General features: G+C 39.1%; 1 protein-coding gene across 1 annotated transcript; it reads right to left on the bottom strand.

Annotated features, from left to right (window-relative positions):
* Nucleotides 1-44,113: 44,113 nt before the first annotated feature.
* TMPRSS11A (transmembrane serine protease 11A) lies at nt 44,114-109,096 on the bottom strand. Its single transcript, XM_062198935.1, has 15 exons — nt 109,090-109,096; nt 107,497-107,551; nt 107,105-107,181; nt 106,065-106,144; nt 105,118-105,219; nt 103,663-103,721; nt 89,838-89,959; nt 86,914-87,032; nt 70,716-70,783; nt 68,698-68,858; nt 64,071-64,109; nt 61,639-61,810; nt 53,250-53,509; nt 49,755-49,897; nt 44,114-44,275 (listed from the first exon to the last, which is right to left on the bottom strand). The coding sequence occupies exons 1-15, from the start codon at nt 109,094-109,096 to the stop codon at nt 44,114-44,116; spliced, it is 1,626 nt and encodes a 541-aa protein (XP_062054919.1).
* Between the last annotated feature and the right edge of the window lie 720 nt (nt 109,097-109,816).

The raw sequence follows: 109,816 nt of genomic DNA, 5'->3' as shown, positions 1-109,816 counted from the left end.
GGTGGTGGCCTTGAATTTCCAGAGACATGAAAACACTCAGCAGTCTATTTCGTTTTGTTTTCAATGACATTTCCTAGGCAGCAGTTCTTAGTCAGATATTGGAATATAGAGGTGTGTTACTGTTGATAACAAGGGTTATGTTACAAATAACGTTAAAAGATCAAGTTTTGAAATGATTTATTTTTATACAATTTAAACCACCTAATATTAGGGCATTTCCCACCTACTGACTTGCATTTTCTTATTTTTTGGGTAGAGTTACAAGTAGTGCATTGAGAATTGCTTATAAACCCAGTTAGAACCATGGAAGTATATTATCCAGAAGGCATATTCCAGCACCTGTCGTGTATCAAAGTAGAAAAAAGGCTGAGAAATCCTAGAGGAAAATTTGTATTTAAACTCAAGCTGTCCGAGATGGTGCTGTGGTGTAGTGGGTAAAGCCGCCGGCTGCGGCACACTATATGGGCGCCAGTTTGAGTCCCTGCTGCTCCACTTCCGATCCAGCTCTCTGCTATGGCCTGGGAAAGCAGTAGAGGATGCCTCAAGTCCTTGGGTCCCTGCACTTGCGTGGGAGACCCAGAGGAAGTTCTTGGTTCCTGGCTTCGGATTGGCACAGCTCCAATTGCTGCAGCCAAATGGGAAGTAAACCAGAGGATCGAAGGCTGTCTCTCTCTCTCTCTCTCTCTCTCTCTCTCTCTCTCTGTGTGTGTGTGTGTGTGTGACTCTGACTTTCATAAAATAAATAAATCTTTAAAAAATGAATGCAGGCTGCCAAAATGACAAAAAGCTAATTGGTTTTTGCACATTGCCCAATTATTTTATTTTTTCCTTCTCTCTGTATGCTTAACTAGTGAGACAACAGCATGTCTGAAACTTCTCTGGGTGTAGAAACATTTGTTTCTCAAATATCTAATATTTTGAGGGTCATAGAGTTCCCAGTATGCAGGAAAAGGCCACCTTATGAATTCTAACTTACATAGAATGTTTGTGCAAGAGAGGAATGGAGAAATTTCTTGCACATCCACCTTAGAGGTCATGTGTATTTGTATTTAAACATACAGGAAAGCTTTTTTCTGACCACGTTCTCCCTCTCCCTCTGCGGCCCTGCCTCTCTCTGCTCCTGTCTGTTTTGAATACTTGGAAGACTACCTTGTAGCTATATGTTGCTGTTGTATAGTCTGGTACTTTTTAAATTTTAATATGTATGTGTATTGCTTGCTAGAATGCAAATTAGTCAATATGGGATTTGGCCTGAGATTATTAATTAGCAAACTCTCAGATGATGATCAAGAACTACATTGTGACTACAAAGGTTTTAGCTGCAATTAGATTAGAGTAGCCTAGAGTAACGTAATTGCGTTCAGACTGCTTCCTTCATAGCCTGAAGTTCTAGTACATAAGCAATCCTATTTTGCTAGAGGACCATTTTGAAATATTGAAATATTCAAATCCTTAACTTACCATTTGTCAAAATAAACTGACCCTAATGTAGAACTAAAAACCTGTTTGTTTGTTTGATTGTTTGTTTTCTACAGAAAATAAATGGTGAAGGATTTGCGGACTTCTTTACTCAGCTTGGTGTGATCAGATTGGTAATGCTAAATAGCAAGTACCAGGATATTTGCAAGGCTGTTCCTAACACATGGGAAATCTGGAATATGACCCCCTAGAGAAGTCCATAGCTGTGTTATCTGACCCAAATATGTGCTTTCTCCAATGTTTGATTTCATTGTTTTATATAGCTCTAAACATAAAAATATTCTAACAATTGCCAAAGAGATAAGACTATTTAATTGGAATGAAAGGATATATACTAGGTTTTTAACACTGGTTGCAATCTTAAAAATGTCTGGGTTGGGATTGGGGAAGTAGGAATAGAGGTGTTATGAATATTGGAGTGGAAGATATAAAAAGGAAATAGGTAATTAAATGCACAGGTTAAAGAAGTAAAAATCTACTATGAATCAAAAGCCTAAAGCAAGACATTTAGCACATATTGGGTGGAATTAATCAGGGGTGATGCTAGGAGAGAGAATTTAGGAATGTTCTGGAACTGTTCTCTTTTTTTTTTTTAAATTTTATTTATTTATCTAGACAGACAGAGTGGATAGTGAGAGAGAGAGACAGACAGAAAGGTCTTCCTTTTTGCCATTGGTTCACCCTCCAGTGGCCGCCGCGGCCGGCGCATCTCGCTGATCCGAAGCCAGGAGCCAGGTGCTTCTCCTGGTCTCCCATGCGGGTGCAGGGCCCAAGGACTTGGGCCATCCTCCACTGCCTTCCCGGGCCATAGCAGAGAGCTGGCCTGGAAGAGGGGCAACCGGGATAGAATCCGGTGCCCCGACCGGGACCAGAACCCGGTGTGCCGGCACCGCAAGGCGGAGGATTAGCCTGTTAAGCCACGGCGCCGGCCATCTGGAACTGTTCTCTTAGGGCATCTGATTGAACATTACTACCAGTAACTGAGGTAGAAAGGGAGATTGGAATTGGAGCCCCATTTATACTCATCATGCCTAATTCTACTAAACCATATCTGGTAAATGATATTCTCATGAAAAAACAAAAAGGTGGATTCCAATGAATCATGGGCCAAACCTAACGTTGGTTGTTTCAAATGCTCTTAAGTAATATGTAGGTAGTTGTAACAATATATTTTTGAAATAACATCTCATATTCAACTCCTTTTGAATGTAATCCTCATGGCTTCTTGCCCAGACTGTCTTTGGGAGCAGAGGAATGAATTGAGCTTCTCAGTAGAATTTTCCCAGAACTATTTTGTGGCTAAATGAAATGAACAGAGTGCCACAGTCTACAAAACAAAGTTTTGAGTCCTGTAGATTAGCATGTGTTTCTCAGAGCTCATGAGAAATGCTGCAGACATATTCTCCTATCCAGCGAGGCTGCATATAAGGAAGTGGGATGAGGGGAACCACGTGGTACGAATAGTTGCTGGGGCCAGCACTGTGGTGTAGCAGCTTAAGTCGCTGCCTGCAGTGCCAGCATCCAGTATGGGCTTCCTATCCAGCTCTCCGCTATGGCCTGGGAAGGCAGTAGAAGATGGTCCAAGTGCTTGGGCCCCTGTAGCCGCATGGGAGACCTAGAGGAGGAGGCTCCTGGTTCCTGGCTTCAGATCAGTGCAGCTCTGGCTGTTGCAGCCATCTGTGGAGTGAGCCAGCAGATGGAAGACCTCTCTGTCTCTCTTTCTCTGCCTCTGCCCCTCTGTGACTCTGCCTTTCAAATAAATCAATAAATCTTAAAAAAAAAAAGAATAGCTGCTAACACCACATAAAATTTTCCCTCTTCTGGATTTTATTTTTCCCTTCTATCATTGAATCTGTGAGCTTCCTGATCACTTTCACACTATTCTTCCCCTCCTCATTCCTTCACTGGACAGCTCCTTCTTACTCCCACTGTTACCAGACTGAATACATCTTCCTTTCCCTTTACGTTCTGACCTTGTGACTAGCCTTACATCGCCAACTCTAAAGAGAATACATCTCTCTTTTTCACATTCTAATTCACAAAGGCTAACTGAAATTTTGGGACTAATCAGAATATTTGTTCAACAGATGAATAATGCTTGCTTAATAATTCCAGGGACTGAGTGCTGGGAAATGGGAAAAAAATGGTGAGACCCCAGATAAAGAATTACTTACAATCACTAACTACAAATAGCCAAACTTTACATCAAAGGAACTTCGCCTAACTGGTGTCAAAATGATTGACTTGGGAACCTGCTGACAGTCAACTGAACCCCTTATCCTCCCTAAAACCCCTACTTGCCTTTCTCTTTTAAAAGTTCTCCTGCTAACTTGCAGATGAGGAAAAGCTAAAGATCTCTGCCTTTCTTTTCTTCATGACTGCTATCCTCTTGAATAAACCTGGTGCCTCTCCTCAATTCTTGTCACTGATGAATTGTCTGACCACTGTGTCAGATACACCCACATCTACTACATTCTTTTCAGTCTTCACAAGCACTTTTCTCCCTAAGGCAGGTCTGTCTGCTCATATGACTACTACCTGTCTCCCCTCTCCACTCCTGTTCCTCAACAGGCTTGAGGGGAACAGCTTGAGACAGCAGTTAAGAGCACAGATTCTGAAGCTCAACTAACTGGGCTCAAAAACCACTTCTGCCATTGACTTACCCAATGAATCAGGGAAATCCCCTAGCTCCTTAATTTCTTTATATGCAAAGTGGAAGTAACCATATTACCTACCTCATGTTATTCTAAGAATAAACGAATTAATTATTTTTTTTAAAAAAATACAACTAGAAAAATGTCTGGAATTGGCCCTATGTCATTGCTTGGAAATTCAAATAAATGGGAGCAGGGACTTATTATGATTTGTTCTCCACAAGTTTCCAATAACCTGTTATTCAGTAAAATCTATGATAAGAGGATGGACTAGGTGATGGAAGTAAGGCCCTGTGTATTCTGTGAACATTGCTATCATTTCTAACATAGGTATGAAGGGTGAACACAAAGAAATTCCTTCCTGTTTTCTAAATAAATGTACCTGTTTACTCAGTTTCTTCTATTTTTATACAAAAATCACCATGGAACTAGTCCTATCCAAAGACCTCTTTTCTCTTAAATTTTTATTTATTTTATTTTAAAGGCAGGGAGACAGAGAATACAGAGAATGATCTCCCACCACTGGTTTACTCTCCGAATGTTCACAACTGCTGGTGCTGTGTAAGGTGGCAAGGACTTGGAAGCTCAATATAGGTCTCCCACCTGGTTGTCAGGGCCTCGGCAACTTGATCTATAACTGCTGCCTCCCTGCATCAACAGGAAGCTGGAATCAGGAGTGGACCCAGGAAAGACCTGTGTTTTTTATGACTACCCAGGTAATATAGAAAGGTAACTTAGTACGCTAGGGATAACCATGTGTTTTACAATGAGGCACAACCATGTGATCACTGGCAAGTGACAAAACTTCTCGATCTTTGGCTTCCTCATTCATAATATAGGAATATACCATGCCTCAGAATGTTGTGAGACTAAATAAGATACTGTTTATGCAGTGCTTAGAACTTTGGTATATGTCAATAAATCATAAATCATATTCTTCTACTTAGAACCTAGCTTTAGCTGAAAAAAATTAAAAAAATTTTTAAAGAGTGTACTTATTTTCTCGAGTTACAGAGAGAAGGTGAGACAGAGGGAAAGGCACAGAAACATCTACTGCAGGGGCGGGCATTTGAGGCAATGGCTAAGAAACTGCATTGGGACACCTGCATCACATCTCGGAGTGCCCATGTTTGAGCCCCAGTTCTGCTTCTGATCCAGCATCCTGCTAATGCACATCCTAAGAGGCAGCAGGTGATGCCTCAAGTTCTTGGGTCCCTGCCACCCATGGATTTTAGCTCCTGGCTGTGATCTGACCCAGACTTGACTATTGTGAGCATCTTGGGGGATAAAGCAGTGGATGGAAGACATTTCTCTCTCTTTCTCTCTCTCATACTCTCTCTCACTTTCCACCTTTCTAACTTGCAAATAAATAAATAAAAATTTTAAGAAATAAATGTTAACTCCATCTTACCTATTATACAGATGAATAAACTGGTCTGCAGAGATTAGATGGTGCCACAGAGAGGCTGGCATGCAAGTTTCTTAACTCTTGTCTGCTCTTTCTCTGGGACCCTGATGTCTTTGCATCCCAGAACATCCTGGATATTCTATAAATACAACGTGTATTGAACAAATATTGGGAAAACTAATAGCTGCTGAGCCTTTATTTTAATATTCTGCTAGACCCTGGAACATTTTTAAAAAATGGCAAAAGAATTGTTCTTTTTTTTCTTTTCTTTCTTTCTTTCTTTCTTTCTTTCTTTCTTTCTTTCTTTCTTTCTTTCTTTCTTTCTTTCTTTCTTTCTTTCTTTTTTACAGGCAGAGTGGATAGTGAGAGAGAGAGACAGAGAGAAAGGTCTTCCTTTTTGCCGTTGGTTCACCCTCCAATGGCCACTGCAGCCGGCACATCGTGCTGGTCCGAAACCAGGAGCCAGGTGCTTCTCCTGGTCTCCCATGCCGGTGCAGGCCCCAAGCACTTGGGCCATCCTCCACTGCCTTCCCAGGCCATAGCAGAGAGCTGGCCTGGAAGAGGGGCAACCGGGACAGAATCCGGCACCCCAACAGGGACTAGAACCTGGTGTGCCGGCGCCGCAAGGCGGAGCAAAGAATTGTTCTTACCTTAAGATCTGTGTCTTGGCTGGCGCCGCGGCTCACTAGGCTAATCCTTTGCCTGCGGCGCTGTCATACTGGGTTCTAGTCCTGGTCAAGGCACCGGATTCTGTCCTGGTCGCTCCTCTTCCAGTCCAGCTCCCTGCTGTGGCCCGGGAGTGCAGTGGAGGATGGCCAGGTGCTTGGGCCCTGTACCCGCATGGGAGACCAGGAGAAGCACCTGGCTCCTGGCTTCGGATCAGCGTAGCACGCTGGCTGCAATGCGCCTGCTGTGGCGGCCACTTGGGGGGTGAACCAATGGAAAAAGGAAGACCTCTCTCTCTCTCTCTCTCTCTCTCTCTCTGTCTAACTCTGCCTATCAAAAAAAGAAAAAAAAAAAAAGAGAAAAAAAAAAGAGAAAAAAAAAAAAGATCTGTGTCTTGCTGAGAGAGCATAAGCCTTGGTTTCTTAGAAGCATTCCCTACTGAACTGAAACACTTTTTTTTTTTTTTTTTATCAATTTCCATGAACCCATACTCACTGTGCATGTTTTTTTGCTGGTTGCTTCTCTACTCCATTTCAAAGTGTTGTTATGTGTTTTGTCTGGGTGTTCTTTCCCCTCTGGTTGATCTCATTGAGAGAGTTTCAGTTGCAATCTAAGCCAGCAGTTCCTAAATTTTTGTGTGCAGAAGAATTTGCACACAAACCAGAGGAGTTTGGAAAAGTGAAAAATTCCTGTATCCAACACCAATCTAGACAGATGATTTAAATAGGTTTGTATGGGCTGCTCAGAAATCTGCCTTTTAAATAAGTACACTGGAGGTTCAAATAGAGAGAGGTAAACCAAAGATTACACTCTGAGAAACACTGATCTACACATGATTTCCCAACAGTAAGATCCAGCTGTATCCTTCACATGTCTCCAGTTGCTGCTTTGAACCTTTCCAAAGCTGAACTGGTTGTCTTCTCCTTTGCCATCAACTAGGTTCTTTCCTGGCATATTTTTTCCTCGATGAATGACACCAGCACCCACCAACTTACTCATGTGGGAAATTTGACAGTCATATCTGACATCTCCCTCATCCCTAACATTTAATTGAGCACCAACTCTGGTCTTTCTACCTCTGTGGCATGTCTTCAGGTTTATCATCGCTCCTACCACTTTCTCGAAAAGCATCTTCATTCCTTTTCTGAAATCCCTATTCCAACTTGTCTCCCTTCATCAATGGATATCTCTTTTCTCCACAGGGATTATTCTCCACAGGGAGCCAGTATTATCTTTGAAACAATCTAGCAAAACAATGTCTCTGTTATCTTCAAGTCTTAACAATTTTACATGTCCCTTTTAATCTCAAATCTTTCACACACCATTCAAAGCCCACCATGATTTCTTTATTGCCTACATTTAAATTTCTGCTTCAATAGTACTTGTGCAGAGAAGTCTTCCATGAATTCCTAGATTGGTTTAGTTCCCTTTATCATAACACTTATTTCAGTGTCATTTAAAAATTTTTAAAAATTTTATCTGAGAGGTAGCAAAACAGGGAGACAGAGGCAGATAGAGTCCTCCCATTCATTAATTCACTCCCCCAAAGGCCTGTAATACCCAGGGCTGGACCAAGGCTGGAGCCAGAATCTGGGAATTCAGTATAAGTCTTCCAAGTAGAGAGAATGGACCCAACTACTGGAGCCAACACCTACTGCCTTTCATGGTCTGCATTAGTAGGAAGCTGGAATTGTGATCTGCAGACAAGAATTGAATCCCAGACACTCTGATAAGGGATGTAGGCATCATAACCAGTGTGTTAACAAGCAGGCACCTCTAGACATGCCCACTCCCACTGTCATTTCATTACACCAATTACATTTCCTCATGTTAATCACTAATCTGATCCTCTTGGCCAGGGTGAGTGTGATTTTTCAGTCAAGATTATCATTTGCTTTGCTGAAATTTCCACAGAATAAATGGCTTCAATGGCAGTTGTCTCCATTCATCTTAATTAACCAAAGTCCTTACCTTTTTTTTATTACACTTAACACAACTATAATTTGATAGGCATTTGCTTGTCTATTTTGTGTGTGTGTGTCTGTCTTCTCAATAAGTAACATGAAAGCAAGGCTCAAAAATTTCTGTTCCAGTTATGAATGCCTAGTACCAAACAGATTCCTTACACAAGTTAGACACTCAGAAAGCAGATATTAAATGTTCACTGAGTAAGTGATGGATCAATGGATGTATTATAATGTAATGAGTAATATGATACATGGCATAAAATAGGTATAAGTGCTTGTGTATAAAGCATTCAATATGGTTTAGTTTGCTGTATGATGATAAAAGTTGCTTTCGAAGCAAGAGCATTTCCCAGTGAGTAATAGTGGATTTGAGGGACCACTGGCTGCTTTCTTGACAGCTTCAGCTTATAAATAATTAAAAACCACAGGACTGGATGGATTAACACACAAAGTAAGTGGAGCCACAGAAGGGAAGAGGTTACACTTTAAAGCCTTCAAAATTTGGCAGACAGGAAAATGAGAAGTGTCCATGGGATAGTAGAAAAACCAGGAGACAATGGTGTTTTGGAAGCTCTGTGAAGATTGTTGAAGGAGGGAGTGGTCTGCTATGAGACAGTTAAGTGAAATGAGTACTGAGATGTGTCCACTGGATTTTGCAATGTGAATGATCACTGATGAGGTAGACTAGAGCTATTTTAGAGCTGTGGGAATGAAAACCTATTTGTAATGGGGTAAGAGAAAATAGGTAAAGATGATCATGCACATGAGCCCCAGAAAAATTCCTCTACTGGTACATACCCAGTAGAAACTCTTGCATGTTTGTACTATCAGTCCTGTTCTAGAATATTCAAAGCCGTATTGTTTGTAATAGCAAAGTAGCAGAAGAGTAGATATTTATATTATAGGGTTTCCTTACAATGGCATATCAAATAGCCATGAACATGAATAAGCTGTTATATACCATATAAACACAACTTTGATCCCATTTATGTGAGTTTCAAATACAGGTAGAACTAAACTATGTGCTTTTTAGGGCTATACCCCAAAGAAAATTAACTAAGTCACCATTTTAGTACAAAGGGTCAACAGATACATGAAAAAAATGTTCAACAACATTAATCATCAGGTAAATGAAAATTAAAATCATAATAAGATACCATCTCACTCTGGTTGGATGGCCTGTTATGAAAATTACAAAGGCTAGCTAATGCTGTGGAAGATGTAAAGCAAAGGAAACCTTTGCACATTGTTGATGGGTATATAAGTGAACACAGCCATTGTGAAAACCAGTATGAAATTCCTCAAAAAACTAAAAATAGAACTACCACATGATCTAGACTTCTCACTACTAGGTGTATATCCAAGGGAGATGAAATCAGTCTTCTATGAAAGAGACATCTTTATTCCCATGTTAATTGCAGCACCATTCACAATTGCTAAGAAATGAAAACCATCTAAGTGTCCTCTGAGTAATGTACTATATATTTCTCTAAAAAAATTTAGAAGATAGGATTTTGAATGCTTTCACTATAAAGAAGCATTTACTGTTTGAGGAGATGTAGTTACTGATTGGATGTTACCTAATGTTTACATGTAACAAAACATCACATGGCACCATGTAAGTGTGTGTGCTACTTTTATGTGTATGTTAATAAAATTTTAAAAACTTCCATAATCAAGGATGTTCTCAGAAATTAAAATTTACAGAAAGATATGTGTCAGTTAACAATTGCATTAAGCAGGATGGGAAGAGAGAAGTTAGTGGAAGATTGTAATGGTGGTGGTGCCACAGGGATGTAATGATGTTATTTTTTTTTTTTAGACACAGTACCCAGAAGTTCATTTTTGTGGGATATATGTCATACCAGTATTTAAAAAAGATAAACAAGGAGAAGGAAATAGAAACAAAAGTAGTAGGTCTAAACAGATCTGTAGAAGACTATTACTATTAAGGGAAAGAGATCAGAAATGAGGCAACAGCTGGGTGGCAGGGGAGGAGAATTGTGTTCTGTAAATTTGGAGTTAGTGTAGTATGTCATTGCACCCTAATGGGATTGTTCTGGTGAAGAAGGAGACTGTATGTGTTAAATCATCCCTTGCAATGTTACACTCGGGTAGATATTCTGGCTAAGAAGTAAGAGTGCCAGAATTAAAACTAGTCTAACTTTAAACAATATATTCAATGGTTCTTTTATCTACTGGCTTGAACCCAGAGTGCACATATTCTTTTATTAATCATTGATAGACTTGTTCATATCTCCACAAATGGATATTTAAATATTCAGTAGAATTTTCTGTTTTCTTTTGGCTCAGTTATTCATCAACATAAACTTTTTCAAAGTCAATTTTACTTCCAAACATCTTAGAATGTTATCCAGTGAATGGGGGTTGACTTGAAATGGCGCTTATATATTGCACAAGCTCATACTAAGGTCAGCCTTAAAGAGCACTCTCAAATTGAAATTGTGGCCAAGTCTTTGCTCCAGTGATCTTAAATTTGGAGTAATACCTTTTAAGGAATTGTATTGAATGACTTTAGGTTAAATTTACAACAGTAAATACAATTCTTTTCCTCATGACTTATTCTAGGGGTACCAAAACCAGGGCCTTTATTGGAGCTGGAGCAGCATGAGTCAGGTAAGTAATGAATTTCTGAGGAATTAGCCTCTGAGTCCCTTGTGGAGGACAGATTAGCAGTGGACAGGAGAGAGAGAATTTGCTAGAAAATATAAAATCCCAGAGAAGTGACTTCAGCTTACCCTACTGTATACCAAAACACTGGTGCCACTTCTCTATTGCATCTTAACATTAGAAAAGCCATGCTAAATAAGGCAACTATTTTAGCTTGTGACCTGAGGTTTGTGTAGGCAACAGCTTGTACTTTAAATGTACTGTTTTGGACTCTCGGACTTTAGAGACAAACAGCTGCACATTTACCTAGTTTCTGTGAAGAAATATATTCTTTACCTAATTTACAATTTTATCCACTGGTACTGGAAGTTAAAATAGGAATTCATAAAGCAAGACTGAAACATGGGCAGTGTTTAGATTACAGTTTTTGACACTGATGGCTTTTTATTCACCTATTTTACTTTTGTCTCATGTTTTTTCTGGCTTTTGGGAAGTGAGCCATCCAATTGGCTTTGGCATGTCTCAGTACAGACAAAAGGGAGGACAATGTAAATAATATTTACTTTGGTAGGAGGAGTCCTGCTAAGACTTGTCTGTTCCTAAGCTGAGATATGCTCATCTACCTTAAATCTTTCCCTAAACCACATTCTAAATTCCAGCTTGTAGATCTCATCTTATTTCCCAGACCTCACCTCATATTTTTATGTAATCTTGTGGCCATAGAGACTCTCTTTTTGGGCCTGAGAAAATCTGGAAATCTTAAGGGTCTGAAAAGAGACCTGATTATATTGTGATAATATGACTGCCAGGTTCTTGGATGTGTGGCAAGATTTGCTTCTTTAGAGCAGTAAAGAACAGGGTGATAAAGAAGTAAAACACACCATCTTTAGAAATTTCAGCAGAGGACAACTTGGAAGAGATCCCGGAATTTAATTAGTATTTAAAGCAACTGAACCATTCAAGAGAATCCATTCCTAATTAAAGGTCTTTCAGAATCATCTGAAGATTTATCTGAAATTATGTAGAAATGACCTGGAATTACCCAAAATATGTATTTTACAATTCCAATTTCACTTTGACTACCTTATGTATGTCTTGCTCCCTTAAAGCATATGGAAGAATTGGGAAAAGGTGGACTTTGGAAAAAAATCAGAGATGCTATTTATATATGCTTCCTTGCCCACTGGACATTCTGATCTTACTCAGGTTCGCAGAATGTATTGTTTCCTAGTCAGGAGCCCTCACAATGAACGATGGCCAATAATGTATTTCCAAAATGTCATCAATTAATCTGGTTACATTGATTATCTTGTTCTTAGAAAAACTAACCAACTAACTAGTGAAAAAACCCAAATTGGCAGTTATATAAATGTTTTAAGTTAATAAAAAAGAGAAATCTAATTGTTAGTAGTAGATGCAAAGTATTTAGGACATACAATATTCCTAAATGTGTGGTCCATAGAAACCATGGTTCCAAAGATTTTTTTGTGATTGACAAGATTGACTCTGACTAATTTTGTATACCTAATGGATCAGCTTAGAGATTAGGTTGATTCAATATATTCTGAAATTGTGAATCTCTTGCATTATTTACGTTATTTCATGTCTTCCTTTCCTTTGAGCAACATTTTGATGTACTTTTAGCTGCTTATAAGGATTATTTTTTAAATTCATAAAATCTTTAAAATTAAAAATATTTCAGCAAAATTTGCTTCAAAATATATTGATATTACCATAAGAATATTACACTGTTGTTTAGAAAGCTTAGAAATAAGGAAAAATGTAACTCATAAATTTCCCTGTCATTCTAATATAACAACCCTGTCACTCTAATATAACAATGCTGATTAGTGTTTTATATTCTTTATCAGACTTTTTCAGATGGAAAGTTTACAAAGAAATAGTGGATCAGAAATACAATTTTGTGATGTGTTTTTTTTTCCACATAAAATGAGAACACCATATATAAGTTAAATCACAGACTTTTAACCTGTTTAATGAATTATTCATATCTATTCCATGAACATGAAATAATTTGTCTTATTTTCTTCTACTATTGGAAACCTAGACTACTCATTTTCACTCATCTATAAATAAATACATCTAATTGTACATATATTTTTAGTATTTGGAACAGTTTGAATTTTGATGAAGTTTTCTAAGGTTCAAGAGATTTAAAATAAATCCAGCTCCACTAATCATAGCCAACAAACACATTGTTCATGCTTTTATTGTTCCACCTACAGCATGCCTTAGTATCATGATCTTCTGTGTTCATAGAAAAACAGCGTGTACTCCTAAAATATATACTCAGAAACACACATAAGCAATCAAATTATATAATGATTTTCATTGTTTTAGTTGAGATTGTACCATATGACTGTAGATGTTGCCATCTTGTTGCTTTTTAATGTGAAAGTGTATGAAAATAATCATTCATTAATTAACCATTTATAAACCAGACATACAATTTTCTTGAGTATTAGTAAGAATCTTTATGAAAATAACAATTCCATGACTGTATAACATGCAGACAAAACTGTATCTATTTTCTTAAGGACTTTAAGATTCATAGTATATTTAATAGTAATGACACTGGGACAGAAGTTAAAATACAGATTCCTCAAAAAGTTCTGAAAAAGCAGAAGTTTTTTTTATTGATTGCATTTAAAAATTTTGCACTTTTGAAGAGTGGAGCAGGAGATATGAAAACACTTCCTTATTTAAAGATATGGTATAATGCTAAGCTGTCTCTTTAGGTTTATTCATTTCATAAAAACCCTGTCAACTTGCCACATACCTAATCTAAACACGATCAAGAATACAGTCTAAATAATATCTAAACCTTTCAATGAAGTTCTTGAAGCAATAACTAGAAGATTGCTAGACACAGTGAAATTTCTTAATGTTCTGTATATTGTTCATATAATCTAGCATTTATAATATTTCTAAAGCTACAGAGGCAAAAACAGGGCTTACCTATACATTTTAATCCTGAATAGCGAAGAGGTCCTATTTTTCTGCCAATCCAACTGCTTTGAGATTCCCACTCAAATGACTGACTCTCATCTATTATGTGTGATCTATGAACGAGCTGGAGTCAAAGGAGGAAATCCCACATAATTAAAATCTAACTTGCTAAACAAGTCTGAAGGAATCAACTTTAACCAATAGAATGACTTGCGGAACTGAATCAGAAGCAGAGAGGGAATTTCACAAATCAGTAAGAATTTCATTTATTCTGGTAAGTTACAATTAAACACATTACAGGTGACAGGTATTTTGTGAAAGCATGTGACTACTTAACATACTGGAGGGTCATTTTTAATTCAAGAAGATGTGGTGCTTTTGTCCATGTTATCGTGTAGTCATAAACATCATTCCTTGCTACGAGACAAAAACTGTCAGAAGATACTTCTCACACATTAATAGGCACTGTCTCCAAATTCCCTTGTCTCTGTAATAGAACACTGCTTTTCTTGAAACGGGGATACTGAGAAGTACTTGAGTAGATGCTCAGAGTTGTGAGATTGCCAGCTAAAACAGTTGGAACTAAAATTCAGTTTGTTTTTTTTCAAGTATTGTCTGTTGAAAAAACTCTTCTGGCACATTGACTACTAGAAGGTGTATGGACAGCAGGGGGTAGTTCAAGTGTGTGGGGCTAGGGTAAGGATGCAGAGCAGGGGTAGTGTTTGTAGGGAGGGATAGAATTCAATAAAGTGCAGATTCAAGACTAGTGTGGGAGAAAAAGTATTCCTGTCTAACACGTTGGGGAGGACCAAGAGATAAATTTGGAAGGTTATGCTGGTATTACATACTGAATAATGAATGCATGCTAAAGAATTGAAACATATAATAGAATTAGGCTGGGTATTAAAATTTGGATTCTATGGGTTGGTGCTGTGGCATAACTGGTTAAGCCTAGGCCTGCAATGCAGGCATCCCATATGGATGCTCCACTTCCTATCCAGCTCCCTGCTAATGTGCTTTGGAAAATGGCAGAAAATGGTGCAAGTCATTGGGCCTCTACATCCATATGGGAGACCTGAAAGAAGCTCCTGGCTCCTGGTTTCAGATCTGCCCAGCTCTGACCACTGCAGCCATTTGGGGAGGGAACTAGCAGATGGAAGATTTCTCTCTCTGTCTCTCTCTCTCCCCTCTCTCCCCGTTCCCACCCCCTCTCCCTCTTCCCCTTTCTCCTCCCACCCTTTCCATCCCTGTCTCCCCCTCTATCCCTCTCTGCCCCTCTTTCCCCTTCTCTCACCTCCCCCTCTCACTCTCACTCTCCCTTTCCCTAACCCTCTCCCTCTCCCTCCTCCTCCTCATCATCTCCCTCTTTTTTTTTCTTTTTCTTTTTTATTTATTAGACAGGCAGAGTTAGACAGTGTGAGAGAGAGAGAGAGAGAGAGAGAGAGAGAGAGAGAGAGAGAGAAAGGTATCCTTCCGTTGGTTCACCCCCAAATGGCTGCTAAGGCCGGCGCTGCGCCGATCCGAAGACAGGAGCCAGGAGCTTTTCCTGGTCTCCCACACGGGTGCAGGTGCCCAAGCACTTGCGCCATCCTCCACTGCCCTCCTGGGCCACAGCAGAGAGCTGGACTGGAAGAAGAACAGCTGGGACTAGAACCCGGCGTCCATATGGGATGCTGGTGCTGCAGGTGGAAGATTAACCAAGTGAGCCACGGTGCCGGCCCCCTCTCCTTCTTTCTTTCTGTAATTCTGCCTTTTAGATAAATAAAATAAATCTTAAAAAAAACACTTGGATTCTAGTCTTAGCCTTTTCACCAACTAATTTTGCAATTGAAGATGTGAAAATCATTTGTTTCTCTATTAGTTTCTGTATCTAAGGAGAAAATGGAAGCTCAATCAAGGGGGGGTCTTAGGGCTCTTTCAGCTTTGAAAATCAATGACTTTGTCCCTCGTAGCTAATGGCTAATAAATTTATTCTAAGACTGCAACTTGAGATCTGTTCAATTACTTAGGCATTGTTTTTTTTTTAAACTTTTATTTAATGAATATAAATTTCCAATGTACAGCTTATGGATTACAGTGGCTTCCCCCTCCCATAACTTCCCTCCCACCTGCAACCCTCACCTCTCCCGCTCCCTCTCCCCTTCCATTCACATCAAGATTCATTTTCAATTCTCTTTATATACAGAAGATCAATTTAGTATATATTAAGTAAAGATTTCAACAGTTTGCACCCACATAGAAACACAAAGTGAAACATACTGTTTGAGTACTAGTTATAGCATTAAATCACAATGTACAGCACATTAAGGACAGAGATCCCACATGAGGAGCATGTGCACAGTGACTCCTGTTGTTGACCCAACAAATTGACACTCTAGTTTATGGTGCCAGTAACCCACCCTTACGCTCTCGTCATGAGTTGCCAAGGTTATGGAAGCCTTCCAAGTTTGCCGACTCTGATCATATTTAGACAAGGTCATAAAAGACAGGGTGAGGATAGTAACCAATGATCCTAAGAGTGGTGTTAACCAGGTCTGAATATTATACAGCATTAAGTGGGGAAGAGGACCATCAGTATACACAGGTTGGGAGTAGAGCCATTGATAGTAGATTAGAGGTTATGATTACAAAGAAATGAGGCCCAAGTGCGCTAGACAGGGTCTAGAACAAAGGACAGAGTCATTATTAGAGGAGCTAAGAAAGGTGCTATCTAAGCTACAATTAAGTTTTCTGATTGAGAGGCAAATAGAACCTGACAGAAGGGGCCTGGTAATAATCTGTTGGGCTTTACGCCTTATAAGTTAAGAGGCCCAGACCTATCTTCGCATGGGGTACATCCTAAGGGAGGTGTGAATCACCTGGGGGAAGGCACCCTGTTGACTTTCATTACTTAGCTGGCCTAGGAGGAGAGCTGGCCAGGTAAAGGCAGGTGGCATCTCTAACAAGAAATTTACAGTTCTGCCTTCAATGTTGCTGACCCTGCTTGGCCATCCCCTCAGCTGCAGTGGTCACTTTGGAAGTTGGGCTGAGTGAAGGGCTTTTCAGCTTAGAGCCAATAAGATCTGTGGCTCTGACCTGGGCATCCTTCAACTCCAGGGCAGGTCCATTTCCAGTGATCCAACTCTTGGCAGAGCTGCCAGAGCTCTTCACAAGTTGACTTCTGCTGAAGCCCAGGCTTACCACATTGAAAGCCACTGCAGTGGACTGGCCTGTTGGGTCTCCTTGAGGGCAGATCACTGTACAGAACAGCCATTAATAGGCCTGCCACCCATTGCTTCTGATGCCGAGCTTTCTTTTCCTCCTGGTTTTTGTTAAAGCAGACCAGAGGATGCAAGTCAAGGGAGTGCCCAAGTCCCATCTCTAATCTTCGGTGGCCTGAACTACAAGTCTATAGTCACAGGCATGTTCTGTAGTAGTTTTTCTAAGGTAGACAATTAGGCATTGTTTTATATAATGTACAAGCCAGATAACAGAGACAATAATAAATGACTTCTCACTATCAGTCCCAAATATATTTCAGATCTTATATTTCATACCTGATATTCTGCCATTGGGCTTTTTAGTAAAAGGACTGAAATAATATTTTTAAAAATTTAACAATATTACCTAAATCATTTGTTTTCATTTTATATAATTTCATATGTACAAATATTTTTAATACAGTTATGTCTCATTTCATAGGTACAACTTTGTATCATGCATTTATAAAGATATAATTTGAAATTCACAGAAAACTTGTAAATATCATATCTAGATTCATCTCTAATTTTCAATTTTAATGTCTGCATTTTAAAGGGAAAATCACAGTACGCTGAAAAATTTCATCACAGAATACAAAAACAAAATTAGTTTTGGTCAAATTATACTAGGGAGTTTTTTTCTCTTTCTTAATTTTAATTTTTTATTTATATAAAGGGAAGAAATTTCATATATTTCATATATTTCATATGCGAAGTAGAACTTTCCTGTTTTTAAAATTATAGAATATTCTTTAACATCCACTTTCATGAATTTAAGCTTATCTTTTCCTTAGTCTGCTGAATTGAAGAGTCTTATTGGACAAGACAATTTAGATACTTTAATGACTTTTAAAAATTAACTTGGATTGACCGGCGCCGTGGCTCAATAGGCTAATCCTCCACCTGTGGCGCCGGTACACTGGGTTCTAGTCCCGGTCAGGGCGCTGGATTCTGTCCCGGTTGCTCCTCTTCCAGTCCAGCTCTCTGCTGTGGCCCAGGAGAGCAGTGGAGGATGGCCCAAATCCTTGGGCCCTGCGCCCACCTGGGAGACCAGGAGAAGCACCTTAGGATCAGCGTGGCGCGCCGGCCGCAGTGGCCACTGGGGTGTAAACCAAAGGAAAAGGAAGATGTTTCTCTCTGTCTCTCTCTCTCACTGTCCACTCTGCCTGTCCAAAAATTAAACAGACAAAAAAATTAACTTTGATTAATTTTTCCTGTGATTTGAAGTGTTGTCTTCTTTTTTTTAATTTATAGCACTTTCCTCAAAATATGCCTGCCCTTACTCATATATCTTCATATTTCCTGTCATTCTCATCCAATTCCTTCTTGCCGAGCAGGTGCTTAGTCAATATACATTGTTTGAACATACAATAATTTAATGTATTAATGCAGAGCCTGGCACTCATTTACGATTCACAACAGAACTCAGAATGAGTCAGGGGAGTGGCATGGGGAAAATTGAATTCAATCTGAAAGTGACTTCCTGCATGCTTGTGATGAACTCAACACAGAAAGGAAGGTGGGGCATGAAATTATGGTTTGTGAAGCAAGGGAATTGTTCATAACAGGGACTGTCTGTAGATCCTCAGGGAGTGGCAGGATAGGCCTTGACCTATTCTATTCCTAAGGGACAGCCACCACAGAAGTCACGAATAGAGAATCTCATTATGCAGAGAATTTGAGAATGCTCTTTCTTCCTGTTGTAAACTTGATGTTATTCCTCCAAATGCAGAGTCACAAAGTCAATGCAACCTGACTGAGGAGGACTGATGGGAACAGCCTTCAGGGAGAGAGTAGAGATTTTTTATTGTGGTGGACGATCAGTTATGCTGTGTAAGAGTTTTTGAGAGTGGTTCTTTTCCCTTTCAAGGCCGAGGGGGAGGAGGTCTGGTGAGGAGACTATCTTCGAATCATTGAATCTTAAACTCTGAAATTTTCTCTACAAATGTCTGTTAAAAGACTTGGCTTTGAAGGAAGTATGAGTCATTCAATGGAGCCCGTCATAACAATGTAAGCAAAAGCATCCAAAAAGCAGATGATCTAAGGAGGTGTGGATCAATAGTGTTTTCTTTGATTTTGGAGTTTGGTCATGAAATCCAAATAGGAGAGACACATGACTGTGGTAGGGAATGAATTTGTCATGTCCTCCCTTATAAGAGTTATAAGAGTAGTAATGGCATGTTTAGCAGTATGCAGCATAGTCATTCTTTCAAGGCAGTGTGTATATGTGTGTGTGTGTGTGTTGGGAAGTGTGCACACAGGGATCACAACTTCTGAGGGTTGGAGCATTCATGCAGGTTGAAAATGGCCCTGGATATTTTCTAATGCCCATGTCCCTAAATTGCCTTTTTTTTTTTTTTTTTTTTTTTGCTTCTTCAAATCACTCTTATTTCTAATGCATTTATAAAAACACGACTTAAGAAGTCCAACACTCTGGGGCTGGCGCTGTGTTGCAGCGAGTTGACGCCCTATCCTGAAGTGCCGTCATCCCATATGGGCGCCATTCAAGGCCCGGCTGCTCCACTTCCGATCCGGCTCTCTGCTGTGGCCTGGGAAAGCAGAGGAGGGCCCCTGCAACCGCATGGGAGACTTGGAGAAGGCTCCTGGCTCCTGACTTTGGATCAGCATAGCTCTGGCTATTGTGGGCGTCTGGGGAGTGAGCCAGAGGATGGAAGACCTCTCTTTCTCTGTCTCTCCTCTCTCTGTGTGACTCTGACTTTCAAATAAATAAATAAATCTTAAAAAAAAAGTCCAACACTCATTATACTCTATGATGGCTTTCATGTTGGCTGTCAGCTATTTTCTTGTGCTATCCATATAGAATTTTTTTTTTCTGAAAAAAAAGTTTTTAATAGTCAGAAGTGGGGGCCGGTGTCATGGCACAGTAGGTTAATCCTCCACCTGCGGTGCTGGCATCACATAAGGGCGCCGGTTCTAGTCCTGGCTGCTCCTCTTCCAGTCCAGCTCTCTGCTATGGCCTGGGAAAGCAGCGGAGGATGGCCCAAGTACTTGGGCCCCTGCACCCATGTGGGAGATCGGGAGGAAGCACCTGGCTCCTGCCTTCAGATTGGTGCAGCTCCTGCCCTTGCGGCCATTTGAGGAGTGAACCAATGGAAGGAAGACCTTTCTCTCTGTCTCTCTCTCTCACTGTCTGTAACTCTACTTCTCAAATAAATAAATAAATAAATAATATAGTTAGAAGTGGAAGAAGCCTCCTAGTTATAGGTAATAGTTAATCTTATTAAAAGGAGTGTACATCCTTTACCCTTTTCCTAGGTTCTCTACACAGGCCTCCTTGAATTCCATAAAGCTCTTTTCTTCTATGGAGAATAATTATCACCTTCCTGAATACAGGCACAAATTTGATTCCTGTACTTTTTCCTTCACATTCAGGGAGCTAATCACAGGACATAAATACTATATGGAATACTGCACGCCTATAAATTATTTTATTTACTGAAGGGTCTGGCTGAAACTTGATTATTGATATTATTTAGTATATCTACAGAAAGATTTTAAGTAATCTTTGGACAGTATAACCCAATGACCATTTAAGTGGCACTTATTTTAATGTTAGTCATGTTATCAACATATGACTGTGTTAGCTGCCTCTTCAATACTATCTAGCAAAACAGCTAGGTGTCTCCAGTCATTTTAGTGGTTAGAAAACTATGTCTAATCTTTTGTTCTCTTCTCCAAGCATGGTTTACCATCTATTGTTCCCTGTCCTTACTTTCAACAGATGACTTAGCTTTCTATTATTGGGAGGAAAAAATAGAAGCTTTAGAATGGATACTCCCTCAACTTCCTGTTATTACATCTTTAATTCTAGATGCATCTGCCCATGACCTTCCTGTGAGAGTAGAAGGAAGAGGTGTTCCTCCTCCCTGGGGAGGATAATCTTCCCACCTGTGCTCTGTATCCACCTCCTTTTCCTTCCTTCTTCTTTCTAAACCTGCTTCTCCTGTCTTCTCTCTCTTCACAAGGCATCTCCTATTCACCCAGGTTTTCACACCAGAAACCTAGGTGCCATCTTTGGTTTCATCTCTTTTCTCAGTGCTTTCTGGACATTTCTTTCCTTCTCCTTATCCTCTCTGCCATGACATGAATACAGACCACTGTGATCTCTCCACTAAGAATTACTGCCACAGCCTGCTATTGTCTTTTCTGTCTCTTAAATTTTGTCTATTCTGGTCCATTCTTCACATCTATTCAAATTGAGATTGTCACTCTGCTTTTAAAAACTTTCCAATTGCTTTTTTTGCACATAATATAGCTGGCACAACCTTGTAGTAACTAACTCTTGCCTTTCACCTTCCTTTCCTTCTCTGCTCTATTAACCAATTTCTCTTAGCTACTTGAATACTCTCTCTACATTTCTTCTAGACCAGTTTTCTCAGCTTGGACCATCTTTTCCTACCTCTTTGAATATATTTCTTGTTAGTTTCCAGATTGGAATTATTTTTGGTCTGCTTATAGGCTTATTCATGTATGCCCTTCTTAATTCTTAGAATAGGTTGATTCCTCAACAATATCCTCCATCATTGTAATACTTAGCACATTTTTGTGGGGGAATTATTGCACAATAGACCTGTAATAGGACCTGTAAGGGAGAGGAATACTATGTTCTTGGAGCCTGTCATTGCTACCTGGTATGCGGTTTAGCACTCATTCAAATAATGTATGACTTTTGAATTATTGAGTGAGTGATTAAAATTTTACTGCCTTCTGCAGTACTGCAACAGTGTTTCAGCTGTTAAAAATCACTCTTGGAGCAGACATAGAGATATCCTTTATATTCTCCTTCAAGTTAATGTTTTCTGCTTAGCTGTAAGGATGATGGGTCCCTGTCTTTTAAATGCAGATTTTATTTTTATTTAGGTATGGTGAGGCCAATATATCAGGAGATAAGCCAGTGAAAATAAAATTTGTTACTCACGGTTCCTGAGAGGAAGGTGTAGTTCCACAGAGAGAAGCAGAAGATTCAGTCAGGAGGAAAGAACAGAAGGTGAAGGGCTTTTGTTATGGTTTCCACTGGAAGGAATGTGTGAGGCAGGGTAATCAGGTTTAGGATTGACCGGTTTGAATAATTTCAGGAACTCTGAAGTATAGGGGCTGCACTTACTTACTTGGTTTCTGACCTTGTGGTGGTTAGAGTAGGAGATGCAAACCATAGAGTAAGCTCCAAAAGGGAGATGGTTTGGAGTATGAGGTCTAGATTGATTGGTTTGCATAAGGAAGACCCACTGGTAGAGGAGTGATTTGCTGTTTTTAGGAATTAGTTACCCCATGTGAAGAGCAGTCTCCAGGTCAGCAAGGCTCCAGATGTAAAAGCATAGTATAAAAAAAATGTTCACTACTGGTACAACCAGACAGTCTCTAGCTATTAGCTTTATCAGGATTTACTTCAGTGTTTAAGCCAAGAGTATGCTGCTCTCTGGGTAGCTGCCAACCAATGATGATGATAAAAGGTTGTTGCCATATTCATGCAATGTAGATTTCTCTAACAGGTAATGTTTATTCCAGAGTACCCTGTTGGTCTGGGGGAGGTTTTGTCAGACTTTCACTGCTGTACCAGTCCTGCCCAATCCAGCATCTCTTCATTTCCCGTAGTGGGTGTTACTTTTCAATGAACTCTTGCATTCTGTATGTCTGCTGAGAAGAAAACTCAGGTCATGCTGGGCTAGCCAGAGTGAGGTGATTTCCTCAATACTTGGTGACAATTACAACCTCAAGGGTTATATTTTTTTTCAAGAGAGGCAGGTTCTTTTTTTTTAAAGTTCTTTTACTCTTTAAACTACAAACCAAATGAGGCAAAGATAGCTCCTGAATCAATCAGTTTATTAAAAGACATACACAAGAAGAATAAGCAAAAAGGAAACATGAAAAGTTAGAAAAAATAGTTAAAAGAAAACTAGTCAGTCATAGAGTGCTAGTAATGGACTGAGAGCCAGGCATCCATGGGGAAGGTATTCCAAATGGTCCAGGAAGATAGGTCCCTTAAAGGTAACGTTCAATTGGTCCAGAAGCCATCACACTGTCAGAAATGGAGTAGAGGGCATTTCCCTCCAGCAGAGCCCCTTGTGGCTGGTGCCTTTTCAGCATGAAGTTTTGAGGGTAAGTGGAGTAACAGTGAGATGTGACTCAAATTGCAGTTGGAAAGCACTAGCATAGTAGCCCAAGAAGGTACATTGTCTTAGATTCCAGATGTTAACTTTGGAGAGAGAAGTCCTGAGTTAAGCTATCTCAATTGTGTCTGGGTGCAGAGTTGTCAGTGTGGCTGTCAGCCTGCCATTGTTAAGTAGTGGGCTTCCTTGTTATTATCCAGCCACTTGGCTTAGTTATAAGTTATGTTACAAAGAAAAAGCTTGCAATGGAATTAGAGCTGTCAAAGAAGGGTCATAATAAGCACAACTAAAATATCAGTTTCCTTATATTTAGAGGCTATAGCACAGCAAAATTTACATCACAACAATTTAACTTGTATTACTTGGCACTAAGAGAAACAGATTAAAATTAGGTATAAGAACTGGATTACTCAGGGCTGGCACTGTGGTATAGCAGAATAAGCTGTGGCCTAGACTACTGCCATCCCATATAGGCACTGATTCCTGTCCCGGCTGTTCCACTTCCAATTCAGCTACCAGCAAATGGCCTGGAAAAAGCAGTGAAAGATGGTCCAAGTTCCTGGCCCTCTGCCACCCAGAGGAGGCTCTTGGATCCTGACTTTTGCCTGGCCCAGCACTAGCCATTGTGACCATTTGAGGAGTGAACCAGAGAATGGAAGATTCTCTTTGCCTCACTGTCTCTCTGTCTCTCTATAACTCTGCCTTTCAAATAAATAAATAAATCTTAAAAAAACCACAAAAAACAAAACTGGAGCACCCACTGCCTAGCAGGCAATGAAGATTTGGTGGCATGTTGACAGCCTCTAGCACAAGGTCATAGTCTGATTTTAATTTTCAGTTTTTAAAAGTTAAATGTATGAGCTGGGGGAGAGAGAAGAGAAGAGAATGTGAGGGTGAACTTTCACACAGTAGTTCAGTCCTCAAATGCCTGCAATGACTGGGGGTGGGTCAGACAAATGCCAGGAGCTAGTAACTCAGTGCAGTTCTCCCATGTAGATGGCAGGGTCCCAATTACTTGAGCCATCACTTGCTATCTCCTAGTGTCTGTACTGTCAGCATCTATGGCTGGGTATTGAACCCAGGCACTTTGATGTGGGATGTGGGTATCTCAACCAGAATCGTAACCACTAGGCTTAATGCCTGTCCATGTAGTCTGAATTTTAGAGCTTTCACTAGTAGTGAGCTTGGGTTGGCTTGATGGTAGAGGTAAATGTGATTTTCAGTGTGATGGTTCATGCATTTGAAAGGTATAAGGGAAGGGGATGATAAACAGAGGCAGAGTGGAATTGCATGGTTGTTACTAGGTTGCATGTAGGCCTAACAGGTAGATAAGGGAAAGTTGAGGACAGTTAATACAATTAGTAATAATTGAAGAATCTGAGTGTGATATCCAGAGAGTCTTTCTAGTATCTTATTAAGTAGCCCTCGTAATATACAATAGGTAAGCAGGAAAAGCTGAATACCAGGAACAGGACTGGGTAGAGTGGCTGAGATCCTGTGATAGCCGAATGCGCCTGTGAGACAGATCCATTACTCCAGAGTCAGTGCTGTAGTTGGGAAAACCCGAGACCTGCTGCATCGGAGGTAGACATCTGGCTAGATGGCCATGAAGGTTATGACTCTGCAGACTTCTTTGGAAGAAGTAGCTCTACTCTCTCCTTTGGTATCTTGTACTCTGGAGAGACATGCAGAGGCCTTTTCCCCACAGGCAGGAGCTGCCTTTTCCAGGAGCTGAATGCATCTCCAGTCCTGGCGCCAGGCTTACTGCCACAGTCAGGTTTTTGCAAAATCAACTGGGAATGTGTTACACCTGAAGAGAGAGAAAATAATCTGTAGATTAATGGAGCTATAAAAATTAGGCAGCAAGTACCCTCAGAGAGGGTGGGACTACTTTCTGTGGGAACGTATTTTGGGGGTGCTTGATCAAGGGGAGGAAGGATTTGCTGAAGCAAATTTGCAGTCTCCCAGGAAATAGGGTTCAACAATTGACAAGGAGTCCAGGGAATCATGTATATTTGCAGTTGTTAAGCTTCCTGGAAGTCTAGAAAAAGCGATGGCCTATGCTGAGCAAGGCTTAAATGCCAGAATTGTTACAGGAGAGAGTGGGAGGGAGTAGAAGGCTCAGAAAAGTGAGCAGGGTGGAATGGTTTTATTACATAAAACCGGAAGATTCACCAAAAAAATGAATACATGGGAAAGTTCAGTTAATAAACCATTCCCCAAGACAATCAATAATGTGCCTGAGGGGCCAGCAATGTGGTGCAGGGGGTTAAAGCCCTAGTCTGTGGTGCTGGCATCCCATATGGATGCCGGTTTGAGTCCAGGATGCTCCACTTCCCATCCAGCCCCCTGCTAATGTGCCTGGCAAAGAGGCAGAGGATTGCCCAAGTTCTTGGGCCCCTGCACCCACATGGGAGATCCAGAAGAAGCTTCTGGCTCCTGGCTTCAGATCGGCTCAGCTCCGGACACCGTGGTCATTTGGGGAGTGATCTAGCAGTTGGAAAACATTATCTCTCTCTCTGTCTCTCTCTCTCTCCCTCTCCCTCTCTGTAACTCTGTCTTTCAAATGAATAAAATAAATCTTAAAAAAAGAATGTGCCTGAGAGAGGGATACTAGTAGGGGATCAACTTGTCCCTCCTTGTCCAGGCTTTATTAATGAAAGTATATCATGGAAACCTCCTCAACCCTAGGCATACTGGCACAATTAGGTGCCCCAGAGTACCCACATGACATGCCCCTCATGGGAGAGGTACGAGCCCTGCCTGGGGACAACATCATGAACCATCAGTTATAGCACCAGTCCTGCCATCAGCAAAGACCAGCTACACCTGAGGGACGGCACTATTCCACAAAGAAACCTATCAGTTGGTGGCAAGTTGACCATCCTAGATGAACCATCCATTTTTCCCCAGACAAATAGATTTGGGTTAGTCTTACCTGCCCGGAGAGCTTTAGCCAGCAGCACCATTTGGTTTGTTGTGATGGAGTAGATTCCTTATGACCAAAGAGTGGTCCTCTCCTCACCAAGATACTTCTTTAATATTTGACTTCATTGTGAGTGTTAGAAATCATTAAACTTGCCTTATATTAGGGTGGGGTGTTTGGCCTAGCATGTGAGACACTGCTTGGGAGGCCTGCGTCCCTCATCAGTGTGTCCGAGTTTCAGTTGCAGCCCTGCTCCCGATTCCGGCTTCCTGTGAATGCACACCATGGGAGGCAGCAGCTGTTTACTCAAGGACCTCGGTCTCTGCCACCCATGTGGTGAACCTGGACTGAGACCCTGGTTCCTGGCTTCAACCTGGCCCAGTCCCAGCTGTTGCAGGTATATGGAGAGTGAATAAGTAGATAGAACATCTCTTTGTGTTGCTCTGTCTCCATCTCTGTCTCTCTGCCTCTCAAATAAGTAAGTTAAAAAAAGAATTGTCCAACTATTTTGGACATGGAATGAGAACTCTGGCAATAAACCTTGCTATTTATTTTTGTCTTTTTGACACATAGACAGAATCCAGAGAAGTCATAGTTTTTAGGGCGGGCATTTGGTATAGCAACTAAGCTGCTCCTTGGGATGCTGCCATCCCATATCAGAGTGGGTCTGAGTCCTGGCTCTGATCCTGATTCCATCTTCTGCTCATGTGCATCCTGGGAGGCAGCAGGTGATGGCCCATGCACCTGGGTTGCTGCCTCCCATGTGTGATACCTGGATTGAATTCCAGGCTTATGGCTTTAGCCTGGCACTACGCCAGCTGTTGTGAACATTTAAGGCAGGCACCAGTGAACAGAAGAACTCTCTCTGTGTCTCTGACTCTGCCTGTCTGCCTTTCAAATAAATAAAATGAATTAAAATTTACAAGGTTCATGCTGTGGAATAAGTGGGAATTCCAGCATCCAATATGGGCACTGGCTCATGTCTTGGCTATACCAATTCCTATCCAGCTCCCTGCTAATGGAGTGGGAAAATCAATGAAAGATTGCCCCAGTTCTTGGACCTTTGCTATCCATATGGAAGACCTTGATGTAACTCCTATGCTTGGCTTTGGCCTGGCCTAGCACTGGTCATTGCAGCCATCTGGGGAGTGAACCAGTGGATGGAAGAGCTCTGTCTTTCTCTGTCTCTACCTTTTTCTCCATAACTATAACTCTGACTTCCAAAATATATAAATAAATATATAAATTATCAATCTTTTAAAAAGTGCTTTCTCTTGGCTTCTCTCTCTCTTCGCCTTTCAAATAGATTAAAATTTAAAAGGTAACTCACAGTTTTCTTGTTATAAGGGATATAATCTTTTTTTAAAAGTTATTAAGAGCAAAAAGATGCAGCAGGGAAAGAGAATTACAAACCTATTTTCCTGATGAACATAAATGCAAAAATCCTCAATAAAATTCTGGCCAATAGAATGCAACAACACATCAGAAAAATCATCCACCCAGACCAAGTGGGATTTATCCCTAGTATGCAGGGATGGTTCAATGTTTGCAAATCAATCAATGTGATACACCACATTAACAAACTGAAGAAGAAAAACCATATGATTATCTCAATAGATGCAGAGAAAGCGTTTGATAAAATACAACACCCTTTCATGATGAAAACTCTAAGAAAATTTGGTACAGAAAAAACATTCCTCAATACAATCAAAGCAATTTATGAAAAACCCACGACCAACATCCTATTGAATAGGAAAAGTTGGAAGCATTTCCACTGAGATCTGGTACCAGACAGGGATGCCCACTCTCACCACTGCTATTCAATATAGTTCTGGAAGTTTTAGCCAGAGCTATTAGGCAAGACAAATAAATTAAAGGGATACAAATGGGGAAGAAAGAAGTCAAACTATCCCTCTTTGCAGATGATATGATTCTTTATTTAGGGGATCCAAAGAACTCAACTAAGAGACTACTGGAACTCATAGAAAAGTTTGGCAAAGTAGCAGGATATAAAATCAATGCACAAAAATCAACAGCCTTTGTATACACAGGCAATGCCATGGCTGAGGAAGAACTGCTAAGATCAATCCCGGGAGGCAAGATGGCGGAATAGGAAGGGAGCACACTGGTAGTCCGGGAGATACTGCAAGTTGAAGGAAGAGTAGGGGAAGAAACAGCAGAGGAAACTCTTCTGGAACTAGTGATTTACAGTGGACCTGCGTGGAGAGTGTGGGAGCCAAGTTCGGGACACCAGCAGCAGACTCAACACACCAGCGCTGGAACGCGAACCTCAATAGCCCGACACACCAGTGGGAAAGCAGAAAGAGGAGACTAGAGGGAATGAGGCTTGAAACCCCGTGGGGAAAATTGCACCAGGCTAACTAGAAGAGAGAGAGAGAGTAAAAAAGTGACCGATACCTCTCAAAAGCGAGCAAGACAAAGAACAGGTGCCATTTTGGACATATGTCATAAGCAGGGCGACCTCAGGTCTGCACTGGCCCTGAGCCTAGCAGAAAAACCTGACTCTGGGGGGAGGGGTGAAATAACAGGAGATTAGCATCTAACTTGGCAACCCAGTGGGAGACTGCAGGAGAATTGGAGCCCACACTGAGGGCAGCACAGATTCCCTGTGTGGTCCTTGGGAAACAGCTTCCGATCTCTGGCTCCTGTGGGTATATCATTCGCCTGCTAACTACCTCCAATTACGTTCAGCTGTGTGGAATTACTTCCCTTTTGAATCAAAAAAAAAAAAAAAATTAAAGAAAGAGAGATTTACCACGACTAACCTGGGAGTGTCACCTTTGGCACACCCTCAAACCTGAGGAACCAAACAGAGCTCTCAGGCAACACTCATCTCAAGCCTCTAAGGCTCCATAGAAGCAGACAGTCCACTAAACCTAGAGCCATAGTATAACAAGAAAAAACACCACAGTGAAGAAACCAAATATCTCCAACATGCCAAACAACAAACGCAAAAACCGAGGTAACAAGAACAAGGAAGACACTATGACACCCCCAAATGAAAAAGACACCCGAATTCAAGATTATGAAAATGATGAGATAGAAGAAATGCAAGAAGCAGATCTCAAAAAATTGATAAGAACATTAAGAAGTTCTCAAAAACAAATTCTTGAACTACAGAAATCCTTAATGGACAAGATAGAAAATCTCTTTCATGAAAATAAATATTAAGGAGGAATCAAATGAAATGAAACAACTAGTAGAAAAAGAAACTGTGATAGTGACGAGAAATCATAATGAAATGAAGAATTCAATAGATCAAATGACAAACATATTGGAGAGCCTTAAAAACAGAATGGGCAAAGCAGAAGAGAGAATATCGGATTTAGAAGACAGAGAACAGGAAAGGAAACAGGCAAACCAAAGAAAAGAAGAGGAAATTAGAAATCTAAAAAATATTGTCAGGAATCTACAGGATACTATTAAAAAACCCAACATTCGGGTTCTAGGAGTTCCTGAAGGCATGGAGAGGGAGAAAGGATTAGAAGGCCTTTTTAGTGAGATACTAGCAGAAAATTTCCCAGGTTTGGAGAAGGACAGAGGCATCTTAGTACAGGAAGCTTATAGAACCCCTAATAAACATGATCAAAAGAGATCCTCACCACGACATGTTGTAATCAAACTCACCACAGTGAAACATAAAGAAGATTCTAAAATGTGCAAGAGAGAAATGTCAGATTACTCTTAGAGGATCTCCAATTAGACTCACAGCAGACTTCTCATCAGAAACCCTACAAGCCAGGAGAGAATGGCGAGACATAGCCCAGGTACTAAGAGAGAAAAACTGCCAGCCCAGAATATTATATCCTGCAAAGCTCTCATTTGTGAATGAAGGTGAAATTAAGACTTTTCATAGCAAACAGAAATTGAAAGAATTTGTTGCCACTTGTCCTGCCCTGCAAAAGATGCTTCAAGATGTGTTACACACAGAAACACAGAAACATGGTCACCAATATGAAAGAAGGTAAAGGAAGGAAACCTCACAGCAAAAGATCACAGGAAGCTCAATTTCTCTTTGACATAGAATTAAACTCTGATGCTCAGTTAAAGCAATGTGTTAAAGTAATCTATTATGTTCTCTTGATGTCTGTTAAATTCTAATTGTTCAAAAACAGCTGAATTTTTATTAAGAGCTATGGGTTATTTAAATATGTGCTTATTTTCAAAGATTTGAATAATCACCTTGTAACAATGATCAGATTTGGTCTATGTTATGTCATGATTTTAAGGAATCTTATTTCAACCAGATATTTTGGATTTTGAGCCTTCTTGGCGTTCTTGACAGGCATTCAAAAATCAAAGTTCCAAACAATCTGGACTCTAAAATTTCAGTAAATCTTGGACTTTGGTTTTTCCAGTTTGGGCCCAACTGAAAAAATCGAAGGACCTATGTCTCTCATCTTATAGAGACACCAACTAATCAGGCTATTTGGATTATATTAGAAGTACTGTCAAGATGTGACGTGGTACTAAATTTTAAGTTTCTATAATGGAAAATGCTATTAATACAAATGTTTGAGAATTAAAAAGTCTAATGATCTTGTGTTACTAGACATGATAGTTATCTTAATGAGAAAGCCCCAGAGGCCTAAAGGGTTAAATACTTGTAAAATCCTGCAGGTGCTTTCAAAAATGCTGTGAAGTAAGCAAGTGCCTCTTGTTGGTTGATGAGTTTATAATTTTAAACATGGCGACTTAAAGTCTTTTGTCATCCACAGTTATATATGATTTGCTGCTCATAAAACTAAAGCGTTGTTGGTTCTGTGTTTAGCTGTCCTCCTATAAGTTCCTATGGACTTTTTCCAGCCACTTCTATTGTATTCCGTACTTTGGGATGGCTCTGTAAACAGATGAAGCCAATAATGTATTAACAGTACCAACTGAGAGAACGTATGGTTAACTGAAGTTACTAAAAACAAAAGGCAATTCAAATCAATTGTCAATCTACTAAAAGAGTTAAAGATTTTAAAAGCTATTATTAAAATTGCTATATTGGTCTATTATGCTATGTTATATGTGTGTACATATTGTATGTCCACATGGGAAAATTTTATTAAGAATTTTATTTTAATTGGCTTATAGATAAGATTGTCCATAAATTTAAGCTGCTAAAATTAATCAAAGATACATTTTAATTCGTGTGACCTGAATCTCTGCATCATATGTTTTATACTTGTTGGTAGAAAGAAACTAAAAACATTTTATATGGTTGTGCTTAAGTTTACTGGTTAAACAAACTACACCATGTTAGATATTTAAGAGGTGTTTTCAAATACATGATTCTTACAATTTATAGAAGGCATTGGACCTTCTTGTAAATATTTTCTTCAGTTGTTATCTAATGATTGAAACTGTTTGTTAAGTATTCATGTAATATTGCTATTGTCAGCAAGCAATCTAGGACTTGCTCCCTCATTTCTCTATTCTAAGCCCAACTTGTTCTTTCATTTCTCTATTCTCTTCAAGGTAGGAAACTAATTCTATTATGAAGGAATCTGGAGGACGCACAATTTAATCTTTAGACCTTATAAAAGAGATGACTAACATTTTTCTGTAATAGCATAGCCAAAATAAGAGCTTAAATAATAATCTCATAGCTAGATTTACTTCGCCATCAGCGAAGTATACAGTAAGTAGAAAAAACCTCCCTTTCAGACCAAAGGGAAAGAAAGTTTTTAAGTGAGAATATAATTTTCCTCATGGGCATTGTCTACCTTAGAAAAACTACTACAGAACATGCCTGTGACTATAGACTTGTAGTTCAGGCCACCGAAGATTAGAGATGGGACTTGGGCACTCCCTTGACTTGCATCCTCTGGTCTGCTTTAGCAAAAACCAGGAGGAAAAGAAAGCTTGGCATCAGAAGCAATGGGTGGCAGGCCTATTAATGGCTGATCTGTACAGTGATATGCCCTCAAGGAGACCCAACAGGCCAGTCCACTGCAGTGGCTTTCAATGTGGTAAGCCTGGGCTTCAGCAGAAGTCAACTTGTGAAGAGCTCTGGCAGCTCTGCCAAGAGTTGGATCACTGGAAATGGACCTGCCCTGGAGTTGAAGGATGCCCAGGTCAGAGCCACAGATCTTATTGGCTCTAAGCTGAAAAGCCCTTCACTCAGCCCAACTTCCAAAGTGACCACTGCAGCTGAGGGGATGGCCAAGCAGGGTCAGCAACATTGAAGGCAGAACTGTAAATTTCTTGTTAGAGATACCACCTGCCTTTACCTGGCCAGCTCTCCTCCCAGGCCAGCTAAGTAACGAAAGTCAACAGAGTGCCTTCCCCTAGGAGGTTCACACCTCCCTTAGGATGTACCCCATGTGAAGAGATAGATAGGTCTGGGCTTCTTAACTTACAAGGCCTAAAGCCCAACAGATTATTATCAAGCCCCTTCTGTCAGGTTCTATTTGCCTCTCAATCAGAAAACTTAATTGTAGCTTAGACAGAACCTTTCTTAGCTCCTCTAATAATGACTCTGTCCTTTGTTCTAGACCCTGTCTAGTGTACTTGGGCCTCATTCCTTTGTAATCATAACCTCTACTCTACCATCAATGGCTCTACCCTCAACCTGTGTGTACTGATGGTCCTCTTCCCCACTTAATGCTGTATAATATTCAGACCTGGTTAATGCCACTCTTAGGAGCATTGGTTACTATCCTCACCCTGTCTTTTATGACCTTGTCTAAATATGATCAGAGTCGGTGAACTTGGAAGGCTTCCATAGCCTTGGCAACTCATGACAAGAGCGTAGGGTGGTTACTGGCGCCATAAACTAGAGTGTCAATTTGTTGGGTCAACAACAGGAGTCACTGTGCACATGCTCCTCATGTGGGATCTCTGTCCTTAATGTGCTGTACATTGTGATTTAATGCTATAACTAGTACTCAAACAGTATGTTTCACTTTGTGTTTCTATGTGGGTGCAAACTATTGAAATCTTTACTTAATATATACTAAATTGATCTTCTGTATATAAAGAGAATTGAAAATGAATCTTGATGTGACTGGAAGGGGAGAGGGAGCGGGAGAGGGGAGGGTTGCAGGTGGGAGGGAAGTTGTAGGAGGGGGAAGCCATTGTAATCCATAAGCTGTACATTGGAAATTTATATTCATTAAATAAAAGTTAAAAAAAAAGGTCAATCTTATTCACAATAGCTGCCAAATCAATCAAATACCTTGGAATAAACTTAACCAAGGACGTCAAAGATCTCTAAGATGACGATTACAAAATCTTAAAGAAAGAAATAGAAGAGGATACCAAAAAATGGATAAACCTGCCATGCTCATGGATTGGAAGAATCAACCTCATCAAAATGTCCTTTCTGTCAAAAGCAACTTATATAGTCAATGCGATACCAATCAAAATACCAAAGACATTCTTCTCAGATCTGGAAAAATGATGCTAAAATTCATATGGAGGCACAGGAGACCTTGAGTAGCTAAAGCAAACTTATACAACAAAAACAAAACCAGAGGCATCACAATACCAGATTTCAGGACATACTTTCTCTGTCACTTTACCTTTCCCACATGGGTACAGGGGCCATTTCTGCTATTTTCCCAGGCACATAAGAGGGAGCTGGTTTGGAAGTGGAGCAGCCACATATGGTATGGCACTGTTGAAGTCAGTGACTTAACCAACTATGCTATAGTGCTGTCCCTGGTAGTACATGTTTGTAGGGGAAAAGCAAATATGAGAAGGGTATAAGAATGTACAATTTTAAATAGGGTGCTCCAGGAAATCTTCTCTGAGAAAATGACTTTTGATTAAATCCTGCAGGAGATGAGGAAAAGCAATCTATTAGAGATAGACTGTTCTAGAGAGAGGTGCAGGGGGTTCAAAGGTCCTTGTAGGATCAGTGTCTTTAAAGACTGTAAAGGAGGCAGCCAGGCTGGGGTACAGTGTGCATGGTGGGGAGGGGATGTGGACAAGGTAAGGGAGTTAACAGGAACCAGGTGACACAGGTCATGGAGGGATTTGGGATTTTATTGTGGTTCTAACTCCATATCGAACCCATGAACAAATCTTCTCAGCACGGAAACATCCAGAATCTGACTACGTTTTACTCCCTGACTGCAACTGCCCTAGTCCTAGCCATCTTCCTTCCCTTGGATTATGAAGTGACGGCTCACTTGTCCCCTTGCTTCTCTACCCATTCCCGCTGCCCTGGTGTATTTACTTTCTGTTTGTCCTGCCTGGAATACTGTGAGGAAGGGGTCCAGGTAGATATCTGGGGGAACAATGTTTTATGCGGTGAAATAGAAAAAAAATGGAAGGAAGAATGAAGTTATGGATTTTCAGTAGAAACAATAAAGTCTTAATTATTGGCATGAAGCAACTTTTCCATTTTCTTTACCAGGATTTTGGCTTTGACAAGCTTATATTTATATTACATTATAAAGTATTGGTCATATATTTCATTTACATTTCTCATTGTATGAAATAGTAATATTTGTCCCTAATTTTTAGTTAATGGAATTTAAATTGATAGGGTTTCTATCAGTCAAGGTTCCCCAGAGAAATACAGCCAATAGAAGATGTTTGTATATAGAAAGAGGCTATCTTAAGGAATCATCTCATGCAATTATGGAGGCTAGCAACTTACAGACTTACAATCTGCATGGTGGGTCAGCAGATTGGAGACCAGGGAGGAGCCAGTGTTACAGTTCAAGGCTGAAGGCTGCCTACTGGCAGAATTCCTTCTTGCTAGGGGAGGATCTGTCTTTCCTTCTGTTTGGGCCTTCAATTGACCAAGTGAGGTCCACCCATATTATAGAGGCTATCTGCTCTACTTAGAGTCCACAGATTTAAGTGTTGCTGTGGTTTGTGTTTGTCTCCCGAGTTCATGTGTTTGAAGCTTAATCCCCAAAGTCCTGTGCTCATGGCATTTGGAGGTGCGGCCTTTGGGAGTAACTTAGAATTGAATTAGGTCATGTGGGTGAGGCCTCCAGCATGGCATTAATGGCTTTATAAGAAGAGGGAGAAAGATGTGATTGAGCGTGCGTGCTTTGTCTTAAAATGTGATGTCCTCTGCCATGCCTAATGCAACAAGAAGGCACTTACCATTCATTCAGTGCCTTGCTCTTGAACTCCCCAGCCTCCAGAACTGTGAGTTAAATAAATCTCTCAGGTATTTTGTTATGGTAACAGAAAATGGACAAGGATAAATCCTAATTTTACCCAAAGATACCTTAACCGAAACTTCCAGAAAAATGTTTGATCCAATATCTGAGTGGCATGGTCCAGTTAAGCAGACAAATGACATTAACAATCACAGAGCTCAAATGACAGGCTCAGCCATTCATCTGGTGTCCTGTGGAGCTGAAATCCAATCCAACTCCATGTACTACCTATCCTCCAGCAAATTTGTGACTTGTTAGTATAATCTTTTACAAAGAAGATTGTTTGTACCTGTATTCAGTAATCTAGTTAGTTAGTTCAAATGAACATCAATGACCAAGTCTTTTTTTTTTTTAAGATTCATTTTTTAAAAGGCAGAGTTACAGAGAGAAAGGGAGAGACACATAGAGAAAGAGATCTTCCACCTATTGGTTCTCTCCCCAGATGGCCTAATCACCGAAGCCAGGAGCCTGAAACTCCATCTGGGTCTCCCATGTAGGTGGCAGGAATACAAACACTTGGGCCATCTTCTGATACTTTCCCAGGCACATTAGTTGGAGCTGGATTGGAAGTGAAGCAGCTGGGTCTTGGCCTGGTGCCCATAGGGTGTTCTGGCCTCTGTGCTGCATGCTAGCCCAGTTATCAGATTTATATTAGCATTTTGCTCCTGTATCAAACTGAAATATGTGACTGTAGAGAGGTAGTTGAACAAAGTTTGAAGTCACTTGGGACCATGAAAATGTATCATAACATCCTTCCCATACAAAGGTCACAACCCTGATTTATTATTGGGAGAGCATGTATTTGAGTTGTTTTTTAGTAATACTGAAGCTTTTCTACCAGTTAATTCATATTTGTTTTTCAAGGTTTTGAGAAGAACATTTAATACTATGATAGCTGTCTGGCATGAAGGGTCAGTTTGTAGTAATGGATTAGGGAGAAGCAATTCAGTTTACCCTGGAACCTATTCTGTGCTTTTTTATATCATTTGTTCTGGTCTCTAACTTGGTAATTTTTTTCAAAGCATGTTAATGAGAGGTCAATAAACCATTTGAATCCAATAGCAGGTGGAGTAGCCAGAAGATGGTAGCCCTGAGTATGTTGTTAGAGCCATATTACACCCAATGAAAGGTGATGTGAGGGCCATGTTGTTTTTCTTTTTCTTTTTATTAACATTTATTTTATTTATTTGAAAGGAAAAGTGATGGAGAGGGAGAAGGAGGAGAGGGAGAGAACTTCCATCTACTAGTTCATTTCCCAAATGGCCACCAACAGCCAGGGCTGGGCCAGACTAAAGCCAGGAGCCAGGAATTACATCCTGATCTCCCACATGGGAGCCAGAGGCCCAAGTACTTGGGCCATCTTCTGCTGTTTTCTCCAGAGAATTAGTGGGGACCCTTGGAGTATGACTCTTAACCTAGGAGTGGCCATGTCTTGTTTCCCAGTTGCCTATCTAGATCCCTGATGAAGCAGAAGGAACTCTGATTATAGGTAAGATTTGTGCTGGACAACCAAAGTGTGGTATGTGATGGAACCAGGTTATATTATCACATTTTTTCAAAGACTTATTTTTTTAAAATTTATTTGACAGAGTTACAGAGAGAGAAGGAGAAACACACAGAGATATCTTGCACCTTCTAGTTTATTCCTCAAATAGCAGCAACAACTAGAGCTGGGCCAGGCTGAAGCCAGGAGCCAGGAGCTTCATCTATTTCTTTTACATGGGTGCAGAGGCCCAAATCCACCGCTGCTCCCTCAGGCCATAGCAGAGAGCTAGATCAGAGTGGAGCAACCAGGACATGAACCGGCACCCATATGGGGTGGTGGCATTGCAGATGATGGCTTAGCCTTCTGCGTCATAACGCTGGCCCCATGTTACCACATTTAATACAATATTAAGAACAGAACTGACAAGAATTCTGTTTTGTCCACTTAGGCCTTGATGCCAACAAGATAATTGACAAGAGTTTATAAATGGTATTCTTTAAGGTTAATCGAAGACATTTATGTTTCTCCAGTGATCCATTTCATGCCTTTCTACTTTGATCACTTTTAAAAGTCTATGTTTGGGAAGGGGTTTTGTCTGGAACCTCAGAGATACCTCCTCTATGTAACAACAGGGATTATTCCATCTTCCTCCCTTGAAATAACTGTGCTTGATGTCCTAGAGATTGACTTCCCAATGCTAGTGATTGCCTTTTCTCTTGGACTTCCACTCATGTAATTCTCCAGGATCCTACTTCTTTATGTAAAGCATCCTTTCATGTTTTTGAAGTATTCTTTTGCAGGGACCAGCATTGTGGAACCATAAGCCTAGCCTCCCATGGCCAATACTACCACAATTCCTACCTTTCTTCCTTTCAGGGTGTTGCTTTCCGTGGGAACACACAGTCAAAACTACCAGACAATTCCTGTGACCCTGGAACCCAGGTTACCAGGGATAAGTAATGGAATTTTTCTTTTTTTTTTCTTTTTAAAGATTTATTTATTTGAAAGAGTTACACACAGAGAGAATGAGAGGCAGAGAGAGAGAGAGAGAGAGGTGTCTTCCATCCACTGGTTCACTCCCCAATTGGTCACAACTTGCCAATTGGCCGGAGCTGTGCTGATCCAAAGCCAGGAGCTTCCTCAGGGTCTCCCACATGGGTGTAGGGGCCCAAGGACTTGGGGCCATCTTCCACTGCTTTCCCAGGCCACAGCAGAGAGCTGGATTGGAAGTGGAGCAGCCAGGACTCGAACCGGCACCCATATGGGATTGCTGGCATTGCAGGTGGCCGCCTTACCTGCTACGCCACAGCACTGGCCCCTGGAATTTTTCCTTGAGATACCTAACTAACTAGGATTTTGTAGTCATCTAGCCAGAAACTCCAGCTAACACAAACTACCTCACAAGGATAGCTAGGATGTTCCTAAGGAGAGTAAGACGTCATCAAATGCCAGAGCCTCCTGGGGTGGTCCTGGGATGGCCAGAATGCAGTGGTGGTCTGCTTAGTGATGGCAGCAACAGTTTAACCTAGGGTGGTATTGAATCGGGAACTTTTTCTGTGCTATGATGTTACCCTACTAGATTTTTTAAAAGATTTATTTATTCATTTGAAAGGTAGAGTTACAGAAAGAGAGACAGAGAGAGGAAGAGAGAGATTTTCCATCTGCTGGTTCACCCCCAAAATGGCTGCGATGACCAGAGCCAGGGTGGTCTGAAGCTGGGAACCAGTAGCCAGGAGCTTTTTCTGGCAGGGATCCAAGCACTTGGGCAGTCCTCTGCTACTTTCCCAGGCCCATTGATGCAGCTGGATTGGAAGTGGAGCAGCCAGGATTTGAACTGGTGCTCATATGGGATGCTGGTGTTTTAGGCAGCAGCTTTACCCACTATGCCATAACTCTGGCCCCTAATTGATCCCTATAGCTCCTGCAAAACATGCAACAGGTTACACAGGGATTTTCAATAACTTTGCATGCTACAGAACATCATCTAATGTACTCAAACCCATAACATCTATTTCAAGGCTGAGAGCAGTTAGTGTAATCTTAAAAATTTCTGTTTTGTGTTTTTTTTTTTCCTGACTGTTGAAGCCTATTTGTTATCTTTAATATTAATATAACACTAGCCTGGTGGTCTCTAATGCCCTCATGAAGTTGTTAGTTCTGAACTGGTCCTCTATCCACGTCAACACCACAGTTCCTACAGAATTTTAAGGTACGTAATATTCAGCTATTAAGTTAAAGAAAAATGTGGTTTCTGTTCTCTGCTTGTACCTATTGTAAAGAAGACTTCCACTTTGGGAGTGGGCATTTGGACTAGTGGTTAGGATATCCATGTCCCATATTAGAGTGTCTGGGTTTGATTCTCATTTTCAGCTCCATGGCAGTGGAGACCCTGGGAGGCAGCAGTGATGGATCAAGTAATAACTGAGTTCTTGCCATCCACATGGAAGTCCTGGGTTGCATTACCTGATCCTGGCTCTGATCCCAGACCCAGCCCAGGCTGTTGCAGATATCTGGGGAGTGATCAGTGGATGGAAACACTCAGTAGGTGTGCCTGTCAGCATCTGTCTCTAATAACATGGTTTAAAAAAAGAGTTCCAGGGGCCAGCATTGTGGTATAGCGGGTTAAGCTGCCGCCTGCAATGCTGGCATCCCACATGGGTGCCATTTGGAGTCCTGGCTGCTCTACTTCTGATTCAACTCCTTGCTAATGGCCTGGGAAAGCAGCAGAATATGGCCCATACCATCTGGCCTCTGCACCCACGTGGGAGACCTGGAGTTAGCTCCTGGCTTCTGGCTTTGGCCTGGTGCAGCCCTGTCTGTTGCAGCCATGGGGGAAATGAACCAGCGGGTGGAAAATTTCTCTGTCTCTTCCTCTCTCTCCCTCTCTCAGTAACTCTGCCTTAAAAAAAAAAAAGAGTTCCCACTTTAACAGAAAAATTTGTAATTTGGTATTTTCTTCAGCAACATAATTCAACCACAGAAGAATTCTGCAGCTATTAAAAAAATCAATTCCCTTGTACTGACCCCTTTTGCTCCTTCATCCAGAAATCTCTAATTATCTTCTATGTTATTATCTATGGGAAATGAAAAGAGTTTATGGAAAAATGAAACTAACAGATGTGATATATAGATTTATATAAACCTATGAAACATACTAGTTTTACAAAATTCAAATCCCTTTATTTCTGTGACCTTTTTAAAAGTATATATTGTTAGAATTTTTATTTTATCTCTATTATTTCCCACTAGGAAAATTCAACAAGGAAGAACCTCAGTCAGGTGAATATACATGCATATCTACCATGCCCTCTTGGAAGTATGAGAGGAAAGCACAGCACTGGTGGATCAAACGAAAACAAACAAAAAGGGAACTTAAAGTGAAACCTCACTGAGGTTTGCTTCTTGAACTTATTTCCATGTATAAGTGTAGGTTTGGGGTGTGCTCATTTAAGGATATATAGGAAAAGTTCAGGAGTTAGAGGGACCTCAGGGAGATGACGGTCAGGAGTGAGAGTCTGCATATAGTTTGATTATTTCTGGTGTGGGAAGGTCTTTAGGAACATTCAAGGATAGGCCAAATGGGTCTGTACAGGTGGAAGAGCCGGTAAAGAAAAGTGAATTGGGAGGAGCAGGTAACAGCCAGGCTCCATCATTTTATTCTGCCACTAAACATTTACCTAAAACATAACATGCTGAGTATTATTCTAAACACCGTAGAGGACACAAAAATCCCAAGGTAGAATTTAGCCCTTTGGGACTTACAATATTTTAAGGGACGTTACATGTTCATAAAAACTATAGTACAGAGGCAAGTGTCAAAAGTACTTTACTGGAGCAGCAAAAATAATTTCAAAGAGGTTTGGGTGGAGAATAATATTGTCTGGGATAATAAGAAAAGTATTCCTGGTAGAGGTGAGAGTTGAAGGTGATCTTCTAGAATGAAGGGAACAGGCTGGCCAAAGGAGAAGATGTGTTTAGAAGATAAAGAGTAACATCTAGTGGAACAGAGTACTAAGACAAGCAAGGAAAAATTCTTTTGACTGTTGGAAGATTTTAAAGGCCTCAGATGCTATGGTGACTTGGATTTGGGCTCCATTTTGCAGGCAAAGGGAAAATTGATAGCATGGCATTAACATTATTGAATAGAATAATAAACTTAACACAGTTTGCTTAATGAGTATAATGAGAAGCTGAAGGTGAAGAGAGAAGTAGGATTAGATGAGATATTAACAACTGAATGTTAATAATACTGATGGATTATTCTAGAATGTTCTAAAGGCACCACAGGTTGTGACCCATTAGATTGTGAAATCACCTTAGTTGATGAAGTAAAAATTTAAAAAGGAGGGAAGAGAATAGAATATTATGGAATAGAATAAAAATATTAAATTTCATCGTATTTAGTAAGGGTAGGTAGTGAATTGTGAAACTTCTGTTTGGATTTTTATTTTGAATGTGTTTTGTTGTGTGTATGAAAATGTGATGTAAAAATATTTCTTACTGTGGATTGTGGACAGGTGGTGAACCTCCACTAGACTATGTTTTTGATACAACTTTCTCCTTATGGTAATATTTAATGATTCTCTGTGACTATGGTTTAGGCATGAGAGAAATTCTCCAAGTACATTGTGCATGGGAAGATCAGTCTGTACTCAAAATAGACAATGAGTAAAGCGCCAGACATTTCTGCTGCCAATTCTTTTAGGAACATAGGAGTGAATGCAAATCTTGATCATTATACTATAGTTTTTGAATACTCAATGTCATAACTTTAAGGAGTCTGTCACGTTTCTAGAAATTATCAACTGTTTTCAAAATAGTTTCAACAGTGGGCAGTGTTATTGGTTGGGAGATATTTGCCAATGTCTGGAGATAATTGTTTTTGTTTTCAGAATTTGGAGGAGGGAGTTTTCTATAGGCCTCTAGTGGAATGCTACTAAATATTCTACAATGAACAGGACAGCCCCTTACAACAAAGAATTATCCAGGCTGAAATATTGGCAGTGCCAAGGCTGAGTAATTCTGTATCTGGGTGACCCAAACTACTTATTTAAAGGAAATAAGACTCATTTTTTAAAGATTTATTTATTTATTAATTTGAAAGGTTGGGGTGGGGGGAAGAGAAAGAGAGGTCTTTCATCCACTGGTTCAGTCCCTAAGAGCTTCTTCAGGGTCTCCCACACAGGTGCAGGGGCCCAAGGACTTGGCCATCTTCTACTGCTTTTCCAGGCCATAGCAGAGAGCTGGATCGGCCGTGGAGCAGCCAGGACTCAAACTGGTGGCCATATGGGATGCCGGCACTGCAGGGGTCAGCTTTATTCGCTATGCCACAGCGCCAGTTCCAGGAAATAGGACTCTTAATCTCAGTTGAAAGATTCATACTATTGGTCTAACACAGACTCCATGATACTCTTTTTGGAATGTTCTAATCACCAATTTTATTCGATTTACAATATATCAATATTTGCCTACATGTGATCCAAAAGCAGTTCAAAGCAGTTTAGAAATACAAAGTTCAGAACTCTAAGGTCATTTCCTGAATCTTAACATTAGAAATTAGAATACTACCTTACCACCTGAATATAGGATAATTTTCATGCTTATATGTATTTACACACACACACACACACACACTGACCTTGTCTTGAAGTTCATTCAGAGAATTGACAGCCAGCTGCCCAAGTAAATCATATCCTTTAAAATTCATGTTTCCTAATTTAAAACAGACTCCCGAGCATTCACAAAGATTTGATGATTCAATAAATATGCACAATCATAAAGATCCTTTGTCTGAAAAAGGAAATGTGGAATTGGTACCTGAGTTCTAGGCTTGTTGTGCCTGCAAACTACCTATAGCTTCCTTCAGCCACTTAAATTTCCCAGCTTCAGTTATCTTAGACACAACAAATGCACTGGACTGTGTGACTTGGGCTGTCTCTTCTAAACTACAAAATCTTGTGAGTCTAAATTACATATCAACTCTTTTTTGGTGAATGAATTGCAAGTCTCTTTTAGAAAGAAATTGTAATAAAGTAAGTGTATGCTTAGGGTTATATTTGGACTCAATGACTAAATGATTCTCCAGCCCACAAATTGATATTTTTGAGGACATTGCTAAGCAGAGTAGCAGCTTTGACAACGCTTTCATTTAATTTTTATTATGGAATGCATAAGCCTGACTCTTCTAATGACTTCATGATATACTTTACATAGGGAGTTAGTTTTGTCTTTCAGACAACTATGGGATAGGTACTCACAATTAGTATTTAAAAAACTTTAAAAAAGTAGGGTTCCATGGCTGTAGTAGGCAGGACACACATGGTAGGGGATAATTGGTGGTAGAAATACAAGGGAGTCACATTATTTTTCCCATGGCGAAAGACAACACTCTTTGATTCTTTCCTGTATTAGTAAATTCTCCATTTTTCCAGGCATTTAATCTTATGATAATAACATACACACTTTCCCTCTGGTGGTCAAAACATGTAATTACATTTAGAAAATAAATTCTTGTACTTGTTCTGGTACTGCTCATGAAGTTGTCATCAACTTGTTCAATATTTTTGAAGCAAAAATATATTTTTGATTAATCATTATATAAATGTGCTTCAGAAAGTTCATGGAAAATGTGTATTATAAAAAAACTGCATTGATTTCCATATTTTTTGAACCAAAACAAACTTTTTCTTTTAATTCTGTTTTCCACAAACTTCTTCAGATACTTTCACACATAGCATTCATTAATCAGGCTTCCTCTGTTTGTGTCTATAGGGTAAGGTCTATCTGTGGGTGAGTGTGTGTATATGTGTGTGTGTATTTAAAAATCAACAAGAGAGTAAGAGAGGTTTCGCAACTAAACACTGGTATGTGATTTCAGGCTTGATTTCTCACTAGACTTTGTTTCTTATGAATAGATCGCTCTTTCATGAGTGTCCCTCAGATAGATTTGGAAGAAGAGAATTCACTTCTTATGGTGGAAAAAACTCTTTGTAACACCTGAAAGAATAAGAAGAAAAAAATGTATTTCTGGACCCTGGAGGAATGATAAGGAATTATATACCTGTAAGGTTTTCCTGGACTCATTAAGACTTCAAAATGTTTTTCCCTTATGGGGAAACCCCTGACAAAGGCCTTCTAAAAATGTCGTGGACTATTATCAAAAATTGATTGTGTGACTCATACTCCAGGTTTTCCAATTTAAACAACTTTCTCTGCTTTATTTATTTTTAGTTTATAAAGAAAACTCTATAAATTGCCTATAGATTACTGGTCAACTAAAGTGGTTGTAAACTACATCATGTCAGTGTCTCATGGTGCCAGGCCTAGTCTTTGACTCAAGTCATTGTGCTATGCCCTGTGAATACTTGGACTCTCATGCATGTATGACCTGCATACAGCCCTTTGTCTAACTTCTGAAGTGAATCAAAGGCCCGTTTTGGAAGCAATCCAGTGTCGATAATAAGCCACTTCTGTGTAGACTCCAGGTTTGTTCTTTTGACCACAGTTATCACCCCAGCTCACAATTCCAATGAGGTACCAGGTATCTTTATTATCCTTTGCCACTAAAGGTCCTCCAGAATCGCCCTGACAATAAAAAAAAATGAAAATTGACTAAATATAATATTTATTATTTAACATATTTTGATGAACCACATATTTTATTACTGGAAATATATGCATAGATTACCAATATAGAACATTTAATTAACCATGGATTTAAACATTATAAAAAGGCTCAATTAAGATTCACTTTCCACATTTTCAAATTAAATTTTCTTTTTTTAGAGTAAACAATCCAGAGTTACAAAGAAAAATGGAAAGGATTAAAAAAAAAATCATACTCCTGTGTCCCACATTTCCTTGGCCAGTCTATTCCCAAGACATAGTCACTTAATGCCTGTATAATAATTTCATATCATACCTGATCCTATATCACTAAATTATCTGCTTAGCTTGCTGTTTTCTGGATAGTGGGCTGGTGTTAGGTTCCTGGCTTCAGCCTGGCCTGGTTCCAGCCATTGTGGCCATTTGGGGAGTGAACCAGTGGATGGAATATTTCTCTCTCTCTCTCTCTCTCTCTCTGTGTGTGTGTGTGTGTGTATCTGTATCTCCCTCTCTCTCTCTGTAACTCTGCCTTACAAATAAATAAATAAATGTTTTAGAAAATGTTTAGATGGGGCCAGTGTTGTGACATAGCAGCTAGCCTCCGCCTGCAGTGCCAGCATCCCATATGAGTGCTGGTTTGAGACACAGCTGCACCACTTCTGATTCAGCTCACTGCTAATGCGCCTGGGAAAGCAGTGGAAGGTGGCCCAAGTGCTTGGGCCCTGTAACCATGTGGGAGACCTAGAAGAAGTTATGGGTTCCTGGCTTTGGTCTGACCCAGCCCTGGCTGCCGTGGCCATTTGGGGAGTGAACTAGCGAATGGAAGATCTCTCTCCCTCTCTCTCTCTCTCTGTCACTCCTCCTTTCTCTGTAACTCAAACAAATAAAAAATAAATCTTTTTCTTAAAATAAAACATACAGTTTTTAAATTTTATGTTATGTAGGTAAGAAAGTCACAATTACAGAGAGAGATGGAGAGACAGAGATCTTCCATCCAGGAGCCAGGGCTGTGCCAGGCTGAAGCCAGGATCCAGGATCCAGGATCCAAGATCCAGGAGTGAGGAGCTTCGTCCAGGTCTCCTGTGTGCATGGCAGGGGTTCAAGCACTTGGGCCATCTTCCACTGCTTTTTGCAGGCCATTAGCAGGGATTTGGATCAGAAGTGGAGCAGCTGGGATTCCAACTAGCACCCTGGCACTGCAGGTGGCAGCTTAACCTGCTATGCCACAATGCTAGTCCCAGGAATTTAGCTGTTTTACTACCTCTCTGACTTTCCCTCACAACATCTTTATAGCATCTTAGTTTTGGACTACTCATGCTCATGCATGAAGTGTACATTAATGTCATTTTGTAAGTGTTATTTTTTTATGAATAAAATAACGTTTTGATTATCTTACCTTCATTTGGCAGACTTTGATGCCTTCTTTTTCATGTGGCTACTTTCTTACCTATTTGTGGCAAATGTTGAAAACTCTGAAAGCTCTACTAAGACCTAGCAATAACTTTTACTAATGGTAAGGAACATTGACAACTTGAGAGTTCGTTTACTCCCTCTGAAGATATTCCTCATCTCAACACACACATGCATAAAGCTTCCCTCTTCCTCCATCTTTCTCTCTTACTCTCTCTGTCAATATTTCTTTTTCTCCCTATCTCTTTCTCTCTCTCTCTCTCTCTCTCACACACACACACACACACACACATACACACCCACCCTCTGTTCCTTTCTTCTGCTGTGACTTGGTTACTGCATTCCTGGGGCAAGCTATGATCCTGGGACTATCTGTCACCCTTCTTTTGTGTTGGCTTCACAATGTGTTTGGACCCCAACTCTTCCACGGTCTGGATTTAGTTCCTCATTTTGCTGAGATAACCTCTCAGGAGGTTTCTCAAGAAAGAAGCTATGGGAGGTACTTTTTTTGAGTCACTATTCGTTTAAAATTCTTTATTCTACCCTGACACTTGATAGCTAGTTTGCATGAGCAGGGATCTGGTTGGAGTCATTTTTTCTTTGAAATCTGATTGCATTTTCCACAGTCTTTTCTAGTATTAATTTAAAGTTCTGGGTGGGCCTGACGTGGCTTCCTTCAAAGCTTTAAGGCAGTTCTCCTTATCCTAGTATTCTGAGAGTTGACAGTGCTAGGCCTTGGAAAGAATCTCTTCATTGATTGCACCCAACACTATCTGGGCTCTTTTTTTAACCCAAGGCAGTACATTTCAGACCTGAAATAGTGCTCTTATTGCTTCTTTGATAAGTCCTCCCATGTTTCCCGCTTTCAAAACTCACATCTTTTGATGCTTGACCTACTCATCTATGCTCTAATTTTCTTATTTTCCTCCTCATTATATTTTTTTCTTTCTGAAATATTTTTGACTTTAGCTTTCAGTCCCTCCACTGGACTTTTAAAATTATGATTGTATTATTGCCACATTTGCAGAGCTAATTGCTCTCTGATTGGCTGCAGAGTAAGGCACTAGAGCCTAGATTTGAAGCTCCATGCTTGTGTGTTGGCTGAGGCTCTTTATTCTGCAAAGTGTCTTTTAAACATCAGCATGTGGGGAACTTTTCTCTAGGCTCTGGTCTTCTCTAGAGGAGAACACTACAATCTCCTGCTTTAGAAGAAAGCTGGAGGAATGGTATATACCTGCTGTTGTGTTATGTGACACTACATGGCAGAAGATTGAGGGCTGGTCCCATATAATCTCCACCTTGTTAGCTCATGACGACTCCCTTCTGCTCTCAGTTGGGTTTGATGTCACTGTGTTCAAAGGGCCTCAGATTCAATGGCTACGGAGCTACTTCCCAGATCTTGAGTTTCTAGATTGGAGGGAGGGGCTTGTGCTGTGAGAAATGGAGGGAGTGGTTTCCTGGTTATTAAGAGTAGGGAGAAATGGGAGGTGTTAAATCTTCTCTGAGCAGTCTTTAACTACTCCCTTCTGTTTTTCTAGCTTATGTCTGACCCCAACCTTCAGTGTTCTGTGATCTCTCAGATGGTGACTTTTACTTAAAATTGACATTTTGGGGGCCGGCACTGTGGCGCAGCGGGTTAACGCCCTGGCCTGAAGCACCGGCATCCCATATGGGCGCCGGTTCTGGTCCTCGCTGCTCCACTTCTGATCCAGCTCTCTGCTATGGCCTGGGAAAGCAGTAGATGGCCCAGGTCCTTGGGCCCCTGTACCCACGTGGGAGACTCGGAAAGGGCTCCTGGCTCCTGGCTTCAGATCGGCGCAGTTCTGGCTGTTGTGGCCAATTGGGGAGTGAGCCAGCGGATAGAAGACCCCTCTCTCTCTGTCTCTACCTCTCTCTGTAACTCTTTCAAATACATCTTTTAAAAAAATAAATAAAACTGACATTCTGCACCTCTTTCCACCTAAAACATTTATGGCTTAACGTCTCTATTAAGTCAGTTAAAATTCTTCTACTTTCTCTCTATCCTTTAAAATTGTGCCAGAGTTTCTTCTCAACCTTTCTCTTTTGTTCTTATTGGTTAATACACTTTAAAAGAAAAGATAAAGGACAGGCATTTGGCATAGCAATTAAGATGCTGCTTGGGGTGGCTGCATCCCATATTGGAGTGCTAGTTTAGGTACCTGATCCTCTGTTTCTTCCTGGGATACTTCAGGACTAATTCTTCCATATATCATGTCACCAGCTACCTAATTTTAAATTATGGGTCCCACAGAAAAATGTTGCCAAAACCCACTGGCTGTTTTCAGGAATGATTCTGAACACCATTTTGAGAGAGCTTTCCAATCAGAGTACTAGTGCCTGTGTGGTTGCAACTAGGGGTCCTGGCCGGCGCCGTGGCTCACTTGGCTAATCCTCTGCCTGTGGCGCTGGCACCCTGGGTTCTAGCCCCGGTTGGGGCCCCAGATTCTGTCCCAGTTGCTCCTCTTCCAGTCCAGCTCTCTGCTGTGGCCTGGGAGTGCAGTGGAGGATGGCCCAAGTGCTTGGGCCCTGCACTCGCATGGAAGACCAGGAGGAAACACCTGGCTCCTGGCTTTGTAGCGGCCATTGAGGGGGTATCAGAATCACAAAACTGTCAAAGGTTTGCATTTCTGCTTTTCATACCAGCAGTTCTGATCCATTTGTCATTTGTGTTTTGTTCTTACCTAGATCTCTGAAAAATTAAAGGCTCCCTCTCTCTGTCTTATTTCCTCTCCAAGCAGGATTTGGGACCAACCTTATACATAGGGAAGAGGATTTGTTGAGCTGTAGATCAGTATTTGGTAAATCTGAGAAAGTCAAACTGATTCTGGTGCTGCGACTTCTGCTTTATCTGACTAGGGCCCTCAGCACATCCCCCGGTTGCAATCACTGTATTCTCCACTCAATCCTTATGCCTGAGTCACTTTGCTTATAACTCACCATGTTTTTCTGTGACCAAAGCTTTGTCTTATTACTCACTTGCACTGTCAGGCAGGAATCCTGCCTCTGCTCCTTATCCTGTGGAGCCTCCCTGTCACCACGAATCATCCCTGAGGCTCATTGCTAATCTCACTGTTTGGATTCCTAAATCCCATCTACTCCAGGATTTTTCTTGTCCCTTTCCACCTGTTTCCCATGGTTTTGACCTCTTGCTGGAGTCCCCCAGTTCTGGCTTTCTTTTTCCCATTCCTGCCCAGCCCATAGGCTACAAAATCCCTGCTCATTTCCAGACAGAAGCTGCTCATGCTGTGTAGTTTGGGAAGATTTTGGGCAGAGCTCTCTGCTACCTGAAATCAATGTCATTTTCATGATTTCACTATGTAGAGTCACCTCTTTGGAGTTTCCAAGAATTGCAAGATAAAAAGCAAGTTCCTCCAGGAAGAAACAGTCAAACTTTTGTTGGAAAATAAACATTCCGGGCAGATGTTGAAGGAGACAGGAAATCACCAGGAAAGGCAAGCCCATATGCATAACGTGGCCCAATCCAACCTTCCCACTGTGAAGTATTCTCTCGCCTCTTACACTCCTTAAGCTCTGACCCAGCAGGTTCCTTGGGGTTTCCTCAAATATGGATTGTAATGCCACGCCTTCACAGTTTTGATTCTCCTCTCTCCTGTGATATTCTTTTCTTATTCTGTAACTAGGTAAGTGCCATTTATTCATCAGGCATCATTTAACAACATTTCTATGATACTCGTTGCCCAAATCTTCAATGCAAGAAAAAAATTTGCTAACTTATATCATTTATGTAACTTCACATTATAGTTCATTGAATGCGATCATTTACATTCTAGACTATTATTCCTGTAAGGAAAATAAATTTTTTGGATTTCTACTTATTAAGAAATTTAAATTATGTTTGTTACTTTAAGAAATCATTCAGAAGCATTTGTGTTGTGAAATGTACACTTAGAACTTTTTCAAGATAGCACAATATCTGCATTTTATACTAATATTAAAAACATACAACATTTCCTGGGCCAGATAAGGTTTTTAACTTAGTGATATTAAAATAATCTCTTTAACTTACCCTGCAGGCATCATAAATTCCTTCCAGATATCCGGCACAAAACATCCCAAATTTTATATCATTGCCATACACCTGTGGTTGCTTGCACACATCATTGCTTATAATTTTCAGTCTGGCTTCTCGAAGATCATTTTGGGATTCCCCTTAAGGAGAAAAAAAGTAAATTTAATATTCACAATCAGCATCCTTAGCTAGACTGAAGTAGATAGACTTTTTATTTTATTTCATTTCATTTATTTGAAAGGCAGAATTACAAAGCGAGAGGGACACACACACACACACACACACAAAGAGAGAGAGAGAGGGAAAGGGAGACAGAGAGAGGGAGATCTTCCATTTGTTGTTCCATTTCTCATGGCCTCAATGGCTGGGGCTGTGCCAGACCGAAGCCAGGAGCCAGGAACTTCATTGGGGCCTCCCATGTGGCCAATCAGTTGGGCCGCCTTTCACTGCTTTCCCAGCTGCATTAGCGGGGAGTTGGATGGGAAGTGGAAGAGCTGGGATTCAAAACGGTGCCCATATGGAATGCTACAGTTAGAGGTGGCCGACTTAACCCACTGTACAAACACACCAACCTAATATTTTTCATGCTAAAATTTTTAGTGCATAATGAGTTTAATATAACTAGTTTCTAAAGAAAAAAAATTCTGAATAAATTTTGGTAAATTTAATGATACTTATTATCCTATAACATTTTTATAAGTAAGAAAACCATTGTTTTCTTTTTGTGTGTGTGTAAAACCTTTGTGCCTTTACTTTAAAAATAATTAGTTAATATATCTAAGGTGGGCATTGTATTTCATAAAGTTTGTGTTTGTGGGTTCCAGATTGCTCACAGAGACTTTGAATGCCTACATGGTCTTCTTCCTAGACTTGATAAAGCAACTATATATCTATGTGTTTTATACATAGAGAAAACACCAAGAGTCCACCAAACAACTATTAGAACTGAAAAATGAATTTAGCAAAGTTGAAGAATACTGGGGCCAGTGCTGTAGCATTGCGGGTAAAGCCGTTGCCTGCAGTGCTGGCATCCCATATGGGCACCAGTTCGAGTCCCGGCTGCTCCACTTCTGATCCAGCTCTCTACTATGGCCTAGGAAAGCAGTAGAAGATGGCCCAAGTTCTTGGGCCCCTGAACCCACATGGGAGGCCCAGAAGAAGCTTCTGGCTTCAGATCAGCTCAGCTCCGGCCATTGCAGCCATCTGGGGAGTGAACTAGTAGATGAAAGACCTCTCTCTCTCCCTCTCTCTGCCTCTCATTCTCTCTCTCTCTCTGTGTAACTCTGACATTCAAATAAATAAATAAAAAGTCTTTAAAAAAAGTTGGATTTTTAAAATTTCTCAGAAATATGCCAAAGGATTTTCATGTTATTCTGTTCTTTGAATACAATTGATACACACACACGTGCGCGTGTATATGTCCTGCCTGTGCTTCCAATTCAGTTTCCTGCTAATGTACACCTTGGGAGGCAGCAGGTGATGGTTTAAGTACTTGGGTCCCTACCACCCTAATGGGAGACCCACATGGAGTTCCAATCTGGCTTCAGACTGGCCTCGTCTGGCTATGGTGGGCATTTCAAGAGTGAACAAGTGGAGGGAAGATCTTTCTCTCTGTCCTTTTCTTTATGTCACTCTGTCTTTTAAATAAATACAAAAATACATAAAATAATTTTATGTCTAATGTTGGAAAGGGTAAAGTGAAACTGACAATCTACATATTGTTGGTAACAGTGTAAATTCATAACTTTTTCAACAAACTGGTTAGTAAATGTATTCCAGGTTATTAAAAGCACAATCTATAAGTCTGGGCAAGTCTGAATATATCTCAACGACTGTGGGAACGTTTAATATCATTTATCACAAGATATTAAATTTATCAAAATTTTTAATTTATTTTCTCTATTATGTCCTTGCTTTTAATTTCACTCAGTTCTACTCTTTATTATTTCCTTCCTTCATTATGTTTTAGAGTTATACTTTCTTTACTTTTTCAGTTTTTAAGACCTTCTCTTTTAATGTATGTATTTGCTACACATTTCTGTTAATACTGTTTTTGCTGTATCTTGCAAATATATAGTTTTCATTATATATGTATATAGTTTTCATTCAGTTCTATGTATTCTTAAGAATTTTCCTAGGGATTTTTTATTTATAGGTACATAATTTTATTTCTAGGGCTTTGGAAAGTATCTGCAATCTTTTGATTACTGATTTCTAATTTTCTATCATTATGATTACAGAATACACATGGTATGATTCTTTTAAATTTGTTAATGTGTGTTTTATGGAATTGGATATGGTCTCTCCGGGTGGGTGATCTATGGATGCTTGTAATCACTGTGTTTGCAGAGGTTGTGGGCTGGAGTATTCTATAAACATCAGGTTTTCTTGCTCCTCACACCTATTATGTCAAGTATATTTCTGTGGTAACCTCAGACTTTGTGCAAAAAATGACTTTTCCCACCAAGCCAGAAGGAAATTGTGATGTCCCTTCCATCATTTTGAAGCACAGACTGCAAACTCTATCCAACGAGAGAACCCATTGGAGGGGGTGCAGAGACAGATGTCAGACTTGCAGCTCTACTAAAATTGACAAACCATGGGTAATATTTTCAGTGACTGATAAAATGACATGAAGGAAAGCAATAAATATTTTAGTGTCTTGAAGGTGGAACCAAATCACATGGACTATCTGCAAATAATCTGGAGACCAAAAAGCCTATTCCTGGCCAAGATAGTGAAAGGTTATTCTTGTTCCTCAAGGGAGACTGAGAATGAAAGGCTTGTTACTAGTAAATTTTTTATGTATTGTATTGAGTTTGATGGGTAGATTTTGTCCTATGTGGGAGTCCTTTTTCATTTTTGCAATTGCAGAATTAAAGAAATTCCACGTGGACCACATTCTAGAATCCAGAGTGTGCCTGAATTAGAGTGCCTAAAAAATTTAAAACTAAATCATTATTATTTTTATGGAAATTAAGTTAATATATGGCATTCAATCATTTGAGAGAATGAAATGCTTTGATGCTTTGATGTTTCTTAGTCTCGTGATTACTGTAGCAAATTGTGCTGCATACACACCAGAGTATTTGAATTGGCCAATCAGTGTGAGTACCGCTGGACACAGCTGGGACAATGCGAAGACTTTTCAGATTATTGTGGCAAAGGATAATGTTCTTCCCTCTCAGTTCATTGAGTGACGCTGGTGTAAGCTTGGAGTTGTTGTTAGCCAGCTTTACCACTGTGTGGCGCTAGAACCCCCCAAACCCTGCGAAATCCTGAATCTGTGTCTGAAACCAGACTTAAGTGGACTTCGAAGTTCCCCAGACCAACATGTTCTGGTGTTGTGTTTCTGTTTCTGCGTTACTTAGTTTGAGTTCGGTTTCTGTTACTTGTAAAATAAGAGCTTCAACGTTTCCGACCCAGTTGTGTGGAAATGGCTGGCAGGATAATGTTGATGGAGCTAATTCGACAGGGCCTTACGATACTCACCGCCGTAGAAAAGCGCTCCGAATCCCGTGATGTAGACCGTCGAATTCGGTCGGAAGGACGCGGAAGCTTCCGGCAAACAAACGCGGCGAATGTCGTCTGAAAAGGCGACTCTGGGGGAGAACTGCGCCACGGCAATGTCGTACTCTCTTGCCGGGGAGCGGTAGCGCTCGTGGACAATAATCCTTCTGACACTTCTTTTCATCAAGGGAGGGTTGATTGTCGTTCCGAAACTGACAGTCCATTGGCGTGGATTCGCATTGCTGGGAAAGGTTAGGCATTAACAGAAGACGTGAACTGCGCGGAATTTGTGCATTCATTACATGTAGGCTAAAACAAAATGCAGTACAGAGACGTCGTGTTGCAATCATAGTTTTCTTTGACCATTTAAATACAGTCTATAGGTAAAATATACACAAATGACATATTAGGCCTGACATTCAATACAGAATTATTGGATGTTAGGAATAAAAGGCACATACAACATCACTCATGTGTTCCTTCTGCTAATATTTATTGAACATCTATGTGGCAAGTCTTATCCAAAGTGCTGGGGATGAAGTGGTGAACAAGACAGTAAGGTTCCTGCCCATGGGAATATGAGAAGGAAAAGGATTAACACAGATTTAAAAATGGATAATTTCAGAGACAAAGGCTATGAATTAAATAAAATGAGGTAGTGAGAAAGAGTAACAGGAGTAGTCAACAAAGGGCTTTTTGGGGGGGCTGCGGCACATTTGGGCTGAGACATAGCTGATGAGCAGTCAGCTGTGAGACGATCAAAGACAGGTTTCTAGGCAAATGTCCCAAGGCCCTGGCCAGATGGGCTACAGTTCGCGACACAGGGGGAAGAATTGTGCAGGATGAGATTGGAGAGAGAGGCAGGGATCAGGTTGTAGCTCAGATCTATTCAAGTGATTTGGGAGAATCCACTAGATGCTTTTAAGGTGGGGGAGTGATGTAGTCTAATTTACATTTTAAAAAATAATGTTGGTTCTTCCTGGAATACATTGTTGCAGAGCAAGAGCAGAAGTGGGCAAGGCTGCCAGGAGATCTGCAGCAGTCCCCTGGGACGGGATGGAGTGTGGCTGACTCACAGCCGGTGGGCTTGAGCTACTGCTGATCACCATACACACAGCTTCTAGAGATCACTTAGTAATGATGAGCAATCGTCTGGTAAAGCTTTTGCTTCGCTAAGGCTGAGGTGGGTGAACCTCTGCCTGGTATCTCAGGCCTACTAACTTTTCTCTGCTTTTAATGTAAAGGAACTCTCCCCACCAAAATATATTGTTAATTGCAAGATTAATGTTCCTTAACTAATTACTTGAACTAATGTTAGCCATGAGGGACAAGCAAAGTGACAAATACTATCCATATAGATACTTGTCTCTCAATCTACTTATTTAATAGATAGCTTTAGTCATAGAAGGAGCATATAAACATATCACTGGAGTTTAAGTCCAATTTGACAGCTGTTAATTGTACTGGGATTATTACTTAAAACTTTTTCATAGGCCATTTTGATAGCAAAAATCCTCAAATGAGAAAAGCTAAATATATAGATTTTTGTCTAAAAAGGTACATATAAAATAAATTTATTGACATTATTGGTTTATCAGTCAGTCTTCTGTGAATTTTATTGGTGCAAAGCATTTCCCACAAAAACTTCATGCCTGGATGAAATTGTAACTCAAACTTTTGTGCTTGGACATGTTCAGACCTCGAGGTTTGCTTACTAGAGTGGGAGTGATTTTTTTGGATCTTTCAAGCAGTGACCTGATACCATTTAATATAGCCTGTGTTTATTATATTTCTATATATATATATTTCTATATATGACAAGTCTAAATCGGATACAAAATTATGATGAAGAATAAACTTTATAAACTTTTACGTTGGGCCAAAATCAATAAGGTGAAATTTAATAGTAATAAATATAAATTACACAGTGATTTAAATTCCAGAATAAATTGTGAAAATTCAAAATATGATACCTGACCTGAAAGCCATCCCCAAAACAGGACCTGGAAATTTTGTTGATTAAATAAGCAATCTAGTGATGAGATTTAAGTATTAGCTCAGTATTACAGTGAAATAATATCGAACTGTCTCAGAGCAGGAAAGGTCATAAAAAAATCATTTGTTGTTCTCACTGATCCAATGCTTGAAAGATAGATTTTGGCATCAGGAAGACTTAAGCTTTTTTTTCAATGCCACCATCTCCTGGTATTGTAATGACAGACAAGTTTCTTAACTTTTCTTACCCCTTCAGTACTTTTCCACTCAGTAAAAAAAATAGATAAATAAAGACTTTCCAAGGAGAGTTTACCTAGTAGGTTGGATATAAGAATTACATAAAACAAATCTTAGGCTCCTAACCAAATAGCATAGTGGAGCTTAATAATTGGCAGTAGTTGTTAAAAAAACACTTTCAATCAGTGATTGTTTATGCTTGAACTCTTCTGCAAATGGGGGCATGTTCTGTGCCTTAGAATCCCTTTCCTCACCTTGTAATCCCTTTCATCTTTGAGAAGCTCTGCCTGTTGGCAAGTCCTTTCTTGATTCCCCAGTTCTCTTCCTTGTGAGAGTACTTCATATGTACTAATAGAACTATCAGCTGTACTACAGCTTTCTCAAGATAAAACTCTTCTCAAGACAGTGTTTCTCAAACTTTAATGTGTATACAAATAATCACAGCATCTTATTAAAATGTGCCTCCTGCCTGATTCTGTAGCTCTGGGATGGACTTTATATTCTTTCATTTCATTTTTTGGAGAATTTATTTATTCAAAAGGCAGAGTTATGGGGGCAGGGAGATCTTCCATCTGCTGGTTCACTCCCCAAATGGTCACAATGGCTGGAACTGAGCAAGGCAGAAGCTGGTAGTCAGGAGCTTCTTCTTGGTCTCCTACATCAATACAGGGCTCCAAGGAACTGGACCATCTGCTGCTGCTTTCCAAGGTGCATTAGCAGGGAGCTAGATTGGAAGTGAAACAGCTAGGACTTGAACAAGCACTCATAGGAATGCCAGCACTGCAGATGGTGGCTTAACACACTCCGCCATAGCTTGGGCCCCTGGATGCTTTCATTTCTAACAAATTGCCTAGTGTTGTGGATGTTATTGATCCATGGATCATACTTTGAAGGACAAGACTGTATGGAAATAATATTCCTTTCCTTTACCACCCAACATTGTCTACTGTAAAAGCATTTCATGTTGTCAAGTTCTCTTTAAATGTGTCATCCTGGACAGAATTCACTATCCCAAGTAAGATCTTGTCAACCAAGTGTCTAACATCTCATTTATTCTGGGTTCTACATTTTTTATGCAGTCTAAATTGCAAAATAGCTGTGGGACAACTGCCTCAAAGTGAGCTATCTTTTGACAAAAATTTCTAATCATTTTTACAACTTAAAGCACATTCCTACTTTCTCTACTAATAGTCTTGGGTTTTTTTTTTTTTTTAAACCAACCTAGAGTCTTACATTTATTCTTGCTTACATTTACTTAGTCATTTTGTTGCTCCTCATTGCTCTTAGCTATTTAAAGGTCTTTTAAAGTTTCATTCTCTCTCTTTTTTTTAAACCCAACACTTCTGTTTCCTCTCCAGTCTTATGGCATTAGCTAATTGGCCAAGCATTACTTCTACATCATCTGCCACATCTATAAAATATACTGTATAGGACACAGTAGAGGTTAGGTGTCTTTCATAGGCTACAAATGTATACTCAGTATTTCAACAGACGCTCTGAATCATCAGGCTTTGGATAGAGTTGTTCAGTTACTAAGGTGCTTGTTACCTGTGCATTTAATTTACATTCTTTATTTTTTTTGAAGGCTTCCTATTTTATTTGTCATGGATGGCATTAGTCCTACTATCTCTCTTAGCATGTTTACTTCTTGGAAGCATACTGAAAGGACACACTGACAAAATATTAAAAAAATTTGGAGAAGAAGAAATATGATAGGGTATCTGAAGTCGGCACTGGAAAACAGTAATGACATTTATTTTTCACTTATGGTTTGGAGAGTCTGAGCAATTTTATGTTTGGTTTGAAAAAGAGGAACTAAGAAACAACTGTTATATGAAAGAACAAATAAATTTGGCCTCTGTTGTTCCAGGTAAAACAACAAATATTGGTTATGGAAGTTATTAGATTGCACATTTGGTGTTAGATGTTACAAAGATATTTGCAAAAGTAGAATTATTGGGGTCAGTTTTTGGTGTAGTGATTAAGCCATTTCGTGAGGTCTCTACATCCATTTCAAAGCATCTGGGTTTGAGCCCCACTTTTGTTCCTGATTCCAGCTTCCTGCTAATGCACACCAAGGGAGGCAACAGGTGATTGCTCAAGTGTTTGTGTTCCTGCCACCGATATGGGAGACACTGGTTGAGTTTGGGGCACCTAGCTTTGCTGTGGCCCACCCTTGCTATTGAGAATATTTGGGTAGTGAACCAGTAGATAGGAGACCTCTCTCTCAAATAAAATAAATGCAACAGAAAAGTAAAACTATGTATCTATCATAAATTTGGCTAGCTTTGGCAAAGTAAGTGCTCTATTTGAGGTATTCAGTTCAAAAGTAGGCATCTACATAAGAGACTTCAAACTTTCTAATAATCTACTGAGCTCTCATGTCTTTTGATCATATAGATCTATATAGAACCTATATAGAATATTCCTCAACATAATAAGGAGTATATATGACGTCTATTTTCAACATCATATTGAATAGTAGAAAAATGTGAAAGCATTTCTTTTAAGACCCAGAACCAGGCATGAATATCCACTATCACTGCTGTTATTCAATATAGAACTGGAAGTCTTAGCTAAAGCAATTATGCTAGACAAAGAAAGAAAAGGCAGACGAATAGGAAAATAGAAAGTTAGATTATACCTGTATGCAGATGGCATGATTTTATTTATAGAGTAACCTATAGGCTCTACTTAGAGACTGTTAGAACTGATAAATTTAATAAAGTTCCAGGATACAAAATCAACTAACAAAAATCAATAGCATTTTATACATATATAATACATTTTCTAAGACAGGAAGCATAAGGGCAACCTCATTCACAATGGCTAACAAAAAATGTCCTTTGACTAAATTTATCCAAAGGCATGAAGGACTCGTACAATGAAAATTACAATACACTGATGAAAGAAATTGAACAGGACACAAAAATTTGACATGGTAGCCCATGTTCATGAAATGAAAGAATGTTATTAAAACATGCATACTACTCAAAAACAATTTAGAGATTCAGTGCAATCTCCATCAAAATATCAATTACATTCATCGTGTAACTGGAAAAAAATCTCTAAGTCACAAAGGTCAAGTAGTCAAAGCAATCATGACCAAAAAGAGCAAATCTGGAGGCATGAAAACACCAGATTTCAAGATATACTCCAAAACTATTGTAACCAAAGCAACATGGAACTGGCAGAAAAATAGACACAGAGGCCAATGGAACAGAATAGAGGCTCTACAGATGAATCCATGCATCTCCCACCAGTCGATCTTTGATAAAACTTCTAGAAACATACACTGGAGAAAGGACAGTCTTTTCACTAAATAGTACTGGGAAAACTGGATGTTCATATGCAGAAGATTGACACTGGACTCCCACCCCATCCTGTCACCCTAAGCAAAAGTCAACTCAGAATGAACCAAAGATGTAAATATAAGACTTGAGATTAATTATGAAGCTACCAGTAGAAAACACAGAGGAAATACTTTAAGACAACAGTATGGGCACCAACTTTTTGGATAGGACTTCAAAAGCAGAGGCAACAAAAGCAAAACTGGACAAATGGGATCTTGTCAAACCAAGAAGGTCCTGTACAGCAAAGGAAATAATCCCCAGATTGAAGAGAAAATCTTCAGAATGGGAGAAAATACTTGCAAATTATTCATCTGACAAGGATTAACATCTAGAATATATAAGACTCAACACAGTGAAACAATCTGGTTAATAAGTGGACAAAGGATTAGGATAGATGTTTCTCAAAAACAAAAACAAAACAAACACAATTGATCAACAAATACTTGAGCAAATGCTCAACATCATTAGTTGTCAGGAAAATGCAAGTCAATAGCGCAGGAATGGGGCAGACACTTGATCTAGCAGTTAAGGCATTTTTGATTGGAATATTCACAACCCATATCAGAGTGCCTGGATACTCTCCTGATTCCAACTTCTGCTAATGTGCAGCTTGGGAAGCAGGAAGTGATGACTCAAGAAGTTGGATCCTTTCTGGAGCCACCTCCCTGGAAGATCTGATTTGAGTTCCCAGCTCCCAGCTTCAGCCTGACCCAGCATCAGCTGCTGCAGGGATTTGGGAAGTAAACGAGAAGATGGAAACTCTCTGTCTCTTACTCTAAAGTAGATCAATAAGAAGTTTTTAAAGCCACAGTGGAGTATCATCTCACACCAGTTAGAATAGCTGTTATCAAAAAGACAAAAAAATGACAAATACAAGAATGTGGAGAAAAGGGAAGCCCATACACTGTTGGTGAGAGGTGCGAATTAATAAAGTCAGTGTGGAGAATAGTCTGGAGGTTTCTCAAAAACTTGAAAACTAGAACTAGCATATGCCTTAGTTATCCCACTTCTGGTTATATATCTGAAGACACTGAAATTGATAAATTACAGCATTATTCACAACAGGCAAGATGAAATCAACTTAGATGTCCATCGACAGGTGAGTGGATAAAGAAAATGTGGTATATATACATCATGGAATATCATTCAATCATAAAAAGAATGAAATTCTCACATTTGCCACTAAATGGATAGAACTGGACATCATTATGTGCCACAGAAAGACAAATACTATATGTTCTTCCTTGTATGTAGTAGTTAAAATATAGTTGATCTGAACTTAGAGTAGTGAATACCACAGGTTGGAAAGGTGCATGGGAAGGGAATAGAGGGAGATCAAATAAAATGGATACCAAAACACAGTCATATATTAACAAGTTCTTGGATTCCACAATATAATGTGTTTACTATAGATCTCAGTAATGTATACTGTATAAAGAACTAGAGGTAAAGACCTGGAAGAATCTAAACTCAAGAAAAACACAGGGAATGGGAAGGCTGGTTGCCTGGCTTGGTTGGTTTATGCTGTGCATGTGTGTTGAAATATTACACTCTACCAATAAAAACATACAAGTTACATGTGAATCAAAAATTTAAGTAGTAATATAATTTATATAAAACAATCTACATAGATTATGTGTATCTAGAGAACACTAAGAATCTATACAGAGATTTATGTTCATAGGTACATAAAATTTTTTATGGCAGTAAAAGTTGGAATATTAGAAGTCAAAAAGAATGTGAGAAGATCTAATTATCTGTTTCTTAATACACTAAGTTTTAATAACTTGACTGTGGTCACAGACATTTGACTCTGCTGTGCTGTTAGCTGGGGCATAATTTGTCCATTAAATTCTGTTGCTACTGATTTTACAGAAATATTCAGGAAGCTCTGTTATCTCCATAGCTGGTACAGGGAAAAGGTCATGTAGTTAATCTACCTATAAAGACATCCAAAATTTTCGATGTGATAGTGGTTTAAACAAATCTGGCTGGTTATTATCTTGAGAAGTAAAACTAAAAATTATGGAAAAACATTTTAGTTAGGATTTTATTAAATTTAATAAAAAATAATAAAGTGTTTATTACTTTGACAAGCAATTACATGAAAGCATAATACTGTATTCTTCATTTCAGGTTTGGGTATTGTAGCAATGTTGTCAAGAGTGCTTTAGTATATAAAGATCTCAGAGAGCCTCTACAATCATATAAGCAAAGGAATGTCTTTTGAAGTCTTTATCATTCTGTCAATTTCTCATTTTGTTTGTGAACTGTTCTAATTCAACCAACTCTTTACATATCAATCCCATTAAATTTGATTTGAGCAATTTTTCATTATTATAATTACCAACTTTCTGTATTCATTGAAGATTTCAATTTCATTTTGCAATTAACTTGATTATTTATGATCAGCATGAAAGTAGCCCAAGTATTTGGCAGAAAGAGACACTAATATGGAGTGTAGATCACTGTTTAAGAAGGGACCCATTTGCTATATTAGTAGACAATACCTTCTGTAGGATGACATCTACTTTCTTACACCATTTCTCTGTTTGAAACTCTGAAGACTTCATGTAAAAATACTGGGATAATGACTGCTATTCTGTCTGTACTCATCAAATGTTTCAAATAAGTTTTCAAGTGTAGCATTATTTTTGAAAAGAACCTGAAAAAATATTTCCTGATTTTACTTTAATAATATTTGGTACATTGATTGGTATCCAGAACATGATAAGACTCAAGGATTTTTACCAGCACTGTGGTCCAACTTAAGGTCAATAACTTACTTCTTAAAGCAGTGTGCTGCAGTGACGACCCACGTATTACTAATTAAGGTAGCCCCACACTGGTGGATGTTATCACGCTGAAGGGAAGCTTGCCAAGGCCAAGCAGCCTTGGCTGCAATGTCTCCAGACATTATTCTGTTGACAATTAATGGGACAGTACGTTTGCCACAACCTGAAAAGGATGAGATCATGAAGTGAGAAGAAATCTCTAATCTTTGAAGCAGAGACTCTAAAGTATCACCATGCAATATTTGCATGTACCATTATATAAGGGTGTACTAGTTCACTGTCCATTCTTTGTATTTGCTGATCTACTGAGGTTTTCCCCATTTCCTACCTCTGTAGATGTAGATATATACTGCCTACAGAAGCTATGTTAAGCCAAAAAGATTTGGCACAGCATACATGATCCAATCAGTCCTGGAGACTTGCAGCATCAATTATCCAGATATCCTGGGAGCTCCTACCTAAGACTGTTATTTCCCAGTTTTAGGGAATCCAGCAGTGTTATCCTGACATGAAATCCTTACAGAACAACTCCCATGGCCAAACAATTGTATATTTATTTGAATCCTCTTTCTCCTCTGTTTTCTGAATAAATGGTCTCTAAAGTGTGCAGGTGTTAATGTATTAGGACCAATTTCAGTAGGGAAAGGTCCATGTTTCCATGTAAATATCATATTCACTATTGTCAGGAATAAGCATGGACTCTAGTATGTGCATCTGATGAGATTACCTTGCTATTTAGGGTTCATATTATGGATTAATTCTATTTAGAGCATGGTACTAATGAAGAAAATATGATAGGTTTAATTCTTGTTCCCAGTAATTAGGTAGCAAAAAAAAAAATCCAGTTTGCTGGTATTGATTATGCTGCAATTGGCCAGCTGTTTTAGAACATGACTTCTGTCACTGCCATTCTATAGTTCAGACTGTAGCAGTGTATGGTCCATCATCCAAAACACCACAACAGCTTCTTGGTCTCTCTCTCTGATGCCAGTCTTGCCCCTCCAATCTTCTCTCCTCGCTGCAACCTGAGTGATCTTTCTGAACTGTATGAACTCTTCAGGGACTCTTTATTGCCCTCTAAATACAATGAAAATGCTTCCCTGTGGTTCTGGTCCTTGATTTCTGTTAATCACACCCCTTTCCCATGACCCCCAGTTCCTATTCTATGTTCCAACCATACTGACCTCTTTCAATGATAAGAAATGACCACCTTCTTGCTTGCTGAAGACATCTTTATGTAATGCTGCCCTTGCCTGGGAACACCCATGTCACCTATTGCTTGATTCGTGGCCTCTCTTCCCTCTGAACCAGGTGTCACTTTCTGATCCCACAAGAACAGGATAGCTGGGATGGATTCTGCTAGCACTGTGGAGGATGTATCTACTTGTAGACTGTATCACACTATTTTAATAATGCCTGACTTGTTTATGTTTTTCTTCTTCTTCTTCTTTTTTTTTTTTGACAGGCAGAGTGGACAGTGAGAGAGAGAGACAGAGAGAAAGGTCTTCCTTTTCTGTTGGTTCACCCCCCAATGGCCGCTGCGGCCGGTGCACCATGCTGATCCTAAGCCCGGAGCCAGGTGCTTCTCCTGGTCTCCCATGCAGGTGCAGGGCCCAAGCACTTGGGCCATCCTCCACTGCACTCCCTGGCCACAGCAGAGAGCTGGACTGGAAGAGGAGCAACCGGGACAGAATCTGGTGTCCCGACCGGGACTAGAACCTAGCCTATTGAGCCGTGGCGCCGGCCTATGTCTTTATTCTTGAACACTAATTTTAGGGTAGGGATCGTGTCTTTTTCTCTCAATGATACTTACTCCCAGCTCCTGCCACACTTTCTGGCACTTGGCAGATATTAAAAGATATTTGCTGAGCAAACTAATGAATGAATGAATGGATGAATAAATAAATAAATAAATACAAATGCTTAGGGTGTTTGCAAAACCCAGAGATAAATGCATGTAAAGCACTGCTCGAATTCTGCCCATTTTGTAAACTCTTCCAGAATGTAGGAAAGTTATTTGAAGTGAGTCAGTAAAGCCTCTGCCAGCTAAGAGGGTGAGAATATTAAGCACATTTTGTAGGTCAGTCACAAATAACAGAGTTTCTCTCCTCTCTATGGATCATTTTCACATTATTATATTTCTCAGCAGAAAACACGTTTCATAACATTAGATAAATTTGAAAAGCAAGTCCACATTTTCCAAACCAGAAACATATAGTTTCTTTAAATTGTAAAATCTTTCTTGAGTGTGACTAAAAGATCAGTCTTAGAGCTAGGAAAAAATGTATTTAACATCTGTCATCCAATTGTTATTCTCTCCCAAAGATAGTGTAAGATATCTGTAGGAAATTATGAGCTAATATTCCAAAATGTCCTTTCTGATGTGGAAATTGAACTTGTTTATATACGCTAACTAGACTTACATGCTTGGACAGTTAGCTTCCCTGTTGATGAGCTCATTGCTGAAAAACAAATAGAACAAAGTGATAATTTGAGGTTCTCCTGGATGGTTTCAATAACCAGGAATCATCAGAGAAAACTGACCATATAAAGACTCTAGACAGTTGGATATATAGATCAGTTAGGATAATGGCTATCTGCTATAATAATGTTTGTAGAGACTTATGGGCAACTTCTAATTAGGTGGATAATATCTTAAACATAAGTGCATGATTAAGGCACAACTAGTATATGATTAAAATCTACAAATAGTTTATATCCTTATATAATTATGGTTTTCCAAAGGTGCAGGGTAAAGTTTTCTTGGATTCTACTTCAGGGAATGGGAAAGAGGGAGCGAGGAGATAAACTTCAACCTAAAATCCAGTCTCTTAAGATTTCACATAAGCCTTTTTCCTTTTGTTGAACCAAGGGATTAGGATAGAAAATTTTTGAAAATTTCCACATAAACTATATTGAAAATATTTCTAAAACACAATTCCTAAGTGATCACAGTGATTCACACAAATAAATGATTGTGTATTCTTATCAGCATCTGCTGAATATCTGCTGAAATGTCAATTATTGGACACAATCTAAGATTAAATTCTGTCAATTTCCAACCAAGTTAGGAATATTATGAAGTAAACACATTTAACCTTGTGTACATACATCCAAATAACACATTGCATTCAGTAAATGATTTTTGTTTGACCATCATATCTTAATAAGAATGAAAAATAAACCTAAGCTGGTGGAAGGTTGTATGAAAACTGTTATGATTTTTAAGTTAAAATTGCTTACTTGAACAGAAGAGAATAAATCATTTTACTCTTTCCTCCCAGTGCTGCTTCTCAGACTTAAGTTCTCAGCATCTTATTCCCCATAGTGCAAAATGAGAATGTTTCATCCTTCTAACTTTCTATAAATCCATCATAGGATACTAGTGTTGATGAACTCTACAAAATAGAGAGTTTAAAAATAATCTAATTCAAGGAAACCCCTAGAGGCATCTCTAAATCACTGTGCGATAACGAATCAATTGCTCAGGCTATATCCTCAATATTTATGAAAGAAATTCAATTTTCTGTCAAATATAGTTTCAGGTAGTACACTTCTTGTTTCAACTTTAGAAAATGATTTAGTTGGCCGGCGCTGTGGCTTAACGGGCTAATCCTCCGCCTTGCGACGCCGGCACACCAGGTTCTAGTCCTGGTCGGGGTGCCGGATTCTATCCCAGTTGCCCCTCTTTCCATAGCTCTCTGCTATGGCCCGGGAAGGCAGTGGAGGATGGCCCAAGTCCTTGGGCCCTGCACCCGCGTGGGAGACCAGGAGAAGCACCTGGCTCCAAGCTTCAGATCAGCGAGATGCGCCGGCCGCAGCAGCCATTGGAGGGTGAACCAATGGCAAAAAGGAAGACCTTTCTCTCTGTCTCTCTCTCACTATCCACTCTGCCTGTCAAAAAAAAAAAAAAATAAAAATAAAAAATAAAAAAAAGAAAAAAAAAGAAAATGATTTAGTTTGTCCTTAGTAATCCATTAAGATGAAAATAGTGTAATGATAGAATTCTTTACTTAAAACTGTCAGCTTATTCTAAGCAAGTTGCAAGTCATCCACTTCCAAGAATAATTCTAGGGTGAGCATCATGGTTGTAAGATAATTGGATTTTCGAGGATGGGATTTTCAGAGAGAATGATTACACCTTGGAGATAAACTGACAATTCACAAGTAACTGACTGCATAATATTTTAATTTTGATCCAATAGTTTTACTTTTCAGATATAGGAATAAAAAGAAACATTAACACATTAATCTCAAAAGTGGCCACCACCTAACACACTTCTGAATTTGGAAAATCTTATTAGTATTCAGGGCTCTCTGAACTAAAAGGATTATGGGAAATGGAGCACATGTTAGATATGGCCATGAGCTACTTTACCAGTAGTACTTTACCAGTAGTACTTTGCTTTGACAGATTGCATCTAGTAGGGGACTCACATCACATGGTTATTTGCCCAAACAAGACACAGTTTTCTGACAAATTATGGATAAAACTTGGGCTACAGCATGATTTCTTAACTTGGTCTAGAATCTCTGCAATTTTCTATTGAAAGTCCCAAAATATAGGGTTCTTGAATAGCAATATTTCTGCATCTGAGGATTACCTGAAGGGTTCCATTGAACTCGCCATTAAGGTCTTTTCTACTCTTTACATTCAGAAATTCTGAAACCTTCAAGAGCCTAGCTCTTTTTGTGACCAATCATTCACATTAATGCTTTCATGTTTCCAAAGCATAGGTGCAACTTAACAGCTTTTTAGGTAGTAATAGCCTCTGTGTTCTGGCATTATGTTTTCTACTTTCTCATATGTTCTCACAGTATTTCTGTGTTTTCAGGAAGAATAAACTCTATCATCACAATTCTGCAGATAAGAATATGTAGTGAAAGGCATGGGCTGATTACGTGGGTGGTCCTGCAGGGACTCATTAGGGTTAGAATCAGTCAGGGGGCTCTTAAATCAGGTTCCCCATCAGCACATCCTTCCTTTTAATCTTGTATAGTCAATAAAATAAGATGAAACTTATCAGCTGAGCCTGTGAGAGACAAAAAGTCCAGGCAGCCAATGATCATTTCATGCTTCATTTCTGGTTTCAGATGGCTCAGCCTTTAAAATCCTGACAAATTAACTGGCTATTGGAAATGACATAGAACTCATCATGTAACTTATCAGAATGGCCACTATTTCACAACCTTAATTCATTTGCTTTCCTACCTAACAAAGGAGGTGGATTAGGTGCTTGGCAATTTTCCTTCCTCCTGGCTGGGAGAGGCCCACAGCTTTATGCCCTGAGTAGCTAACTCTGTCAGATCAGCAGAAGTCTGCCCATTCCATTACCTCAGATTTTTACTTCCTGATAAGCTTTCTTCTTGAAGAGTCAGCTAGACCCTTATGAGGGAAGGGCATCCTGATTCATGTCTGACTTAAATCACTTGGCTCTCATCTGTGACTCGCTTAAGTCTGGTATCTATTGGACTTTGGGGAGGGGATCTGCACTTGTCTGCTGGAAGCAGACACAACTTAGTGGGTGAGGGCAAACCAGTTTTTGTCTAGCTGCACTCCACAAAGTCTTTGAAATTATAATATAAGGGATGAGTTTCATAGGCAATAAAATGTGTTTGAATACAAAACCCTTTTTCATGTAGCCTCTCAAGAAATTAGAAATCTAGATTTTAATCTCAGCTCCTTTTAGTTATTAGATTCCCTAAGTTCTGTTTTTCCCTTAAATCAATAAAGTGAAATTACCTACTCCACTGGAATATAGAAATCAGATTAGATATTGCCATGTAAAGAACGTAGAAATAGGGACTAGCATTGTGGCACAGCAGGTTAAGCCACTGCTTGCCCTTATCAGAGTGCCAGTTTGAATCTTGGCTATTCTGCATCTAATCCAGCTTCTGGCTAATGTGCCTTAGAAGGCAGGTGAAGATAGCTCAAGTGCTTGGGCCCCTGTCACCCATGTGGGAGACCAGGCTGAAGTTCCTGGCTCCTGGCTTCAACCTAGCCCAGCTCTGGCTATTATGGCCATTTGAGGAATGAACAAGTGGATGGAAAATTTCTCTCTCTGCCTTCCAAATAAATAAATAATAAATATTTGTAAGAACATAGAGATAGGCTTTGATGCAGGTTGGTTTTCTTTCATTTAAAGCAGGGATAGTTGCAGGCATCGTGGTGCAGGGGGTTAAGGCACCACTTGGAACATACAATCAGACACTAGAATGTCTTGTTTGAGTCCTGGCCATTCCATGCTCTCAGCCAGCTTCTTGCTAGTGTGCCTGGGAAGGCAGCAGATGATGACACAAGAACTGAGGTTCCTGCCACCCATGTCAGAAACCCGGAAGGACTTCTTTTTTCCCTGCCTTGGTCTAGCCTAGCCCTGGTTGTTGCAGGCAATTTAGGTTGAACCAGTGGAAGGAAGATCAATCCCTCTCTCTCCGACTTTCAAATAAATAAGTAAATTTTTAAAAGAAAAGTTATAATACTATAACCAGCTTTGAGTGAACAACAACATAAGAAAATCAGAACAATGTATAAATAGTTTCAGTGATTTTCCCCCCTACTTTAGTGATGTTTAAAGCATTATTTTTCTGATGGCTTTAATGTCTCTGGAGTTAGTTTATCATTTTCTTAAAGGCTTATGGGACAAAAAGCTAACAGAAACCTCACAATGTCACCATATATAGAAACTATCCACACTTTTCAGAGGCAAGAGATGAGTGTGTGTTTTAGGAAGGTCCCACCCAGAAATGCAGCTGTTACTCAACTCATGGTGTTTTCCCTTGCTTAGTCATAGAGGCATTAAACTTCTCTTACTGGTAGAGGTTTGGGTTTATTTTGGGATGAGTGCCAATCAATTACTACTGAGAAACCACTTAATGACTAAGCTTAAATATGCTTTCATCAGAGAATAATAAAACCTGAAAATTTCACTTCTTTAACATGGAATTCTTCCATCTGGATTATAGCTGTTATTTGGAATAGAAAATATGCTAAGTTTAAGATTAGACAAAACTTGGACCTCATTAAGATCACATAGGAAGGCACCGACTTACCATTAACTTGAACTGATGAGGTATTTATCTGCAAGGCTCTTATGTTCCTTATCTTCTGTTTTAAGATGCTGTGGACTTTCTTCTCTCTAACTGCTCTTCGTCCAGTAGAGGGGAACTGGAATACCATAACGACATCTGCTTTCACACCATCTTCTTGTGGACTATGGCATATAAGGGAAAGGTGGATGATCAAAGAATTGAGTATTGTCCTACACAGTGTCCCCTATCATCTTCCCCAGAATTATGACATAGAGGCTGGGATGTCAAGGGCTAATCCTCTCACATTCACACTCTTCTACAAGTCACTTGGGCTCTGAGTAGTTTCATATATCCCCTCTTCTAGCTTTCCTTATGATTTGGGAGCATTTTTTATAATCAATTTGAAGGCTTGTTACAACAGTTGGGTAAGGCTCAGACATTTAAAAATAATCATTGAAATCCTAAATGTTGAGGATGGGAGGAAGCCTTCATTTCATCTTGGACTAATCAGTCATAATCTGATATCTTGATTGCTTCTACAGCATCCTTGACAAGTGGTCTTGTAACTTTATTTAGTGGAGGGTAATCTTGAGATTAGAAAGAAAATTGAAAGTATGTCATTGTAAAAATTTTTAAAAAATAAGAAAAGAAGAAGAGAAAATGGTAGTGAGGAAGGGACAGTAGGGTGGGAAGTATCATTATGCTTTTAAAACTATTATATATGAAATTGGTTCCCTTTTTAAAATAAAAATTTTAAAAATAAATAAAATATTAAACAGAAATAAACTTAAATAAAAATAAATTTTAAATACAATTTTAAAAATAAATTTAAAAAATTAAACTACTATGTATTGATCTTCCGTGTCTCTTATTTTTACTCTAGAAAAAGCCCATTTTCTGAAAATATTAGAAGCCTGCCTTCCTGATTCTTTTGGCTAGAGAACAGGAAATCACACTAAATCAGAGACATTTTATATACTGTAGTCTATTCAGGCTCTGGATTACGAAGATATAAATAAACAGAATTTTATAGCAAATTGGTAAACACCTGATCATGTAATTTTCCATCTTAAATCAATGAAGTTAACATAGTTTACCAAGTAGAATTTCTCTGGATCCATATAAAAATTACATGGTGAAAATACCTACAAATCCAAAGTAGTCCATAGGACTGTGAAATATATTGCTAGAATTCTATAATATATCAGAATTTGAAAATAGAGGGCGTGAACTCTTGAAAGTTCCATCATTTATAAGCTTTTTGCCTCCTCATTAACTACTCAGTAAAGATGTAAAGACTTGAAATAAGTCTGCCAAAAAAACAAAGTTGGTCTATTGTAAGAAAAGTGACTATTATGTCCGTCAAATAAATTCTGCTCTGGATATATTTTTTTTCTTTAAATAGATGAGTCCTAGAGGCTCATTAGGTTGTGCCCAGGTCAAACAGGTTCTGCTTAGTGATTTTTAGGATGACATAATTGAAACCTCCAAGCAAACCTTCAACTGATATGAGTCTTTCCCCTCTACCACTTCAAAAAGAAAATTAATCACAACAGGGGATCTTTTTGTTTGGGCATGATCCTGCCCCTAAGGCTTCATTACAAGTAAAACTTATAATCCCATTTTTACTCAACATTGCTTTCTTAATATTTCTGAAATGTCATATCAAAATTTCTTTGATCCTTTGAAATGATTGTGAGAACATACTTGGTGCATGCAGTGAGGTGCCGCTGGGTTCCCCAAGGCTATCTGGTTCTGATTAATCCATGGCCTTCCAATCAGTTGAAGGGGTTAAACCCTGGATCTATCACCTGAGGAAACTGTCCCTTGGGGAACTGTAAACATATCACTCAGCCTCCAGGAATCTTAGCATTTTCATGTACAGAATGGTGGTTAACTTTTATCTTGAGACTAGTAGAGATATTTTTAGGAAAACTAAGAGCCTAGCTCATAGAGTCACACAATCTACGAGGATCCCCGTCTCTTCTGCTCTCTGTCCCTCAAGGTTTGTGATTTGTCTTTTGCACAAATATACGTACGTCAATCTGACTACCCGATTCTCAATGTAGTGTTTGTTCAAGGTCGAGTCTATAAATATCTCATCCACCTGTTATTACAAGACAGAAATTATGTTAATAAGATATTTTATAAGAATATACTTTTTTAAACTTTTATTTAATGAATATAAATTTCCAAAGTACAGCTTAAGGATTACAATGGCTTCCCCCCCCCCAATAACTTCCCTCCCACCTGCAACTCTCCCCTTTCCCACTCCCTCTCCCCTTCCATTCACATCAAGATTCATTGTCAATTATCTTTATATACAGAAGATCAGTTTAGTATATATTAAGTAAAAATTTCAACAGTTTGCACCCACATAGAAACACAAAGTGAAAAATACTGTTGGAGTACTAGTTATAGCATTAAATCACAATGTACAGCATATTAAGGACAGAGATCCTACATGAGGAGTAAGTGCACAGTGACTCCTGTTGTTGGCTTAACAAATTGACACTCTTGTTTATGGCATCAGTAATCACCCTAAGCTCTTGTCATGAGTTGCCAAAGCTATGGAAGCCTTTTGAGTTCACCGACTCTTATCATATTTAGACAAGGTCGTAGTCAAAGTGGAAGTTCTCTCCTCCCTTCAGAGAAAGGTACCTCCTTCTTTGATGACCTGTTCTTTCCACTGGGATCTTATTTGCGGAGATCTTTCATTTAGGTCATTTATTTTTTTTTTGACAGAGTGTCTTGGCTTTCCATGCCTAAAATACTCTCATGGGCTTTTCAGCCAGATCCCAGTGCCTTAAGGGCTGATTCTGAGGCCAGAGTGTTGTTTAGGACGTCTGCCATTCTATGAGTCTGCTGTGTATCCCGCTTCCCATGTTGGATCATTCTCTCCCCTTTTTGTTCTATCGGTTAATATTTTCAGACACTAGTCTTGTTTATGTGATCCCTTTGATTCTTAGTCCTATCATTATGATCAATTGTGAGCAGAAATTGATTAAATGGACTAGTGAGATGGCATTGGTACATGCCACCTTGATGGGATTGAATTGGAATCCCCTGGTATGTTTCTAACTCTACCGTTTGGGGCAAGTCAGCTTGAGCATGTCCCAAATTGTACATCTCTTCCTTCTCTTATTCCCACTCTTACATTTAACAGGGATCACTTTTCAGTTAAGTTTCAACACTTAAGAATAACTGTGTATTAATTACAGAATTAAACCAATAGTATTAAGTAGAACAGACAAAAAAATTACTAAGAGGGATAACATATTAAGTTGGGGAAAAAGGGACACTAACCCACTGTTGGTGGGAATGCTAACAGGTTAAGCCACTATGGAAGTCAGTCTGGAGATTCCTCAGAAACCTGAATATAACCCTACCATTCAACCCAGCCATCCCACTCCTTGGAATTTACCCAAAGGAAATTAAATTGGCAAACAAAAAAGCAGTCTGCACCTTAATGTTTATTGCTGCTCAATTCACAATAGGTAAGAGCTGGAATCAACCTAAATGCCCATCAACAGTAGACTGGATAAAGAAATTATGGGACATGTACTCCATAGAATACTATACAGCAGTAAAAAACAATGAAATCCGGTCATTTGCAACAAAATGGAGGAATCTGGAAAACATTATGCTGAGTGAAATAAGCCAGTCCCAAAGGGACAAATATCATATCTTCTCTCTGATTGGTGACAACTAACCGAACACCAAAAAGGAAATCTGTTAAAGTGAAATGTGAAATAGACACTATGAGAAATGATGACTTGATCAGCCCTTGCCCTGACTGTTGAAGAATATACTCTTAATTAACTGGTAAAGCAATAGAAAAAATTCACAGAAATAATATCGTTGTTTAAATTGTTGGTACTCTCATGGGCTCTTCAGCCAGATCCGAATGCCTTAAGGGCTGATTCTGAGGCCAGAGTGTTGTTTAGGACGTCTGCCATTCTATGAGTCTGCTGTGTATCCCGCTTCCCATGTTGGATCTTTCTCTCCCTTTTTGATTCTATCAGTTAGTATTAGCAGACACTTGTCTTGTTTGTGTGATCCCTTTGATTCTTAGACCTATCAGAGCCATTGATTGTGAACTGAAATTGATCACTTGGACTAGTGAGATGGCATTGGTACATGCCACCTTGATGGGATTGTATTGGAATCCCCTGGCACATTTCTAACTCCATCATTTGGGGCAAGTCTGATTGTGCATGTCCCAAATTGTACATCTCCTCCCTCTCTTTTTCCACTCTTAAATTTAATAGGGATCACCTTTCAGTTACAATTTACACACCTAAGAATAATTGTGTGTTAATTACAGAGTTCAACCACTAGTACTAGAACAACAACAACAACAACAAATACTAAAAAGGATAAAGTATTACATTGTACATCTAGAGTCAGGACAAGACCTGATTGTAGGCATGGAAAGCCAAGATACCATGGAAAAGAAAAAAAAAAAAAAAGAAGAAGACCTAAATGAAAGATCTCTGCGAGTGAGATCCCAGTGGAAAGAACGGGGCCATCAAAGAAGGAGGTACCTTTCTCTGAAGGGAGGAGAGAACTTCCACTTTGACTATGACCCTATGGGAATAAGATCAAAGTCAGTGAACTCTAAAGGCTTCCATAGCCCTGGCAACTCATGACTAGAGCCTAGGGAGATTACTGACGCCATGAACAGGAATGTCAAATTGTTAAGTCAGCAACAGAAGTCACTGTGTACTTACATCCCATGTGGGATCTGTCCTTAATGTGTTGTCTAATGTGCAGTGATGCTATAACTAGTACTGAAACAGTATTTTTACACTTTGTGTTTCTGCGTGGGTACAGACTGATGAGATCTTTACTAATTATATACTGAATCGATCTTCTGTATATAAAGATAATTGGAAATGAAAAAAAAAAACCTGGTGTTAAATTGGAAATGGCATAGAAAATTAATTAATTTTTTAAAAAAATATTATGTAGGATCTCTGTCCTTAATGTGCTGTACATTGTGATTTAATGCTATAACTAGTACTCAAACAGTATGTTTCACTTTGTGTTTTTATGTGGGTGCAAACTGTTGAAATCTTTACTTAATGTATACTAAACTGATCTTCTGTATATAAAGAGAATTGAAAATGAATCATGATGTGATTGGAAGGGGAGAGGGAGCGGGAAAGGGGAGGGTTGTGGGTGGGAGGGAAGTTTTGGGAGGGGGAAGCCATTGTAACCCATAAGCTGTACTTTGGAAATTTATATTCATTAAATAAAAGTTTAATAAAAAAAATTGGTGGTTCTCAACCTTCATAATGCAACCGAATCATTTGATGAATTAAAAAAATTACATTGTTTTCTCAGAATTTTGGTTTCAGTTGGTCTGCTAGGGATTTAGGCACTCATAATTTAAAAAATCTCCTTAGGGGTGCCAGTACTGTGCATAGTGGGTAAAACTGCCAACTGCAGTGCTGGCATCCCAAGTCCCGGCTGTTCCAATTCCGATTAGCTTCCTGCTAATGCACCTGGGAAAACAGCAGATAATGGCTCAAGTATTTGGGCCCTTGAACCCATGTGGGAGACCTGGAAGAAGCTACTGGCTCCTAGCATTTGCCTAGCCCAGCTCTGGCCATTGCAGCCATTTGGGGAGTGAACCAGAGGATGAAAGAACGCGTTTGCTCTCTCTCTCTTTCTTTCTCTCCCTCTTTCTATGTCTCTGTCTCTCTCTGCCTTGCTGTAACTTTGCCTTTCAAATAAATAAATACATTTTTTAGAAAAGTCTCACTATGTCATTCTAATGTGTTGATATAGGTTTGTGGGGTAGAAGTTATCTTCCTAAATCTGCAGAGAAAGAATAACAGAAAGGCTCATTCCAGAGATGGGGCATGGAGAGAGGCCTTGAGAGATGGCAGAGAAAACCCTGGCTCAGTCCCAGGTTTGAGTTGTCCTGCTACTTTTGAACTGGGCAATCTGGGAAAAGTACTGAATCAGTTTGAGTCTCCATTTCCTGACCTATGTGAGAATGAAGCTTATATAAAATACTGGGTATATTTTGGTTGTGAATGCTGGTGGATTTGCAGCCCCTATCCTGGCATTGTGATCTAAGCTTTCTCTGCAGGTCTTTAGTTGTAGGATATAAGGCGGAGGCATTAGGGAGTTAGGAGAGAGCCAATGATTTTTGAATTCATGTTGTTGGTTGTAGCTTCTAGAGTAAATAATGGAGGAAGAAAGAGTACAATGTTATTGCAGTGTTTGGTTAAAGTGCTGTTACTCAGTTTATGTCACCAAGGAAGAAGAAAAGCTACTCTTTTGGGTCCATTTGCTGTTTTAATCAAAGCTGTGGTTTGTCATACCAGCAGTACTCTTAGGAACCATTTGGTGGCAATAGTGCCATTTGAATGCAGTGATAATTCTGTCACTAGATGAGCCAGATGTGTAAAAACAAAACAAAAATCTCCAAAGGAAAGAACAAGGAAACCAACTCTTCTTTTGAAATACACACACACACAGACGTAAAGAGAAGGTCATTTCAGGGATCAAAGACCAAGTTATGGCTTTCTTAGTACTACCAGGCATTCATTCACAAATGAATGTTTCATTAGAAGCCAAAATATATATGATCTCCCTATGCTTTACAGTAATTATGTAAAATAGGAATTGTTTTTGATTCATTTTTTTAAAAATTAGAAGTGGAAACTGGGACTCAGAGGAATTATGTGAATTTCCTTGTAATCACACAGATAAATAATAAACTTTGTCTTCCATCTGTGGGGTCCATGTCTTTCTACTTTATCACACAGCTATCCTGATAATTGTGACAGTTTATTTCATTTTTACAAATTATTTTAAAGCCTTATTTATTTATTTATATGGAAGGCAGAGTTACAGAGAGAGAGGAAAAGACAGGGAAGGAGAGATCATCCATCCATTGGTTCACTCCCCAAATGGCTGTAACAGCAGGGCAGGGATAGGCTGAAGGCAGGAACTTGGAACTCCATCTGAGTCTCCCATGAATATAGCAGGGGTCCAAGTACTTGGACCATCTTCCAAAGCTTTCCTAGGTACATTAGCAGCGAGCTGGATCAGAAGTGGAGCAGCTGGGACTTGAACTGGTGCCCATATGGGATGCCAGTGTCACAGGTGGGGCTTAACCAATTTGCCAAACTGTCAGCCTCTGAATTTCCTTTTTAAAACATATGGCAATAAGTTTTCAAATGAATAGTTGATTAGCCTAAAGATAAAGTATAAAACTTGTAAAAATATGTTTGGTGATAGCTATAAACTTAAGATCAAAGACAGCATTTAGATAATAGAGAGGTTGAAGTATCCAGGTACCTTCGTTTGTAATCAAGTAAGGAGAACCCAAATGGTTCAGGGTTTATATGTAAGAAACAGAACTATTTTAAGGGCATGTTTTTGCAAGAATGACATTATTATAATCATTTCTCTTTTGTTACCCATAATCAGTACTATTGCTCAGTATCTGGAGGTGGGGGTGTTAAAGAGAAAATAAAGCAAACACAAAGGCACAGGGAGGAAAGCGAAACATTTTAAAAGGAAGAAAAGTAAATAGCAGTTGGGTACTTAAGAAGTTTGGTTTGTAATTATCCTCTGAATAAGTTCTCCCCACAATAGATTCCTGGCAGTTTGTGACTTGTTGGGGAAAGCCTTGGATTGTTTTTGACTCTGTAAATGACATCATGCATCTGGCGATGTGCCTGCTAAGAAGAATATCTAAATCCAGTATCAGCTCCATCTCTGAGTGGTTACTTTGTGTGGGAAGAGAAGAGCTGAAAGAATAACAACAGACGAATCTAGGTAGAAGTAACTTAAGCGATCATAAGAATACAGAAGTTTCACCTTTGTAATTTGAATCTCGTGACCTGTCTGTGGAAACCTGAGGAATCTTATGGTAACACAAGTGGTCTGAGGACAGTACATTGGGAAATACAGGAAAAAGTTCTGGTCAAAGGGTTTCTATACTAAAGGCTTTACATCAGGGGCATCAGAGAAAGCACAAACATAAACTTAACCTTATATACCATCTTTCTTGACACCCTGACTTTTTGTTTCCTTGCAGATTAAGGCTTGCTTCTACAGAAACGTTCTTCTTGCCATCATCTACATCATGACATTCCAACTTCACAGAAATTTCAGAGTGCACTTTATTTTTATTTTTTTTTAAAAAAGGCTACTTGCTAGTTTGTTCTAAATACACTATAATTTACACAGTCTAATAGAGTTAGTGATTTGGAAATCTATCTTATCCCACATTTTGGGCCATTTGTAGAATTTTATAGTTGGAATCATCTACTGATATTGAATAAAATACCCCCGTTTCAGGGTAGATCGCTATTTGCTTGGTGATTTTCGAATGTTGGAAGTTGCAATGAGATTAAGTTCTAAGAGGGCAATTGAAGGTTAGTTGGGTGTTTAATGAAAGTTAAGGAGAGGCTGACAAAGTCAAACAAACAGAAGCACCCAGCCATTTAGCTTTCATTCTCCAGCTAACTCTGCTTACACATGTCGCCATCCATTCTCTGTCAGGTGCTTCCCAAACCAGCAGCCCTGACATCTGTCTACATATTCATATTAGGGGTGTTTCAGGGTTGAGAGTGCACACCTAAGATAATGTGTCCCTGAGGCTGGGATAATGGAATATAAAAAAACAGTTTCTTTCACTAGAACACCTACTGAGCTCCTCAGAACTAAGGGAACCAAAAAAATTCTGGGAAAACACTTTGGATTCTGTTGCTTTCTCCTAATTATAGTAACAGCACCATGCAAAGTATGGTATAAGATCATTTAAAAAAAAAAAAAACACCTTTATGGGGACTGGCACTGTGGAGCAGCAGGTTAAAGCCCCAGCCGGTAGTGGCGGCACCCCATATGGGCACCGGTTCTAGTCCCAGCTGCTCCTCTTCCCATCCAACTCTCTGCTATCATCTGGGATAGCAGTAGAAGATGGCCCAAGTCCTTGGGCTCCTGCACCCATGTGGGAGACCCGGAAGAAGCTCCTGGCCCCTGGCTTCAGAATAGCACAGCTCCAGCGGTTGCTGCCATCTGAGGAGTGAACCAGTGGATGGAAGACCTCTCTCTCTCTCTCTCTCTCTCTCTCTCTCTCTCTCTCTCTCTTTGCCTCTGCCTCTCCTTCTCTCTCTGTATAACTCTGACTTTCAAATTAATAAATAAATCTTAAAAAAAATAAAAAGACACCTGTAATCTTAAGTCAGGCTTAACCGAAGTTTGATTGCTACAAAGCCTGACCTGAAGGTAGAAACACAGATTGGTACAGTTACCTTTGAGCTTCTTTTCATGGGGTCAGACATTCAAGAACCTCATTACCTGCCATCCCGCTGCCTGCCCAGTGTCTGACCCACCAGCATCTTTCAGACATGGCCCTCATTTTCCTGTGCTCTTGCCCTCCTCAACTGTTCCTTTGGTCTGTAGCTTTCTGCCATTCTGCTAGCTCTGCTTTTCTAAATCACATTTATCCTTCATGGGACATTTTAGATACTGCCTTCTTTAGCACTATTCCTAGATCCCCAGACTAATCTCTACCATCCCTTGTCTTAATTTTTCTTATCCCTCTTACACCTATTCCTTAGTGTGGTTATACAAATATATTATCTACTTTATCACATGGCAAATCCTTTAAGCAAAGAGACAGTGATTTATATTTTCATATTCTACAATATTGCCGAGAATGCTCTGCATGCTGTAGGTAAGAATGTTTGTGTAGAATGAACCGGAAAGCCTTGCATTTACCAGGACATCTTCACATGAATGTGTGTGTGTGTGCACTTTACATCAGATTAAGAACAATGCTACTAGAGAAAGAAGAAAATTACACGTGATTATCAGAAGGCACTTTTTTTCCTCTTTGTGGCCATTTACAGACAGTTTGGCTCTTTGTAGAAACCTGTTCCACAATGAGACTATGATAGTTGCTATGGTACTAATAATTATTATGTTTGCCAATTATGTACCAAGCACAAACTCCATTGTATTGGAGCTCATTTCCTTTTCACATCAACCATCCAAGATAGGTACTATTATTATGTGCATTATCCAGATGAGGAAGTGACTTGCCCATGCTGACACAGCAGTGAGCCACAGAGCTGGGACTGGGGCCTGGCCGTCCAGCTTAGGAGCTGGTTGATGTGCACATGGTGCTGACCTCCGGCTGAGCTCACAGGGACCTGCACATTGGTGAACAGTGAATAGTGTGTAAGAGGACCAGTAATTCTTACATCCTTTTTGGAGCCAGTATTTTTCACTTCCTACGAGATAAGGACTATGATGTTAGTAGTTCTGATTGCAGTCCTTTAGAGGTGTTTCTGCATCTAGTTAAAATTCTGGATTTTTAAATTTGATTCATTTTGATTCAAGAAGTCAAATGTAGATCATTTTCTTAAGCCTGCATATAGTTGGGCCAACCTGAGTACTGAGTGAGGCCCACAGGATTTTTGGGTGCCCTTCTGTGGATGGAACCTAACTCCCACAGCTTTAAGTCAGTGTTGAGTCTACTGGAGAAAGGAGATGGATGTAGGGTCATACCAGGTCTGTGGTTGCTGTGGGTGGAGTGCCACGAAAGTGTGACTTTCTGGTTACCCTAAGCAGGAGGTAATGAGGTCACTGTATGGGGTGTGTTTTGTGATGTTATCAATCATTTCTTTAATTGCAGAAGTCCTTCCTCACTATTTCTCTTTGGACTATAAGAAGGAAACAGACAGACACCTGGGACTAACTAAACACATATAGCAAACAGCAAAACACAGGAAAACCTCATCCGATGTTGTATGTATTGCTGAAGTTGAAATGCAAAGTAGTTTTGTAATTTACTATTATAAAGGATAACATAATAATGTTCAGTACACACAAAAGCCTAGATCTCCAAATTACCTTTTTAAAAGAGGAAAATGTCTTATTTGGGTCTGTTTAAAGTTGTAGTAAAGAAATTTAAAGCCAGAATGCCAAAAGCCAGGAAAGGTTCAGATTGTTCGTGTCCTTTTAAAATTTGTTGTCTTTTAAATATTTGGATTATTCTATGGATATAATTTCTTTGACATCTCCTTTAGTGTCAAATGTGGTGCCATATTTGTGATTGGTCATCTAAATTGAGTATCTGGGCAAAGTAAAGACTGTGCTATATTGGCAAATTATCAGGAAGTTTAGAGATGGCTCATACTAGATCCTTTGTCAAAGAACTTCCCTCAGAAAACATACAAACCACGCCTTTCCTCCAGCTCTAGTTTCTGTTGGTTATACATATACAAACATATACATCAACCTTCTTCCTCTCTCTATTGTTTGATTCTACTGTTGCCTTCTCATTAAAAACTGACACAGAGAAATGAGTAAATGAGGATGAGGCCATCTTTATATTATAAGCAAACACAATGTATTGGTTAAGAGAAAGGAATCTGGGCCGGCACCATGGCTCACTAGGCTAATCATCTGCCTGCGGCTCCGGCACCCCAGGTTCTAGTCCCGGTCGGGGTGCCGGATTCTGTCCCGGTTGCTCCTCTTCCAGTCCAGCTCTCTGCTGTGGCCCAGGAAGGCAGTGGAGCATGGCCCAAGTGCTTGGGCCCTGCACCCGCATGGGAGACCAGGAGGCAGCACCTGGGTCTTGGCTTTGGGTCAGCACAGTGCACCGGCCGCAGCTGCCATTTGGGGGATGAACCAACGGAAGGAAGACCTTTCTCTCTGTCTCTCTCTCTCACTGTCTAACTCTGCCTGTCAAAAAAAAAAAAAAAAAAAAAAAAAAAAAAAAAAAAAGAAAGAAATCTGGCTCAGCATAGAAGATTTTTCCTTCTTATGGATTTTAAAGATGAGAGAAGATGAGAGAAGAATTGACATGGGTTTTAATAATTTTGTCTCCTATTTTCTCACACAAGTCTTCATAACAAACAGAACAATTTAGTGGAAAGACCACACTTTTGGGGTTAACTCTGCAGCTTCCAAGCCCTCCCCTTCATCATTTATTAGCTGTGGACTTTAACTTCAGAGATGCGTTCTGTTATCTGTACAGTGGGGACAATAATCCTGCCCTGCAGTGCTACCTTGCGGATTAGATGTGGAATGCACAGTGACTAGCTTTTTCCTTCAGTATTCAAATTTAACACGTTGAAGGGAAAGGTAGTGATGTATATCCTTCCCTTTCTATCATGCCTGATCTTCACTGATGGAATGAATGTGAGAATGAGATCTTAAGAACTCAGCTGTATTCCACATACAACTCTCCTAATCATTGAACTTTTAATCTAATCACTGAAACATGAAATTCCTTGCTAGTCTCTGCTTGCTTTTTTCCTCAAAGCTTCCAAATTGGATCTCCTCCCTAGACACAGGGCCATAATGTGACTCCAAGCAGTGGACAACTTTTAACTTTTACTTCTCTTTCCTTATGTACTTTTTTTTTTTTTTTTTGACTGAGTTAGACAGTGAGAGAGAGAGACAGAGAGAAAGGTCTTCCTTTTTCCATTGGTTCACCCCCCTAGTGGCCGCTATGGTTGACGCGTTGCGGCTGGCAAGCTGCACTGATCTGAAGCCAGGAGCCAGGTGCTTCCACCTGGTCTCCCATGCGGGTGCAGGGCCCAAGCACTTGAGCCATCTTCCACTGCACTCCTGGGCCACGGCAGAGAGCTGGACTGGAAGAGGAGCAACCTGAACAGAATCCAGTGCCCCAAACGGTACTAGAACCTGGGGTGCCGGTGCTGCAGGCGGAGGATTAGCCTAGGGAGCCACAGCGCCAGCCTGAGCCTGTTGCTCTTGCACAGAACTTCCTGCTGTGATATCTGTAACAGCCATACCTCTCATCTTTGCCATCTAATTCCTTTAGAGAGTGATTCTATCCTATATTTATCTCTTTAACTCACTTCCTGTTTCTCTACAACTCTATACTTATAGTCTCCAGGATCTTTTGAGATCATTTTGGACCCTGTTTCGGGTGTACTTAAGTATAAAATAGATAAAATTTAGGAGTTCATTAGGTACAGCAGTAGTGTTTTTTTGGGACAGGAAGGTTATAAAATTTTAAGTAAATTCCCTTAACTGTTGCTATTGCTAATTCAGATGGTGGTTGTGGGCCCATGTTAATCATATAATTGAAAGAATGATATACCAGGGATAAACTTTTAACCTCTGCTATTTTGTAGGATGGATGATGGGGAGTAAACTCACATATATGATTCTATTGGATGATAAGCATCATGGGGACAGAAGTTTCAAATCAGAATGTTTGCTATCCAATCCTAACTGTATAATTTACCATCTATATGACCTTCAGCAAGTCAATCTTTTGATGGCCTTATTTTTCTCACCTGTAAAATTGGGATATTAATTGCACCTACCTCATGATATTTCTTTTGAGGATTAACTAAAATAATACATATAAAGTGTTTAGAGTGGTACTTGATATTCAAAAGTGTTAGTTATTACTACTGTTACCAGTATTTAAAGTTTATAACTTTCACATTCATAGTGAGTGTATGATTTAAAAATATTTTGCTATTTCTGAAGTATATTCTCTAAGTGAAGCACTCCATCAGTCAGCAACTCTACTTAAACAAGTAAAATTGAATAATGATGATTATTTACCTATTTGAGAATATCATGAATTACAGATGGCTCCCAAGTGAGGATGTTTAACTTTACAGTGGTGCAAAATTAATGCACATTCAGTAGAAACTACTTTGAACTTTGAATTTTGATCCTGTCCCAGGCTAGAGATATGTGTTAGCAAACCCTCTTATGATGTTGGGCAGTGGCAGGGAGCCAGACTTTCCAGGCAGCCATGTGACGATTAGGGGAAATAACTGAGACTTAATACTCTACTGTGTTGCCAGCATTGTTTGGATCCAGGTGTTCAATACATTGCATAAGATATTCAACACTTTGTTACAAAATAGACTTCTTATTAGATGATTTTCCCACCTAAGTGTAAGTGTTCAAGATAGGTTAGGTTAACCTATTATTTTGGATGGGTTAAGTACATTAAAGGCATTTTTACTTACAATATTTCCAACATATAATTTATCATATGCTTTATCATGATGTAACCCCAATGTAAGTTGAGGGGAATTTTTACAGGTGTCTGGTTAGTAGAGTCTTTATTGAAGCAGAATATTAATGATGAGATATGTCTATCTCATTATCTCAGGGAACTGAGATGGGTTTTAGCAGTATCTGAGCACATGAACTCATTTTACTTTTCTATCTCTATTTGTATTCAAATCAGTAAAACCCAAATTATGAGGAAGAACAGGACCTACAACCTGTCTTTCTTGGCTGTGTAATTAGCACTCATATAGGACAGAGAGAAGAATCTGGTTTTATTCATTGGGATTTAGCAACAATAAACAGGAGTGGCTCAGGATGAAATGTGAACCCTTCCCATAATTTTTCTAAAGTTCATTTGGTGGGGGTTGGGGGGGAATACCTGACTCCTTTGACCAGAGGTAACATAATGCAAAGTTTTTCCTAATCGTGGCAACCCTCATTGATATTTCATTTCTGTGATGTTCTCCTCAACTTACTGTCTTCAGTATATAATTTAGTCCTGAATTATATCATGTCATGCTATTCAATTTCATGTTATTCACATCTCTCTGAAGAGATTGGGAGAAATTTGAGGAGACAGATCAGGTTTTTTCTTCTGCAAGACCCAAGTGCCAAGAAATGCAATGAGTTCACTAATCATACCATATACTCATAAAAGCTCAGATTGTTTAGTTGATTATATCTGAACCCTATATGGAATATAAAGCCTAGATTCCCACCTAATATCACATTCGAAGGTGGACTTCAGAAGCATTAAAGACCCCATAAAAAAGGGAAAACTATAGAGTTAGTGAAAGAAAATGCAGTAAAATATTTTTATGACTTAGAAGGAGAGAGGGAATTTTTTTAAAAAACCTTCAAAACATAAACATGAGGCCAAGAACATTGATGAATATGAGTTCTTTGGATTTCTGTTTCACAAAGGATAACATGATTAGTATCAATAAAAGACAGAATGAATAATCACAATGTCTATAACAAATGCACAATTAACACATAGAAAATATGAGAAATGCCTGCAAAAAATATGAATTAAACAAACAAGACAACTATATTGGGAAACCGGGCAGACTATGATAGGTACTTTATAGAAATGAAGACCTTGAAAGCTAAGAGCATATGAAGTAATGTGTGCATTAGTAAATAGAAAAATGCAAATTAAACCACAGATAAGATACTATTTTATGTTTATTATGTGGGCAAAAAATAGAAAGTAAAATAATACTAAGTACTGTGAACATAGTATTACTGGATGTTAGTATCCCACACGAAATTCATATTTAGAGATTCTTAAGTTGATGGATGAGGAGATGGAGTCTTTGGGAGTTATTTGGGCCATGAGGGTAGAGTACTTATGAAAGGAATCAGTGTTCTTATAAAAGAGAACACTCTTGCTTCTTCTGCTAGGTGAGGACACAGCAGGAAGATGATCTTCTATGAATCAGGAGGAGGGCCCTCACCGGACGCTAAGCCTCCACAACTGTGAGAAATAAATGTTTGCTATATCAACCAGTCCATGGTTGGTGTTTTCTTTATAGCAGCCTGAATAGACTAAGATACCAATGGTATGAGACATAGGAACCCTGATGCACTGCAGATTGGAGTGCACTCTGAAAAAGCGATTCTAAAGATCAGTTCTGCCCCAGTGAGTCAAATTAAGCATGTGCAGGCTCAACAACCTAGTAATTCTGCTCCCAGAACAACTTGTATGGATTCAAAAGAGGTATGTGGGAATCTGGTTAGTGCAGTATTTTTGGAGGTGACACTCAGGTATGCAGGTAAAATATGGTAGATATACACTATGAACCATCATGAGGCATTTAATAATAATTTACTTTTATCCATGTTGTCACGGATAGATCTTTAAAGGTTCTGAGAAAATAAAGGATGAAAACAAAGTGACTTTATCAAGTTATTTTTTATAACACAGAAGATGTTAAAAACATGTGCACACAAAGCAACATATGTTTTTGCAAGAATGCATACAAACAAAAGAATGCAATGGAAACACAGCATAATGGCCTGTAGGATGAGGGAATTGGGATTATATTAGAGGAATAAGGAGGATAAACAAAATGACAACAGGGGAAAGTCTGGCAAGTACCTGTGGTGACAAAATGGGTCAATACTTAACTCAGCTTCTGAACCTGAGTGTTCTGAACTCAGAGAAACATGCTTAACATCAACCTAAGACTCCATTTTCAAACACAGTTTCTGTTAACAGATGCACCTCTGTATTCATCTCACTTTATTTAAGACCTCTTGCATTCCTCTCCATTCACTTCAGTAAAGAGAATTTTTTAGTTAACAACAATAATGTTGAATACGAAACACTATACAGATTTCATACTTTCTCAACATATTATAGCACTTGCCATTGTTCAAAAATTTTTTAGCTAAGGAGGTTTAGATTATTTTTCTTATTACATTGAGGAGGTTATGTGATATCGCAGGGTTAGAGGAGTAGAGGAGATATTGGAGGATATGTGCTGATCCAGGTTCATTCTAACATTCCTCAAAAATAGCAGTTGTTATTTTCTTTTTTTTTTTTGACAGACAGAGTTAGACAGTGAGAGAGAGAGAGAGAGACAGACAGAGAGAAAGGTCTTCCTTCCGTTGGTTCACCCCCAAATTGCCCCTATGGCTGGCACACTGCGCCGATCCAAAGCCAGGAGCCAGGTGCCTCCTCCTGGTCTCCCCTGCGGGTGCAGGGCCCAAGCACTTGGGCCATCCTCCACTGCCTTCCTGGGCCACAGCAGAGAGCTGGACTGGAAGAAGAGCAACCGGGACAGGACTGGCGCCCCGACCGGGACTAGAACCCGGTGTGCCGGCGCCGCAGGTGGAGGATTAGCTTAGTGAGCCGCAGCGCCAGCCAGTTGTTATTTTCTAAGATGCTCTGAATTTAAAAGAATGGAAGGATACATATCAATATGTAAACATTAATTATTGGTTGGGGGGTAGATTGCCAGAGAAAAACTATGCATGATTTAATGTTAGTTGAAAATATAGATTGTAGGCTGGTGCCGCGGCTCAACAGACTAATCCTCCACCTGCGGCGCCAGCACACCGGATTCTAGTCCCGGTCGGGGCGCCGGATTCTGTCCCAGTTGCCCCTCTTCCAGGCCCAAGTGCTTGGGCCCTGCACCCGCATGGGAGACCAGGAGAAGCACCTGGCTCCTGGCTTTGGGTCAGCGCGGTGCGCCGGCAGCAGTGCGCCGGTTGCGGCGGCCATTGGAGGGTGAACCAATGGCAAAGGAAGACCTTTCTTTCTGTCTCTCTCTCTCACTGTCCACTCTGCCTGTCAAAAAAAAAAAAATATATATATATATATAGATTATAAACATCATCTATGATATTACCGTGAATATGATGCAGTTGAGTCTGTTGTGGGATAGGAACAGATGTAATATGAAGAAATTACAGTTGATTTGAGAAAGAAATGAAAGTTTCTGAAAACTATAAAGGTTTATTTTTGATCAAATCAAACCAATACAACTGTCATTTCTTCCCTTTTAAAATAACTGGACTTCTGTACTTTTTTTATTGGGAAGTTAATCTGAACTTAGTGTTTGAGTGAAGACTTATGGACATCTTGGCAGAACTATTACCCAACCAAGTTTTGTTTTCCTGTATGGGGGCAGTCCTGTATTTCAGTTTTAAGAAAATTTTCATTATTTAACTTCAGTATTACACAGTAGGTCTTCATTAATATATTAGCAAGATAAAATCAACCTTTTTGATAGGCACTGCTTATCTCATATATTTTAAAAATACTAGAAATCTTAAAATTTTGTCTAATTTTAAAAAATGTATGATCATACAAAAAAAGTAGTTCTGGTGCAGTCTGTCTTTTCCATCATGGAAATATTGTGTTGGAATTTGGGGAGCAATAAGCCAGGATATCTTGACTTCAATTTTTACCTTTAAATATGGGGCTGAGATAGAAAGAGTGGTTTATAGAATTATCCATTTGTTTCATGGGAAAACTCATTATTCTCCTCCCCATCTCTTCTCCTTAGCTACCCATTCCATCAGACACTGATGTAGCAAGTCTGGGGTAGAGCTCAGGAATCTGCAAAGTTATTTGGGTGCAGGTAATCAAAAATCATGTTTTTGGGAATGGAGGAAATGATTCACAAAATTCTTTCCACCTTTATTTTATGCTAGAAAAAATTTTATCCAACTTACCATGTTTTCACTCATCTCCCTTAAATCTTTAAATTGATATGCGCTGTTTTGTCCAGAATTGTTACTGACTTGTAGGTGTGACATTTTAAAGGTGCCATGATAGTACTCCATTTTTTGGCCTGTGACGAGAGTGAAAAGTAGGAAAACTAAGTGATTTGGTTGAAGATGTCAGAATCTAAGACTTAATGTAATGGGGATAGTATGAAGCCTTGAATGTATTTCTAAGCTGCTTTCTAATTGAATGTTGTAAAAATAATAGACATAATAATGTGCTAAGTTAATAACAGTAGTTGATATTTATTGAGTGCCTACTATTTGCTACGTACAGTTCTGGATATTTTACATGTTGCAACTTACATGATCCTCAGGTTAGCTTTCTAAGATTGCCATCTCCATCGTTTTAAAGTTGAAGAAAGTAAGGCACAGGGTCATTAAATAACTTAAGACGATCTAAAAGACACACTTTGGCTTAAGAGCTTGAACATTTCATTACTATATTGCCCACTGCTGAATTGAAATGTGTATTCCAAATACAATCAGCCTTTTGTATTCATGGATTCAATCAACTGTTTGTGAAAAATATTAAAAAATAAATTGCCTCCATTAACCAGACACTGAGAAGGATATAAGGGGGGGGGGGGGGAGAATTGGGAGAAGTTGGTTAATGGAGATAAAATTATAGGAGTGTTAATTGCAATTAACAATAATTTACTATGCATTTCAAAAGAGCTAGAAAAGAGGACTATGTTCCCAACACAATGAAATGATAGATTTTGGAGTGATGGATAGTCTAATCATCCTAAGTTGACACTATATAGTATATACATGTATTGAAATGTCACACTGTACCCCATAAACATGTACAATGATTGTGTATCAATTAGACAAATGAATAAATTGGATCTCTGATGAACATGTTAAGACTTTTTTCTTGTCATTATTTCCTAAACAATACCATATAACATCTATTTATGTAGCATTTACGTGGTATTAGATATTCAGAATAATCTAGAGATGATTTAAAGTATACAGGGTACTGTGCACAGGTTCTATGCAAGCATTGTTTTATTTTACATAAGGGACATGAGCATCCTCCAATTTTAATATACCGACGTGTTCCTGGAACCAGTCCTCTGCAGAAACTGAGGGATGACTGTACTCTACTGAAAGTAGAGGTAAAGGACCATCTTCGAAAATTTTAATTTGTGATGAAAGAACCAGGCACACTAAAAAATGATGGTAAGAAAGACCAGGGAAAGGCTGTCTGAAGGTGAAGTTGAAAATAGTGGGTAACACAGGTAAGTCAATCAGATCTCTGCTTGGCTATCAAGAAAGACAAGAAAAGAAAGCAGTGGAGACTCCTGGGAATCTGGTTATCTTAAGGCCCGGAAAAGGCAAGAAAGCTGAAAAGAGTTAACAATAAAGATCAACACCCCTGATCCCTGCACAACGTGGCTCAGGGAAGAAGCAATGGCTTTCCTGATCATAGATTTAGAAAAGAAACAAGGGTCTTAGGATGGACAGTCTCCTAACTGGGACATTCCTGGGCCCTGCAATGCTTTTTTGGTTCCCTTATCTAAGTAATAATAATATAATATAATATAATATAATATAATATAATATAATCCATGCTGTTATCAAGTCACATTCTCATTTTATAAAGGATTTTATGAAACCAAATTAGCTGCCTTGAGAATCTTTTGTCACTGTTGTAAACTATGTGATTGTTATATGGAATCTGGAACTATGGTCCTAATAATCTGGAACTGTTGGGCTCCTAATAAAATCTTTACTTCCTCATTAAATCATTGGAGGATAGCAACTGATGAAACCATTCAAGTAAGCAGTTTTAGATAATAATTTTGCTATACTTCCACGTGAGAGTGACATTGTGGGGATTTGTTAAAAAATGTAAATGCTTTTTACTTTCCTCAGAGATGCAATATAAAAAGAAAGAATTCTGAAATGATTTATTTGTGTGATTAAAAACATACAAGGGAATAAAAATACAGTCCTTTGCTGTTGTTTGGGTAAGAATAAAATTCTTTCTCTAAAAATAAGTGATAACATTGAATCATAATTTATCATTTTGTAATTCATTATTTCATTAGATATATGCTTTCCTTTTGCTTTAGAAGTTTAGTGGAAATAAAATGATGGCTGTGATTAAAAGAACCAATTTTAGCAACCAACTTATCATAGTTTTTCATTTAAATATATAATGAATGATGAAAGTCATATATTATGACTACTAATAAATTTCAGCCAATTATTAATTTTGATCTTTCATGTAGATTCTTAAAGTTCAGTATTGGCTTAGGAGCTTCAAGGAGGTAGGAAATTTGTTTGTTTTGCTTGAATGCTATGTCCTGAGTACCAGAAAAGTCCCTGCATGGAATAGGCATTCAGTAATTATTTGTTGGTGAAATGACTGAATAAATTAAAAGTATATTCCGGCTGGCACCGTGGCTCAACAGGCTAATCCTCCGCCTAGTGGCGCCGGCACACCGGGTTCTAGTCCTGGTCGGGGTGCCGGATTCTATCCCGGTTGCCCCTCTTCCAGGCCAGCTCTCTGCTATGGCCCCGGAGTGCAGTGGAGGATGGCCCAAGTGCTTGGGCCCTGCACCCCACGGGAGACCAGGATAAGCACCTGGCTCCTGGCTTCGGATCAGTGCGGTGCGCCGGCTGTGGCGCGCCGGCTGTGGCGGCCATTGGAGGGTGAACCAACGGCAAAGGAAGACCTTTCTCTCTCTCTCTCACTGTCCACTCTGCCTGTCCAAAAAAAAAAAAAAAAAGTATATTCCAAGAATGGACATTTACAGTAGAATTGTAATTTTTTGAATAAAATTTTATTAACTTACATGCAAATTAAGCTTGGCAGAAAAAAAGATATTAAACTGAGTAAAATCCTTAATTTTACCTACCAGGGACTAAGAAGTGAATCAGAAGACCGATGACCACTGCCACCACTATCAGTGATAACACAACCAGAAGGGCGATCATCCATGGCTGCAGGGCTCTCCTTCGGGTGCCGAACCCAACTGCCCTGCAGAAAGGAAAGCCCACAAATTACTCTCGTGTTATAGTTATAATGGTTATTGGCTTTTTTGTTCTCTTTGAAAAGTTGTAATTTCTCTTGCCCTTGCCAGCAAGACACTTGTTTACAATTTTGATCCTGGTTATCTTGACCTGATGGAGATTGTTATAAGCATCAGGATGTAGGATAGATATGTTGCTCTTGGTTTCTATTTCTAGAGGCATGTGGTAACCTTGTCTAACTTCTCTCAGTGGAGTGGTCCAATGTAGTTCAGGTGCTTGAAAATAGGACCATTCCTCCTTTCTCCAATGCTGTTACTTATTTCTTTCATTTGTTCATCTAAATTTTAGAGTTTAGGAATTGATTTTAAATCTATTTCTCATTCACTTTTTATCTATTATCTTTACTGTGAAATCTTTCAGACATGTAGAAAATTAGAAAGAATAGTATAATAGGACACTCATATTCATCAAATCATTTTATCAGCTGTTAACATTTTTACAGAATTTACTTCATTCATTCTCTGATGTGCATTTTAATGTGAAATAGACAGCAAGTTTCTCCAGCAAATAATTATTATAATCAATTAGGACATTTCCAACAAAATCACGTAATTAACATTCCTAAAATATTAATAACATTACTCCAATATCTCATAATACTAAATCTATCTTCTAATTTTCTTTATTGTGCTTGTTATATTTATATATTGTTTTAAAAAACCAGAACAGAGCCAAGGACCAATGTAGTACACTTGATTGTAATGTCTTTTAAGTCTCTTTTGTAACTTATGCACAGCAAATGAAAAATTTCCAATTCTAATCTACAAAATGGGGAAAATATTTGGAAGGTCTACATTCTGACAATGAGTTAATATCCAGACTTTATTGAGAACTCAAATAATTCAATGGCAAAATGGAAATAACCTAATTAAAATGGCAGTAGATCCAAACAGACATTTCTGAAGAGAAGACATAGAAATGATCAACAGGTAGGTGAAAAAAATGTTCAACATTACTAATTATCAGGCAAATTCAAATCAAAAGTACAATGAGATACCTCACTCCAATTATATTGCCTGTTATCAAAAAGACAAGTGTTGGTGAGGATACAGAGAAAAGGGAACTCTTGTATGCTATTGCTGGGAATGTAAATTAGAATAACCATTGCGGAAAACAGTATGAAGATTTCTAAAAAAGTGAAAAATAGAACTACTGTATTATTCAGCAATCCCACTACTAGTTATGTGCCCACAAGAAATGAAATCAGTCTCTTGAAGAGACATCTGAATGCCCATGTTTCTTGCAACACTATTCACAGTGACTAAAAAAATGGATGCAATGTAAGTGCCCATTCACTGATGAATGGATAATGTAAATGTGGTACATCTACACAATAGAATATTAATCAATCAGAGAAGAGGATTAAATATTGTCATTTGTGACATGGTAAGTGAAATAATCTAAGCACAGAAAGATTAGTATCACATGATCTCACTCATGTAGAGTTAAAGAAAAAAGATGAACTCACAGCATTCGAAAATATAAAGGTGGTTACCAGAGTGGGGGAGAGAGAGACTGGGGAAAGGTTGACTAATGGGTACTTAGATATAACTAGATAGAAGTAAGAAATTAGGAGGTTCTTTTGCATAGTATAGTGATTGTAGATAGTGATTCAACGTTACACATTGTTAAAATTTTTAAATAAAAAAGAAAAGAATACTCCACTCTCTGAGCCTGTTTGATTGCTTTTTTGTTATATTTGACATGTTCTTCTATCTCTTTCATTTCCTGTGCACCGGAATTTAGGTCCAACACCTAGGTTAGATTTTGGTTAAATTCATATATGGTGTTATGCTCTTTTTTTCTGTGTCACATCGGTAATATAGAACATTTCCACAATTTTGGATGAAAAAATAGCTTCACTTTTTTCCAGCACCTTATGATCATCACATTGTGTCAAGTATTTGTTTGCAGCTATGTTCATCCATAGTTGACTGGAACTACTCAATGGGCTGTCCATCTTATTACATTAACACCTAATACCTTTCCTGGCACAGAGCAGGAACTTTATATTCTATGAGAATCAGGCAGGTTTATACCAGTGTTACATATGAGACAACAAAGGCTGAGTGAGTAGCTACCAAACTTGCTAATGTCAAGGGTCTTAGAAGGACCAAAGTTGTCCAACTGTAATGCCCATTCCTTTCAACTTGCTATTGTAATGAATTTTAACTACTTTATCAAAGATTATCTTATCACATGTGTGTATTGATAGCACAGATTCTTTGGGAGCAGAATATATTTTGCATATCTCCTTCACAGAATTTATTGCAGTGCTTTGTACTGAACAGATTTTTTGAAACTATTGGCGGATTTTATAGGAGCTTTCCTGTAAAATATAAAAATATTTTTATAAGTAAATAGTAAGATAAAAGGTACAAACTAGATCTAGGCAGTTAAGATGATGGTTTGGCCATAAGTCATAATTTTAGCCAACATACTTAGTGAAACTTGGACACCTGAATTCTGGCAGGTATGGAGACTATGTTCCAAATGTGTATTGACTGATTAAAAAGAATCTAGTAGTGTTGGGCATTAAGCCTAGTAGTTAGGACATTGCTTACGATGTCCATATCTCACAGTGAGGTGCCTGGGTTTGATTACCCCAGCTCCAGCTTCTGATTCCATCTTGCCACCAATGCAGATCCTGGGAGGCAGTGGTAATGATTCAAATAATTTGATTCCACCACTCACAAGAGAGACTTGTATTGTGTTCACCAAGTCCCAACTTCAGCTCTACCCTATCTCTAGCCATTTTGGGAATTTGGGGAATGAACCAGATGAGCACTCTCTCTCGCTCTCTCACCATCTCTGTATCTCTTTGTCTATCTCAGAATCTCAAATAAACTAAGATAAAAAAATAGAGAACTGTTTGTAGAAAGTCAGTGTGTCCTCTGAGGAACAAAAGCTAATGCTAATATAACAAACAGAAGCATCATGTGATGTGACATTACTTAACCTTTCATATAGCTTAAAGCCTACATTCAGAAGTGAAAGGTACCTTATATACTACTTAGTATAATTTAACCACTTTCCAAATGAAGAAACTGGTGTCCAAATACGATTAAGTGATCTCTGGAATGTAATAAAATAATCATCTCAGACTCAAGTCTTCTAACTTCTAGGACATAAATTTATTCTCAGATCCAGATTCCCTTGCCATGGAGGCTATTTGGTTAATTATTGAGGACATTTGTCTGTTATGTATTTATCTATTCATAGAATCCTACATTCTCTGTTGGTTTGATTCTTCATTTTCTCAGAGAATCCTCTCTGTATGTCTAGCTATTTGACAATGAAAACTGTCCAAAGGAGAAAGGTTAGAACTCAAAGGTATTCACCAACTTTTAAACCAATCTCCCTGTTACAGCACAGCTGATCATGGTGAACAGGCAGGGAAAGTAGATGATAGGAGTTCACAGTCCCCACTGTCCAGACACAGAAACTCATGGTGTTATGGGCTGAACCAAGGGATCCTTAGCAGAAGAGCAACTCGGCAGTCATTGATAGACTGTGCATTGATATATAGTGCATGGCAGTGGCACCTTCAGTCCCATAGAAACAGCTGTGAGCACCTGGAGGAAAATGCTGACAGACATCCTAGGGAGATAAGGCATCCATCAAAATGTTTCTCCTCTTGGAGAATACAGTCTGCACCCAGGCCAAATGACAAAAGCTTAGGAAACATAGGTCAACGCTGTGGGCACCTAATTGTTTATGGGTAAACTTTCAACTTACTACCAACTTTTATAGACATAAATAAGCAATTCATGGAAACAAAAATGTGCCATCACCTTTCCATCCTGTGGAGGTTATATTTCTTTGCGTACTTTCAGATTGGAAAAGAAATGCACTTAATAAAGCCCTTTGGAATCTTGCCTATTTATAAGTAGGTAGGCACCATTTTGCCCTTGAATATTTTTTCTATTTTACTTGTGTCCATAAAACAGACAAAGGTGTATTAACTTTCTATTGCTGATAATAGATAATCGTAAGCTTGTCTACTTAAAGCAATACCTATGTATTAGCTCACCGTTCTGTATGTTGCATGGTTGGGCTCTGCTGAGGATCTCACAGAGCTGAAATCGAGGTGTTGGTTGGGGCTGCTCTTTCATATGAGACTTGCAATCCTCTTCCAAGCTCACTCAGCTATTAGGCAGAATCCAGTGCCTTTAACCCATTGTCCTGCTGGCTTTCAGTTAAGGGGCTCCTCTTAGCCTCTGGATTTCTTCCACTCTTTACCAGGGAACCCATGCCATCTTTAGACTCAGTGAAGAAAATTTCCCTCACGTTGAATTTCTCTCACCTGCTCATGTTTTTCTCTAGGTAAAGTCCAGTCCCTTTTAAGATGTCACTGGATTATTTTGGGTTCACCAAGGATAATCTCTTCCATGTAAAAGTCAAGCTGATTGGGGATATTAATTACATCTTCAGGGGCCAGCGTCGTGGCTCACTTGGTTAATCCTCTGCCTGCGGCACCTGCGTCCCATATAGGCGCCAGGTTCTAGTCCCAGTTGGGGCACCAGATTCTGTCCCAGTTGCTCCTCTACCAGTCCAGCTCTCTGCTGTGGCCCAGGAAGCAGTGGAGGATGGCCCAAGTGCTTGGGTCCCTGCACCCGCATGGGAGACCAGGAGGAAGCACCTGGCTCCTGGCTTCGGATCAGCATAGTCCCCGCCATAGTGGCCATTTGGGGAGTGAACCAACGGAAGGAAGATCTTTCTCTCCGTCTCTCTGTCTCTCTTTCATTGTCTATAACTCTATCTGTCCAAAAAAAAAAAAAAGTCAAGCTGATTGGGAATATTAATTACTTCTTCAAACTCCTCTCATAGCAACATCTAGGTTACTGTTTGATTGAATTGCTGGAGAATGTGTAAGTACATCAGAAGGTGGGAATTCTGAAGGCTTTCAGAATTCTGCCTATAACAACTGAAAATATGACTTTTGTGAAAATAGAAACCTGCAGCCTTCAAAGAAATTTTGTGACATTTAAATCTTTAATTTTTGCAAGGTGTGGTGTTTGTGAACTCTTCCATGAAAAGAAAATTCTATGCTGGCATAGAATTGCAAGATTAAGCGATATTTTATTCAAGTCATACTTTCAGGAGTACAAAGTGAACCCTTAGAAATTAAAATGGTAAGAAAGCTACATGTAATCCCAGATCATGACCTAATTGGCACTCTGCATTCTTTTAAGGAAAGGGCAAGTATAGATGATCTTATTCTGAGTAATGCAACCTATAATCTCTTGTAAATCCAATTTATCATATCCATTACACCTTCATTATGTTTGATGATTCAGTATTTCAAAGGGTGTATTCCTGACATATTTTTTTCTAGAGATGTTAATGAAAACATGGATAAATTTGAGTGATTTTGTGACTTTGCTTTCTCAAATCTTACTTACTGAAAGGTAAACACTTTGAGGAACGTGTGGAAGAGCATGAATTTTCAATAAACAGAGCTGGGGCATGCAGTTTCTCCCATCTTTAAGCTGGTGGCTTTTGTACCTGAGTCCAAAGAAATTTTGAATTAAGTGGAAGACATCCTGGACCCCCTACTCCTCAGGGATCTTTCCGATCCCAGAAAAGCCTTCCCTGATAGGCAACTGCTCTACTACTCTGCTTCCAGCTACACTTCTCTTATCATATTACCTACATGTGCCAAATTTTTCCTTTCACGATTATTTTTCTGCTCTCTTGTAGATAGATATAAGGTACCATTATACAAATGTGGATGCATGTGATGCTTAAACAAATGCCCATTTACAGATAGGTTATATTACATAAAACTTCATAAAAACAGCTTTTTCAAGTTCAAAATATACTATCATCAAAAAGGCATTGTTGGTCAGCTTCCCAGGCCAACCCATGTACTTAACTTCTAATGTAACTGAAAAAAGAACCCATTCAATAAGACTGGGGTACATCTCTGAAGGAAACTTCCTAAAGAACCAGAATGGTAGGGCTGGCATTGTGGTGTAGCAGGTAAGGCTGCTGTGATGCTGGCATCCCATACGATTGTTGGTTCGTGTCCCTGATGTTCTACTGCTGATCCAGATCCCTGCTGACTAACTGGGAAAAGGAATGCGAGAAGCCCTAAGTACTTGAGCTCTTAAGACCCATGTGGGAGACCCAGAGGAAGCACCTGGATCCTGGCTTCCACCTGGCCCAGCCCTGGACATTGAGACCATTTGAAGAGTGAACCAGTGGATGGTAGAATCCCTGTCTTTCTCTGTCTCTTCCTCTCTCTGTGTAACTCTATCTTTCAAATAGATAAATACATCTTTTTATTTTTTTTTTAAAGAACAGAAATGTTAACTCCTCTTTAATCAATGTAAATTGTATTTCTCTCTGTGCAGGTGAACTCAGTCATTTGCTATATGAAAAACAACATTTTATGATGACTTAATATACTCTGATATTTGAATGCTTGTGTACTCTTTGACTTTTAGAGAATCATCATTTAGTACCCAAAATGATAAGAACAAGAGATACTATTGGGGCTGGCACTATGGGCCATGCCTCCACCTGTGGTGCCAGCATCCCATATGGGCACCTGTTTGTGTTCTGGCTGCTACTCTTCTGATCCAGCTCTCTGCTATAGCATGGGGAAGCAGTAGAAGATGGCCTAAGTGCTTAGGCCCCTGTGCCCACATGGGAGACCTAGAAGAATCTACTGGTTCTTGGTGTCAGGTTGGCCCAGCTCTGGCAATTGTGGCCATTTGAGGAGTGAACCAGCTGATGGAAGAGCTCTCTCTCTCTCTCTCTCTCAATTAAATAAATAAAATATTTTCTAAAAAGAGAGATACTATTTAGGAAGTGACAACTTTATGGGGATTGTTGATACCAACAACCTCTATAAAATGTGTTCAAAATAATCACAGAAAATTCATATTATGAAACAAAGTATGCCTGTATATTTTTGCACTCAAACTCGTACTAACTTGTAATGACATGCCTGAGGCACTTAGAAGTATGAGGAGTCAGTTGAAAAGAGCCCCAATCAGAGCAACATGAACCTTACTAAAACTGAAATGAGAAAAAACATCAACTTTGTGGTGAAGCTTGAATGGAAAAATGAGGAGCCCACCAATACTTTGTGAAAAATTTATAGAGATAATGCTCCAAAATGATCAGTCACTTACAAATAGATACTTCATTTCAAAAAGTGACAGGACAATGTTGAAAATTAAGCCTGCAGTTTCAGATCATCCACATCAATTTGTGAGGAAAAAATTAATCTCACTGGTGCCCTAACTGAAGATGATTTACAACTAACAGCAGAAACAGTAGTAAATACAGCAGACGACACCCCAAATGGTCCCACTTACAAAATTCTGACTGAAAATCAAAGTTGAGCAAGCGTTCAACTCAATGGGTACCAAAACTGTTGTGCTCAGGTAGCCTGCAGACAAGAGCAGAGATTTCAAGAGAAATTTTAAGCAAGAGGGATCAAGATCCTGAAGTATTTCTTTGAAGAACTGTGACAGGGGATGAAACATGGTTTCCAAGTGTGATCATGAATGCAAAGCACAAGCAAAGCCATGGCTACCAAGAGAGGAAAGTGGACCAGTCAAAGCAAAAGCAGAAAGATCAGGGTGCATGTTTGATCTAGTAGGTAAAGGTTGCGATGTGTCTGGTTTCAATTCTAAGATCTGGCTTCTGATTCCAACTTTTTGTTAATATGGATCCTGGGAGGCAGCAGGTGATGACTTAAATTAATTAGGTTATAGCCACCCACAAGGGAGATCTGGATCAGGTTCCTGGCTCCAAACTTTGGCCTGTCCCAGACCTGGAAATTGAGAGTAAACCAGCGAATCGGAGCCCTTTCTGTCTGAGTCTATCACTCTGCCTCTGAGAAGGAAGAAAAAGCAGCCTGGTCAAGAACAAAGTCATGGCACCAGATTTTTGACTTTCTGGAGGCACAAAGAATGGCACTGCTTATTATGAGTGTTTTGAGAATGTTGGCTAAAGCTGCCGACAAAAACAACTGGGAAACCTTGACCACAATGTGTTTGGTCTTTGCTTTCATCAACAAGGACAGTTTTGTGAGGTCTTCGGAGTGAAATCATTAGGCACTCCTTATGACTCCTTTTTGATTCATAATCTTAGAATATGCATTTAGGGGCAGGTGTTTGGTTTAGGAGTTAAGCTTCCAGTTGGCACATCTGCAACCCATGTTAGAGTGCCTGAGTGAGTCATGGGTCTGCTTCCAATTATAGTTCCCAGCTAATGTGCACCCTGGGAGGCAGCAGGGGATGGCTCAGGTGGTCAGGCTGCTGCTTCCTGTGTGGGAGACCTGGATTGAGTTTCTGGGTTCTGGCTTCAGGCATGGCCCAGCTCTGACTCTGCAGGTATTTTGAGAGAGTGAACCAGCAATGAGGGGCTCACTCTGTGTCTCTCTGCCTCTTGATCTCTCAAATAAACAAATAAATGAATACATAAATATTTAAAAGGCACCCATTTTTATTCAGTTATAATGTAAAGAGGACTGAAATGACATGCTAAATTCCCAGAACTCTCAGATCTTTAGGGATAGGCTAAATGGATACTATTCTCACTTCCAAAAGTATCTTGAGCTTGACAGAGCCTATTGAATAATAGAATTTATATTTAAAATTTTTACCTTCTAATTCCATTTTCCATGAACCTTTTAAAATTACCTCAAATACTGTCACATTTTATATTTCAAATATCCTTGTCAGCAGAGTTATTTGTGGTCATTTTATAGATGACTAACTTGCTCTGAGAGAAGTAATTTTGCTGAGTTCCCACAGCCAGGATGCAGTTAACCTCCCTCTGGGGGACTCTGACTTCCAAAGCCCAGTTTTTTGAGAGAGTTTTTTTTTTTTTCTTTTTCAGAACAATCCTCCTATTTTTTTTTTTTTTTTGACAGGCAGAGTGGACAGTGAGAGAGAGAGACAGAGAGAAAGGTCTTCCTTTTGCCGTTGGTTCACCCTCCAATGGCCGCCGCGGTAGCGCGCTGCGGCCGGCGCACCGCGCTGTTCCGATGGCAGGAGCCAGGTGCTTCTCCTGGTCTCCCATGGGGTGCAGGGCCCAAGCACTTGGGCCATCCTCCACTGCACTCCCTGGCCACAGCAGAGAGCTGGCCTGGAAGAGGGGCAACCGGGACAGGATCAGTGCCCCGACCGGGATTAGAACCCGGTGTGCTGGTGCCGCAAGGCGGAGGATTAGCCTGTTGAGCCACGGCACCGGCCTCAATTCTCTTTATATACAGAAGATCAGTTTAGCATATATTAAGTAAAGATTTCAACTGTTTGCACCCACATAGAAACACAAAGTGAAAAATACTTTTTGAGTACTAGTTATAGCATTAAATCACAATGTACAGCATATTAAGGACAGAGATCCTACATGGGGAATAATTGCACAGTGACTCCAATTGTTGACTTAACAAATTGACACTCTTTTTTATGGTGTTAGTAATCACCCTAGGCTCTTGTCATGGGTTGCCAAGGCTATGGAAGCCTTTTGAGTTCACCAACTCTGATCATATTTAGACAAGGTCATAGTCAAAGCGGAAGTTCTCTCCTCCCTTCAGAGAAAGGTACCTCCTTCTTTGATGACCTGTTCTTTCCACTGGGATCTCACTCGTGGAGATGTCTCATTTAGGTCATTTTTTTTTTTTTTTTTTTTGCCAGAGTGTCTTGGCTTTCCATGCCTGAAATACTCTCATGGGCTTTTCAGCTAGATCCACATGCCTTAAGGGCTGATTCTGAGGCCAGAGTGCTGTTTAGGACATCCGCCATTCTATGAGTCTGCTGTGTATCCTGCTTCCCATGTTGGATCGTTCTCTCCCTTTTTTATTCTATCGGTTAGTATTTTCAGACACTAGTCTTGTTTATGTGATCCCTTTGACTCTTAGTCCTATCATTATGATCAATGTGAACAGAAATTGATCACTTGGACTAGTGAGATGGCATTGGTACATGCCACCTTGATGGGATTGAATTGGAATCCCCTGGTATGTTTTTAACTCTACCGTTTGGGGCAAGTCAGCTTGAGCATGTCCCAAATTGCACATCTCTTCCCTCTCTTATTCCCACTCTTATATTTAACAGGGATCACTTTTCAGTTAAGTTTCAACACTTAAGAATAACTGTGTATTGATTACAGAATTCAACCAAAAGCATTAAGTAGAACAAACAAAATAAAAATACTAAGAGGGATAACGTATTAAGTGTTCATCAACAGTCAGGGCAAGGGATGATCAAGTCACTGTTTCTCATAGTGTTCATTTCACTTTAACAGGTTTACTTTTTGGTGCTCAGTTAGTTGTCACCGAATGTTCTACTTTGCTGGCAAAGATAGGTAGTGCCTAATGTTGTTACATTGCTTGTGTGTGTGAGTTTAGTCTTAACATGTTTTTGGCTCAAGTTTCAGTCCCACCCACTAAAATTTGTAAGGTGTGTATCAGATTGCAGGTGAAAGCCCAGATTGGAATAATACATACATACATACATATATATATGCAAAATGAATTTGTATTAAATGAATTTATATTAAAATGCTTATATCAGAGTCTTGTGAAACAACAATATATCTTAACAAACTGCTTCAAGGAATTTACCAACTATTAAATTATTTCTTATTCCTCCTTTGTCCTTTCTTTTGTCCAACTGTCCATTGATTCAGTTATCTACTCTTCCACCCTGCCATTTGTCCGTCTATCCGTCTGTCCATCCATCCATCCATCCATATTTTATTGAGCCTCTGACTATGTTTTACACATCATGTTTGGCTTTGGGAGGCACAGAAGAGTAAGATGGTTTTTAACCTCATGAAACTCATGGTACAATCATTAAACCCTTGATTCTATCTGTGCTATAAAATTGAAAATAATCAAGTATTGTAAATGTCTTTTCTAAAAAATATTTAAAACAACACAAATAGCAGACTTCCATTAGGCTAACAAAAACAAAAGCTCAAGATGCTGTAAAGTTCCTCTCATTCTTCATCTGCCTAGAGCAATCTTCGATAGGCATCCTGACTTTGCACACTAGGACCTACAATTTTAGGTCAGAAGACTTTGGCTTCCATCCCTGCTTGTGACTCTTTAAAAAAAATTTAAAATTTATTTATATAAAGGGAACAAATTTCATGTATTTATGTTTTAAGAGGATAAAGATACTTTCCACCTCATCCCCTCCCTCCCTCCCTTCCTCACTTCCATCGTCCCTCCTCCTTCTTTTCTTAATATTCTTTTAATTTTTACAATGACTTACTTTACATGTAGGAAACCTTTCTGAATGTCAGCTTTCTCAGTTTAAAAACGATGGTAACAAATACTACCCAGAGGTGTGCTGTAAGGAAATGAAGAACTCCAGCACATATCACATGTTGTTCTGGGTCAGGAGTGTTCATATAGGTAACCTCAAGTAATTTTTCCACAGTTCAGAGGGGTAGACCTATTGTTACCATTTTGTTAATGAGGACACTGAGATTCAGAAAGGAAAGTGACAGGGGCCACAGAGCTAAGGGAAGGGAATGCATTATCTGAGTTCCAAAGTGTCTGTCCTGTTTGTAACTAGACCACCCTAAAAAAGAATGTGAAAGCCTTTATGTTGGCAATAGGAAGGTATGGATGACTTCAGTTTAAAATCCACCAACTTTTTTTTTGGCTGCAAAATGAAAGGATAATCATAGTGCCTCACTCATGAGAATTATAAAAAATAAATAATATTTGCCAAATGATTCATATTTAGTAAACAGAACATAAATAGTAGCTGTTATTTTATAATCACAAATAATTCACCATCCACCATGAAATCATATTCTTATCTGTTCAAAAGTTTCTGAAATCTTGGCTTACAAGTACTGAATAATTGGATGTGTCTGCCATCCCCCTCTTTTTAATGTGCAAAATGTTATTCCCAATATACCAGACCATTAGAAAAGAAAAAGCAGAACCAAGGAAAAATGTGATAAATCAGCCTTCAAATGTCAATGAAACAAATACATATTTCATTTCCCTGACTACAGATAGAAACCTACAGAGTGACTAGTGACTAGCAGTATACATGTTTTACTCAATTTTTAAATTCAAAACAAAACTACTTTTCTTTTGAAAATTAACGAAGAAAAAACAAATTTTCTACTAGTTAGACTCTGGCTCCGTTGCCTAGATTCAAATCGAAGCTTTCCTACTAAATACCTCGTGTTGCTACTGTGTTTTCTTTATGTATAAAATGAAGAAAATGATTGTACCTGTTGTAGGATTGTTGTGGGAATAAAATGAGATCGCATAATTTATCCATGGCATATAGTAAGCACTATGAGTTTACTGAAAACAAACTGAAAAGTTGTAGTTAATTGATAATTCATATAAAGTTTAGTAATCTGTAGATAACTTGCATGTTTTAGTTGCTGTTTTGATATTAACTCTGTAGATATCATTTTAGAATGTATTAGGGAATGGTTTTGGAAAATTAGCACATTAACTGGAATGATTATTTAGGATGAAATTGAAATGTTAAACAGGAGTACTTAGAAAGCATTTGCCAGACTACCTCTTCCTCTAAAAATGATGAGGCAAAAGAGGAATCTAACTTTTTCATTTATTAAGCATCACCTAAAATAAATATCTATGTGGAAATTAGAGATACCAGACTTCTGGGAACGGGCTAACAATCTCAGATAAATTAGTCAATTGGCATTTTATCTTATATAAGGAACACAACTGATGTTTAAAAGTGAATGAATCACTCAATTAACAAGGAGTATAGGAAAGAATAGGAGTACAGATATTCCTCAAAGGCCAACAGATGGACAGTTGCACCGAAATCAGAGCGCTAAAAACATAGAGAATGGGGTCACAAAACCCACAGGTTCATGATAGTAGAAACAGCAAGAATTGAATTGAATATGTTTTGGCAAGGCATTTCTACATTGCGTTTCTTGTTAATGGAGAAATGAGAATGGTAAGCATGACTATGAAACACCTTTTAGAACGAGTGTAGGAATTGAAAATGAATCTTGATGTGAATGGAAGGGGAGTGGGAGCAGGAAAGGGGAGGGTTGCGGGTGGGAGGGAAGTTTGGGCGGGGGGAAGCCATTGTAATCCATAAGCTGTACTTTGGAAATTTATATTCATTAAATAAAAGTTAAAAAAAAAAAAGAACGAGTGTAGGTAAGACTGACGCTGTTGGGCCCAGCGCCTCCACCTGCAGAGCCGGCATCCCATATGGGCACTGGTTCGCATTCTGGCTGCTCTGCTTCTGATCCAGCTCTCTGCTTACAGCCTGGGAAAGCAGTAGAAGATGGCCCAAGTACTTGGGCCCTTGCACCCGAGTGAGAGACCCTGAAGAAGCTCCTGACTTTTGGATAGGCCCAGCCTTGGCTGTTTTGGCATTTGGGGAGTGAACCAGCAGATGGAAGAATTTCTGTCTTTCCCTCTCTTTGTCTGTAACTCTACCTTTCAATAAAATAAAATAAAATAAAATAAGACTGAGGCTGTCATACTAATTATTAGACATCTGCATTTCTTCAATGCTTAAGCCTCCTTGTTAATATGATCTGCCTTCTTCTTGAAATCCTCCAAATCTTGGATTAATATGCCATGAATTTGGCTTAAAGAAAATGTAAGCATTTAGTGTTTCCGACTGTCACTTTTCTTTATCAATTTGTTACCCTTGTCCAGAACTATAGCGCTGATCACCAATATTAATCATGCAATGTCCCATAAATTTCTGTAACACAAAAATGTGCATAAGAAAAGAGTGCTTGTGTTGCCTATAATTTTGAGATATAACTTAAAAAGAATAATTGGGAATGTGAGATGAGAAGTTGGAAATCCTTTTTTATAAGAATGATTTTTATAAATGTAGGAAACATTTTCAAATTCAGCAGGTTTTAATAAATAAGCAAAAACATTAACTCAAGATATTAACTTTTTTCATTCATTTGTTTATTAAATATTTATGGAGTGCTGAATATGTGTGAAGCATTTTAGCATTTTAAATTCTTTTAAAAGGTCTCAAAAGCACCCTTTTGAAAATCACTGTGTGCTCACTGAAGGAATGGTACAAATGGGTATTTTGTGAGTGGGAAAGAAACCCAGAGAAGTTCATTAACAGAATTCAATTGATTACCAAATTCTCATCTCTGAAATTTTCCTGGTATAGTTATGGCTACTAGAGATTGTAGTAAAGAATAAGGAAAAATGAACTCTGAGGAATTACAGCTGTGATATTGACAGCTGACAATCCTGTAGATATGGAAAAGCCCCCTAACTCCTATTTCTCTCAGATTCCTTACTTTAAGATGGAAGCTAATCATGTCTGTCCCATTGAACTTACCAGGCTGTTTGGCTATTTAATGAAATAACAAATATAATAATGTTTTGAAAGTGACATAAATTTTAAAATGAAGAAATATTATTGTTATCATAATTATTTAAAATCACTATTTTAGTTGTAAATAAAGATATGCCAAGGAATTATTTTCTTCTTTCTATGGGGCAAACCCTATTTTGGAAAAAAATTTCAATTAACGTCTGTTTTTATTTTTCTTCACTATTTCACGGGAAGAATGTTAGAGTAGATACGTTTCCCTCACGATTGCTCTCCTGTGTTCTCACTCTCCCATCAAGAAGTTTTGGTCTTCTGCCGTGAAGGCAGATGTCAATACCACTCCTGGCTCCCCCATGTGCATTATTCCAAAAGGACCAGCCATGAATGACAAGGAGAAACAGCTAAAGGGGGAGTGCCAGAGAAGGTAAGTTTTGTCAGATTGCTGAAAAAAGGTTTTTCTTAAAAGAAAAGAACACACACACACACCACCACCAAGAAGTTCAGAATCAATCAGTACACAGCACAATACAGTTTTTCTTCTAAAATCCCAGGTATTTCTTGGTACATAAAGTAATGTCAACAATGAGAGGGTTTTTTTAAATACAAAAATATTGACTTCAAACACAGAGATTAATTAATCTGTCCTGCCATCATGATTCCACGAATCTGAGAAGAAACAATGCAGGTTGAATCCATTAAGGATACCTCACCAGTAGTGCTCCTCGACACATCTGGAATCCAGCCTCTGACACAGGACAGCAAACAAGCATATGTCCCACAAAACTGAACTTACCGATACATCACCGACAGGAGGAAGAATATGATCTTGTAGGTCTGCACCCACTGAACTCGATTTTCTAATCAACTGAATGACATCTCTAGATTTAGTAGATGTCTACAGCGGGAAGAAATTAAGGAAACAGATTACAAGTCCTTGAAATGAAACTAGTTCAACAAGTTTCAACAGAGAAGCCTCAACCCATAGAATTGCTTGAAGAAAACAGAGACAACACAGTCCCAACAAGAATGCATTTTTTTTTTGTATTGGCCAATTTTGTTAAAGGAGAAGAAACAGGTTGCAAGGATTTGATTTGAATGAAAAATATTTTAGGAATGCACTAGGATTAAGAGTTTAAAGGAAATTGGTGGGTATATAAATATCTTAAAGAAACCTTCACATAAAAGCTCACAATAAAACCAATCAGATATTCTTAAATACAACTGAAGAAGTACTTCTTAAATTCTTTTTGAACAGCAGATACCTTCATGCCTTACAATGGAATAGTGAAATTATTAATATGTTATATATTTTAAAAAGGATACCTACTTCTGAGAGAACAGAGTAATGAATATCAAACAAAGATGTTCCCAAAGTGAGTTAATGGAATAAATATATAAATAGAGACATTTATGGGAGTGAAGGCAGCTGAAAAAGAGGAAACACATTTTTTAATTAGACAACATTATGAATACATGATTTTGTGCATTTTGAAACCATAAACATATGACTGAAACCCTGTTTGACCAAATTCTGATCTTGGTCCCTTTCCTTTTAAGAAGCAGCTAGTGTTTTTGGGGTCCATTCTCCTAAGAATTTACACACACACACACACACAAACACAGTCCCCCCCACCCCCCAACTCTGCAGAGAAACATAAATGCATCTTAATTAAGATGTATTGCTTTGTTTACATTCTTGGGTAATCTGGTTTTCCTTCTGTTTGATTAGTCACAAATTACCCCTTTTTTTCTGACAGCAACACGAAGAGTAAAAATAGGTAGTGTTTGGTCACAATTACACTGTGACAACCAAATGGTACCTGTTTAAAAGGAAACACTGCTTTAAATAAAGATTTTTAGTATCACTGCTTCTAACACTTTGGGACAATATGGTGCTTTAATTCATGGAAACTCCAGAATTAAAGTGCTAGAGTTCAAATCTTAGTAGTTTCCATGTTCATAAAATAAAAATAATGTTAATAACGACTTCACAGGTTTTTGTGAAAAGTAGATGAATTAATACATGTAAAATGCTCACATAGTGCCTCAGTGTGGAAATATTGGCTATTATTATTAGGACTTTAGTTCATTTGTATGTACTTTCTTTTTAAAATCTACTTGAGAGGCAGAAATACAGAGATTGAGATACAGATAGAGAACCCCCATCTACTAGTTCACTCCCCCGATGCCACAACAGCTGGAACTGGGTTTGTGCCCAAGCTGGGACCTGGGAATTGGACCCACGTCTCCTACTAGGGAGTCAGGAACTCAATTATGTAAGCCATCACCTTCTTCCTACTTGGTTCTGTGGCAGCAGGAAGATGGAGTTAGGAGCTTGAGCCAGGAACTGAACACAGGCACTCTGATATGGGACATTCGTGTCTTAACTGCTAGGCTAAATGCCCCATTCAAAAGGGAAAACAGTTAAGATCGTTCTATTTTACTGTACAAGGAATACACGTAGTTATATTCTTCTCTTTCCTCTTTTCCCTGGCATAGTGAAAAAGGCACTGGCTTGGAATGGCATTCGTCCTGCTTGCTAATTATGTGAACTCAGACAGATTAATGAAACCCTCTGGGCAGCATCTTTCTCCTACACAAAGTGAATTGATAGCACATCTGTATGCAGAACTTTTGTGCAAAAACTGTAAATGTTTGCAGAACTGTCCAGCACACTGCCTGGCAATAAATGGCAGCTTTCACTGTGGTGGCAACAGGCTTGTTATACAGAGCTTCGACTTCAGAGGGAGACACACTTGCCCGCAAATCAGGGCTCTTACCCCACAGTTGTTTGGTTCTTCTGATGTTCGCTTCCTCGAGTGTAAATGGAATTAGTAAAAGTTTTTCAGACTGTTGTCTGAAAAAGAGAAATTTAAAAAATGGTACCAGGAGACTAACAAGTATTGCCGTGTTGGAATGAAGAGATGGAAAATATCACACTGTTAAGGAATTATTGCACATAGTAGCTCAGACTCTATTATATTATGATATTCCAGAGGAACCTAATGTGTTAAACACAGCATTTCACAGATAATTGCTTCGTCCTTATTATGTTTTTATGGTATATTTGATGAGTAAGGCAGTGACAGGAAAAGGAAAGAATCATTCCTTACTTGTGTTATCAACTCTGTTACCTCTCTGATACTTCACACTCTCTTGTTGGAAAGGTTACTTTGATAAATCCAAAGTTCCACAATCCTTTACCTGTTCCTTAGTGTTTTTCACAGCTGGAAGGAAATACACAAGCATAAATGTACTGATGCAATTTTAAATTCTTAACCATGATCCTAAAGCCAGTTTCCTAGCATTACAGGAAGTCATTTTATACATCCCTCAGCCATTCACTTTCACACTTTCCTATGCAAATATTTCTCATCTCTCCTGTTTCTTTAAAACCCTTTGTCTTCTCTTTGATTCTCTTACCTGATGACTCTGTTTCCTATACACCTTCAGTAGTTTCCTGAGACTTGAGGAGAGTTCTTCCTTGCCTTTTGCAGCGCTATTTAACTTGTGTCTTGCTAACTCCAATCTCTGCTCTGCCCTTTCATGGCCATCTCCTTTGTTCTCTCTGTGAACTTTACTTTCCTGTCTCTCTGTTTTTTATTGTGATTAAATGAAAATTACATGACATTTACCATTGTAATCATTTTAAAGCATATGGTTCTCTGGAATTAAGGATATCCCACTCTTTGTGACAATTACTTCTGTAAATCTCCAGATCTTTTTCATCTTTCCAGCTGAAATTCTGTATCCATTAAACACCAACAACCCCTTGCCCTGACTTCCACTCCCTGGAAACCACCACACTTTTTTCTAATAACATAAATATTAAATAACTATATTAATATAATTACAGCTAATTCTAAGTTATATAATCTATTTTATTTTAAATAATTTATTAATACATTAGATTCTTAGAGTCACAGCAAGTGCATGGCAATTGCTATAATGCAATTCTCATGTTAATGTGATATTAATACAAAAAGAACAGATTTAATGTAGTTCATAGATACAATTCTAAGAATATAATGATACTTCTCCCCCTCTCTTTCTTTCCTTTTTTTTTCTCTTCCTTCCTTCCTTTCTTTTTGCCTTCTTTCATTTTAGAATTTTTGAGATAACATTTTAAATTTACAATATAGTCAAAGGCTGAATGTTCCACTAAATAAAGCATTCAACAAGTAAAAAGGCCACAGTTCAACAGGAACATATGCAAAGGCTGTAAACAATAACCAATTGAAAAGATGTTCATTCCACTCATATACAATACATTTTTGAAATAATCACAGATCATTAAAACTGTAATAGATATCTGTCTTAGCCATTTGTTTGACAAAGATGTAAAACAAAGCTTGACAAAAATATATTTGCAATAATACTGGTACACACAGAAATTTCTTTTTTAAATTTTGGCCTCTACATAAAAGGGAGAATTCTTTTTTATAGCTGAGTAATATTTCATTGTGTGTGTGTCTGTGTGTGTATCTACACATTTTCTTTACCCATTCATCTGATGATGGACACCTTGTTTAACTCCATATTTTGGCTATTGCAAACAGTGTTGCTATCAACAATGGTGCTTATATGTCTTTGGTACAATGTGTTCATGCCTTTTGGATATACACCTAGTAGTGGGATTCCTGCATTTTATGGAAGTCTATTTCTAGGTTTTAAAAGAAATTTTTGTACTGTTTTCTACAATGGTTGTAGTGCTTTACATTCCCACCAACAGTGTATAAGAGTTTCCTTTTCTCCACTTCCTTACCAGCCATTGTTACGCTGTGTTTTGTATAACAGTCACTCTGAAAGGGGTGAGGAGATAGCTCATTGTGGATTTGATTTGTATTTCCTTGATGGCTAGTGATGTAGAGCATTTTTCATGTATTTGTTGGCCATTTGTAATTCTTCTTTGGAGAGCTGTTTCCTGAAGTCCTTTCCCCATTTCTTAGCAGGATTTGTTTTTTGTTGTTATTGTTGTTGCTGACTATTTTTAGTTGCTGATTTCTTCTGGCTATTTATCCTTTGTCATATAGGTAGCTTGCAAATATTTTTTTCCATTCTGTTGGATGTCTCTTCATTCTATTGATAGTTCTCTTTGCAGTACAGAAGCTTCTGAATTTGATATAATACCACTTCTCTAGTTTTGCTTTTGTTACCTATGCTTTGGGGGGGTCTTCTCCAAGAAGTCATCACCTATACCACATTTCCCCTGGATCTTCTTCCAGCAGCTTCTTAGTCTCAGTCTTTTTTATTTTTGACAGGCAGAGTGGACAGTAGAGGGAGACAGAGAGAAAGGTCTTCCTTTTTGCCATTGGTTCACCCTCCAATGGCTGCCGCGGTAGGCGTGCTGCGGCCGGCGCACTGCGCTGTTCCGATGGCAGGAGCCAGAGGCTTATCCTGGTCTCCCATGGGGTGCAGTGCCCAAGAACTTGGGCCATCCTCCACTGCACTCCCTGGCCACAGCAGAGGGCTGGCCTGGAAGAGGGGCAACC

The sequence above is a fragment of the Lepus europaeus genome, chromosome 8 (assembly GCF_033115175.1).
Source record: "Lepus europaeus isolate LE1 chromosome 8, mLepTim1.pri, whole genome shotgun sequence".
In the NCBI taxonomy this organism is placed as follows: Eukaryota; Metazoa; Chordata; class Mammalia; order Lagomorpha; family Leporidae; genus Lepus; species Lepus europaeus.
Note: the sequence above shows the minus strand (reverse complement) of the source record. Positions and strands in the feature narration are given on the sequence as shown.

Excerpts from the sequence above, each read along its gene's own strand:
- TMPRSS11A (XM_062198935.1), bottom strand. Across the intron at positions 106,145-107,104 it reads AAGAACCAAACAACTGTGGG|GTACCATTTGGTTGTCACAG; the intron begins GTAAGAGCCCTG and ends CCTTTTAAACAG. Across the intron at positions 70,784-86,913 it reads GGGAGATGAGTGAAAACATG|GTGGATGAGATATTTATAGA; the intron begins GTAAGTTGGATA and ends TTGTAATAACAG.